Here is a 120,167-nt window from a genome sequence, read left to right on the forward strand (position 1 = left end):
ATCATTAGCTCAAAAACAGAACCGGACGAGACAAGTTGTCGGCTCATAGTTTCTGCTTAGGATAATCACAACAATACTTCCGGTCCGGTCGGTGGGCTTCAAAATAAAAGTCTAAAACACCGGAAAAGACGGAGCGGTGGGCTTCAAAATAAAAGTTTTGGGAAATAAATGTCTCAAAAAAATTCTCTAACCGGTCGCAATAATTTCGGGGGCAATTAATCGCCCAGCTAAATGTGTTATCGTGGCAGGCCTAGATGACATGCTTGTATGGGGAGACACCAAGGAAGAGCACGACCACAGGCTGCAGAAACTGTTAGACAGAGCAAGGGAATACAACTTGAAACAACAGGAACAAGGTACTAGAGTGTTTGAAATGATACTATACTGCGTTTGGGGGAAAACGGTACTTTAAAAAAATATATATTTATTCATTTATGCATGCGAATGCCTTCCTATTGGAGCACAGCGCTGCGGTCAGTGGTGACGTTGCGCTAGTTTACCGGAAGCAACCTTCTGGAATGAAGAACAACAAACTCTAGTTGGGACGGGAGCTGGCATGGCTCGTCCGGCGAGTGTTGGCATCGGTGGCACGACTGCAGTGCTGATGGGGGCTGCTGTGGCACGCAGCGTTGGTTGTCGTGGCCATCGGCAGTCGCGGTGAGGATCTTTGTTGATTGGCGTTGGCTAGCTGGCTTTGGCTAGAGTTGTGGTTCGCTAGCTGTGTGGGCTAACGTTAGCCGAGTTTACTCTGGCAGCGTGTGCTGGCTAGCTGGCGTTGGTCAATAAAGATCCTCACTGCAATTAGTTAGTTATCATAACCATCGGCAGTTGCAGTGGGGATCTTTGTTGATTGGCGTTGGCTGGCTAGCACATTTTGCATAGGGGGAAGTCGGCTGACGTTGGCTTGTGTAGCTGGCGAGCTGTAGTTCTAGTTGGGGCTGGCTAGCTGGCGTTGATCAGTGGGGATCCTCGCTGCGATGGTTGTGGTGGCTGGCGTTGCGTGCTGCGGTGGCTCCTGTCGGTGCTGTGGTCATGCCGTTGATGCCAACGTTCGTTGGACGAGCTATGCTAGCTCTCGTGACTACAGTTCCTTATACGAGCATTAGAAAATGTCCACAATGCTATTCGCAAGAATAGAAAATAAATTGAAAAGCCTAATAATAAGCTATACATAGCCTAAACTGCCGTGCTGAAAGCTAGTAAACACAGCATCTCTATGGCTTAGTCACAAACGTGATTTATACAGAGACATTTGACAATTGCCCATTAATGGTTCATACATACAGTACTGTATAAAGACAACAGAAATCTATTTTATTTTTGTTAAACAGCCTACAATATGACATAACCTAGTTCTAGATTATGATAGGCTATAATCAGTCTCACTCATCAAAATGTTTTCTAGGTAACTTATGGTATCTCAAACTAATTAGGCCCTCTGCTATGACAAATGTATAATAATAATAATACAACCATACTTTTTCTACCCCTTGAATTTTTTTAACTACAGAAGTCTGCTGCATTTGGCTCACAGAGTGACTCCCCCCACTCAGAAGCAACCTAACCTCCGCTTTTTTTGAGCAGCATATAAAGTACACAAATTAGTCCAAAGATGATAAAAGGCTCAACAGGGCAGTCGCAGAGTTCATCTGTATGGACCAAGTTCCAATATATATACAGTTGAGAAAGCTGGGTTCAGAAACCTTGGTCAGCAACTGTTTTGAGTGCAAAAAAAGTTCTCCAGCATTTTGAATGCCATTGCTTTTAATTTTATTTATTTATTCTTGTCATTGTTCATTGTTGTGTTTTAAAATAAAGAACAATAATGACATCTCAGAGTTTTTCCCTGATTTTGAGGAAAAGTATCGAAAGTATCGAAAAGTATCATTCAAAATTAATATTGGTATAGTATCGAAACTAAAATGTTGGTATAGTGACAACCCTAGTCAGGACAAGTGAAATAAGATACATAGGACACATACTCAGCGCCAGTGGGCTGAAACCAGATGAGGAGAAGGTGAGAGCAGTGACACAAATACCCCCACCACAGAACAAACAGGACCTGCTCTGGTTCAAGTTCAAGTTCAAGTTCAAGTTCTTTAATAGTTGTCATACAGAAGTACAGAATACTTTCATACAAAATGCTTCTTACTGTTACGCTCCAGAGACTGTGCTAGACAAGATAGTATCAAATAACATAATATAGCATGTAATTTAGAAGAAGAAAAATGAGGTCACAGTGTTCGGTATAGACATATGTACAATGTTCTGAGTTACCATATAATATACAATACTATGCAGTGTACTAATGTACAGTACTATCTAGTGCAAAGCAGAAATGGGATGAGGTACAATTTTAGGTACAATTTACAGTAAGGTGTACGAGTTGTAGTGCAATCCTTCATCAATAAATATAAAGTGTGGGGAGTGGGTGCTACAGTGTGTTTGTTTAAAGTGGGTGTGTGCTATAAAGTGTGTGGAGTGGGTGCTACAGTGTGTTTGTTTAAAGTGAGTGTGTGCGTGTGGATGTGTGTGCTATGTGCGTTTGGTGGTTGTTGTTGTGTAGTGTTCATTCATTGTTCGTTTAGCAGCCTGATGGCCTGGGGATAGAAGCTTCTTCTGAGTCTTTCTGTGCTCGCCTTGAGACTCCGGTATCGCTTGCCTGACCGCAGCAGTTCAAAGAGGCAGTTGTTCGGGTGACTGGAGTCTTTAATGATTCTCTTAGCCTTGCCCTTGCAACGCTTGTTGTAAATGTTCTGGAGGGTGGGGAGCCCCCCTCCAATTGTGCGTTCGGCTGAACGTGTCACTCTTTGTAGTCTGCTTCGGTCTTGTGCAGTGCTATTCCCAAACCAGGAGGTGATGTTGCCGGTCAAGATGCTCTCTATTGTACATGAGTAGAAGTTCTTAAGGATCTTCTGACTGACTTGGAACTTCCTTAGGCGCCTGAGGAAGTAGAGGCGTTGTCGTGCCTTCTTCACAACACTGTCAATGTGTGTGGTCCATGTCAAGTCCTCGGATATGTAGGCTCCGAGGTACTTAAAGCTGTTGACTCTCTCAACCGGTGCCCCGTCGATGCTGAGGGGGCTGTAGTCCTTGACCCCCGACCTCCTGAAGTCCACAATCATCTCCTTTGTTTTGCTGACGTTCAGGGAGAGGCTGTTTTCCTGGCACCATCCCGCCAGGACCTTGACCTCTTCCAGGTAGGCCCTCTCGTCGTTGGCAGAGATCAGGCCCACCACCACTGTGTCGTCAGCAAATTTGATGATTGTATTGCTACTCCGCTGAGCCACACAGTCGTGTGTGTACAGGGAGTAGAGGAGGGGACTCAGAACACAGCCCTGGGGGGCCCCTATGTTGAGGGTGATGGATGAGGAGGTGCAGTTGCCTGCTCTCACCACCTGGGGTCTGCCAGTCAGGAAGTCCAAGACCCACTGGCAGAGGTCATAGCCCAAGCCCAGGTCCCTGAGCTTGGCTATGAGTATGGAGGGGACTATGGTATTGAATGCCGAGCTGTAGTCGATGAATAGCATTCTCACATAGTTCCCCTGCCTCTTGTCCAGGTGTGATGCTGCTGTGTGCAGCACATGGGCTATGGTATGGTTCAATATCTCGCCAAGTTCATACCAAATCTGTCAGATGTCAGTGCACCGTTAAGGAAGCTGAAAAGAGGAGTTTTGAACAAATCAAACAGCTGGTCACTAATGCTCCAACCCTGAAGTTTTATGACGTCAACAAACCAGTGACTATGTCAGTAGATGCCAGCTCAGAAGGCCTCGGAGCGGTCCTACTACAAGATGAGCAACCTGTAGCTTTTGGGACTAGGTCTTTCACTGACAGTCAGCGCAGGTATGCCCAGATAGAAAAAGAGCTACTTGCTAATCTATGGATGTGAAAAATTCTATCAGTATGTTTATGGAAAAAGCATACACGTTGAGAGCGACCACAAGCCTTTGGAGAGCATCTTTAAAAAGCCTTTACCAAGCTCCTATGAGGCTACAGTCAATGCTGCTTAGGTTGCAAAGGTACAGCCTAAAAGTCACCTACAGGCCAGGCAAGGAACTTCATATTGCAGATGCTTAGTGATGCACGATATAATATCGGCCGATATGGCCGTTTTTTTACACATCGGTATCGGTCCGATATCAAGATAGGGCCGATATTAATTTTTTTTTTTTTACATGTTTTGGCCTTAAATAGTTTCAAAATATCAGTCATTTCTGAAAATAAGTTACAAAAGTAAAAAAAATTATGCGTTTTGGAAAATAGCTCTTTATTGTATCATAAAAAAGTGTTTTCTATACAGAGATATCGACATCGGTAAATATCGGTATCGGCCAGAACAGCAATATTAATATCGGTTATCGGTATCGGCCACAATTTTCACATCGGTGCATCACTACAGATGCTCTAAGTCGAGCGTTCCTGAAAGAGCAGAAAGAAGATCTATTAGAGAAAGACTTGGAAGTGAATATGATCACACTGCAGCTGCCGATATCAGAGGAGAAACTGCACACATTCAGAACAGCAACGGCAGAAGACCCCGAAATGCAGCTACTAAAAGAAAACCACACTCAAGGGATGGCCGAAAGACAGAAGTGCTGTACAAAATGAAATTCAACCTTATTGGACATTTAAAGAAGAAATCTCCCACGCAGATGGTCTGATGTTCAAGGGAGCGAAGCTCATTGTTCTGCAGCAGTTGAGACAAGAAATGATTAACAAAATCCATGAGTCACACTTAGGAATTGTTAAGTGCAAGGAAAGAGCCAGAGACATTTTATATTGGCCATGTATGTCTTCACAAATTGAGGAGATGGTATCTCAGTGTGCCATATGTAATGAGAACAGGAACAACAATCAGAGAGAACCGTTGCTCCTACACCCAGTAGCAGACAGACCGTGGTCAAAAGTAGGGAGTGATCTCTTTCATTATAAGGGATCTGAGTTCCTGCTGTGTGTGGACTATTTCTCAAAGTTCCCGGAAATCACAAAACTGAGAGACACTACCAGTGGCAGTGTCATTGTTGGACTGAAATCAATATTAGCCAGACATGGCATTCCTGGTGTTGTCTTCTCGGATAATGGTCCTCAGTATTCCAGTGCTGAGTTCAAGGACTTTGCAGAAAGCTGGGAATTCATCCACACCACGTCGAGTCCCGGTCACGCCCAGTCAAATGGGCAAGCAGAAAGAACAGTACAGACTATCAAAAATATGCTGAAGAAATCAGAAGGAAGTAATGGCGACCCCTACATATCGCTATTGGAGTATCGCAACCAGGGAACAAAATAAGCACCCGCCAAGCGCCAAATGCGTGTAGATTTAAGGTTTGGCGAGTAAAAATGAGAGGTCTGCCCGCCACCTGGCGTGTAGTTCATATCGATACTCTTATTTTGAAAATCCTGTCCGGGTCTCATTTCCACCCCAAGCGCAGCTCCAGTCATAATATCTATGGGCAGCTAGCAACGTTCGGTTCATATGATACTCTTATTTTGAAAAACCCTGTAGCAACTCCGCGAGTCATATCCGCCCAGTCCGTGCTTCTGAAAGCAGAGCAGCGCTACACAGCAGTGCGCCTACATGACCCGAAATAAGTCTGTGGTGTTTTTTTTGTTCTCACAACGGGTCAAATGCATCTACATGCTTTGCACCGTCGCCATTCCTTTATGCCCACATCGCCCGAAATTAACGTTTATGTACCATTACAATCACTACAACGTTAGCGTAAGCTAACAAGCTAATCCTGATCAGAGGCGCAGAGCCATAGAGAACAGCAGACACAGTGTGGACTGGGGAAAGGGAAATGGGGGGGCACTCTCCCCTTCCCTGTGTGTGTGCGTGCGTTTGGAAAGACGATGAAGTCACTAGTCAGGACTCAGGACAGGAGTATATTATAGTAAACTGAGGATTACTGAGGATGGACAGATAATGTTGATATTCAAATATAAAAAAGTTTCGAGAGGAGTGGAAGTTTGAAGACAGACTACAATATGATGCGGGGGTGGTGAGTTGAAACAGTGTGTGTGTGTGTGTGTCCCGACCCCACTTCTATGTTTCAATAAATGATTTGCATTTAAAACTATTAACGCTGACTCATTCCTTCAGTCCACTCAAAAGTATGCTAATATTCCTTATGTTGTTTATGATATTAATTGAAAATAGCATATGAGAGTATTATATAGTAATAATAACACATGGCGATATACTAAAAAGCTATTTATCATTTTTGGCTGGTAAAAAATCTGCCTGGCTGGTAGTTTTTAAAATCTAACAGCCAAATGGCTGGTAAGTCAAAAAGTTAAGTTTGTTCCCTGAATTCGCAACACACCGCTGGAAGGTGTAAGACTATCACCGGCACAGTTGCTCATGGGACGGCGGCTGAAAGGAAAACTGCCCGCCTCGACATCACTGCTCACTCCAGAAGGAACTACATACGTGCGTAGGCAGTTGAGTGACAAACAAGAGAAACAAAAACTCTACTTCGACAGGCAAACAAAAAGACTGCCTAACCTACAAGCAGGAGAAAACGTCAGGGTTCAAAGAGGTGAAACATGGCAGCCGGCCGTGGTCCTGCACAAACATGACCAACCGCGTTCATATGTGGTTCGCACACCGGATGGGAGACAGTACAGGAGAAACAGAAAATACCTGAGACAAACGGATGAGAGAACTTTTCCATCTACAAATGAACAGGATGCTTACCAGAACATGGACTGTGACACGAGAGAAAATCTGGCAACACACACACGTTCAGCAGAGAACACAGGTGTTGCAGACCAAACAGAGACACATGATGGACAATCTGAAACGCAGCCGTATCAGACTAGGTCTGGTAGACCAGTTAAACTACCTCCTAGATGCAGAGAGTAACTGGAGTGTTTTCATATGCATGTTTTTGGAGTATTTTCATATTCAAGTTTTCGCATTAAGTGCTTTGCATTATGTCATGGTTCAAGTGGGTTTACTTTAAGTTACAGGATCCTCTAAAGTGAAAGTTGTCTGTGACTAACATTGTTATTTCATTTACAGCAGGTGGATGCTCTGAGTAAACATTTAAGTTGGGAAATGTTTGTTAAGTTTGTAATTGGGAAATAGGACGTGTTAGCAAGAGTTCAAGCTAAACAAAGGTAGAATACTAAGTTCTGTTTGAGAAAAAAAATATGTTAAAGAGAAGGATGTGATGTATTAGGTTCGAGTTTGAACCTCTTTGATTGTCGTTGTTATTGTGAGTTGTAACGTGACAGATAAGTAAGCGACATGCATGGATGCAGATATTCAAACGAGTCAATAAATGGATGTTATTGAACCTCGGGTTAAGCCTCGTCAATATATAACAGTCCCCCATTTTCAATTAATCAGGAATTGTTGTGTTCACAACAACCACACTGCTACGCATTCAATTGGTCCATCATCTACAGTAGGCCTATGCCCAAAGAGGAAGTATAACTGTACTGTAACTGGTACTGCGTATACTTCATAATAATATCATAGTGCCCCCCCCCCCGTATTGTTTGTCTATTTTATAAATAGAACCGAAAACGACTTGGGGGAAAAGTTAATTATTCGTGATACTCTGTATCTGTATGGAAATCAACGTTATTTCCGCATTTTCATTAGGTTATAGGAAACACATACAATATTTAATGTTGTCTTTTCCCATTTAAAACCCTAATTTGACACCCACTGTGTTCGCAAGTATCACATAATAACTATCAGTATACTTGCACACATAATGCACGTAAGAGCAGGGATATGATATACTAACACCCTTAAATCCTAGTTAGAAACAAAACCAAAAAAATCCACTTCTTTGTCTCAGTTAATCTACGGCATCATTGTACAGCTATATGTCTAAATATATGACTTACCTCTATGAGAAATGTTCTTGTTTTTGATAACGAAATAGTACAACTCAACGATGATCTCTCTCGTTTCGTGGCTGCCTCGACCACCGCACGCGGTTATATAGTATACACAACACAACCCGCAACAGCAGCCTCCTCTTTCATCCGTTTCAGATTAGGCTGAAATGAAACCAAAAGTGTCACTGTCACTGGTTTGCCTATGTTATATGAGAGGGAGTGGCTTTTAGATAATTGCCAAATGGACTTTCCAAATGAGAATGTACTTTGATTAAAATAATAAATCTCCCAGATGTACGAACAATAATAACGAGATGCATCCAGCTGCAGGCCGGCAGCGTGTAGCTTTTCTCCAACGCGTCCGTGTTTCCGGGTTCCCGTTTTGCGCTCTGATTGGCCAGGTCATGTGATTGATTGATTGATTGATTGAAAACTTTATTAACAAATTGCAGAATGAGTACAATACAGTACAGCTCAATACACACAATTGTTAAGGGGATGCAGACCAGAGAAAGACTTTCGTCTTGTTTACATCAGGGTCCCCCATTTTCAATTCATCAGGACATGACATACATGTGTAGCACCCTGAATATTCGACTATTATACAGAAGTGCTGACTTGCCTTTTATCTCCCCTTTGTGCACAAAGACATGTTAACCAGTTTCCATTGATATTCTCCTGAACAATGACGCAAGATTCTCCTTCTCTCACCGGCTGGAATATGGATTATAAACAGTAAACTGAATCATATTCAATCCACCCAGTTCTTCCTGTGGGGCTAGTTGGCGTTACCAGCAGGGGGGCGGCGGTGGCAGGCGGAGCGCACGAGAGAGGCATAGAGGAGAAGCAAGTCAACTGAAACGGAAGTGGGGATTGATTGATTGATTGAAAAGTTTATTAACAGATTGCAGAATTGCCTCTCAGATTGCCTCTCCCTGAACGTCAGCAAAACAAAAGAGATGATTGTGGACTTCAGGAGGTCGGGGGTCAAGGACTACAGCCCCCTCAGCATCGACGGGGCACCAGTTGAGAGAGTGAACAGTTTCAAGTACCTCGGAGCCCACATATCCGAGGACTTGACATGGACCACACACATTGACAGTGTTGTGAAGAAGGCACGACAACGCCTCTACTTCCTCAGGCGCCTAAGGAAGTTCCAAGTCAGTCAGAAGATCCTTAGGAACTTCTACTCATGTACAATAGAGAGCATCCTGACCGGCAACATCACCTCCTGGTTTGGGAATAGCACTGCACAAGACCGTAGCAGACTACAAAGAGTGACACGTTCAGCCGAACGCACAATTAGAGGGGGGCTTCCCACCCTCCAGAACATTTACAACAAGCGGTGCAAGGGGAAGGCTAAGAGAATTATTAAGGACTCGAGCCACCCGAACAACTGCCTCTTTGAACTGCTGCCGTCAGGCAAGCGATACCGGAGTCTTATGGCGAGCACAGAAAGACTCAGAAGGAGCTTCTATCCCCAGGCCATCAGGCTGCTAAACGAACAATAATCGCTAAACGAACAATAATCACTATGCAACAACCATCAAATGCACACAGCACACACACCCACACGCACACACACACTCACTCAAACAAACAACACACTGCAGCACCCACTCTCCACACTTTAGATCACACAAACACACTTACACTTTATATTTATTGATAAAGGATTTGCACTACAACTCGTACACCTACTGTGAATTGTACCTAAACTGCACCTCGTCCATTTATGCCTTGCACTATATAGTATTGTATATTAGTACACTGCACAGTATTGTATATTGTATGGTAACTACGTCTACGAACATTGTACATATGTCTAAACTGAACACTGTGACCTCTTTTTTTTTCTTCTAATTTTTACTATGTTTTTATTTCATACTTATCTTGTCATGCACAGTCTCTGGAGCGCAACAGTAAGAAGCATTTTGTACAAAAGTATTCTGTACTTCTGTATGACAACTATTAAAGAAACTTGAAAACTTGGGTACAGTACAGTACAGCTCAATACATACAATTGTTAAGAGGATGCAGACCTGAGAAAGACTTTCGTCTTGTTTCCATCAGGGTCCTCCATTTTCAATTCATCATATGACACACACGACATACAGATAGACAGTACTGCTACATCTATACATTTATGACATACCAGATTTTCAAATACAGTACTGTTTGTGATACTAAAAAAATCCAGAAAAAGAGTGTATATACATTTGACATAGAAACTGTGCATTGGGGGAGGTTGGGTAGGTGGGGTGGGGCTGTACATTGGAGGGGGGGGGGGACACTGTACATTGGAATACTGACCTACATTTGACATAGAAACTGTTCATTGGAGGAGGTTGGGTAGGTGGGGTGGGGTTGGGTGGGGCTGTACATTGGAGGTGGGGGGGGGGGGGTTGGGTACATTGGAATACTGACAAAGCCATGCTTGGTCTTTATTGTACAACTGGGTTAGGAAATTCGTAGGGGCCAGTTTTGAATTGCAGTCTCCCGTAGGTGTTCTTTGAGAGTGTTTTTGAAGGTGGGTAGTGATTCACATTCCTTTACAGCTTTGGGTAGGGCGTTCCACATTGTTGTGGCATAATTGCGAACGTGTTTAGTCCCTTGTTTGAGCCGAATCTGGGTTTTACATGATTTGTGGAGCTCCCTCTGGTGTTGTGATCGTGGTATTCACTGACCTTTGGGAAGTATTTTGACATGTACATGGGTACCTTGGTCGTGTAGTGTATCTTGTAGACCAGGCCCATTGCAAGTTGCTGTACTCTGTCGTCTACTCTAAGCCAGGGGCGGGGCTATAGGCGCGGCTGGGGAGGCAGCTGCCTTAGGGCCCGCCCACCGTCTGGCGGGAGGGGGGGCCCGGGCCCCGGGCCCCCCCTCCGGCCCCGGGCCCAGGCCCGGGACTGAATGGAGTTGCCGTTCGCGTGTGGGACTGGATCGAACACAACTGGTGGTAACGGCAACTGGGACTGGTGCGTTTGTTTTGATTCTAGGCTCCTCCCGTTTTGCCAGTACTGTGGTACGAGTACGACTGATAGCGTGTGGTTTAGGAACAGGGCGTTTTGCACAAATCCAGCGCTCCCTTTCCTTGGCTGTGACGTAGCCACGTAAATCTCACAAGCAGCGCGGAGGTGATATTTTTCTCTGATGTCGCGTTCACGTTACGTGGGAAGAATCGGAAGAATCAGCTTCCGACTGGGAAAAACCATTCACGTCAGCCTCCTAGTTGTAATTCCTACTAGGACATATGGGATTTTTTATAGACCCCGATATCTCCCACTTCGCGTCACGAATTGCGGAAGTATGGATGTGGGCGTTTTGATCGAGTCAATGCGTGAAGGCTTCCTAGTTGTAGCAACGAGATGTCCTCTGGTTCTTCCGCTTCTTCCCACGTAACGTGAACGCGACATCAGAGAAACATATCGCAAGCTATGTTCAACATAATAAGTCACCTGAAACATGAATGAATGAATGAATGAATGAAAACTTTATTAACAGATTGCAGAATGGGTACAGTACAGTACAGCTCAATACATACAATTGTTAAGGGGATGCAGACCAGAGAAAGACTTTCGTCTTGTTTACATCAGGGTCCCCCACATCACCACCGCTACCATGGTGTATTAAAATCCGACGACGCCGAGCAGCTAAAGGGGACATTTACCGAGGACCAGCACAAAGTGTGGATATATTATGATTTAACAAGTCTTATCTGTCCAGGACGATGACAACATTATTGCAGGTAAGCTAACTAGTACTACTAACGTTATCACGCTAGCTTGGATGCTAACTAACGTAATGTGAATGAATGAATGAATGAAAACTTTATTTAACAGATTGCAGAATGGGTACAATACAGTACGGCTCGTTAAGGGGATGCAGACCAGAGAAAGACGTTTGTCTTGTTTACATCAGGGTCCCCCATTTTCAATTCATAGTGATCATAGAAAACATATACGTTACCACCTAGCCACAATCTATGGTATTTCTAGGTTACCACATGGGTGGCGCACGTGAACACTTTGTGAATTATGTGAGGTGTATCATGATGATGGTAATTTGGCACTTAACGAACGTTACCTATCTCTTTGCCGTTTTGCATAGTGCACTGCATAGTACCAGAGATGACAAAAGTTATGTGGTAACATAGGTCGCATCACTGCCAGTAGTCGGCATATTACCCAATTCTGACTCTGGTATTAGTCAACTAACGTACTGTTAGCCAGCTACTGTAATAACGAAACTGAAATATCTAATGATGATAGTCAATCATAAAGACAGAAAACACTCTCATCACAGACAAGCTGGATCTGGCCAAATACCTAAACATGTCATGGTGAATGAATGAAAACTTTATTTAACAGATTGCAGAATGGGTACAATACAGTACAGCTCAATACATACAATTGTTAAGGGGATGCAGACCAGAGAAACACTTTCGTCTTGTTTACATCAGGGTCCCCCATTTTCAATTCATTATAACATAATGACATACAGATAGACAGTAGTGCTACATCTATACATGACATACCAGATTTGCAAATACAGTACTGTTTGTGATACGAAAAGAGTCCAGAAAAGAGAGTATATACATTTGACGTATTATTATTGTATTGTGATATGTTTTGTTTCATGTTGGATTTTTTTTTTTTTTTTTTTTTTTTTTTTTTTTTTTAATAATACAATAAATATCGGGGGGGGGGGGGGGGCCGAGCTGTCAATCTCGCCTCGGGGCCCGTGGGGCATTCCAACCGCCACTGCTCTAAGCCATCCTAGGTTGGCAAAGTGTGCAGGGGTGAGGTGGGTTCTAGGAGTCAGGTCAAGCAGTAGTCTGACTAGTTTGTTTTGAGATGTTTGTAATTTGGTTTTTAGTGCCTTTGAGGTGCTTTGGTACCATGAGGTGCAAGCATAGTCGTAGTACCCTTGAATGAGTGCTCCTGCCAGAGTCTTCAGGGTATTCTTGTTTACCAGGGAGGAGATCCGGTACAAGAATCAAGTTCGTTGATTGACTTTTTTTATTACATTGGATGCCATTTTGTCACAGGAAAGATTAGCCTCTAGGATGGAACCCAGGTAGGTAATTTCATCTTTCCTTGTGACAATATTGTCACCCACTGTAACTGAGAAGCCGTCGGTCTTGCTGAGTTTGTTATTTGAACCGACGAGAATGGACTCTGTTTTGCCCATGTGTAATGATAGAGAGCCAGCCTCTTCGACGTTGGACTTGGACCTGGGTGGTCGTCGTGTCGTTGGAAGAGCGCGTAGTGGATCACGCGAGTGAACGTGTTGAACTTGAATATATTACGGGTTATACTAGAAATATAAGCGTAGTAGCGTGTTGCATGTCCCCACTGAATAACCCTAGTGATACAACGAGTTATCCTAGAAGAAAGCGGTATAGCCAAGAGTTGGCTTATGTTAACGTTATCCCCTCCAGCGAGGTGCCGAGCCAGCGTGGCTTGAAGAGGACTGGTTGTTAGAGGCACCCTGCGTTGTTGTATGTTTCGGCTAGCAGGAGGGCTGTCTAGGACCCACAGAGTAGCTTCAGTTAAGGTAGCCCCAGATTATTATTGCGCATCAACCCAGCACCGGCAGCCAGCAGCCTGTCTTTGCCGGCGGTCTACATCTGCTCTGCACCGGCGGTCGTCAGCCTAGCACGGGAGTTCGTCCCGTCCAGCAGAGGTCGCCATCACCCAGCACGCGCCTCCAGCCCGCTACTGCCCCTCTGCCTAACACAGCTTGCTAGCTCCTGGGACGAGAGCGTTCGACGCCATCTTACCACCCGGACTAGTGGTGGTGCGGCAAGGCCGCCATCTTGGTTGAGTACACGGGCGCTTCGGTGCCCAAGATCCTATTGCACAGTACACAGTGTGGCGCGGCCTACGGGCGAAGCTAATGGTTGCTAACTACAGTTCATAGGGGTACCCCATAAACATTACATGCCGGCATTAGTTTAGGACTTTTGTTAGGTAAAGTGGGCCCACCTTTTCATTTCCTTTGAGTGTGATAACGTGTATGGTCATGCCTATTGATTTCCCCTCTAGTTAACCCTGTTTCTTCCTGGGGTACATTAATGCTGCCGTAATATGTAAAGCCTTAGAGAAAGGTATTATTGTATACGTGTTATATATATATTATTATTATAATTATTAGTAGTTAGGAATAATAATATTATAATATAATAATATTAAACGAACTAAGACGGGGATTGTGTGTGTGCGTGTCCATTATTGAGTCTAATATTAACCCTTTTGGTGCGGGTAATATTATTATTATTTAACCCTTTCCCCTTCCAGTCATTAAGGTCTCTAGTGGTCATCGAGGGAGGGTACTGCTTGCGGGAGGAACGAATCTATTTATTCATCTATCAGTCACTAGGTGTGGGAGGGCTACCGGAGGTATTGGGGGAAGTGAGAGCAGGTTGGGGAGTACTGCTGACCATCCCGGAAGGGCGAGGAAGACCAGAGTACCAGACCAGGTTGGTAAATCCCGGGCCCCATCCACTCCCACTGCCGGCCTCCAGTTTGACGCTCCAGGCCCAAAGACGAGGGTGCAGTCAGACGGAGCTCTACTGTGTCCCGCTACCCAGTGACTGTGCACACCCGTTCCCACGAAGCAGGGATAATCCACCCTGCTACACATGACATACAGATATACAGTACTGCTACATCTATACATTTATGACATACCAGATTTGCAAATACAGTACTGTTTGTGATACAAAAAGAGTCCAGAAAAGAGTATATACATTTGACGTAAAAACTGTACATTGGGGGAGGTTGGGTAGGTGGGGTGGGTGGGGTCGGGGTTCTTTCGAAGTTGGTTAAGGTTAGAGTTTGTCTTAGAGCATGGCGATAGAACGCCTGCCCTGATTCCAAACTCTAACCTTAACCAACTGCGAAAGAGTCGCCTAAGCTTAACCAGTGATAAACTAGGCGTTAGGTAGTTTGCAGGCTGTTAGACCCGGAAATAGGCGCAGAACTTGCCGTCCCACGATTGGCGCACATGTATTTTCTTTTTGACGGCACTCAAACGCCAAGCGAGGCTAATCGTGGAAATGTAATGTTATGTTCGAATCCGTAGAATACATATTTATCAAAACAACATATTTATCAAAACAACTACCAGATTCACTCATAACGTTATTTCGCCAACACAGCCCAGCTGTTAGAAACTGTACATTGTAACGTTATATAACATAACGTTATATAATGTTATTTCGCGTTTTATTCATAACGTTATTTCGCGTGACAACACAGCCCAGCTGTCAGACACTGTACATTGAGGGGGTTTGAATCACTGTACATTGAGGGGGTTTGAATCACTGTTTACACTCCCCACTTACTGTACCATGTTCTACATATAGAACCTCATCTCATGCACCGGTTTGAATCAAAGCCCTATCGAACGTACTCAAGCTCTACTGTCTTTAACTATAAATGTTTACACTCCCCACTTACTGTACCATGTTCTACATATAGAACCTCATCTCATGCACCGGTTTGAATCAAAGCCCTATCGAAAGTACTCAAGCTCTACTGTCTTTAACTATAAATGTTTACACTCCCCACTTACTGTAGAACATGGTACATGAGTATATAGTATATAGGGATGTTGCACTTGAGCACCACAGGTTTCACAACGCAATTATTGTTATTATTATTTACAAGACTGGGCATTTATTTAAAAAACATACCCTAACCACATAACAGATATTTAAAAGGTAATTAACAGGCATGTTCTGCAACATATATCCACTCTTGAACAATGAAAAACTCTTTTTTCTTCTATTTACAAATAAGAGCAGCTCTGAAGGCTCACGTGTCCCATGGGATGTTGCACTTGAGCACCACAGGTTTCACAACGCAATTATTGTTATTATTATTTACAAGACTGGGCATTTATTTAAAAAACATACATACCCTAACCACATAACAGATATTTAAAAGGTAATTAACAGGCATGTTCTGCAACATATATCCACTCTTGAACGAACATGGTACAGTAAGTGGGGAGTGTAAATATTTATAGTTAAAGACAGTAGAGCTTGAGTACGTTCGATAGGGCTTTGATTCAAACCGGTGCATGAGATGAGGTTCTACATGTAGAACATGGTACAGTAAGTGGGGAGTGTAAACAGTGATTCAAACCCCCTCAATGTACAGTTTCTGACAGCTGGGCTGTGTTGTCACGCGAAATAACGTTATGAATAAAACGCGAAATAACATTATATAACGTTATGTTATATAACGTTACAATGTACAGTTTCTGACAGCTGGGCTGTGTTGGCGAAATAACGTTATGAGTGAATCTGGTAGTTGTTTTGATAAATATGTTGTTTTGATAAATATGTATTCTACGGATTCGAACATAACATACATTTCCGCGATTAGCCTCGCTTGGCGTGTGAGTGCCGTCAAGCGTGTATTAACCTGGGGGAGCCTCATGCGCATGCGTGGCAACGAGCACCTGGGGGAGCCTCATGAGGGGGTAAACGAGCGTAGAGCGCTGGTATTCACGAAGGAGAGCGCTGGCCAACGCTGGCCAATCAGAGAAACGCGGAAGGACATGTTGGTTGCCCAAAGTATTCACGCGGAGGGGACGCGACGTGATGCAAGGCTTGGTCCTCACTGCAGCCGACCAGTGGGAGGTATAGTCTAGTGAGGGATTTGGGGTGCTTTTTCAATGTATGTGATGTATAGATTGGGGGGAGTGACCACAGCTAAAACGGTGCCGGGTCAGAGAGGTGGAAGTGCATGCGGACAGTGGAAGCAGGAGACGGTGGTTCAGTAGAGCAGGGTGTTTGTTGTGAGGCACACTGCCAGCGAGAGAATGTTTGTTGACATTCCTTTTAAGAACATCTGAGATAAGAGAGTGTCTCCCAGAGCAGGAGATGCAACAGTGAATGAAACTGCATTTTAATGTGTGAAAGGTTAGCAGTTGTCATGACAACACGTCGCATGACAACCAGAAGGCGGGGCCGTCATTGCGACGACGAACATCTATGAGTCGAACGGTGTTTCCGGGTGTAAGGCAGACTAGAATCTGACCAAGAGCGAGTAGGACTGAGATCACACAGACACTCTCTCCTCTCATTGAGAGAGAGGGGGGGGGGGGGGGGGGGGAATGCCACATCACCAGTAGCTTCGGCTACCACGAGGATGGTCTCGGATAACGAACAGGCCTGACCACTATTGGACTGAATAACAACAGGACGATAGACGAACACACCGAAAGATCATTAGAATAGACTCTCCAAGGACGATACAATTTGATAACATCTGATAACATCTGATTATGAGGTTCTGTTTAGAGCAATAAAACAACGCTTTTCCTCATAAGGTATGTCACGGTGTCGAAGTGTCGAATTCTTACGGAGGTGGAGAATTAGTATGGTTTATGGATTGCACTAACGGGGGAGATAAGGATCTTATCTGCCAGTATCGGAGACGTCAGGACCATTAAAATGACACAACGCAGAGGAATTGGATGGAGAGCCAAACAGACGAAGACGTGATACTGGCCAGTTTGATCAGGATCTTACAGTTGGTGCCGTGACCCGGATTATTGCTTGCTTTGAAGTTGCTTGAAAGGAAGAGACTGTGTGCAGTGCCGAGGCGTGAAGGGGTAGCCATGGACGCGAGCCCAGCGAGCGAGCCGAGCAAGGCCGGAGAGATAAACAGCGCCATGGACCCAGCGAGCGAGCCGAGCAAGGCCGGAGAGATAAACAGCGCCATGGACCAGAACAACTGACGGTGAAAAGATAAAGTGAGTCTCAACAACTTCACAAGCCAATAAGAAAACGAACAATAGTGTATCCGTAAACGTAATTAGTTTGACACAGAGAATGCCAGCTGTAATAGTGTGTTTGAATAACAGCAGAGCGGCACCGGTTTTTGTTTTGAAAATCGAGAGTCTTATCTACAGAGCACAGAAGCCACTGTATAGGAGATGGGAAGGGAGGCAAAGGGGAGATGTTCATTCAATTAAAGGGGCAACATCGTATTTAGTTTGATTACTGTTCAAAACGCAGGAAGCGGGAAGCGGGACTGTGGCGTGAAGGGAGCAGTGAACAAACGTTACAGGTGTGGTCGGTAGCGAGAGAATGTTTGAGGCATTAAAGGGACGGTGAAAAAAAAAAGGGAAAAAATTGGCCGCAGAGCCACGAGGAGATTAGAACCGGGAAGTGACACGTCAACCAATCCTCTAGACTGAGTTTGGCTGCTATCTAGGGGGGGCAGTGGGATAATACAGGCAAATGGAGGAGGAGTAGGTCGCCACCTAGTGGCGGAGGGGGGGGTAGTGCTGGGGAGTTTCCATTACCCATAGGGGAATATTCAGAGTTTAATTTAATTAAGGAGTTTAATTGCGGAGGGGGGGGTAGTGCTGGGGAGTTTCCATTACCCATAGGGGAATATTTAGAGTTTAAGTTAATTAAGGAGTTTAATTTTTTCAAAATTACCAACTGCTTGTGTGTATACACGGTGGTGTATGTGAGAACTTTGTAAAGGAACTCAAAGTGTGGTATAGAGCGACGGGACAGCTCCAGGGCGACGGTAGACAGCCCCGTAGGGTATATAGAGCGACGTGACAGCTCCAGGGCGACGGTAGACAGCCCCGTAGGGTATATAGAGCGACGTGACAGCTCCAGGGCGACGGTAGACAGCCCCGTAGGGTATAGAGCGACGGGACAGCTCCAGGGCGACGGTAGACAGCCCCGTAGGGTATATAGAGCGACGTGACAGCTCCAGGGCGACGGTAGACAGCCCCGTAGGGTATAGAGCGACGGGACAGCTCCAGGGCGACGGTAGACAGCCCCGTAGGGTATAGAGCGACGTGACAGCTCCAGGGCGACGGTAGACAGCCCCGTAGGGTATAGAGCGACGGACAGCTCTGTTGTATGTTAGATGATAGTACGAGTATGTATGTGAGTTAGGGGCAGGGAACCAACCTGCTCTGTTGTATGTTAGAGCGATGCTCGGTTGTATGTTATTATCATAATAATAATATTGATATACAGGTTAATTAAATAGTTTATTATTGAATGGGTTAAATAAGAATTGCAGAGAGAGATGAGATGCGGTTTATTAAATAAGTTTAATTATGAAATAAGAGGGAGTTCGATCTCCAGTGGGGCCTTCTCACACCTAATAAATAGGCAGAGTCTTGAGGGGACACGTCACCAGAAAGAACTGACGCGCGCTGGGGGTCACCCGTGGGACAAACGTAGAGCGGCGAGTGGGTATCGTTTAGCTGCTGGTGTCACGCCGGAAGACAACAAAACAGGGAACAGCCCTGTAGGATTAGATATGGGTGTTGAGAAGGTGGGGGACTAATAGAGAACAAATAGCGCCATGGGCTGTAGGACACTCACACCGTCCAACAGTCTGAAAGGGCGTGGCCATGGCAGGGGCTTGCAGAGGAAAAAATATATAGAGAACGAGCTGCAGGCCCAAAGCCACGGTAGACTAATAGACAACACAGGGTTGAGTGTACAGAAAAACTGCCGGCGTGGTGTTTCTGCTTTCAGAGTCTGGAGAGGGCCGACGGCGGTGGAGATGAGCCTCAACCAAGATGACCGACAGGGCGGAGATGACCGACGGGGCGGAGACGGCCAACGGGGCGGAGACGGCCGACGAGGCGGAGTCCAGCGGTCGCAGGCGGTGTTTGCCCAGGGGAGAACGAGGCGGACATCGGAGGGGGTTTCCCTGCGGAGACGCTGTTTAGAGAGCGTTTTGAAACAACAGAGCATGGGCGGTGAATCATGGACAAGCAGGGACTTCCTTTCAGAGTCAATCAGGAGATCGAGAGACGAGACAACAGCGAGAAGTCCGGTGTTCAGAGATTAGGAGTATGAGATATAAATGGAGGATTCATATAGAAGATATATGTATAGAAGGATATATATATATATAGAAGGTTGATAAGAGGGAAAACAGTAAAACAACAGGATATAATTATTGGGAGCAGACAGAGGAGCTCCAATTGTGATGAGTCGTTGGATGTTGTTGGTTTTGGTGGTCGGTTTCGGTTCCCTTTGTGCACGAAGGGGGGCGCCAACAGACATCAAGCAGCAAGATCACCGGGTTGACCGTGGGCCGTCTTCGTTTCTTGTGCACGAGAGATGGGGTTGGTTTGCTTCAACCACAGGCTATTTTTGGCATAATTAATTGAAAAACCAAATAATGATTTATGATTCTGAAGGTTGATTAAGAATCAAAGGGGGGAATGAAGGATTTGGGGTGCTTTTTCAATGTATGTGATGTATAGATTGGGGGGAGTGACCACAGCTAAAACGGTGCCGGGTCAGAGAGGTCGAAGTGCATGCGGACGGTGGAAGCAGGAGACGGTGGTTCAGTAGAGCAGGGTGTTTGTTGTGAGGCACACTGCCAGCGAGAGAATGTTTGTTGACATTCCTTTTAAGAACATCTGAGATAAGAGAGTGTCTCCCAGAGCAGGAGGGAGAGAGGTTCATCTTAATGCAACAGTGAATGAAACTGCATTTTAATGTGTGAAAGGTTAGCAGTTGTCATGACAACACGTCGCATGACAACCAGAAGGCGGGGCCGTAGGACTGAGATCACACAGACACTCTCTCCTCTCATTGAGAGAGAGGGGGGGGGGGGGGGGAATGCCACATCACCAGTAGCTTCGGCTACCACGAGGATAGTCTCGGCTAACGAACAGGCCTGACCACTATTGGACTGAATAACAACAGGACGATAGACGAACACACCGAAAGATCATTAGAATAGACTCTCCAAGGACGATACAATTTGATAACATCTGATTATGAGGTTCTGTTTAGAGCAATAAAACAACGCTTTTCCTCATAAGGTATGTCACGGTGTCGAAGTGTCGAATTCTTACGGAGGTGGAGAATTAGTATGGTTTATGGATTGCACTAACGGGGGAGATAAGGATCTTATCTGCCAGTATCGGAGACGTCAGGACCATTAAAATGACACAACGCAGAGGAATTGGATGGAGAGCCAAACAGACGAAGACGTGATACTGGCCAGTTTGATCAGGATCTTACAGTAGCAAGGTTCAAGATAGGGGAGGGGAGAATTGAAGGGAAAAAGAATTGGCGATACGAAATTGGGATGGGAGAAAAATAGAAAATAAGGAGAAAAAGTGGATAAAAAAAATGAAATACATTGGAAATGAGAGGGATACACATTTCAAGCCAACATCTTAAGCTTCAATTTAACCCTTGGGGATCAGACCTCGTTGTTTGCACCCGCATGCAGGTGAACAAAGGCCTTGCCTCAGCCGAGAGGATGTCTCAGAAATGGCCAAAGTGTCACGCATTTCAGAAATTGGTCAAAATAGAAAAATGGCATTTTTGAACTTGTAAATACGTTAATTGTTATTAGATTGTAAGGCCGTTTTTCCCCGCAATAGTATATGAGAGAACTACAATGTCGAGGGGAGGGGCTGATTTAAGTGTCATACTACTTTAATGGAAATACTACCTCTGGACTACTAACTACTACAGAAAAACTTGAGTAACAAGTTTTGTACATTACACACACATTGCATAGGCCAATTGTCAATGAACAGCTATTTCCATTAGCCAATACCCAGGATATAAAAGTAAAAACTGAAAAAAGTTTCAAGGCATTTAAAAACATTTATTATGTAGAAAACATTTTCTTTTATATATGTCAGCATTAAAGGCCAATTATCACTGAACAGCTATTTCCATTTTCCAATACACAGGATATAAAAGTAAAAACTGAAAAAAGTTTCAAGGCATTTAAAAACATTTATTATGTAGAAAACATTTTCTTTTATATATGTCAGCATTAAAATAGTTTTAAAAACATAGAAATCCAAACTCAAAGGGAGTATTCCAAGACACGTTTTGTTCATTTCAATAAGTAAACACAAAGAAAAATACAAAGCTTGTAATCTGGTCATTTCTGTTAGTGTTTCCAACACTGTCAGTGCCTTTACATCTGGAAATACCCAAGAGCTTAACATACATAAGTCATAATGTCAATCTGTAACAGACGGTAAAGTTGTGAAACAATCACATGCTGAAACCTATATTCACTGGTTGCTACACTGGATGACACTCGATTGCATTCCCCCACCGAGGTCCTTCATGGCGAAAGGGAAACACAGCGGCCATTCTTCTGGCGCGCGGCTGAAAACGCTCCCTCACGTGCGTGTGGCTGAAAACGCTCCCTCACGTGCGCACGGCCTTGGGCTTCAGGAACATCCTGCTGTGCCAGTAATCCGGATTATCGAAAGATCTATCGGCACCGGCGGGTTCCGCGACTCCTACCCCGGCTCGCACTTTGCCACAAGGGCCGAACCCCTGCTGTGTCTCTGGGCCCCCCGCCGCCCCCACCTCCTCTTGCAAATTCTCATACTCCGCCGAGTTCCCGGCTGCCGGGGCGGAGAGCGAGTCCATCTCTTCGTACTCGTACGCCCCTCCCTCCTTGCCTCCCGCCGCTTCCGCCCCCTTCCCGCCTCGGAGAGCCTGCCGCAGGTTCGGCTGTCTGTTCGTGTAGTGATAGTTATCGTCCTCCACGTATTCGTCCTCGTCCTCCGCCTCTCCGCTGACCCTCGCGTCCTTGCGGCCCGTCGTTTCGGGGCGAGGGGGCTCACGCGTCGGGGGACCGTCCATCTCCGTCTCTGAGCCCCTGACGTCCATGTATTCGTAGTCGACTTCGCGGGACGCCTGGTCGTCCGAGTCCGAGTCGTGGTTCGTACCATTGTTCCTGTTCCCGCGGTGGCCTCTGCCGCCTTCACCTGACGTGGCGGCGTCCCCCGAGCACACTGAGTCTCGCGGCCACGCGGAGGACGATCGTCTCTTGGTTGTTTTCGGCCGCTGGACGCCGTCTCTGGTAGCGCTGTTGTGGCGTCTGGGCAGGAGAGACGTCCCGCTTGCCTGCTGGTTCATGTACTCGTATTCTTCAGCGTCCGGGTCTTCTAGTCGTCCCGACGAGTGGAGGCGTGTTTTGGACGTCCTGTCGTGAGACGGAGTGGCTTCAGAGGTAGAGAGTAGGGTGTCTAGAGAGCAAACAAGGGTTTTATAGAATGAGTGAAGGCGATTGTACAGATTTGTCGATTACTGTGAACTCAGAATTTGAAGTAGCCTGCCAAGCAATAACTCTCTTTAACCCTTTCACTACCACACTATCAAAGGTTAATCTTTCACTACCACACTAACCTTCTGTAGTGTGGTAGTGAAATGGTTAACCTTTGGTAGTGTGGTAGTGAAAGGGTTAACCTTCTGTAGTGTGGTAGTGAAAGGGTTACCCTTCTGTAGTGTAGTGAAGGGGTTAACTGTGTGTCGTGTGGTAGTGACGGATGCAGTGAGAGAACAAAGACAGGTCCTGAGAGCGGCTGAGAGGAAGTATAGAAAATCACGCCTCACTGCTGACATCGACACATATCACAACCTCTTGTTAACATTCTCCAAAACCATTACTAATGCCAAAGCTTCTTTCTTTCACCATAGGATCGAGGCCTCTGCCAAGAATCTTCGCAAACTGCATGCTACCATGTCCTCCCTCCTCACTCCCCCCCCACCCCCTCCTCCCTCATCTTTTTCTGCCGAAGACTTTGCGATCTTCTTTGAGGAAAAAGTGGTGAACATCCGCAGCTCCTTCTCCCAACCCCCACCCATTCCAAACGCTGAATCGAGAACCTCATCCTTCACTCTGTCATCTTTCTCTCCCATTACAGAAGCCGAGACCCTGACACTGGTAACGTCGAACCGTCCGACTACATGCCAGCTGGACCGGCTACCCTCCCCACTCCTCCAGACCATAGCACCGGACATCCTCCCATTCCTAACTGCAACCATCAACTCCTCACTCAACTCGGGGGTGGTCCCCACCTCCCTAAAACAAGCCAGAGTCACGCCCCTCATAAAAAAACCAACCCTGAACCCCACCGTCATAGCCAACTATCGTCCTGTCTCTCTTCTCTCCTTTCTTTCTAAAACACTTGAACGTGCTGTATCCAACCAACTTACTGCTTATCTCTTACAGAATGACCTCCTAGACCCCAATCAGTCTGGCTTCCGGACTGGCCACTCCACAGAAACGGCCCTCATTGCGGTCACAGAGGCACTTCACTTAGCAAAAGCGAAAGGCCTCTCCTCTGTCCTGATTCTCCTAGATCTATCTGCAGCCTTCGACACAGTCAACCATCAGATCCTCCTCGCGGCCCTCGCAGGAATGGGAGTGGCTGGATCTGCGCTGACATGGCTGACATCATACCTCAACGACCGCTCCTACCAAGTGTCATGGAGAGGGACTCTGTCGGCCACCCGCCCCCTCCGGACGGGTGTCCCCCAGGGCTCGGTCCTAGGACCCCTTCTCTTCTCCCTCTACACTAAATCACTGGGTAACATTATCACGTCTCATGGCTTCTCATATCATTGTTATGCCGATGATACTCAACTCTTCCTCTCCTTCCCTCCCTCAGATATCCACGTCTCTGAGCGGATCTCGGCCTGTCTGTCCGACATCTCCGCCTGGATGACGACCAACCACCTCAAACTGAACCTAAGCAAAACAGAATTGCTCCACCTGCCGGCCAAATCCTCCCCCCTGACCGAACTCTCCATCACAGTCGAGAATGCAGCTGTGACCGCGTCCCCGACCGCCAAGAACCTTGGTGTTGTCCTCGACGACCAGTTGAACTTCTCTGCTCACATCGCAGCGACAACCAGAACCTGCAGATTCCTCCTGAGCAACGTCAGAAGGATACGCCCCTTCCTGACAAAAGAAGCCACCCAACTCCTCGTCCAATCAACAGTCATCTCCCGCCTCGACTACTGCAACGCACTGCTAGCTGGCCTCCCGGCCACTGCCACCAAGCCTCTTCAACTCATTCAAAACGCAGCGGCCCGCCTGATATCAAACCTACCGAAGTCGGCCCATGTCACCCCACTTCTTAGGGACCTGCACTGGCTCCCCATTGCTGCACGTATCCGCTTCAAGGCCCTCGACCTAGCATACCGTGCAGCAAAGGGAACCGCTCCCGCCTACCTCCGGTCAATGGTCTCTAACTACACACCCTCAAGACCCCTACGCTCTGCATCTTCTGGCCGCCTCAGACCTACTCCTATCCAAGCTCCCGGAGGGTCATCAAAGAGAAGCCGCCTATTCTCAGTCCTTGCCCCACAATGGTGGAATGAACTACCCATCCCAGTTAGGACAGCCGAATCCCGTCCAATCTTTCGCCGTCGACTAAAGACTCACTTCTTCAACCATTATCTGAAATGATTAAAAAAAAAAAAAAAAAAAAAAAAAAAAAAAAATCTAACCCTGACTAACCTTACTGTCATGCACTTGTCCTAATAAACTAACCTACACTGTAACACGCAACACTTGATGAACATTGTTACTCAGCTGATAGAGTTGTACCCTTCTTGCTGTCTTGTCATACAGAACTTGTAAGTCGCTTTGGATAAAAGCGTCAGCTAAATGACTAAATGTAAATGTAAATGTAAATGAAAGGGTTAACTGTCTGTAGTGTGGTAGTGATAGGGTTAACTGTGTGTAGTGTGGTAGTGAAAGTGTTAACTGTCTGTAGTGTGGTAGTGAAAGGGTTAAAGCAAGTGTAGAGTGTCAGTTTTTATGTGTCAGTCAAATTCCTCTCTGACCAATATGACTAAAATATCAGGTTTCTTTTCCCATCAACATCATCTTGTAGGTAAAACTCTGCTTCTGAAACAAAAACCTGTGTGCATCTTTTGGGGAGAGACTTGACTCTCACCCTAACCTAAAATAGAGATGAATATACATTTTTTGGTGAGAATCGATTTTTGAAGTTTTCCGCAACTAAGACATGGAAGGAAATCCATGTCTCTCCCCAAAAGATTTGCGTGCAGTTTGGTTTGGGAAGCAGAGTTTGTGCAACGTTCACACTGCAAGCCTCAGTGCTAATTTCTCATTTATTGCTCAGATCTTTTGTTTGGCTGTTCACATAACTTTTTAAATGTGGCCAATATCAGATTCCAATGTGAATTGGTCACGCTCCTGAACTGACAAATGCGCAAATTAACAATAACGAAGATGAACACTGAATTCACAGTTTAATTTATAAGTTGATGTGCAGTGGAGGCCAACTACAGTAATCCGTGAGGAGGAGGTGAGGAGGAGGTGAAAGAGAGACGTTTCTTCTTTCAATATGCTTTCAAACACAGACATGGTTATGATGCGTGCCCTCAAGTGTTGTTTGTACAGAACTATTACCCCAAATACTTATTTTTTATCCACTTTTTCTCCCATTTTCTATTTTTCTCCCATCCCAATTTCGTATCATCCAATTCAACCCTCCCCTGTCTCGAACGCTGTTTCTTGCCTCCCACAAGCCGGCTGCAATGTGGACTAAGTCATACATAGCACGAGTCCCCTCCGATACTCGAGGTAACAGCAGTCGCATCTTTCCACCTGCGCGGCTCGATCTTTCAGCGTCAGGGGTCTGAGCTTTGGAGGGGCCCCACCCCCGTCGCTTCCTGATTCTACTGTGCAGGCGCACCAACCGACCTGTAGGAGTCGCTGTCCACAACGTCCGATCCCCACCCATCAGTTTTCCCTCCCCCTAATACTGCCAATGTGTATTAGTGCGGACGACCAGCTAAACTGAAAGCAATGTGGAGCGCTGGGCTCGAACAGGCAGATGATCTGTTTGAGCCCAGTCTCCAGTATTCGTGGTGAGCGCCTTGCCCGCCTTACAAGTGTTACATAACGGATGTGCACAAGAACACTTCAAAGTGCTCACCGGCGTGAAACAGGGCTGCCTACTTTCCCCCTTCCTCTTCCTCCTATGCATCGACTGGATCATGAGGCAAACCACAACCAATAAAAAGACTGGCATCCAGTGGAGTCTAACAGAGCACCTCGAAGACCTGGACTTTGCGGATGACATCGCACTACTCTCACACAACCATCAACAGATGCAAGACAAAACCCAGCTGCTAGAAACAACTGCAGCTGGACTTGGGCTCAAAATAAATGGACAAAAAACTCAAGTAATCAGAGTCAATAATAAAAGCACAAACCCCATAACCATCGGGGGCCAGACACTGGAAGAGGTTGACAAATTCACATACTTGGGTAGTGTTATAGCTGTTGATGGCGGGACTGAGGAAGACGTAAGGGCAAGAATAGGAAAAGCAAGAGCAACATTCAACATGTTAAACAAGATATGGAAAACCCGAAACATCAAACTCAACACCAAGCTCAAAATCTTCAACTCCAATGTCAAATCCATTCTGCTATATGGCTCTGAAACCTGGAAAACCACCACTAACATCAACAATAAACTGCAGACCTTCATCAACCATTGTCTGAGACGTATCCTCAGGATCTTCTGGCCAAACACAATCACCAACATCAAGCTGTGGGAATGCACCAAGCAAGAATCAGTGGAGGTCCAGCTGACCAGGAGAAAATGGAGCTGGATTGGGCACGCACTTCGAAGACACAAAACCGCAATAACCAAACAGGCATTAACCTGGAACCCACAAGGCAAGCGAGGCAGAGGAAGACCCAAAAACACCTGGAGAAGAGACACTGAGCAGGACCTCAAGACAAGGGGACTGACGTGGAAACAGCTGGAGAGGATGGCGCAAGACAGACGGGGGTGGAAACTTTTCATCAATGGCCTATGTTCCGAAACGAATAAAAAGGCCTAAGTAAAGTAAGTAAGCCTTGCCCACTGCACCACATAGCCGCCCCCTATCACCCCAAATACTTAAAAGGTAAACACCTCACTGTCCCTCCACTGACCACCTCCATCACACAAAAAAAAGATCAGACCTGTATCCGATTTAGGACCACATATATGAATAATAATTGAAAAGATCACATCTTGAGCAAAAAGAAAATCAGATTTGGGCCACGTTAGCCTGCAGTGTGTGAACGAACGTCGGGCTGTTTAACCCTTTCACCACCACACTACCAAAGGGTTAACACTTTCGCCGCGCCAATACAGAAGGTTAACCCGTTCACTGCCACACGACAAAGGGTTAACCCTTTCACTAACACACTACCAAAGGGTTAACAACTTTCGCTGCGACAATACAGAAGGTTAACCCGTTCACTGCCACACGACAAAGGGTTAACCCTTTCACTAACACACTACAGAATGTTAACCCTTTCACTACCACACACTACAGACGGTTGTGAGGTAGGATGCATGTGGTCCCATCACCTCTCTCCGGGCTGTCCCCGGGGAGCACGTATCCCCTTAACCCTTTCACTAACACACTACAGAATGTTAACCCTGTCACTAACACACTACAGAATGTCAACCCTTTCACTGCCACACTACAGACGGCTGTGAGGTAGGATGCATGTGGTCCCGTCACCTCTCTCCGGGCTGTCCCCGGGGAGCACGTATCCGCCCTCCTCCTCTGTGTCCAGAGACGGGGTCTCTGGCGGGCCTCCGGACACGCTGTCCCTCTGAGACATGTAGGCGCTGTCCTCGCGCTGGCGCTTCCTCCCCAGGCTCCCCGTCCACGAGAGGTCCTCGGACATCTCCAGCTCCACCGCCGTGCCGCGCCCCTCCGAGCTCTCGGACATCGTCCGGGCGGAGTTCAGCCGAGAGCGCGACGGCCACGCGGGCTGTGTGCCAGAGGAGACAACAACGGCATTTTTTTTTAGTCACGAGTCGCCAACTGTAGAAAAAGACAAAAGAGCTGATGTGCACGGAGATGAGGTGTTGGTTGCTTTAAAAACATCTTTGCTCGCTCTGTGAACAATAGTAAATGGTGCGTTTATAGCGATTTTATCCAAATCGCTTTACAACTTTGTCCCTCACATTTTTACCCATTCACTCACACATTCACACACCGATGGCGGAGGCGACCATGCAAGGTGCTGACCTGCTCATCGGGAGCAATTAGGGGTTAAGTGTCTTGCTCAAGGACACTTTGACATGCTGCCCGGGAGGAACAGGGATCGAACCGGGAACCTTCCGAAAACCAGACGACCGCGCTACCTCCTGAGCCACTGTCGCCTTTCTCAAGTCGAAAGATTGAATTTAGCAAAAACTGAGATTGAGCTATAAATCAACGGCATGCATCTTCTAGACTGTTTACTGATAAAGTTGTAAACTATGCGTCACGTGTGGTTTTGCTATGTCTCTCCCCCTCCCCCCATCTGAAAACACACACAATGACCCCTATATCTGACCTGTCCTGTGTTTTCAACACCTGGGGTCATGGGTAGGTATCCAGCCTGGCTTGGTGGTGTCAGCACCACCTTAAGGAGGAAGCACAGGGCAGAGGAGAGGGATGTAGGGAAGGGACAGTTATTATAATGTGAAGAGGTCTTTGCCGTTGAATTAATAAGCCTAGGCCACTGCCTACACTCTTTTACCCAGACTCTGAACTCTGTTGTCTATACTCAATTTATACCTATCTACTGCCTTCACTGTCTACAACTGCCTTACATTGTAATCATAGCTACCTACCTCAAACTATAGTCTACCCATATAACTCATAGCCTTGTACAATAATACTGCATATACCATATCCATATTTACCATATATATATGTATCCACACCTGTCTGAATATACCTGCATATATCCCTGTTTACATACCTGTATATACTGTATCTATAACTGTATATATCCCTTACCTACTCTTACTAGTTATACCACTGGCCAGTATGGCTACTACCATGGTGTATTTATATCTGTATCACTGTACATAATGCTACTGCAACACTGTGTACATACATCAGGTTAGCATTATTACTCAGTAGTACACATTTATATATATTCCAGTTTAATCACATGTACATTGTATATTGCTACTGCACTTTACTGTTATGTTTGCACTCTGGTTAGATGCCAACTTATTTCCGCTGTACCATACTCTATAATGACAATACATTTGAATCTAATCTAAATACCACATAATAAACTATCCATGAAGTTATATTGAGTCAATATAAGAGGGTCGGGATGCAGTTAACACTTTGGGTGCCAAAGACGAGAAAAGTCGTTTCTTGGTCGTTAATCCTTTTTTTCGATATTTTTATTCATTATCCACCCAGGGCGCCTGTTGTACCATATGGAATGAGTCTGAGGTCCCCAAGGTGCAATACCGGCCGCATCCCGCTAGACGGCGGTATCGATTTGATTTCGGGATAATAGCGTATACAGGCAAGAAATGGCAACGTCTATAGTGGAATGGACGTATAGGGCTCTAACTCAGCATTTCATGAATTACCCTAGACCGCTCTAAAACCATACTTATATTCACCACGGTATAACACGGGAACGTATGGATGGAACATTTTCTTCTTTTTCACATACGATGGATATGTGATGTCAAATGGGCCATAGTATTGTATCCATAACTATAATATAGAATATAGTTATAGCTCTACAAACAAGGTGACCGTTCCCTATCTATCTAGTGGTGCAGGGCTCTACGCTAACCTTTTTCCCAAGGAGCACATGTGCTCCTAAATGAAAAAATTTAGGAGCACACAAAGAAATTTAGGAGCACCCAAAAATATTTAGGAGCACAGTGAAAATATTTCAAGTAACAGAGTTTATTTATTTTTTTAAATAAATGTATATTTGTACTGTGCGTGCATGTGTGTAAATTAGCTCTTGCTACAACCCTGCATGTTTACATTTTGTATTTTGTACTTGATGTTCATTAACATGTGCTGTCCCTATCAAATAAACTATCAAATCAAACTACTGCTACAAAAGTAACAGTCACTTAACTTTAACTTTTGCCCCTTTTATGCATACAATGCCTATGTTTTGGCTGTGTTGCTCTTCTAGAAAAATAATCCTTTCAGGGTTGCCTATTGAAATACTGTACACCTCCAGTACAGAAACATTGTTTATGAGTTTGCGTGTCAGGTAGACCATTGATTGACAGTCGAGTCTGCCAATTACGTCACACCGCTTGCACTCCGGCCGTCCGGTGCTGCAGCTGGACCCTATTGCCCACCTCTGCTGTTGATAACGCTAGCCAAGTTAGCTGTACACACATACACAGTGGGCCAGTTACTTTGGTGTAGGGGTGTAACAATGCATCGATCCTAAGGGGAAAATTCAACTGCATCGATTTGAAAATGTTAGAATCGATTATCGCAATTTGAATGTGTACACAGTGTTATGTTGTTATCATGTCCGTTACAGCCAACACAACGACATACGCTACTGCATCAACGTTATGATTAACAAAGCAAGGCATTCGTTTTGTTGCATTAACGTTATATTACTATTGCTATCGCTAAATCTAGGTGTTCTAAAATCTATTGCTATTGGTAAGACTACCGGTATAATAAGTTAGTGTCTCGGAAAATGCTTGCATATCGCAATCAGAGCCCTGATCGCAATGGCAGACTTTCAGGAAGTAAACAAGCCAAATGAGAGCTTCCGATTGGTCATTTGCTTTATTTCCCATGAAACCAGTCACGTCACTCTACTGTGATTGGACCGTTGGCTTGAGTGCAATGTGGGACTTGTAGTTTTTTAACGATTCTCAGTGGAGAAATAAAAAGAACGACTGAGGCTGTAATCTGCACTCGCACGCCGTGCGAGTAATTGATTTTTCAGGTTCGCACACACATATTTTTAGGGGCATATGCGAGCAATATGGTCGCACTGTAGAGCCCTGTGGTGGCCTCGCTACAGATGGCTTTGTCTAATAGCTGGCACTCAAAGTGTTAATAGTATGAACAGCCTTTCAAATACCACATAACAGCCTCATCCGTAAAATCCTGGTGTTAATTTTCCAGTGAGCTGGATCCCTACCCTGTGGCTGTCTGTCCGGGAGAGACGGGCGAGACTCCGGGACTGAGACAGGTAATGGGGAGATGTGATCTTGCTGTCCTCCAGCACCTCCTCCTCCTCACGGTCATCAAGGTCATCCAGGTCATCCAGGTCTCGGCTCCTCTGGTTTGGCTCATCTGGGGGAGAGTCTAGTGGGGTGGAGTCCCCCTGCTGGACAAACATGGAACAACCGTGAACGGCAGAATGGCAGAACGGCAGAATGGCAGAACGGCAGAATGGTAGAACGGCAGAATGGCAGAATGGCAAAACGGCAGAACGGCAGAATGGTAGAGTGGTAGAATGGCAGAGTGGCAGAATGGTAGAACAGCAGAACAGCAGAATGGGAGAATGGTAGAATGGCAGAGTGGCAGAGTGGCAGAATGGTAGAACGGCAGAACGGCAGAGTGGCAGAACGGCAGAATGGCAGAACGGCAGAATGGCAGAATGGCAGAGTACCATGCCTGTATGCCTTTCTGAAATCATGTGAAAGCAGAGGTTTTAAATTAAAGAGTGGCTAATGATACCAGCAAGGCGTTCATTGTCTTACCTTGATCACAAGATAGCGGAGCGGGTCTCTGGCCATCCTGGTAAACTCATTGGCCAGCTCCTTGAAAGTTGGACGGACGTTCTCATCAATCATCCAACCTGTATGATTGAAGGACAAGAGTCACAATTTACCACACGCTCAACGCCTTCAGGAGCTTTTAAATCCAGAACTCAGTGTGAAAGAAAGGTAGTATGGTGTGTCCAATAGACCTTTTATTTCATTTTAAATTTTACAGCAGACATTTTGAAGTATTATATAAACATGGCTGTGTCTGTTCCATTTAGGTGTTCCTAACAATATCAGAGCCCGGGCACAGCCACACCTAGATGGAGTGGACCCTATGTTAATCTGGGTAGTTACAGCTGTGTTTACCCCTCTATCTCTATGACACGTCAAAATGTCTGCTGTGTGAAAGAGATCTAGTGTAATCCTGGTGATGCTGAGCTGGAGTTCAGAGAAGGTACGTGTGAGTGAGAGAGAGAGAGAGAGAGAGAGAGAGAGAGAGAGAGAGAGAGAGAGAGAGAGAGAGAGAGGTAGAGAAAGAGACAAAGAGAGAGACAGAGACAGAGACAAAGAGAGGGAGAGAAAGAGACAAAGAGAGAGACAGAGACAATGACAAAGAGAGGGAGAGAAAGAGAAAGAGAGGGGGAGACAGAGAAGGTAAGAGAGAGAGAGAGAGACAGCGAGAGACAGAGAAAGAGGGAGCGAAGGAGAGAGAGAGAATGCAAAGCCACTCACACTTGACCATGACCATGTAGACGTCTATCGTGCAGATTTGTGGCTGGCACAGACGCTCGCCTTTCTCCAGTATATCGGGAACTTCCTGTGGACGCATCGTTGTGTACGGCTCCGCCCCATATGACATCATCTCCCATACCGTCACACCTGTGTGTAAAAGAAATACGTCAGTGAGTCAGACGCGTGACGAGCATGTGTGCTCTCTCACAGCAGCATGTGTGCTCTCTCACAGGAGCGCAACATAAACCCTTCCTCTGCTTCCCGCTTCAGGCTGTTTGAAAGATTAACCCTTTCAAAGGGTTAACCTTCTGTAGTGTGGTAGTGAAAGGGTTAACGGTCTGTAGTGTGGTAGTGAAAGGGTTAACGGTCTGTAGTGTGGTAGTGAAAGGGTTAACTGTCTGTAGTGTGGTAGTGAAAGGGTTAACCGTCTGTAGTGTGGTAGTGAAATGGTTAACCTTATGTAGTGTTGTAGTGAAAGGGTTAACCATCTGTAGTGTGGTAGTGAAATGGTTAACGGTCTGTAGTGTGGTAGTGAAAGGGTTACTGTCTGTAGTGTGTAGTACTGAAGGTGTTACAAAGGGTCAGATTAAACCGAATATATATATTTATTGCTTGAGATCCCATGTATAATATTTGTATATCGTCTGATATCCCTTGTATATTCTTTGTACATATACACGGAATATCCCTTTACCTAGGTACAGGCCAGACCATAATATTCGTTCTCCTATTGGACAGCGACCCCCTAGGCGCCACGGCCATACCCCCCAATGCCGAGTTCAAAGCCACCGCCAAGGCTTGTCTCAACATGCCCAGTTTTGCGCAGTAATACGAGACAGAACTGAGGTTGGCACTAGATTATTCACCTTACGTATAAATACGTCGCAGGTGGATACAGCAGCACTTAGCCTAAAGTCAGTGTTACCCTCAAACGAGTTAACCCAACAAGTTGAAGCCTTCATCACGAGTCAACGACCAAGTGAAGTGAGCAACCTTGCGTCTAAATAGAGCACTTAGAACCGCGTGCGAATAGTATAGTAAAAGTGTCAGAGCTTAGTGAAATAACGTCAAGTTCGACCTAGTTAAATGTGAAGTACCGTGCACAGGAGAATCTACACCGGTGAATGCAGAGCCTTTTCCGGCTGGATTATTATTGCTTTGGTACCGTGGCTGCTGGAGCAGAGAACCGTCTACCCCGCTGCTGTGTGGGATTTACCCGTGAGAAGCATCACTCGAGCCCGTCTCTAGGAAGAGGCTGGCTGGCCTTTATCCATGCTGTCCTGCATACTTGGATTATAGCTGCTGCTTTTTGTCTGCCGATCAAGGGGAGTATATGTACCGCCTCCCGTAGCTGGAGCTTATTGATTCCTCGTTGATCCAGACTTTTGCATCCGAACATTCCTCCCCCCTGCTGGCTTACAACCGGAGGGAACCCCTTAGTATCTCCAGCTGACCTACGAGTGTGCCTTATATAATTCTTATGCTACAGGTGGTAGTAATTATCCCCTTCGTAATATGCTCATGGATTTACGCTCTTGACCTATTCATGCACATTCTTCGCCTTACAAGCGCAACTCTAATTATTAATAAATGTAAGATAATCTTGGTGCTCTTCTAATAAATATTACAAACAGTACTTTCCTTGTTAAGCCGTGTTATTGTGTGGGTGTTCATCACATATACATGTGTACTGTATGGCCAGTAGTAATGTACATAACGCAGTAGTGGTTTAATGATACCATACTTATTCAATCCAGTCAGGGAATTGTACCCCTCAGTTACAGAAGGGTTAACCGTTTGTAGTGTGGTAGTGAAAGGGTTAACTGTCTGTAGTGTGGTAGTGAAAGGGTTAACATTATGTCGTGTGGTAGTGAAAGTGTTAACTGCCTGTCGTGTGGTAGTGAAAGTGTTAACCGCCTGTCGTGTGGTAGTGAAAGTGTTAACCGCCTGTTGTGTGGTAGTGAAAGTGTTAACCGCCTGTCGTGTGGTAGTGAAAGGGTTAATGCAAAACTCACCGTAGCTCCAGACGTCACTCTGATGTGTGTATCTGCGGAACAAGATGCTTTCCAAGGCCATCCATTTGATTGGTGTCTGAAATAAAAACACATGCATTTTCACTCTTGGTCCCATCGATGAAACCATTTGAAAATAAACTATTTGTAACAATGCCAGATGTGTACGTTCAATTATTATTATTTGTATTTATTTAAAATAGGTACAGTACATATTAATGAAAATGTTCACGTAAATATGCCAGATTATAGCCAGAGGCTGATTCCCATCTGTAGTCCCTTAGCAGAACCGATAAATTATAAATGTACACAAATGTGACAACAGTACTATACAAGTTACTAAACTGCATAATCACAAGAACAAACAACAGTACATGTACAAGTTACTAAACTACACAAACTTCACAACCAGAAAAAAACGACCATAGACAAAACAGACAACGATACGATACAATGTGTGATGTGGCGAGGCAAACCGGGAAATAGGACCATAAGTTTAAAGTGCTTTAGGTACCAAGTGTTAAACTGACTGGTGCTTGTGCCAGAGTGCTAATGTGCTAATTTGATTGCACTTGCATTGTAAAGTGCTGGAACAGATTGCACGTTAATTGTAGATTAGCACGTTGGCCTTTTGCACAAAATGTCAGTATTGCACAAGCTATCGCACTGGATAAGCATACGTAGATTAATTTATGTACGCATTTTGCAGAAAGTTGTATACACAGATTGTAATTGTATATACTATTGTAATTAAAAATGAATGTGAGCAGTCGAAGCAACAAAGAGACTACTGGAACTAAACAACAGGATTGTTGAGCCACCGTTTAGCATCTCTTTAATGACCCATGAACCGTTGCATGATATCCTGATAATCATTTGCCTATTGGGATACGCGCCATATCTTTATTGAAAGAATGACGAACCTTGACCTCGTTGTAAAAGTACTTCTTGTCGTCAGGGTACAGCAGGTCTGAGATGCCGTAGTCTGAGATCTGGACCATGTAGTCATTCTTCAGGAGAACGTTCCTGGCCGCCAGGTTCCTGTGGACCATCCTGTTCTCCTCCAGGTAATACATACCCTGACAGCAGAGCAGAGGCAACACCCGTTTCAAGGTCAGGTTCAAGTTCAAGTTCAAGTTTGTCACATATATAAGGTCCATGTACATTATAGTGAAATGCTTGGTTCTGTATGACCCCCTGAGATTGTGCTACATACATAAACTATGGTGTAATGTTTAAAAAAGTGTTTAACCCATTTAGACCTAAAACGCCTGCTAATAATGCATTATATAGCAACACAAATGTGTTTCCCGGATTCAATGGGTTAAAGTGAATGTTAAAGGTGAATGTTTTTTTTGTATCCCCTTTTTCTCCTCTTTTTCTATTTTTCTCCCATCCCAATTCCAATGTGCCAATTCTTTCCTCCCCTGTCTTGAACGTTGCTCGCATATGCCCCCCACTGGCCGATTGTAGGGAGGATAGAAGCCTTGCATCACGTGTCCCCTCCGGTACACGAGGAGGCAGCCTGTCACATCTTTTCACCTGCCAGCACGGACTCTCATTGGCGAGGTGTAACGTGTGGGAGGCTCACACTACCCCCGCCATTTCCTGTCTCTGCTGTGCAGGCGTCCCCCAACCGACCTGTAGGAGTCGCTGTCCACAACGTCCAGATTACCACCCATCGACTTCCACCCGCTAACTCTGCCAATTGAGTTAGTATGACGGCTGGCCCAAGCCGGAGGCAACGCCGATAGCCGGAGTCGAACCCGGTGTCTCTTGCATTGGTGACGAGCGCAATGTCCGCTGCACCACCCAGCCGCCTTTAAAGGTGAATGTTTAAAGTGGATGTTGTGTGCAATGAATGTAGAACTTGAGTAGTTTTATCTTGAATAACACCAATAACAACAATTTAAACTCATGGTATCAAAATAAAACAATGTTTCCCTCTCCTTGGACCAAAGAGTGCCTTCATACATACTGTGATTCAGCAGCCCTTCCTCTATATGGGCCTTTAACCTGGCGGTACTTTACCTTTGCGATCTGCACACACCAGTTCAGCAGCCTCTGAGGACTGAGGCTCTCCCTGCGCTGCCTGATGTGCTCCAGCAAGGACCCCTGGGCGCTGAGCGGGGTGACCAGTTGTAGGCAGGCACCCGGACAGATGCCTAGGATCCTGACGACGTGAGTGTGGTCCAAGCTTCCCATCGACCGCATGTGCTGCAGGGAGCGTAAGCAATTTTTTTTTACCACAAACATTGTTAACATTATAACATTATTAGCTAAATCATTCAACTGGAAAAAAGAAGGGGTGATTTTAAGTGTTAAAGGGGACATATTTGAAAATTAAATGTAATTAAATATATGCATTTATATAGCACTTTTATCCAAAGCGCTTTACAATTTCGTTCCTCACATTCACCCATTCACTCACACATTCACACACCGGCGGTGGAGGCAACCATGCAAGGTGCCAACCTGCTCATCGAGAGCAATTAGGGTTTAAGTGTCTTGCTCAAGGACACTTCGACACACTGCCCGGGAGGAGCGGGAATCTAACCGGGAACCTTCCGATTACCAGACCACTCTACCTCCTGAGCCACTATCAGCCCCCCATTTTACCACTCAGATTATGCATTCTAGCAGCCTCTATACCCCTCTGTTTCAGTCCTGTTCTCAATGGGCTGTTTATGTGCCTGTAACCTGTACAAATACCATAATTGTCGTACATCTAGCAGTGGCGTGCGAGCCTGTACCGTCGAACAAAATGTTGTCAGAAACGTACACAGGCGGAGGCGGCCGGGTAGCGCAGCGGACTAAGCGTCTGTCTACCACCGCAGAGATAGTGGGATCGAATCCAGCTGCGGTAACTCCGGCATGGTCGGCCGTCCATACTGACACAATTGGCAGTGTCAGCGGGTGGGAAATCCGGTGGGGTGGGTCCTGGTCGTTTGTAAACAGCGACTCCTACAGTTCGGTCGGGGTGCCTGCACAGCAAGGGAAGGATCTGGGGGAGGTAGTGTGACCCTTCCACACATTACACTCCCCCAGTGAGAGTCCGCGCTGCCAGGTGAAAAGAAGCGGTGGGCTGGCTACACATGTGTCGGAGAAAGCATGTGATAGTCTCCGCCCTCCCAGACCGACGGTAGGGGGGCGTGTATCACTTCCGCAACGGATTTAGTCGGATTTCGGTTTCCGGGTTCGCCTGATTGGCCGCGACGGCCACGTGACACGCCGTGGCACGCCCCCGCGGCAGCGCCAGGCTGGCGTAGAGTGCGTGACGACCAGGAAGGGGATTGGGAATTGGCATAACGACTAACATTGGGATGGGAGAAAAAACGGAAAAAGGAGGGGGGAAAAGATAATAAAAAAGAATAAAATAAATAAACGTACACAGGCATTTGATCAATATATTTTCACACGCACGTTATTGACTACAGCGATTGTGGCTGCAATTCTGAATCTTGTCACAGCTGAAGTGCAGAAAAGGCACAATGCACATATTTAACATGTTCTCAGTGTTAAAACAACCCCTCATTCCGGTAAAAACAATGCAACACACAGGAAAAGGTCAGGTTCACAATAAGTCCCCTTTAAGTGAGAATGTAGGTGTGTAGTTGTGTGTAGTGTGTAATGTGTAGTGTGTAGTTGTGGTCTCACATCTGTGATCTCATAGAAGGTCTGGCGACCTGTGCGATCATGAATGGTCTTTATGGCCACAGGGAGTTTGACTGTATCTCCTTCAGGAATCCAATTGCCCTGTGAGGTGGAGAGGGGACCGGAGATGGAGAGCGGAGGGGAGGTGGAGAGGGGACGGGAGGTGGAGAGGGGAGGGGAGGTGGAGAGGGGAGGGAAGGTGGAGAAGGGACGGGAGGTGGAGAGGGGAGGGGAGGTGGAGAGGGGAGGGGAGGTGGAGAGGGGAGGGGAGGTGGAGAGGGGAGGTGGAGAGGGGAGGGGAGGTGAAGAGGGGAGGGGAGGTGGAGAGGGGACGGGACGGGGAGGTGGCGAGGGAAGGGGAGGTGGAGAGGGGACGGGAGGTGGAGAGGAGAGGGGAGGTGGAGAGGGAAGGGGAGGTGGAGAGGGGAGGGGAGGTGGAGAGGGAAGGGGAGGTGGAGAGGGGAGGGGAGGTGGAGAGGGGAGGGGAGGTGGAGAGGGGAGGGGAGGTGGAGAGGGGAGGTGGAGAGGGGAGGGGAGGTGAAGAGGGGAGGGGAGGTGGAGAGGGGACGGGACGGGGAGGTGGCGAGGGAAGGGGAGGTGGAGAGGGGACGGGAGGTGGAGAGGAGAGGGGAGGTGGAGAGGGAAGGGGAGGTGGAGAGGGGAGGGGAGGTGGAGAGGGAAGGGGAGGTGGAGAGGGGAGGGGAGGTGGAGAGGGGAGGTGGAGAGGGGAGGGGAGGTGGAGAGGGGAGGGGAGGGGAGGTGGAGAGGGGACGGGAGGTGGAGAGGGGAGGGGAGGTGGAGAGGGGAGAGGGGAGGGGAGGTGGAGAGGGGACGGGAGGTGGAGAGGGGACGGGAGGTGGAGAGGGGAGGGGAGGTGGAGAGGGGACGGCAGGTGGAGAGGGGAGGGATACAGATGACTTTGACATCAATAACAAACAGGAACCTGGCATTCTAGAGTGGACTTCAGCTGATTTCTGGTCAGTTGTTGCCACAGCCAAATATGTATTGACTGACTGTTGTTGATGATGGAAAAAACTTCCAAATAGAGAAAATGTATGATATTTTGCCAAACTGTATAATAATCGTTCATTTTGTTTTGATACTAGCACGGCAGCAAAGCCCAGCAGGAAATCATCTATGGTCGTATCTGTTGCATAGCATCGCACCAAACCTTCCAGTAAAACACATCTATGTTGGGTCATCTGTTGAATTAGTCATTGGTTATCATGATCATAATCAGAAGGGGTATTGTACAGACAATTTATGATGATGTCATACCTTGTGGACGGAGCCAAAAACTCCGTTACCCAGCAGCTTGACCTTACGCAGCTGCGAGACCTTCAGGATCCGTACGTCAACTTTGGCTCCTTTCTCACTGGGCTCAAAACTCTACGGACACCAAAGACTACGTGTTAATAATATAAACCCACTATCCTACAAACCCGGTAAGTAAGAAGAGAATATAACGAAATACAAATGGTAGCTTCTGACCAACCTGATCTCCATTCTCCATGTATCTCCTCATGGCTCGCTTGCGACGGATGACGAGGCCTCTGCGGTACAGACTGCTTAGAACAAAGACGGAGAACCCGACCACTAGGAAGGCGATCACTCCCAGTACGATGGCCGTGGTTGGGCTGGAGGGAGAGGAAACGGCAGATGACGGACACAGTAGATTAACATCTAGACAATCGTGTGTTGGTGATTTCATACCTGGTTGCACTGTGTTTTAATGACGACACGTGCACGCGTGCACTCCCGCGCATAAATGTTCCCTCGCGTGTGCACAGACTAAAGACAGTGCCTAATTGCCTCTAGGAATGGAATGTAACACATTTCATTCACACGTTTTGTGTGAATGTATCTGAGGACGTATTTGAACACACCTGACGACTTGAGCTATTGTTATGCAAAGTAGCCAGGTGGGCAAGTTGGCACATCAGTCGAGTGCAGCGCATTCCTGTATGCACGCGCGTGCACATCCGTGCATGTTCGTGCGCATGCTTCTGCGCACAGAGCCGGTTGCTCTGCGTGCAACCCCGTCCCATGACCAACGCACCCCACTATAGTAGATTAACATTTTGATAGTCTACGGCTCTACGCAGTGGCAGCCGGCACTACGTACATTCGGAAGGGGGGGGGGGGGGGGGCCTGCTGACCTGCCCTGAGGACAATGCGAGTTCGTTCTACCAGGAACAGTAGGTTTGCGTCGTACCATTTGACTATTTTGTCTATACCTGTTGAATTGCATATTTGAAATTACTGGCTGGTTGTCTAAACCTTCATCTTGTTTGATTCACGTTTTGTATTTACTGACTGGTAAACTAACCCTTGTTTTTCTCTCTCTCTTTTGGGTGCAGAATTATTGAAAGGGGGGTGTTGAGAGATGCTCAAAGGATATATTTATCGTTGTTTTATATAGCAGGACACCAACTTGACTGGAACCAGAGAGGAGCCTACATACAGTGAGCACAATACAAATCCTAAATCCCACTTCAGAAAACAGTGTAATTTTTTTGCAAAGAAAATGTTAACTTTTTGTAATGTTTAATTTATACACACTTGGTAGTGAATGAATGAATGAATGAAAACTTTATTTAACAGATTGCAGAATGGGTACAATACAGTACGGCTCAATACATACAATTGTTAAGGGGATGCAGACCTGAGAAAGACGTTTGTCTTGTTTCCATCAGGGTCCCCCATTTTCAATTCATATAGACATATATGACATACATGACATACAGATAGTCAGTACTGCTACATCTATACATTTATGACATACCAGATTTGCAAATACAGTACTGTTTGTGATACAGAAGGAGTCAAGAAAAGGGAGTATATACATTTGACGTAGAAACTGTACATTGGAGGAGGTTGGGTGGGGGGGGTTGGGTACATTGGGATATTGACAACCATACTGGGTAATTTACATTGGAGGTGGTTGGGGGGGGGGGGGCGGGGGGCACACTGTATAAACAAGTAACACTGTACATTGAGGGGGGGGGGGGGGAGACACTGTACAAACAAACACAATTGTACATTGAACTATTGACAAAACCATACTAGGTAAATGACTGTACATTGGAGGGGGTTGGGTTAGGATATTTACAGGGGCCAGTGTTGAATTGCAGTCTCCCGTAGGTGTCCCTTGAGAGAGGTTTTGAAAGTGGGTAGTGATCCACATTCCTTTACAGCTTTGGGTAGGGCGTTCCACATTGATGTGGCATAATTGCGAAACGTGTTTAGTCCCTTATTTGAGCCGAATCTGGGTTTAACATGATTTGTGGAGCTCCCTCTGGTGTTGTGATCGTGGTATTCACTGACCTTTGGGAAGTATTTTGACATGTACATGGGTACCTTGGTCGTGTAGTGTATCTTGTAGACCAGGCCCATTGCAAGTTGTTGTACTCTGTCGTCTACTCTAAGCCATCCTAGGTTGTCGAAGTGGGCAGGGGTGAGGTGGGTTCTAGGAGTAAGGTCAAGCAGTAGTCTGACCAGTTTGTTTTGAGATGTTTGTAATTTTGTTTTTAGCGCCTTTGAGGTGCTTTGGTACCATGAGGTGCAAGCATAGTCGTAGTACCCCTGAATGAGTGCTCCTGCCAGAGTCTTCAGGGTGTTCTTGTTTACCAGAGAGGAGATCCGGTACAAGAATCGAGTTCGTTGGTTGACTTTTTTTATTACATTGGATGCCATTTTGTCACAGGAGAGATTAGCCTCTAGGATGGAACCCAGGTAGGTAATTTCATCTTTCCTTGTGACAATATTGTCACCCACTGTAACTGAGAAGCCGTCGGTCTTGCTGAGTTTGTTATTTGAACCGAAGAGAATGGACTCTGTTTTGCCCATGTGTAATGATAGTTTGTTATCAGCGAGCCATATGCAGATTCTGCCTAGTTCCGAGCTGAGGGTTTTTTCAACCTGTAACTTGTTCTTGTCAGAGACCAGCAGGGCTGAGTCGTCCGCAAACAGGAACAAGTTGCAGTCACAAGCTGACGACATGTCATTTGCATAAATTAGGAACAGTAGCGGTCCTAGTATGCTTCCTTGTGGAACACCAGTAGTAAAAAGTTAAATGAGAGGGCATGGAGGAGGTCCGCCCTGCATGGAATGGAGCGGGCAGCCTGTCAGGGAACCTCTCTCCTAGCCCTTTTGAATAGCTCTGTCAAGATAACAAATCACTATATGAAGGGAATTTTATAGTACACAGCTCTTTGAAGGTATGGAAACAGATTAAAACATACTTGAAAGCTCCAAATATGTATACAGTCCAATCTGTGATAACCATGCCTTTAAACCAGTGGTCACCAACCTTTTTAAGCCCAAGATCACTTTTTTTTTTTTGGTGAAGGCAAGATCTACCCATTGAAGCGTTGAGAGAAAAAGACAGCCAATATTGTACTTTAAACTAAATGACTTTTATTTGCCTGTATTCTAATTACATGCAATGCTTTGGTCCAACATTAAAACGTCAAAGTAGAACTATTGTGTACTTTCTCAGTCAGTGCTAAGTGCAGTCATCTTATGCAGCATCACTTTTCACATCAAAACAAAAGTAGAACTGTAATGTGGACTTTCTCAGTCAGTGCTAAGTGCAGTCAGTGCTAAGTGCAGCATCACTTTTCACATCAGAACAAAAGTAGAACTGTAATGTGGACTCTCATATTATTAACATTGACAAACATATTTACAATTAGCATTTTATAAAGTAGAACTGTAATGTGTACTTTCTCAGTCAGTGCTAAGTGCAGCATCACTTTTCACATCAAAACAAAAGTAGAACTGTAATGTGTACTTTCTCAGTCAGTGCTAAGTGCAGTCAGTGCTAAGTGCAGTCAGTGCTAAGTGCAGCATCATTTTCACATCAAAACAAAAGTAGAACTGTAATGTGGACTCTCAGGGTAAAAAAAAAAGAAAAGAAAAAAAAACGTTTTTTTTTTTTTTTAATTTTTAATTTTCATGGAAAGATCTACAGGGACAGTCTCAAAGATCGACCAGTCGATCAAGATCGACGGGTTGGTGACCACTGCTTTAAACCATCCACTATGGATCATGGGTTTGCACAGTGGAAGGTGAAGGGTGTGGTGTGCTTGAAGGCGACATTTTATCATTCGAACAACAGAGGGTCCAATATGATTTACCGTTTATTTTCCCCCGCTATCTACAGATACGAAACTTCGTAACGACTCATGTCAGACATGGTCAGACATTCCTCAACATCAAGCACTGTAAACTATAATTAATGTTAGACCAGGTAGTAAAGGGGCGGTGTCAAAATTATATAAGACACTTTTCAATCAGATGATAGTTAACACAGAAAGATATAGGACTGAGTGGGAGTCAGAATTGGGGGTACCCCTTAATGAGGAATTTTGGGAAACGTGACAAATATTCACCAGTGCTCTGTAAATGTTAGACATAATTTGATTCAATTTAAAGTGATACATCTCAAAGTTGAAAGTAAATAAGATGTATCCTTGTGCATCAGCATTGTGTAACAAATGCAAAAATCAAGATGGTACCCTTACACATCAACTCTGGTCTTGTCCCAACCTACACACATTCTGGTCTGCTATATTTGATTTTTACTCAAAAGCTTTTAACAAACAGTGGGAACCCTGCCCCTTAGTGGCCATTTTGGGCTCTTTCGACGATGCTACTCTGTACTCTGGCAGTCAAAAATGGCCGGTATATTTAGGTGCTGTATTGGCTAAAAGGCTCATTTTGAGACTCTGGAAGTCTGATGCAGTACCCTCATTTGAAATGTGGATGAGAGAGCTGGGTGAGACCCTCTACTTAGAGAGGCTTAGATTTAAAAATGCAGGACAGAGAAAGGTGTTTGATAAGGCATGGGGACCGGTGTTGGATTACTTAAAGGGTCTGAGGGAGGATGAAGATGGTATATAAATTCAGTGTTATTCTTGCAACATTAATGGCTGAATGTACAATATATTCTCTGTTTTGTCTTGGCTTTTTGCCTTTTTCTATTGTTTTGATCTTTTGGTCTCTTTCCTATTTAGCAGCAAGAATCTCTTATTTAGTTATCCTGTAAATTTGGTAGAATGTTTGTTGTTATATGCCGCTGTAAAAATTGTCTTTGAAGAAAAAGAAAAAGAAGTTTGCTTGTGTGCATCAATATGGAATGTATCCAAAGTACCCAGCAATAAAAAAAAATGTTTACTGAAAAGTTAAACGAGTAAAAAACTGAATCCAGGAACAAAAATTATAATAATGAAGATTTGACCCATTGCTAGAAGCCTTAATTTGACACAAAACACTGACAGACTTAACTGACCCAACAAACTGAGCCAAATAAAAACATTAATGGTGGACAATCATAGATAGTTGATAAACATAAAATAATCATAATTAAGCATGGACCAGATAGGAGAGGCATTATGGAACATGGACGTCAGATAGGGGGGGGGGGGGGTATTATGGAACATGGACATCAGATAGGGGGGCGTTATGGAACATGGACGTCAGATAGGGGGGGAGGGCGTTATGGAACATGGCATAAGATAGGGGGGGGGGGGGGGGGGCGTTATGGAACATGGATGTCAGATAGGGTGATTGTTATGGAACATGACATCAGATAGGGGGGCATTATGGAACATGGATGTCAGATAGGGTGATCGTTATGGAACATGATTGATTGATTGATTGAAAACTTTATTAACAGATTGCAGAATGGGTACAATACAGTACAGCTCAATACACACAATTGTTAAGGGGATGCAGACCAGAGAAAGACTTTCGTCTTGTTTACATCAGGGTCCACCATTTTCAATTCATCAGGACATATATGACATACATGACATACAGATAGACAGTACTGCTACATCTATACATTTATGACATACCAGATTTGCAAATACAGTACTGTTTGTGATACAAAAGAGTCCAGAAAAGAGAGTATATACATTTGGCGTAAAAACTGTACATTGGAGGAGGTTGGGTAGGTGGGGTGGGGTTGGGTGGGTGGGTGGGGGGGGGGCTGTACATTGGAGGTGGTTGGGGGGGGGGGGGGGGGGTTGGGTAGGAGGGGTGGGTGGGGAACACTGTACAACTGTACAAGCAAAACTGTACATTGGAATATTGACAAAACCATACTTGGTAATTTACTGTACATTGTAGGGGGTTGGGTTAGGCCATGACATCAGATCGTTATGGAAGACGTTATGGAACATGACGTCAGATAGGGGGGGATCGTTATGGAACATGACGTCAGATAGGGTGGCGTTATGGAACGTCAGATAGGGGGAGCAAAACATCTATTATATCACACACAAGCTCATACATTGTTTTTATCATTGTGGCTATGATATGGTCACAGAGTGACGTTATAGTGGATATTTACACTCATGGAATCCCTCTCAACCAATCGGATTTCTCAATCAGAACTAACCGTTGTATCTCGTGTAATCTTTTCAGAAACCTGTGCGGGAGATTCTTACCTAGAGGAGGATCGGGGGGCGCTTTCAGAGCAGTCGTCAATCCCTGGGCCTCTACACCTTAACACACAAATACACAATACCTGGCTTAACACACAAATACATAACACTTTAACACACAAATACACAATACCTTAACACACAAATACATAATACCTTAACTCACAAATACATAATACCTTAACTCACAAATACATAACACCCTAACACACAAATGCATAATAACTTAACTCACAAATACATAAAACCTTAACTCACAAATACATAACACCCTAACACACAATTACATAACACCTTAACACACAAATACACAATACCTTAACACACAAATACACAATACCTTAACACACAAATACATAATACCTTAACACACTTTTGTGCATGCGTGCACACACACGCGCACACGCACACACACACACACACACACAGCTAAGCTCTCTTTCTCTCTCTCTCTCTCTCTCTCTCTCTCTCTCTCTCTCTCTCTCTCTCTCTCTCTCTCTCTCTCTCTCTCTCTCTCTCTCTCTCTCTCTCTCTCTCTCTCTCTCTCTCTTTCTCTCTCTCTCCCTCTTCCCCCCCCCCTATCTCTCTCCCCCCCTCTCTCTCCACCTCCTCTACCACTTACCCCTGGGTGCAGTTGTGGTGGCAGGTTTTACACTGGCGGTGTTTGTTGGGGTATTTAAATATGACACCCTCATCTCCCATCACCCCCTCAGGGCAAGAGGAGACACAGTGCGGTCCATCCCTGAGGCTGGTGCACACCACACACTTATCTGCCCCCTGGAGAGAGACAGACACACACACACACGCGCACACACACACACACACACACACACACACACACACACACACACACACACACACACACACGCATGCACGCACGCACGCGCACACACACACACACACACACACACACACACACACACACACACACACACACACACACACACACACACACACACACACACACACACACACACACACACACACAGAGGAATGTGGACAGAGAGAGAGACAGACAGACAGGTACACATAATTATTTCCTGATTACAAGAGAGAGTTATATTGCAATGTTTCTTAAACAATGACTCTGGACCCAAAATGGGCCATGGACCGCTTTCTTTTGGGTCCCTCCAGTGTAACACGAGAATTAATAATATCTTAATGAGCCCTGGAGCTCAGAGCAAGGCTACATTCACCCATTTGGGTCCAGAGCAGAACGCTTTTACACTAATAATCCATGCTCTGCTGTGATACACAGAGTACCACATGTAATTACATTACATTACAAAGCCACTAGATGGCAGCAATGTACAGAGAGCTCGTACAGAATCTAGAGCTTGTAAGAACTAGATTTAGTTTACTCTGATTCATTGAAGTGTATTTGAGCCCTGATAGCCTGGTTCTGGTGATGAGAACACAACATACCGGGCCAGTGCAGGTCGGCTTTCCCTCCTGTACCTCACACTCAGGATGGCAGGGAAGACACTCCCCTTTTGGATTGGCAAACTCCCGCTTCCCACTGCACGCACACACACACACACACACACACACACACACACACACACACACACACACACACACACACACACACACACACACACACACACACACACACACACACACACACACACACACACACACACACACACACACACACACACACACACACACACACACACATAAAGAGAAATTCCCTTTCAACATCTTATCACTGTAGATTAGAGTAAAAAGAAGTGGGGCAGCCAAGGTACAGCTTGCAAAACAAGTGCAGGTGCAGCACCAACTCCCCTTCCTCACCCAGGACACTCGCTTATTTTGTAGTTCAATGTTCTTGTACTGGGAGGCGACCGTGCTTTCACAGTTACAGCCCCTAGACTATGGAATAGCCTTCTCTCCTCCATCAGACTCGCCCCATCCATAGATTCTCTGCTTAAAACATACTTCTTTTCACTAGCGTTTGATTCTAGTTTGATTCTGGGTTTTGTGCTGCTTGATAGTGTATGGCTGCGTGTATATGTTTATTCTATGCACTGATCCTTGTATGCCTGCTTTACTGTATTTGAATGTGTTATTATTAGTTTTAAGGCCTTGTACAGAACTTTGGTCAACTCTGTTGTTTTTAAACATGCTTTATAAATAAAGTTGACTTAACTTGACTTGACTTGTATTGTGATCCCTTTCAGCAGATTATTAAATATGGATTATATAATTATGGAAATATGCGAGCATGGTTATGTAACACTTTACTTAATAATAATTGTGATAGTAATAATAATGATCAAGTACCTAGTAGGAACTAATGAGGAACTATTCAGTATATTATCAAAATGTTGATTAACTAGCTTTACTTAAGTCTCTGAGTAAAGAATTAAATTCCCCATTTCTGTCACGGTCCCAGCCGGGGTTCCTTCCTGAACAATGTGAACAGTGGCTTTCTGCTGCCCCCTGGCAGGCAACTCCAGATACTGAACCCTCTCAGGCATTTAGGCCTAGGTTTGCTGGCTATGATTAATGCTATTATTAATGCTATGATTAATGTTCTGCCTCTGTTCATGTTGTCTTTGTCTTTCCCCGGTCTGGGTTGTGTATAAGGGTTCATCTCTTTACATATATGTTTCCATTAAGGGTGAATCTCTTTACATATGTGTTTCCATTAAGGGTTTATCTCTTTACATATATGTTTCCAGTATGGTTTATTCTTTTTACATATATGCTTCTAGTGTGGAGATAAATCTCCTTGCATACGTGCTTCTGGTGTAGAGATAAATCTCTTTACATATATGGTTATTTTGTGGAGATAATCTCCTTACATGTACTATCTTCATTTTCATTCCGTCGTCTCTGCCTCCTCTCTCTGTAAGGGTTTGCTGTGAGGGTAGGTGAGGAGAACCCAAATGCTGAACACGATACAGAGAGAGGAGGCAGACGACGGAATGAAAATGAACAGGCTTTTACTGAGCACTGCAGAAGTAAACAATCAGCGTTTACAGAGGACAAACAAAACCGAACTTGAAAACACGAGAAACAAAACCTCAGCCAAGCTGGAAAACGTGGCAAGAATATGGGAACGGACTCGCGGGAAAACATGAGATAAACGATCTTTCACGGATAACAGAGTACACAGCACACAGTGAAACAGAACAAAACAATGCAATGGCGCGACAAGGAAGTGAGTAACAGGCAGGTATAAGTACTACCTGTTATTACTAAGGAGCGCCAGCTGGTTTAAGACCAGGCATGAACAAGACTGGTTGAATATGATAAACATATATAGTTGAATATGATAAACACATATAGTAATTGTAAAGAGAAATCTCACACTAGAAACATATAGCATATGTAAAGAGATTATCTTCAAACTAGAAATATATAGAATCTTTAAAGAGATTATCTCCACAATAAAAAGATAGTACATGTAAGGAGATTATCTCCACAAAATAACCATATATGTAAAGAGATTTATCTCTACACCAGAAGCACGTATGCAAGGAGATTTATCTCCACACTAGAAGCATATATGTAAAAAGAATAAACCATACTGGAAACATATATGTAAAGAGATAAACCCTTAATGGAAACACATATGTAAAGAGATTGACCCTTAACACTTTGAGCGCCACGCCGGGTTTTCCTTTTTACCCGCTGAATGCCACCATCGGCGTCAATGTTAACGTTAATATCGCCTAATCTATGTTTTAAATTATGGCTATGTGTCTAATCTGCCCATCGCATTATCAAAGACTATTTTCCAGTCAGTGCTGTCAAGGCAGATTGGTTTTTTATCGCGTCATTTCCGTTTCAGAGCATTTAGAAAAGCCCCCGTTTTGAAATAAAAAACAGCCCATCTGGGGCATTCTATGAAAATCGTCTTTTACTGGAATATTCCACAACGTTGATATTCGTCGGCCTTTTTATGAATCGTTTTCAAATAAACGCTAGATGATCAATATTATACGTGCATGCAAGCACATTCGGGCCGCGCACGGATAATCGCCGCGTTGATTTCCTCTTGGACTTTTACAGTGAAACCGAAAGAGGACATTTCACAAAACAGCTTATAACTTCATCAAACTTACTCTGATTATCCTAACACTGATAACATAGAGTCCTTACCTGACATCAGATGGTATACAACTGGTATATTCCAATTCCTGATCACCATTCGAAAAAATCGATAAGTGTATAGATCCAACGCGATACAGTAGAACTCCATGATCCGCGGGGCTCAGAGGATCCAGAATGAACTCTGATAACCCCGGCTGCATCAGTGGACTGGAAAATGTGGAGTACCGTATTTTTTCCCCCATTCATTTTCATTGAGTCCATTCCAAAATCCCTTATGTCATCTGGGAGACGACAGGGGGCGCTTTTTTCCACAATGATCGCCGGCGCCGCTCGGCTATACTCGGGTAGGCTCGGGTGATGCAATATGATTTCAGATCGCTAAAAAAAAAAAAAAATTCTGAGAAATCTCGTGAGTGGCTTTCAACCACCTATTAATAAACCAGAGTATTCTCGTGTGTGGCACGGAAAGTGTTAATGGAAACATATATGTAAAGAGATAAACCCTTAATGGAAACACATATGTAAAGAGATTAACCCTTAATGGAAACATATATGTAAAGAGATTAACCCTTATATACAACCCAGACCGGGGAAAGACAAAGACAACATGAACAGAGGCAGAACATTAATCATAGCATTAATAATAGCATTAATCATAGCCAGCAAACCTAGGCCTAAATGCTTGAGAGGGTTCAGTATCTGGAGTTGCCCCCCAGGGGGCAGCAGAAAGCCACTGTTTACATTGTTCAGGAAGGAACCCCGGCTGGGACCGTGACAATTTCTACCTGCTCACCTCCAACTCTAAAAGTGAACGATCAGTTAAATAATATGTCTGCCTACGCCTATTATATAACTTCTCATTATTGTCTAGGTACTTGAACCTCAAATCACTTTCAGTGTGAATGTGATGTATCACCAGAAAGTACTCAACATCTACTGTCTTTAACTATGAGTGAACACAACACATATTTAGATAATAAAGTATTCAACCTCTACTGTCTTTAACTATGAATGAACACAACACTAACGTACCCTCTTTAGATAATAAAGTACTCATCCTCTATTGTCTTTAACTATGATTTAACACAACACTCTTAACTTAACCATCTCTTTAGATAATAATAAGGTTTGAAAACATTGGACCTCATTCTCGAACACACTTACAAAAACTCCAAAAACTCTTAACTCCACTTATGAAGTTTCCGGGACAATTCTGGCACCAAACTCAATCGTGTGGATACAGCTATAGTGGAATAGAACTGACACATCTACATTCTGCTCCCATTCCTTTCACGTAGGCTATATATTTGCCATTTTGTATTAATAGTCCATATACTGTCTTTGTATATTGTTTATTGTCATGTCCTGGTCTGTACTGACCCATTAAGGAATGTACAGGTCTATTGTCATGTCCTGGTGTGTACTGACCCACTGAAGAACATACAGGTCTATTGTCATGTCCTGGTGTGTACTGACCCACTGAAGAACATACAGGTCTATTGTCATGTCCTGGTGTGTACTGACCCACTGAAGAACATACAGGTCTATTGTCATGTCCTGGTGTGTACTGACCCACTGAAGAACATACAGGTCTATTGTCATGTCCTGGTGTGTACTGACCCACTGAAGAATGTACACGCTGGGACACAGGCGCCTCCTCTGCTGTACTTCTTACAGGACAGGCACTGGTTCGGCCCGGGACCCCAACACCCGTCGGAGGAGCACAGGGGGTCACAGACGTGGCCCTCAGCAACTAAACAATAACACAACATTTACAGTCATAACCTAGGCAGCCGATGAGGACGAGTTGTTGACGAGTCGCGTGATCCTGTAGTTCAATGGCCCGTCCCTTTTCACAGCAGACATTTTGACTTGTCTTGGATGGGTAACAAAGGTGTAACCATAGATATAGAATATTCAGTATTCTATATCTATTACATTTTACATTTTACATTTAGTCATTTAGCTAAGTAATTTATCCAAAGTCAACAACTCAAAGGGTCAGTGACATTGTTCATCAAACAGTGTCGAACTTGAGTGCTACAGACTTGAGTGTATTATTAGCATAGTAGGTAGTAAAATAGGCAAGGTAGATTCCTTAGTAAGAAAGTGCATACTAGTGAAAGACAGTACAAGGTTACATACAAGGTTCGTTTTTTTATTTTATTTTATTAAAAAATATTTACTTCAGGTATTTCAGTTAAATCTACATTCTATATGGTTACGCCTTTGTTTCTCCATGTATGACAAGTCAAAATGGCTTCTCTCAGGGTTAGGGGTTTGATTCCCACTGGGGTTACCCCATGCTTAAAAAAAGAAAAAGAAAAAAATATGCCGTGCACTCGTGGTAGTGTAAGGCACTTTGGATAAAACATCCCCTAAATGGTACTGTATAGGCTATTCTCTGTCCTTGTTCCTCCATCGACTAAAAACACACCTCTTCAATCAATATCTGGGATAAAGAAAAGAGGAAAAAACCTTCTTACTGTCTTTTACTATTATGTACTTAGCTACTATGTCTATACTACTATCTACTATGTACTATGATACTATGTCTATACTATCTACTATGCTACTATGCCTATACTACTACCTACTATGCTAACATGTCTATACTACTATCTACTATGCTACTATGCCTACTGTATATTACTACCTACTATGCTAACATGTCTATACTACTATCTACTATGCTACTATGCCTATGTTACTACCTAGTACCTACTATGCTAATATGTCTATACTATTTACTATGTACTATGCTACTATGCCTATATTACTACCTATTATGCTAATATGTCTATACTACTATGCACTCAGAGTTCTCACTTGAACAATACCACTTGCTCTTAGCCGCCACCCGCCAGAGTTGTACCCCTCCTGCTGACCTGTTGTACACAACGACTATAATATACTGTGATATAAATGAGCCCGAATAATGAATGATGACGTCAGGAGCAGGGACTCAATCGGGTCATGATTGAACTCAGGTGTGACTGATTGCGGTCCGGAGGAGACGCTGAGACTATTCAAAAGCCAGTGGGACTCAGGGATCAGGGGGGGGGAGCACCTCGTTACATTGGTACCAGCACCCTGTTAGGATTCCAGGGGGGAGGGGTCGATCGTGGTTAGGTAGGACCACCGGCGACGAAGAAAAGACAGCGAGCGGCCACAGGTTCTGTATAGTGATAGGAGGGGAGGCCTAGCCTCCTGGAGCTATACGAGGGTTCGGGGAAATAGAGGGTGCTGCTGTATCTAGCTCCCATAACGCTGCACCTGACTGCCAGGGTAAAAGCCACAACCTGGTGTACACGGCGTCAACCGAGTCGTTTTCCCGGAGCGTCGGACGGCGTCCAAAGAACAGACCCCCCCGGGAGGGTCGCGCCGCCAGGGCGAAGTTAAGCTCACTGTCACACATTTCACTTAGTATAGGACATTGTATTTTAGTCAGGAATGTATTTAATATGGCCTATTTTATAATTGCATATACTGTGTAAATTGGTATATGCCTTATTGTATGTTGTGTAGTAATGTGTCCTATATATTGTGTACGAGGCCTGAGTTACTAATGTACCTAGTTGGAGGGTGGCGGAGGACGAGCAGAGAGGGAGGGGTGACTGGTAACGGGAGGTGATTCCCTAGTATTCACGTGGACCAGTTGGTCGGCTGTAGAGTGTGTGTGACTATAATGTAAGTGCATCGTGTATGTACCGTACCTCGTTCAGACTAAGGGTTTTTACCTATATAAAAGAGTGCTGTGATATCTAGTGTGCTCTACATGGAGGTGAAGGGTTTTTTCCTATATATAAGAGTGCTGTAATTTATAGTGTGCTCAACCTAATTTACCTAAGGGATGCCTTACCGTACCCGCTGTTATTCTCTGGTTCTGCTAACCCTGTCATATTCTGGAGAGGATAATAGTATCGGCCTCATGGCTCATGTGTTTTAACCAATAAACCTTGTATCTTTTGTAACCTGGTTGTGCTGTTGAATCATTGACGGGCTTTGGCAAAAAGAGCAGCTTCCCCTGCTAATGAGCAGTTTCTCCTGCTCATAGTATAACTCACGTTTTCATTACAATACTATAAACGTAATACGAGGAGTGATGGTTCACATCGGCCCTCGGCCCGAGTCTCACCGCATTGGGCCGGGGGTCGGTTCTCCTTGATGTCGATGCTCTTCGGACGCCTCTGTGGGCGGGAGCTGCCGGTGAACAGGCGCGTCCAGTTGACGGTGCTGTGGTAGCAGAGCATCTTGTTCCCCGTGATGTAGACGCCGCCGTCGTTGATCCTGCGCAGCGAGCGGAGGCCCAGGGAGGTCAGGGACGGGATCTTCATCAGCAGCAGAGAGTAGCCTCTGGGGGGGAGGGGAGGAGTCAAGGCTGTGAGTACAGTGTATAGTGGATGTTGTTGATCAAATTAAGAGAGGTTACGTTCACACTGCAAGAATTTGCGCTCAATTATTATTATTTTTTATTATTCTATTTTTTTTTGGGGGGGGGGGGTTCTGTATTTTTCACCCATCTCAATTTAGTCGTTATGCCAATTCCCTTCCTGGTCGTTGCGCGTTGCGCGTATTGCCCCACTGTCGGCCTGGGGAGGGTGTAGAACTACCACATGCCTTCTCCGATACATGTGGAGTCGCCAGCCGCTCCTTTTCACCTGACAGCGAGGAGTTTCACTGGGAGAACGTAACACGTGTGGAGGTTCACGCTATTTCCCCCAGATCCCTTCCCTGTTGAACCGACCAGTAGGAGTTTACAGTTTACAATGACCAGAGGACACACACCCCACCGGCTTCCCACCCGCTAACACTGCCAATTGTGTTAGTAGGGACGACTGACCAAGCCGGAGGTACCACTGACAGCTGGATTCGATCATAGTGTCTGCGGTGGTAGGCGAGTGCTTAGTTCACTGCACTACCCAGCCGCCCCAGAATTTGCGCTCAATTCTGATTGATTGCTCAGATCCGAATTGTTAGTTTGTTTGGCTGTTCAGATTATTTAATTATTCAAATGTGGCGAATATCACTGATTCCAGTGAGAACTGATCCCGCAAATGAACAATAATGAATGGACGTAAACACGGAGGATGCAGAAGTCACAGTTTAATGTATAAGTTGATGTGAAGTGGAGGTCAGCTAATTCATGAGCAGATGATAATGAGGGTGAGGAGGAGGTGAAAGAGAGACGTTTCTTCTTATGCGATATGCTTTAAAACGCAGACCGGTTATGATACGTCCCCTCAAGTTTTTCCTGTACAGAGGTATCAACCCAGATACTTAAGGTAAACACCTCACTATGCCTCCACTGACTACCTCCACCACAGGTGTCTTCCGTGTTTGAATTCACTGAATCCCGCCAGCATAGAATTGTGGCGTAAAAGTTGCATGAATTCCGATATGAGTCAGACTGAGGTAGCATTGCAAAAAAAAAACTGCACCACATATGAAAGTGGCCCAAATCAGAATTGAAAAGATCAGATTCCATGTGATTTGTGCAACAGATCTGAGTCACATATGAGCAAAGACATCTGATGTGGTTTTGCCTGCAGTGTGAACGTAGCCTTGGTTTTCTTTTTAGGAAATACCTCATTCAGCATGAAAAATAAAACATACCAACAAAGTCTTGGACAAAGATCAAAGAAACCATCAACCAAGAGGGGGGAAACCTGAAGAAACACCTACCATGTTGACATAAATATACATGTGAGAACATCACATGCAGATGTGTGTGTGTAAATTCATGCCACCCACAAGGCCACCACCATCAACTAAGTCATTATATGTAAGGAATAATCAACGAGTAGGTGGGCATTAAATGGTTTTAAGGCATGGCGTGAAGGCGGGGAAACACCTGACGTGCAGAGGAGTGCCTTAAAACCATTTAACATACACCTACAAGTTGATTATTCCACTTATATAAAGGAATATCTTATCTTATCCTATACCATAGCCATGTGCCAAATACAAAGGTATGTGCCATTTATTCATATTTTCAACATTATTTTCAACATTAAAATAAAATATAATTATAATAATTTATTACATGGCGTTTTCACATTCGCCGAAATGCTCGCTTGTGATTGGTCAATAGCGCGCATCAGAGGTCAGTTATCAGACAATAATGACCGCTGTGGGACAATAATGACCGCTGTGCGCAGCTGTTCGCAATCAAGCCCACTGACACACTGTTTCAGTGCAATTAGACACTGCCGGTGTTCTGCTGCCGGGGAAGCTGCCGGCGATGACAGTGGGCGGAGCAACGAGCGGAGCCAGAACCAATGTTGCGAGTCGATGTAAAATGAATTAGGTATATTGTTAGTAAGTTAGCCATGTAATAAGCGGGATAATGTATAGCTATACTCGATCATTGTCGCAAAATAATTGACCTTCACTGACGTTTAAAACACCTCGGCGAGGCGGCTCGGTATTTTAAACTCTGTGTCGGTCAATTATTTTGCAACAATGACCTCGTAGCTATACATTATCCCTTACATAATTGACATAACCACTACACCTCCCTATAGTCCCTCTACACTACCTTAGCAACTGCTTGACAACCACCTGTCACCTGACTGATGCCAGTGACAATGACCCAGAAAGCTAACGTTATGCTAGCAAGCCTTTCTGTCAATAACTTTGCCTGTGGTTAACAAACAGTGAATATGACCTGACAGTATGTTTGACAGAAAGGCTGGCTCATTGTCCCAAAATCAAAAACATTTCTTTCACGTCAAATGTGCGTGGTATTTATATCAGTCAGTCTTAGCCTCAGGTACAATCATTGTTGCAAGTTGAATTGCGAGGACGGGATGTGCCATGATATGAAAGGATTATCCAAATCCAGCCTCTCCACATACCAATCTGCTTTGCTAGCTCTTATCTTGGAAAAAGAATAATCGCCCAATTATGCATGCATAATTACAGAATAACTGGCTGTGTCTAACACAGCAGTGCAAAACCATTCATGGTGTGTGATGTAAGCGCACTGATGCCAGAGTGCATTCGGTTGAATAGCAAGAGACACTATACCAGAGGTAGTCTAGTATACTATTGTATATTAACACTCTTTAGACAGACTGACTAATAGACCGGGCTACTAGGTTACATATATTTGTGCAAGGATCTTTCTCTCCGTGTGCATAACATCTTTGCAATTCAACTCGCAAACATGACTGTACTTGAGGCTACAAGTGGCAGTGATATACAGTAGATACCATACATATTTGATGTGAAAAAAAGTTATTGATTTGGCGACCATAAAATGTCTGACTAGCACAGCTATGGGTTACAGGTTATTCAGATCATCATTATCTGAAATAAATTTGTTTTTAAAGATTGAAATACTCTAACCCTAACTAACCTTACTGTCATGCACTTGTCCTAATATACTAACCTACACTATAGCACTCAACACTTTGATGAACATTGTTACTCAGCTGATAGAGTTGTACCCTTCCTGCTGTCTTGTTGTACAAAACTTGTAAGTCGCTTTGGATAAAAGCGTCAGCTAAATGACTAAATGTAAATGTAAATGTGGCGGATTAATTTAGAACGTCATCTTGAGCCAAACTACGTGTGCATTAAGCAGTTTTAACGCACACCTGCCGGCCAATCAGAAAAGAGTATTCACACAGGCCGTGGTATAAGATATTAGAATGCCTTTTATAGAGTACATTGAGGAATATAGATCAGTTTTCATAATATAGCTGAGTTAGTGTGTGAATGTTACCATGACAAGATATTGTTAGGGAACAATGACAACTAAATAAAACATGTTACTGTACCTTTTAGAGCTTACTCCTCTATATGGGATGGAAATTAAAGATAATGAGAAAGAGAAAGATGTGATGAGGAGAAGGATATGAGAGAGAGAGAGAGAGAGAAGAGAGAGAGAGAGAGAGAGAGAGAGAGAGAGAGAGAGAGAGAGAGAGAGAGAGAGAGAGAGAGAAGAGAGAGAGAGAGAGAGAGAGAGAAGGATGAGAGAGAGGGAAAGGGATGTGATAAGGGGAAAGATATGAGAGAGAGAGTGATAAGGAGAAGGGATGAGAGAGAGAGAGAGAGAGAGAGAGAGAGAGAGAGAGAGAGAGAGAGAGAGAGAGAGAGAGAGAGAGAGAGAGAGAGAGAGAGAGAGAGATGAGAGAGAGAGAGAGAGAGAGAGAGAGAGAGAGAGAGAGAGAGAGAGAGAGAGAGAGAGAGAGGAGAGAGAGAGAGAGAGAGAGAGAGAGAGAGAGAGAGAGAGAGAGAGAGAGAGAGAGAGAGAGAGAGAGAGAGAGAGAGAGAGAGAGAAGGAGAAGGGTATGAGAGAGAGAGAGATGAGTAGACATGACACACGGCAAGACAGTGAGATTCATGCAGGTGGTAGTCTAGTCTACAATGCTGTTAAACAGGAGTGGGCAATATGACAGTCTTAGATCATAACCGGTTAAAAACGTCATCATGACATGACAAGGAAATATGCTTAACCCTTTCACTACCACACTACAGACTTCTGTAGTATGGTAGTGAAAGGTTAACCTTCTGTAGTGTGGTAGTGAAAGGGTTAACCCTTTGTAGTGTGGTAGTGAAAGGGCTAACCATTTGTAGTGTGGTAGTGAAAGGGTTAACCTTCTGTAGTGTGGTAGTGGAAGGGTTAACCTTCTGTAGTGTCATAGTAAAAGGGTTAACCTTCTGTAGTGTGGTAGTGGAAGGGTTAACCTTCTGTAGTGTCGTAGTAAAAGGGTTAACGAAGAGCAAAACCTATATCTGCATAAATAAAGTGGGGAAAAACCTCTTATCTGCACTTTGCGAGGCACTAATACCTGGTCGGTATTGATATAGTCCAAAAACTGTGTATTGTATTGTGTATTCTTAAAAAATTACATTCTGCAAGAAAACAACCCTTTTTTAGTTTTCTCAAAAAAGTGGCCTTTTCAGACAGGAGGTTTTGCTCTTCTGGTGATATTTTGGCCACATCGCTCACCCCTACAGTTAAATACACAAGTAGACATGAGTTCTGTAGTTGCTTACTAATAGAACAAACAGTTAGATAAAACCAAAATAAAATAGAACGCAGAAAATGAGACGCAGAAAAAGGTGTTCACCTGTAAAGTGTTCTGCCTTGAATTGTTTGGAGGTTGGAGAAGACCGACAGATCAGACATGTTCTCAGGCCACGACTGGATACTGAGAATATCTGTCAAGAGAATATCACGTTTCAAACACACAACCACGCTTCAAGCACTGTATTCTGTCACAGTGACATCTAAGCATTTAAACATTTACAAACACACTTATAATTCCAACGTAACGCACATACACACACACACACACACACACACACACACACACACCTGTTATCTCCCGCACGGTTCTAAAGACTTTCAGTTTCTCTGGCTCCAGGGGTGGGATGTTGTTGTACTCATCACTTTGTGTGGAGGGAAAAGTGAGTATCACTTACAAGAAGCATTCATAACGGACAGATCACTTCTATCAGTGAGACATAACTGTGAGAGAAACAAGGCACCTATACAGCTCCTTCAAGGGAACCAGCTGATGTATGTCAGTAGGTCTCATGGTGACCACACTGCATGGTGAAGCAATGGTTATTCATGGTATGTACAGTAGTGATACAATAAAAGGTGTGTACAACCATCCATCTAACTTAATGAAATCTATGATATATTCAGAACAGTATAAGATAAGATAATCCGTTATTGATCCACTTGGGGAAATTCGGTGCGTCATAGGAGCATGGGGGTACAGGTACGGGCATGATAATAGTAAAAGACATAAATATAGGCGATAAAACTATAGTAAAGATAAAAAAATAAGCAGTGTAAACATAACTAACTCTGAATGTAAGAATATGAGAAGTAAACCATGTAATCGAAGGTGAAGATGAGGGTCTGTATGCCCTATCAGTTATATTATATGTTATAAAAGAATAGGGGCGATAAACACTTAGAATCTGAATATATACTATGAGTAAGTAAAGTATACACAGGTGTATCATTGCATGTTTTAGAAAATTTAGAGGAACGCACCGGCATTATGGGAAATGTGCTTACCGTCTTCTTACAGTCTCTAAGCACATTTCCCATAATGTTGGCATGTTCCTTTAACTTAATGAAATCTATTTAGAACAGTATAATAATAAAATAAAAATAAAATAAAAAGGTGGATAAACTCGATTTCAGAGGTAGGTGAACTCAGTTCAGGTGGGTTTTACCCTCCGCTACCTCCTGCTCACCCTTGGATCCCGGTCACCAGGAAGTGAAGGCTTCCCTGGATCTTGGTGCAGTTGATGAAGCTGTCGATGTTCCGGGAGTCAACAGTCTGTCTGTTGGCAGTTCCTGTGCCACGGCATGCTGGGAGAAGGAGAGGAGAGGAGAAATGAGGAGAGGAGAGGGGAGATGAGGAGAAGAGAGGAGAAATGAGGAGAGGAGAAGAGAGGTGAAATGATGAGAGGAGATATTAGGAGAAGAGAGGAGAAATGAGGAGAGGAGAGATGAGGAGAAGAGAGGATAAATTAGGAGAGGAGAGATGATGAGAAGAGAGGAGAAATGAGGAGAGGAGAGATGATGAGAAGAGAGGAGAAATGAGGAGAGGAGAGATGAGGAGAAGAGGAGAAATGAGGAGAGGAGAAATGAGGAGAGATGAGGAGAGGAGAAGATATGAGAAATGAGGAGAGATGAGGAGAGGAGAGATGAGGAGAAGAGAGGAGATATGAGGAGAAGAGAGGAGAAATGAGGAGAGGAGAGATGAGGAGAGGAGAAATGAGGAGATGAGAGGAGAGATTAGGAGAGATGAGGAGAGGGGAAGAGAGGAGAAATTAGGAGAGGGGAGGAGAAATGAGGAGAGGAGAAATGAGGAGAGGAGAGGGGAGATGAGGAGAAGAGAGGAGAAATGAGGAGATGAGAGGAGGAATGAGGAGAGGGGAGATGAGGAGCAGAGAGGAGAAATGAGGAGAGGAGAAGAGAAATGAGGAGAGGAGAGGAGAAATGAGAAGAGGGGAGATGAGGAGAAGAGAGGAGAAATGATGAGAGGGGAGATGAGGAGAAGAGAGGAGAAATGAGGAGATGAGAGGAGAGATTAGGAGAGATGAGGAGAGGAGAAATGAGGAGAGGGGAGAAGAGGAGAAGAGAGGAGAAATGAGGAGAGGAGAGGAGAAATGAGGAGAGGGGAGATGAGGAGAAATTAGGCGAGAGGAGAGGACATGGTTCACATCTGTACCATCCAGGCAGAGACCCACACAGGGTTCACACCTTTACCTTTTGGGCAGAGATCCCCACAGGGTTCACATCTTTACCTTTTGGGCAGAGACCCACACAGGGTTCACATCTCTTCATCCCGTGTTTGTCCACCTCCATCTTGTCCGGAGGGCAGCTGCTCACGCAGGAGCTGCCATCCACCACAAAGTTCCCTGTGAAGAAGAAGAAGAAGAAGAAGAAGAAGAAGAAGAAGAAGAAGAAGAAGAAGAAGAAGAAGAAGAAGAAGAAGAAGAAGAAGAAGAAGAAGAAGAAGAAGAAGAAGAAGAAGAAGAAGAAGAAGAAGAAGAAGAAGAAGAAGAAGAAGAAGAAGAAGAAGAAGAAGAAGAAGAAGAACTGTATGAAAAACTGTTTGGTTAGATGGCTAATAACTGGATGATGTGAATGGTATCAAGTGAGGCCATGGCCATGGGTTACACTGCTTTTCATTTAACAATAGCCTACACTGCAATTAAAGATTTAAACCCTTCAATATATTACAGCAATACAGATTAGTGTTGTCACGGTACCAAAATTTGGTTTTGATACCAATAAGTCAAAGTATCACGATACCGGTTCTAAAGCGATACCACGGCCAATCCATGTTAGGTGAGGGCTGTGCGTGACGCAGAGTTTGAGGGGACTTACTGGGACACTGGGCCACACAGATGGAGCCATACTGGTATTTGGCACTGGGGTTGGGCTCCAGCTTGAAGGTATGCTTGTTGTAGATGAGGGTCTGGGGACACTGAGGCGCGCAGGAGCCTGAGTTGTTGAAATTCCGGCAAGCCTGCATAAGAAACGTAAAGCCATGTATGATATTAAATGCTTAGCTTATAGATGTTTGCCTGTTGGTCTGTTTGTGTGTGAGTGTATGATATTATAATAATAACAACAACAACAACAACAACAACAACAACAACAACAACAACAACAACAAACACAATAATAGTAATTATTATTATTACTATTGCAATAACTGAGCAACGAGAAACTCACAAAGCAGTCTGTATCCAGAGGTCCAGTGCAGCCTCCTGCACACTCCATATGACAACATTCACTCGGGCTTATTCCAAAACAACGGCCATTGCACTGAGGGGCGCACACAGTCTTTGTCACTAAGAGAGAGAGAAGAGAGCCACGGTTCATTGAGACATGGCTGATTGGTTGGTATAGTGGAGAGAGTGTTGTTTGATAGTGGAGAGAGTATTGGTTGATGTAGTGGAGAGAGTATTGGTTGATATAGTGGAGAGAGTATTGGTTGGTATAGTGGAGAGAGTGTTGTTTGATAGTGGAGAGAGTATTGGTTGATGTAGTGGAGAGGGTATTGGTTGATGTAGTGGAGAGAGTATTGGTTGATATAGTGGAGAGAGTATTGGTTGATATAGTGGAGAGAGTATTGGTTGATATAGTGGAGAGAGTATTGGTTGATGTAGTGGAGAGAGTATTGGTTGATGTAGTGGAGAGAGTATTGGTTGATGTAGTGGAGAGAGTATTGGTTGATATAGTGGAGAGAGTATTGGTTGATGTAGTGGAGAGAGTATTGATTGATATAGTGGAGAGAGTATTGATTGAGTTGAGTTATTGTATGAGGAGAGATGTAGGTGTAACTCACAGGTCTGGCATGTGTCATTCCTAGGGCCCCAACACGGACTATCACCGCACAGTTCGTGACAAGGCTCTGAGATATAAGGATAAAGGACGTTGTTAAGGAGGGTATATAAGGATGGAGAAGGTTGTTAAGTTTCAAGTTTCAAGTTTCTTTAATAGTTGTCATACAGAAGTACAGAATACTTTTATACAAAATGCTTCTTACTGTTACGCTCCAGAGACTGTGCTAGACAAGATAAGTATGAAATAAAATAGTATAGCATGTAAAAATAGAGGTAAAAATAGAAGTCACGTACGTAGACACAGTGTTCAGTATATACATATGTACAATGTTCGATGCAGAATAGAAGTAACTGAGTTACCATACAATATACAATATACTATGCAATATACTAATATACAATACTATATAGTGCAAAGCAGAAATGGGATGAGGTACAATTTAGGTACAATTTACAGTAAGGTGTACTGAGGTATGGGTTGTAGTGCAAATCCTTTACCAATAAATATAAAGTGTGTTTAGGTGTTCTAAAGTGTGGAGAGTGGGTGCTGCAGTGTGTTGTTTGTTTAAAGTGAGTGTGTGCGTGTGGATGTGTGTGCTGTGTGCATTTGGTGGTTGTTGCATAGTGTTATTGTTCGTTGAGCAGCCTGATGGCCTGGGGATAGAAGCTTCTTCTGAGTCTTTCTGTGCTTGCCATGAGACTCCGGTATCGCTTGCCTGACCGCAGCAGTTCAAAGAGGCAGTTGTTTGGGTGGCTGGAGTCCTTGATGATTCTCTTAGCCTTACCCCTGCACCGCTTGTTGTAAATGTTCTGGAGAGTGGGAAGCCCCCCTCCAATTGTGCGTTCGGCTGAACGTGCCACTCTCTGTAGTCTGCTTCGGTCTTGTGCGGTGCTATTCCCAAACCAGGAGGTGATATTGCCAGTCAGGATGCTCTCTATTGTACATGAGTAGAAGTTCTTAAGGATCTTCTGACTGACTTGGAACTTCCTTAGGCGCCTGAGGAAGTAGAGGCGTTGTCGTGCCTTCTTCACAACACTGTCAATGTGTGTGGTCCATGTCAAGTCCTCGGATATGTGGGCTCCGAGGTACTTAAAACTGTTCACTCTCATGCGGTTAGGTGGCGTAGCGGAGATTGCGTTCGTCACCAACCCCGGAGCTGTGAGCTGGATTCGCCTGTTCGAATCCAGCTCACAGCTCCGGGGTTGTCACCAGCTTGGCTGGCCGTTCACACTAATACAATTGGCTGTATTAGAGGGTGGGAGAAGCTGGCGGGGTGGGTCCGGGTCGTTGTAAACAGCGACTCCTACAGTTCGGTCGGGGCGCCTGCTAAGCGCGGATAGGACCTGAGTGGGATAGTGTGATCCTTCCACACGCTACGCCTCTCAGGGAGGATCCGCGCTGCCAGGTGAAAAGAAGCGGTTGATTGGCTGGATGTGTGTCGGAGGAAGCACGTGATAGCCTCCACTCTCCCAGATGATCTGACTGTGGGGGGTAAGTGCGCAGCGACCAGGAAGGGGATTGGGAATTGGCATACGACTAACATTGGGATGGGAGAAAATCGGAGGAAAATGGAGGGGGAAAAAGATAAAAAAAAAAAAAAAAACTGTTCACTCTCTCAACCGGTGCCCCGTCGATGCTGAGGGGGCTGTAGTCCCTGACCCCCGACCTCCTAAAGTCCACAATCATCTCCTTTGTTTTGCTGACGTTCAGGGAGAGGCTGTTCTCCTGGCACCATCCCGCCAGGACCTTGACCTCTTCCAGGTAGGCCCTCTCGTCGTTTGCAGAGATCAGGCCCACCACTACTGTGTCGTCAGTAAATTTGATGATTGTGTTGTTGTTCCGCTGAGCCACACAGTCATGTGTGTACAGGGAGTAGAGGAGGGGGCTCAGAACACAGCCCTGGGTGGCCCCTATGTTGAGGGTGATGGATGAAGAGGTGCAGTTGCCTGCTCTCACCACCTGGGGTCTGCCCGTCAGGAAGTCCAAGACCCACTGGCAGAGGTCATAGTTCAAGCCCAGGTCCCTGAGCTTGGCTATGAGTTTGGAGGGGACTATGGTATTGAATGCTGAGCTGTAGTCGATGAATAGCATTCTCACATAGTTCCCCTGCCTCTTGTCCAGGTGTGATGCTGCTGTGTGCAGCACATGGGCTATGGCGTCCTCCGTGGACCTGTTGGGGCGGTATGCAAATTGCAGGGGGTCCAGGTTGATGGGGAGGGAGGAGCAGATGTAGCCCTTTACTAGCTTCTCAAAGCACTTCATGGCTATGGAGGTGAGAGCTACAGGGCGGTAGTCGTTGAGGCAAGCAGGCTTGGATTTTTTAGGTACAGGGATGGGTATATAAGGATGGAGGAGGTTGTTAAGGATAAGGGAGGTTGTTAATGAGGGTATAAGAATGGAGGAGGTTGTTAAGGATAAGGGAGGTTGTTAAGGGGGGTATATAAGGATGGAGAAGGTTGTTAAAGAGGGTATATAAGGATGGAGGAGGTTGTTAAGGATAAAGGAGGTTGTTAATGAGGGTATATAAGGATGGAGAAGGTTGTTAAGGAGGGTATATAAGGATAAAGGAGATTGTTAAGGAGGGTATATAAGGATAAAGGAGGTTGTTAAGGTAGAGAGCGTATGTAGTATATGTGTAGGTGGTGGGGTGACGTGGGGTTGTATATACAGATTACATATAAGTGTCATCACAGCTGATGGCCTCTATGATTGGTTCCACTCACTCTGAGGCCCGTTGTCATTGATGATGACCTCGGTCGTTCCATCCTTCACTATATCCAGCCAGTTGACCTGAGGGGCGAAGCTCAGGTACCTGTTCTGGATGATCTGGACGCCTCCCTCCAGGATCTCTGCAGGGGTAGAGTGCACGCATGCACACACACATGAACACATGCATGCACGAGCACACACATACATATGTACACATGCGCACATCCATACACATGCACGTGCACACACACACACACACACACACACACACACACACACACACACACACACACACACACACACACACACACACACACACACACACACACACACACACACACACACACACACACACATCAAATGTTAATGGTATGTAGATAATTACCCAAACAAGTCAGAACAGGCAGGTGAGTCACAATATCAAACTCTGCTGTTGTAGTATTTCACAATCTACTATGTACTATTTCTGAGTACAGTAGCTATAATGTGCGTGAGCTAATGTTACACTGACAGCTGGTCACATATTGCAAAATATATTCCAGGGAATTCCCATCAGGACACCTGCTCACTCAGACACACTGTGGTGCTGCTCAGGTGTGGTAGCTAGACGAGGCAGCAACACTGTACACAACTGTAATGTCCAACCTGCTACATATAATGTGATACTCCTATACTAACACACACACACACACACACACACACACACACACACACACACACACACACACACACACACACACACACACACACACACACACACACACACACACACACACACACACACACACACACACACACACATTTAGAATCTTTATTTATGTCCACATAAAGACAATGTTTAAAGGACACAAATATTATCAGTGTACTTGTACATTGTGGGTTATTCTGATACAGTCGTGCCCAAATTGACAGTGGCAACCAAAGTTACACACACACATGGATGATGAACCTGACAATCAACACACAGCTCATGGATACAGATAGCAGCGTCTTCTCCAAAGTGCCCGGCTGCCAATAATTGCTGACACTGAGCAATATCTTGCTAATTGTTTGGCTCTTCTCTTCGGAAGACCGGCCATCTGAAGGACTCTAACACCCAACTTATGGACATGACCCAGGCTTCCAAATATGAAGACTAAAAGTTTACAGTTGTAGCCGAGTTGTGATATGGTATGGTCTAACAGTTGATATTTTAACATTTTGGTTGTGAATGCTTCCTCTAGACCAGGGGTGGGCAATTATTTTTCCCGGGGGGCCGAATGAGCAACTGAAAATATGTTGGAGGGCCGGGCCAAAATTCCAAACTCAATTATGCATAATATACATTTTATTTCTATATAAAAAGCAGTAAATGGCATTGTTTTGACCCCTGGTAAGAGTGTATGTTATTATTTGGCAATTAAAGGGTGAGGTTAGCTTTCAAAAATATCATTTATTCAAATAGAATTTATTTCCAAAATGATAAACAAAATGTGAAACATTAATAACAAAGGGCATGTATGAAAAAGTGCTATACAAATAAAGTTATTATTTTGAGTTTCATATACTATTGAAACAAGGATTTTCTTAGCTTTCTAAAGACATCACATCATCTTATAGCCAAAATAAACAAGACATGTCACTGAACTGTGTAGAAAAGTGTCCCAGTAGCCTTTTTTACTTTACATGCATATATTAAACATTTAATGTTTTCAGAACTGTGCAAAAAGAAAAGAAAAAAAAATCAAGTGTCCCATTTCACTTGTTATATTTCCACATTTTAGTGTTTTTCAGCTCTTTTTTTTTCATTCAGTGTGATACATCCAGTCTCTGTTGAGCTTTAACAAGTCCATCAAAGTCAGGTTGCATGTCTGAGGTGGAGATGCGAAGCACAGCTGCCAGATGTTCATCAGTGAGAGAGGATCTGTACCTGGACTTGGTAAATGTCATGACTGAGAATGTCTGTTCACATATAGGTGGATCCAAAGAGAACCAACATCTTCTGAGCATGTCTCCTCATGTTTGGAAAGTTCTCCTCCTTGAGAGCAGAGTAGAACTCTAGCAGTGATGCTGGCTTAAAGTGCTCTTTCAGTAGTGAATCAGACTGCAGGTCAATGAGTTCAAGCTGAACATCAGTGGGTGCACTATCAACACTGCAGGTAAAGGGAGAGGAAACCAGCTGCATTTCATCCTCAACCTTTTTGAAATCTTGAAAACACCTTGAAAATGCATCATGCAGTGCTCCCAACATGGATGAGTACCTGTGCCGGTGATCAGCTGATGGTTTTACTTCTTTCAGGGTTTTCATGTGTTTGAGATTGTTGCTGCTTAGTTGCCTTGAAATTAATTGCAACTTTGTCATGAAGGCTTTCACATGGCTATGCATTTCATGAGCAAAAATGCCCTTGCCCTGCAGTTGTGTGTTCAGTAGGGATGGGTTGGTACCGTTCACATTTGAACCGATACGGTACCGGTACCTGTGAATCGATACCGGTACCCAACGGTACCTTTTTTCCAAACTTCAAATAACCACACTTTCGACCGTTTTCGGCTTGCCCCGACTGCTTTGTTGTTGAATCAAGTCAAATCCTAGGTAAGCGTATATTGTGCGTGTGAACGTTGACATGAAAAGAAAAAAGTTAAAAAAAAAAAAAAAAAAATATAAAAAAAAAAAAAAAAAAAAATTATTATCATGTAATCTTTCGCGGGCCGGTCAAAATCATCCTGCGGGCCGTATCCGGCCCGTGGGCCGTACAATGCCCAGGTCTGCTCTAGACTGTAGTCAAACGTGCACAGAACCTCTCTGTTATTCTCATTAACAACAACAACAACAACAACATCGGGGGTGTTTGCTGAAATATCAGAGAACAGTGAATTGTCCCTACACAGATTGAGCATATATGGCTTCACACTGGTGTGCTTATACAGTTTATATGTTGCAGGTGACCCGAGTGTGGAGCTGACACTGTCTGCAATCAGATCCACGATCCTATCATGCCTACAAATGTAAAGCCCTTTGTATGCATGACAGCCATTGAGTATGTGAGACATGGTTTCTGTTGTCTGTTCGTGACCATGGTGTATGCAGTGTGGGCTATGACTGCCAGGGAACCAGATGGAAAGGTTGAGCATCGATGGTAAAACCTGTAGCCTAGCTTTTAGAGTGAAAATGATGATGCTCTCATCAATAGCTACATTTTTTAAAACTGCGTGCGAGACAGAGTGGTCAGCGGCAGGGAGACAGGCAAGCTTCCCTTGCAGTTTAAGCTCAGTCCAGTGTTGACATTGGCGTTGTTGTTGTGCCGACATGAGATGGCCACGGGCATTGGTAAGTGGCAGTTCATGCCACGTTCCACAGATGTCAATGGTGGCCTTCACGGAGATGGTAGGGTCAGAGATGATCTCCTCAGAAACATTAACAGCGTCTGAGTCCGGCCCCACCCACTCCAGGGCCACGTTGGACCAGCCGCATAGGTCATTCAGGTCTGGCCAGTCAGACCACACCCCGAATCCGGGGGCGCGGCTGTCCAGCTTTCCACTTGCTTTCTTCTTGTAACCCAGGAAGTTTGGATCCGACCCACACGCCAGGGGGACCTTGCGTCTCTGCAGGTCTAAGAACAGAGAGGCTCTGGCCTGCTCTCTGACGTGCTGGTCGTCACTGTTCAGTATGTTATTTTATTATTATTATTATTACACACACACACTCACACTAGAACACACACACACACTCACACTAGAACACACACACACTCACACTATGTATCTACACCTCTGTCTCTCTCTCTCTCTCCTACGGTGTGTCTCTATGTCTCTTTCTCTCTCTCTCCTACAGTATGTCTCTATGTCTGTCTCTCTCTCTCCTACAGTATGTCTCTATGTCTGTCTCTCTCTCCTATAGTGTGTGTCTCTCTCTCTCTCTCTCCTACAGTATGTCTCTATGTCTGTCTCTCTGTCTCTCTCTCCTACAGTATGTATCTATGTTTTCTCTCTCTCTCTCTCTCTCTCTCTCTCTCTCTCTCTCTCTCTCTCTCTCTCTCTCTCTCTCTCTCTCTCCTACAGTATGTCTGTCTGTCTCTCTCTCCTACAGTATGTATCTATGTGTGTCTGTCTCTCTCTCTCCTACAGTGTGCCTCTATGTTTGTCTGTCTCTCTCTCTCCTACAGTATGTCTCTATGTATGTCTGTCTCTCTCTCTGTCTCTCTCCTACAGTATGTCTATATGTCTGTCTGTCTCTCTCTTTCTCTCTCCTACAGTATGTCTCTATGTTTGTCTCTCTCTGTCTCTCTCTCTCTCCTACAGTATGTCTCTCTGTATGTCTGTCTCTCTCTGTCTCTCTCCTACAGTATGTCTATATGTCTGTCTGTCTGTCTGTCTGTCTGTCTCTCTCTCTCTCTCCCTCTCTCTCTCTCTCTCTCTCTCTCTCTCTCCTCTCTCTCTCTCTCTCTCTCTCTCTCTCTCTCTCTCCTACAGTATGTCTCTATGTATGTCTGTCTCTCTCTCTCTCTCTCCTACAGTATGTCTATATGTCTGTCTGTCTCTTTCTTTCTCTCTCCTACAGTATGTCTCTATGTTTGTCTCTCTCTGTCTCTCTCTCTCTCCTACAGTATGTCTCTCTGTATGTCTGTCTCTCTCTGTCTCTCTCCTACAGTATGTCTATATGTCTGTCTGTCTGTCTGTCTGTCTCTCTCTCTCTCCCTCTCTCTCTCTCTCTCTCTCTCTCTCTCTCTCTCTCTCTCTCTCTCTCTCTCTCTCTCTCTCTCCTCTCTCTCTCTCTCTCTCTCTCTCTCTCCTCTCTCTCTCTCTCTCTCTCTCTCCTACAGTATGTCTCTATGTCTGTATGTCTCTCTATGTCTCTCTCTCCTACAGTATGTCTATGTCTGTCTGTCTGTCTGTCTGTCTGTCTGTCTGTCTGTCTGTCTGTCTGTCTGTCTGTCTGTCTGTCTGTCTGTCTGTCTGTCTGTCTGTCTGTCTGTCTGTCTGTCTGTCTGTCTGTCTGTCTGTCTGTCTGTCTGTCTGTCTCTCTCTCTCTCTCTCCTACAGTATGTCTATATGTCTGTCTCTCTCTGTCTCTCTCTCTCTCTTACAGTATGCTATGGCACCAGATAATGGGGATTCTTAATAAAATCCAAATAAAAGAATAACAAATATAATGTTTATAACAAATATAATGTTTATAACCAGACTGTTTGACTCCACTATCTCTGATTCAGGTGTTATTATTTCATCATTACAACACATGTATGTGTGTGTGTGTGTGTGTGTGTGTGTGTGTGTGTGTGTGTGTGTGTGTGTGTGTGTGTGTGTGTGTGTGTGTGTGTGTGTGTGTGTGTGTGTGTGTGTGTGTGTGTGTGTGTGTGTGTGTGTGTGTGTGTGTGTGTGTGTGAGTGCGTGTGTGTGTGTGTGTGTGTGTATGTGTGTATGTATGTTTTAACAATGATTTACAGTACATCTATCTTATGCTGAAATAGACAAGGTTATTCTACATCAGGCTTGGGTGAGAAGAAGTAACTATTGGTGTCCACAGGTGTAATGACATTCTGTTAATTCATTAACCAGTGTCACGCATTGTTTTTACCTGCATTGCTTTTACCCTTTTCTTATTCTCTGCATTGCTTTTATTCTGTCTATTTTATGCTCACTTTATGTCTATTTTACTGCGGTGAAGCACTTTGGGCTGCAATCCGTGTATGAAAGGTGCTCTACATATAAATTGTATTATTATTATTATTATTATCATTATTATCATTATATTATTATTATTATTATTATTATTATTATTATTATTATTATTATTATTATTATTATTATTATTATTATTATTATTATTATTATTTATTATTATTATTATTATTATTATTATTATTATTATTATTATTATCAGTATTATTATTATCATCATCATCATCATCATCATCATCATTATTATAATTATAATTATTACCATCATCATTATTATTATCATTATCATTTTTATTATTATTGTTATTGTTATCATTATTATTATTATTATCATTATTATTATTATCATTATTATTATCATTATCATTATTATTATTATTGTTATTATTATTATGATCATGATCATTATTATTATTATTATCATGATCATTATTATTGTTATTATTATTATTATTGTTATTGTTATCATTATTATCCATTTCTGCACCAAAAACGAATTAACTCGTTATAGCCCGCCAATCGTTGGACGCCAACAACGAGTAAACTCATTATTGGATCCGTTTTTCTTTTATTCGCTATTTCCATTCATAATTCATCCTGCTGTGCTGTAGGACTGGGTGACACTCTGTCTGAGACTGCAGCGGTGCGATACCGCCGCCTAACGCCTTGCGGCCGGTATTGCACTCCATTTGAAACTATGTGGTTTGTTTTCTCGGCCGAGCTGCGGTGTGGGGGCGGGATCTAAACACTACGGCAAAACAAGTGCTTAGGGATGGCTTGGACAACTGACCCCCGCCTGCCCGTTCATGTGCAATGCTGGATAACGTCGGAGACAGAAGCGCTGTGGATATCTGGAATGGCGATCATCAGAGACCAGGGCCCTATTGCCCGTACCTGGTTCAACTAAATCGATCAAAAGTCCCATTATCCAGATTAAATTAACCCGATGTTTGAATCCGCGCTTTCCCTGTTCCTCGAACGCTGATTCAGTCTCGTTAATTCGAACCAGACTTGATACTCAGGATCAGTGCGCGCGGCCGCCTCACCTGAAAAGACAGCAGGTGTCGATCGCAGAAATCCTGATTTTCTAACGGCATTGATTGATTGATTTACCCCTTTAGGTAGCACTTTATAATAACACCCTGTTATAATACATTTATAAGGTATTTGTAGATAATGAACTAATCATGAACAAACCATTTATATACATTCATAAATGATTATTAAATCATTTATAACTATATTTGTATAACATTTACAGATTAGTTCTACATTATTTATAACTCATTATCAACATTGTTTGTACTTGATTTGTTCATCATTAAATAATGTTGTTTAATGTGTAGTAACACATTTGTAGATGCTTTGAAAAATGGATATGAAAAAACGACTAGTATATTTCCATTTATTTTTCATGTTCAACAAATGATTTGTTAAGACATTCATAAAACATCTATAAATCATTTGCAGATGCTATCGTGGGGGCCAATCTGAAGTGAAGCCTATTCATCATTAACAAGTGTCTAATACAGTTAATTATTTGTTTACTTTTTCATCACATGTTACAAATGTTGTAGGCAGCTTTCGGATACACCCTTCTTTGTGACATCAAACAGTGACAGAATTAGGACTAAAGATAAATGCAATTTTATTAACATATAAAATACATGTGCATGACATATAGTGTAACATCGGGGGGCACTAGGACCCAGGAGTACCCTGGCCAGGTAGAGTATCTACAGAGGAAGTCTCACGCGAGCGAGACTTGACGTCACGTGTGTTGCACTGTTGCCGTCTGTTTGAATGGAAGCACAAGTTATCCGTGCTGCGTCTATACTTTCGCTTTTAATAAGGTATGAGCAGGTTAAACACCTTTTTTTGTTGGTAAATCTATTCCATCATTTCCGACCTACAAACAACTCTTATGTTGTGTAGACGTTCGTGTAGATGTGGTGGCCGCTAACGTTACATTTGTTCCTAATGTGTGCTCAGTGTTGTTCCTAATGTGTGCTCAGTGTGCTCAGTGATGATGAATAATTATTACTCTTGTGTGTCGTGTCGAACAAATTCGCTTCACTTCACTTCACTTCACTTCACTTCAGATTGGCCCCCACGATAGCATCTGCAAATGATTTATAAATGTTTTATGAATGTCTTAATCATTTCAAATGTCAAATAATTTGTTGAACATGAAAAATAAATGGAAATATACTAGTCGTTTTTTCATATCCATTTTTCAAAGCATCTACAAATGTGTTACTACACATTAAACAACATTATTTAATGATGAACAAATCAAGTACAAACAATGTTGATAATGAGTTATAAATAATGTAGAACTAATCTGTAAATGTTATACAAATATAGTTATAAATGATTTAATAATCATTTATGAATTTATATAAATGGTTTGTTCATGATTAGTTCATTATCCACTAATGCGTTATAAATACTTTGTAAATGGTATACAAATATAGTTATAAATGATTTAATAATAATTTATGAATGTATATAAATGGTTTGTTCATGATTAGTTCATTATCTACAAATACCTTATAAATGTATTATAACAGGGTGTTATTATAAAGTGCTACCAAACTTTATTAACAGATTGCAGAATGGGTACAATACAGTACGTCTCAATAGCCTCGCCGACAAGTTAAATGCATAATCTATAGGCTAATTTTAAATCCCTCATTACCCCCAATCAATCAGATTATATTTCTTTAAATGTGCTGCTGGCAGTAGGCTTAATGGAATGAATAATCAAATGAGATCTTGCTAGCGAAAATAATTAGTTCAACTCTTTCAGAATAAGGATAAAAACAAGCCCAAATAGTATATGTAATTGATACGAATTATATTATGAGGATATCTGTACTGTATGTGCTTAGGTATTATGTACTATATAAAATACATGGTTCCCAAAGAGAGGCTTGGAGGGAGGCTTCAGATTCAGATTCAGATTCAGATTCAGATTCCTTTATTGAGCCATTTGTGTAAAACACATTGGTAATTGTTGCAGCAATACAGTGTATGCATTCTTTCTTTTTTCACAGTAAACAAACACCAACACAGACAAGAAACGAAAACAGTGCAGTGGGGGATTAATCAATCAATAAAATACATATATATATATATTAAAGTGAAGTGTGCAGAGATCCAGTACGGACTAGTGCAGTGCAGTCAATGTCATTGAGCCAGTGTCACTTGGGGGCAGAGGGGGGGTGGGGGGGGGGGGGTAACCGAGGGTGGGGGGGGGGGGTGGGGGGGGGGGGGGGGCTGAGGCATTGATCAGCCTGGCGGCTGAGGGGGAAGAAGCTCAGTCTGTGTCGAGCTTTCACAGCCTTTGGGATCCTCAGCAGTTACACTATTAATCAGGTTTTAATCTGTTTTCGGACATAATCCATACATGCATTGAATTGATTACCCTTTGGTTTATACCAGTGACACCTCATGTTCATCATCAGATAGTGCTTGAAAAGATAAATGCATTTTCTCAAATTCATTCATCAAAAACATCAAAGGCTCATTCAATTTATCAAGTCACGTCACGTCATCAAATCCATCAAACAGCGCATCTCCTCATATATTTTAAATCCAGTTACAATATCACAATAACGTGTGACACTGTCACAGTGACAGTGATACAATTAAACACTCCACAGATTCAGATTCCTCATAATTCATATCCACAATCCACGCATAGAGCTTCATGTATGCTTGAATGAAACACAATCCGGGCTCTCCGTTAAGCAAATACACAGCGAAGAATATTAAACTAATCAAAGCCAAACGCCCGATAGGTTTCATTCATTAAAAATATCCCCGCGGGATTCACATTTGCAATGATCCGTTTAGTCCGTTATTAAAATAGCTGTGTGTGTCGCGATCGTGAGTGCCGTATCCGTATATCTATGACGTGCATTATTTAGGACAAAGTAAATTTAGTATCAGCATTTTAGGTCTATTATTTTACATTTCAAAAGCCCCCTCTAGGAAAATGAAGCACAAAAACATAATTCAGAATGGTATAATGGGATCTACACTGTGATAATTATTTCAGGAAGCAAGCTGGCATTTCTTTGCGAGGGCGTGGCCATGCAGGTTATCCAGCTAACTGAACTTAACCCTGCTCCGGAGCAGGTTCAAACTTTTCGATCTGTTGCCTTAGCGACTTAGAAAATCTGACGTCGGGGAACGGAAATGTCTGGCTTAAGTCAAGCTATGCTGAAAATGATCCGGCTAACTCAGTTAGCCAGGTACGGGGAATAGGGCCCGGTAAGGACTATATATTACCAATCTTGCGTTGATCCGATATTTTTTCCCCCCGCGATTGAAGTGTGTCTGTCTGGTATGAGTGTGTGTTGTGTCCCATAGGTCACATCACGGCACGGATGGGCGCCCCGCTCCAAGCCCCCTTTCATGGGTGCATGATGAAAGATAATACCGATAATCTAGCGTTGATTTCAGATTGATTGTTGATCCAAGCGAGGAATGGCAACGTGTTTAGTGAATTTCAATAAAACGCTGTTTTCGCGTCTTTTTCTGGGATTACTCAGAATCACTCAAACTATACTCATATTCACCATGGTATAAAACGGAAATGTATATTGATGAAAAAATAATCATTTTTTTGCATGTTGACCGGAAGAAACCCACTGACAATCGACGGCGTTATTAGATCCATAGCTATAATATAAAATATAGGTTTAGTTCTACAAACAAGGTGAGCGTTTACATGGGGTTAATGGGTGGCATGGCCTATGCACTTCCCGGAAGGGGCGTGGCACGCATTGTGTTATTATTATTATTGTTATCATTATTATTGTTATTATCATCATTATCATTATTATCATCATTATTATTATTATTATTATTATTATTATTATTATTATTATTATTATTATTATTATTATTATTATTATCATTATTATTATTATTATTATTATTATTATTATTATTATTATTATTATTATTATTATTATTATTATTATTATTATTATTATTATTATTATTATTATTATTATTATGTGTGTGTATGTGTACCCGTTAGATGTGTGAAGCCCAGCTCCTCCAGGCCGTATGGTCCGTCTTTCTTGTAGTTCACCAGGACCGCGAGGGCGAAGCGCTCCTCGTACAGAGTGGCTCCTCTGATCACACGCAGGTGGTCCAGCGGCAGTCGGCTGAACTTGTTGATAGCGATCAGGATGTAGCCTGTCACCTCTCTGATAGACTGCAGGGATGCAGAGGGGGAAATAGTGACACAGGGAAATGAGGGAACACGAGAAACACGAATTTACAAGAATGTAACTTGAAACCTTAGTTAAGATTTAAGATTATTTTAAACTTGCTGTCATTTCATCCACCAGATCTACGACTGGCATAAGAGCAGTGGCGTCGCGTGGGTAAAATAACAGGGGAAGCCAAAAAAAAATTATAAAAAAAAAAATTATTCAATATTTTTATTAATAATTTTTTTTTTTTTTTTTTTTTTTTTTTTTTTTTAAGTCAAGCAGTCACCATGTACACTACAGTATGGCTCGGCGGCCAGTCAAACGTTATTTTTATTTATTTAACAGATTGCAGAATGGGTACAATACAGTACGGCTCAATACACATTTACGATGAATTGAAAATGGGGGACCCTGATGTAAACAAGACGAAAGTCTTTCTCTGGTCTGCATCCCCTTAACAATTGTATGTATTGAGCTGTACTGTACTGTACCCATTCTGCAATCTGTTAATAAAGTTTTCATTCATTCACACACAATTGTATAAGGGGATGCAGACCAGAGAAAGACGTTTGTCTTGTTTACATCAGGGTCATTAATACTGCTGGAGCATTGGTTAATTTTTGGTCCGATTTTTCCTTGCGCGATTTTGCGCGCCGCGTGGGAGCAAATTCGAGACACATATTCGGTTGCAAAAAGGTGTCCCACGGTCTCCTCTATGGCCGTGAATATTTTCACGCGGATCGGAATCACGGCGCGCCCGTGGGACACTTTTCCGTTTCGGCGAGTTTATTCCACGCTTTCTGTTTTCCTTTTCTAAGCATTTTAGGGGCTACATGTGAATCAGTAAAAGTTGCGGGACGCCCAGATGTTTCCACGATAGAAAGCTCGCGTGGATCCCATAATAGGCTCACTTAATACAGCGTTTTTAAAATCACGCGACATTTTCAGGGTCGCGAGCCGACCTTTTCCCCTCGTTTTCGATGATGGAAGTGATTTAGGAAAAGCTTCGGCACGCCGAGAGGTCCCCGTGGATTTAATCTCGCGAGGATCGGGGCAATATTCGGCCCGTGGGAACAGTTACGGGTTAATACAATGTTCAGAGTGCAGAGGGGAAAATATGGCACCTGCCCCGCCTCCAGGTGGAATATTATGCTGAACGTCTTCCTCCCAGCTCCGTTTTAAACTTTTAGGGTGTGGCCAGTGGCAGTCAGCTCGAATCTGATTGGCTAGGATCGGATTTGGAGTTTGGACTCACTCTATAATGCTGGAAGCCTGGAGAAAGAGACCTACCCACTGCTTCTCTCCTATACTAGCTGCAGTAGTGAGCACAGTCTGACAGTGTGTTAGAGGGAGTGAGAAGGAGAAGAGGGAGACATAAAAAAAAAAAAAAAAAAAAAAAAAAACACAGATGCACAGATGAAAATGAATGTAAACTATATTAAAAAAAAATTATATTTTAATTTTTTTTTTTTTTTTCATATTTCATATTTCATAATTTGATATGAAATTTATAGGGAGGCATGGCTTCCGTTGGCTTCCACAAGGATTCGCCACTGCATAAGAGGTGATCTTCTCTCTCTTTCTCTCTCTCTCTCTCTCTCTCTCTCTCTCTCTCTCTCTCTCTCTCTCTCTCTCTCTCTCTCTCTCTGCCTCTCTCTGCCTCTCTCTCTCTCTCTCTCTGCCTCTCTCTGCCTCTCTCTATCTACCCCTCATTGTCAATGCTAACTTGACTAACAATGGCTTAACCTGTAACCAAAACAGTACAGGTAGGTGACAAACAGCTCGCCTTGATTGTGTTGTTAGTCACTATGACTGTAGGCTATGGGGGTGTGAGCTGGAGAGTAAGGCAGTGTAAGGGAGCCCATTGTGTATACGAGACAGTGACATCACCCACTGGAGTCAGTGATAAGGAGCCTGCCTTAGTTCCACGTGCACTAGAGGGGAAGCCTATGGACTCAGAGGTGGGTTTGTCTCTAGTGGACTGTGGGCTCTTGAAACGTACACACACACAAATGTATATGGCGGCATTGGTGGCGTAGTGGTTAACACTGTCGCCTCACAGCTAGAAGGTTGTGGGTTAGTTTCCCGCTTGGGGACCAGGTTGCCGTGTTGCCAGTTACCCAGGTGGGGTATCTCACAGGCCTTTCTGTGTAGAGTTTGCATGTTCTCCCAATAAGATAAACCCAATGGAAAAACATGCACAACAGATCGCTAACGCTTCGTCCCAGACGAAGACGGACAGGACGGATGGTCCCCGGGCACGGCGCTCGCTGCAGCCCTCGTCTGCTCCCAGCTTCCCTTGGGGGGAAGGACGACGGGATGGGAAGTGCAGAGAACATTTCGTCAGCGACTCAGTGCATGTGTGTGTGTCTGTGTCTGTGTGTGTGTGTTCCTGTGGGTCGCCCATCGCGTGTGTTAATCTGATGACAAATAAAGACTTGTACTTATACTTATATCATTGGCTTGGTTTGGGTACCAACTCTTCTCTGTGTTGTGCAGGCGCTACTTCAAAGGTGCTATAGATAACATTTTTATGTAGCGTAATCTTACATTTTTAATAAAACATCCACAGAGCTTTTAGAAAGGTGTGGAATAAAAGTATTGCTTTCCCCTCCAAAGAAATATTGATTAATGAAGTTATCATAAAAGAAATGTGCAGGTCCATGTTTACATTGCATGCATGTATCCCCTCCCTACCTCCTGTTTCCTCACGTGGAACCAGGGCCGCCGCTAGGGGCGTGCAAGCAGTGCAGTCGCACAGGGCCTCGCGAGAAGGGAGGCCTCGCGAGAAGGGGGGGGGGGGGGGCGTTTTAATTTTATTTAATTTTTTATTATAAAAATATAAATAAATAGAATGTGAACAATCACTTTCCATCACAGACCTAAAATCTAGTTTTGCTTACATGATTATTTATTTCACATTAGACACGTTTGTAGAATAGTGTTCCGGGCTCTGCGGCTCTGCAATATACTATTGGTTTCATTCAATGACCCGTTTACTTTTGTGCAAAGCATCGTGGGAGGACTAACACTAGGGGGAGCTGGTTGGCGTCGGTCTGGTAGTCGGTATAGAGATGTGAAGAAGACCGGTATTATCCACGAGGGGAGGGGATACAGGTACGGGGTCTATTCGGCGCTATCCACGGGAGCGAGTGGATGTCTTGGCCAAGAGCATCCTACTTTTGAAAACCAAATGTGCAGCATCGTAGTTGAAGAAATAACGCTGCGTGCCGTCAATACCAAGTATAGTGATTAGGTTATGCCAAGACGAAGAGGACGTTCGGCAGATGGACTGAAGATGAAAGTTGTTGCGTGTGAGAACGTTCAGTCAGGCTAGCCATGACGGCTAGTAGCTTAGCTAAAGGCAGGGACAGCTAACTAGCGTTAGCTAACCTAGCAAGCTAGCGTTAGCTACGTTATCGAGTGCTAACGTGTGGCAGATAAACTAGGAATAGACTCCCAAGTTCATCCCAACGGGGGGGACAATATCATGGGACTGGTGAACTTTGTCATCTCCACGTCGTCTCCTTCCTCTTGGACCTGATTCTGCGTTAGGGTTAGTTTTTAATGCAATCTATTCTGTTCCCGCGTGGATCTCTGTCTCTCTCTCTCACGCGCGCGCTCTCTTGCACGCGCGCTCTCTCTCTTTCTAGCGCTCTCTCGGTCTCTCTCTGTCTCTCTCTCTCTCTCTCTCTCTCACTCGGTGTGTTGCATCGTGCAGTTTGTGACGTGTGTACTAAGCTTATAGAGTTCGATTCAAATGAGGCAAAACTGCAAATCTGCATGTCGTGCTTGAAAAATTAACCTGGCTTTAAGCTTGTTTATCAGGTTCCAGGGGTGTTTTATGCATTTTCCCTGTTACTGCCAGGTGTACGACTATACAGGTGCATTGCCACTAAGCCTCGGGCAGTGCTATTATTTAAGAATACGTTGACTGTATCATATGCCCAACCTCGGGCAGCGCTATTATTTAAGAATACGTTGACTGTATCATATGCCCAGCCTCTGGCAGTGCTATTATTTAAGAATACGTTGACTGTATGCCCAGCCTCGGGCAGCGCTATTATTTAAGAATACGTTGACTGTATGCAAAGAAAAATGTAAAAAAAATATTATAATTTTTTTTACCTTTAGGGGGGGGGGGGGGGGGGGGGGGGGGGGGGGGCTCGCGTTTAAATCTCACACAGGGCCTCACATTTCTCCCAGACGGCACTGCGTGGAACGCACCCCGATTGGATAAATTACGTGCTGGTGTTCTGGCGCAACATCTAGTGGATTGAATGTTATCTAAACTAGCACCTTTAATTTGAACAATATTCTCAGGCTATTCGACTGCGCAATGTTCATGTTGAGCTTGACTCTGCTGTAGCACACTAGTCGGAAGTCACTCTGGATGAGGATGACTGCTGAGTGCCTAAAACGTTTTGTACAGCATACAACCACTTCTATTGCCCGTGCAGTGGAAGTCTTACCTGTAGGAAGGTGAAGTCTCTTGAGTGCTCCATCATGGTGATCTCCAGGTTGCCCATGACGATCTCACAACCGGTGTACATGTCCTTCATCAGCTTGTACTGCATGTCTGAGCTTCCTGTCATGCTCAGAGCGTTCTGCGTACCGGGACACACCGAGGACACTAGGGAAATGAACATTAAATGAGGTCTTGGATGAGTAAAGTACATTAGTTGAGTTCATTTTGACAAACTTGACTGCCTTTGTAATATCGTAACAGATCATCATTCATTTGTGAATTGTTAATTGTGACTTGGTTGTTGCTGTGTTTTGGGCCCACAGACACAACCATGTTTACCATGAAAAAGTTAAATACTACTTTCACTAGTATGCACTCTGCTACTAAGGAATCTACCTTGCCTATACCTACTATGCTAATATGCACTCATGTCTGTAGTCTGACACTATTTGACGAACAATGTTACTTACAATCTGCCAGCGTTGTACCCTTCCTGCTGTCAGCTAAATGACTAAATGTTAAGGGACCAAAAGTCTTGTTTCTTTCTTTCTTTCTTTATATTGTAGAGTGTACAGATGTATTGGCATCTGTCACAATACAAAGGAAATGATAAAGTATTTATGATGGAACAATGACAACCATAACACATCTTGCTTCATGTCAATTTCTACAAGCCACTTTGTTGGGTCGAGCAACATGAATGAAGGTACTGTAACAGTGTGGAACAAGTTGACGTCTGTGTACAGGGGATGCCATTCTCCCACACAAACATACAGGGCCTTGTTTATCAACTGTAGGAGTCCAGTCATTCAGTCTCACTGGAACTAAGCAACTGCTTTGCTATTCAAATTGCAGTGAGGGAACGAGAGAGAGAGGGGGGAGATAGATGGGGAAGGAGAGAGAGACTGGGAGAGAGAGAGATGGAGGGGGGAGAAGAGAGGATTTAACATGTCTGCTGGCAAATTTGATTTAATTGCCAAAGCATATGTTGCAATGAACATGCTACACATGCACTCCAATCCAACCTCACACACACACACACACACACACAGATACACACAATTACACAAGTCAACTTTATTCATGAAGCATATTTAAAAACAACAGAGTTGACCAAGTGCTGTACAAGGCCTTAAAACGAATACATTAAAATACGGTAATGCAGGCATACAAGGATCAGTACATAGAAGACACATATATACACCATATACACCCATTACGAATAATCAAACGCTAGTGAAAAGAAGTATGTCTTAATAAGCTGAGACTAAGGGAAGGCTGTTCCATAGTCTAGGCCAGGGCATGTTAACTGCGAAAGCATGGTCGCCTCTGAGTTTGAGTCTTGAGCGTGGGATGGACCAGGAGGCCCATACCAGGTCAGACGTCCTGAGAGACCGGAGTAAGGGCTGAGTAAGGGCTTAGGAGATCTGAGATATAGGAGGGAGCCAGTTGGTTCAAGCGAACAGCAGGACATTCTACTGACTTACATTTATTTATTCATCAATTAATACTTATTTTTATTCTCTAGTCCATTACCCTAACTCTAGCCATCACCACAGCATGCCTACTCCTGACCCCAATTTTAACCATAGAATCTTTATTTTCCAATGTGAGGAGAGGCAAAAATGTCCCCAAACATCCTTTTCTGGTAATTGTTATACCTGTCTGGACGTTGAAAGTGTAGTTAAACCTGCCACATGTATGTCACACAAACACATTCCAGCTCCTGGAATCTGGGTCAAAATAACAACAACAACAACAACAACAACAACAACAACAACAACAACAACAACAACAACAACAACAACGCCACCAGAAACATCAGCCAGGTAAACACGTTGGCAGGAGATTCTAAAGATACCCTGGCTGTGTCTGATGACAACACACTGCTGCCCGTGTGTCATACCGCCATAAAGCTAGGATAGCAGGCGGGTTCACAGGCACTGGCTCTTGACCTGAATAGACAGACAGACAGGAACCCGGTCAGCCAACTCTTCCTGCCGAGACACGGAGGATATTAGAGCTCCCGACATACATTTCTCAGAGTTCACAACATTGTGTGCTCATTTGGGGAAAGCCTTTTGATTGAAACAATGTTGATGCATCGCTCAGCCTCAGTTGTGAACTTTTCAACGACCTCACCGAGCCTAGTAGGAAGTCAGTGGGTGGCTTTAGCTGTTAAAAACACTCAACCACTTAAGTTGGCTGTTTGGAAACCTGCCTGAACACCTGTAGGGCACAATGTACTATAAATACCCAGGAGATTCGCACACACAAGTCACAATAAATGCCAAGACATGAAAACCTCAATACCACGTGGCATATAGCTGGGGGGTGGGTGGGGGCAGAGGTTTACGTGAGACAGAATTATGACAGCAATATAGACAACACGCGTGTTGTTGTTACATAATGTTGAACATCTTAAATTAATAGACCGGGTGTGTTTCCTCTGTCAAATATGTACTTTCAGTGTTGGCAGATTGATTAATAAGTAGCGAAAATGAGCGGGGTGAAGGGGTTCGAGTATGCACGCACACACACGCACAAACAATGGCCCTATTTTAAAGAGCGTGAAAACAAGTATCTGTTGTAGTCCATCACGATTTCTTTCTCTCTCTCTTGAACTATTTCCTCTGGCTCTTTCTCCTCATAACCATTCCCGTGCTCTCTCTATCTCTCTCTATCTCTCTCTCTCTCTCTCACGTCTCCGTCATATGCATAAACTAACCCGCTCGCTGAATGGCGTTATTGTCCGCCGTATTACAGTGTGTAACCTAACACACGGGGAAAACATTACACAGCACAAGCGGACGAGGAGGATCGGGTTCAGCTATCGTTTTTTTTATTCAGCAGTTATGTTACCGAGGTTTCTATACTCAGACAGGGGGGGGAGAAGAAAGGAGGGAGGAGATAAACACGTTCAATAAAGCAGCAGATACGATGAGTGAGGTAAACAGAAACTTGGCAGCGGGTGGCAGTGGATTACTGCATACCTCTCTCCTCACAGGTGCGCACGCGCACAGCACAAACAAAGGCAGATACCTGTGAGCAGCACCTGCTTTTCGCGGTATACATGTATATTTCAGTTAGTTAGATAGTCAATTATATTGACTTATTTGTTTACACTGCTTGTGTTGTTTTTACTACCTGTACCCCTCCCCCATGCTGCTATGATGCCTGAATTTCCCCAAGGGGATCAATAAAGGAATATCTTATCTTATCTTATCTTATCTTATCTTATCTTATTAATGTATGTCTGGTCTCGCTTGTCTTCTGTGTACACTGTAGCTTTCTCAAACTCTACTTGAGTAGATAGAGACGTTGGAAGGAGCTTTGGTTGCACAATAACATGTTAACATGCTTTACCAACAGGCATGACAGCATTATTTTCTTTTTGACTTGGCCAGAAGATGCAGAGCATAAGGGTCTTGAGGGTGTGTAGTTAGTTAGAGAACATTGAGGTAGGCCATCGGCGGGAGCCGTAGGCGGGAGCCGTTCCCCTCGCTGCACGTTATGCCAGATCAAGGACCTATATATCCAAAGCAACTATCTGTCATTTGCATCCTGTAAGAAGCCTAGAGAGGCAAATGGCAAGAGTGCCCCCTTGCATCAAATGTTATTAGTGCAGAGACACAGGGAATAGATGCCCCCAAGATCTTCCCAGATAATAACTGAAATTTTAACTAAACATCCCAACAACATTACAGTATATGAAACGGGGGTATGCCAAACGTACTTTAACTCATGGATACCTGAGCAGCAGGTATACATTAATGTATGGCTGGCAGCAGTGAACTAGTTCAGTTCACAGTTCACAAATTTTAAAATGAACTAATTCAGTTCATAGTTCATAATTCAACATTTTGAACTTAAAGGAAAACTCCAACATTTTGGGAAATTAGCTTATTTAACATCTTCCCTGGAGTTAGACAAGAAGATACATACCTTTTTTGTCTCTGTGCATGCATTAGGCTTAGGGAACAGCCGCTCCGTTAGCGTAGCTTAGCTTCATCACTGGAAGTGGGTCAGACTTGTACCCTGACGTTCCCTACAGTGTGAGGATTGGTTCTTTCCCCACCACAGGCTTCTTAAAGTACAGTGATGATTGGTCCGTTCCCGGCCACACGCTCCGTTCCTTTAAGGTACTTTGTTGATTAATTGCATTCCCCGCCACACGCTCCGTTCCTGTAAAGTGCCGTGTTGATTGGTGCTCTCCCCACCACACGCTTCTGGAGCAATGATCAATTTCATCCCGCAGCTGTCACAGCTTGTCATCAGCGCCCTGTGGCTTTATATACCCCATTCCCCCTAATATCGATGTTGGATCGTTTTGAATATACTCCTGCATTTGCCTGTCTCTCCCGTCGCTGTTCCCTGTCTGTTGCTCCCCAGGACTTTCGTGAAGTAATCCCTGTGGAGAACCTGATTCCCCGTACGAAGCTGCGCCTCGTTTATTCTGCCCGCTTTTCGCGCTGCGCTCTGGTGAGTTTTTGGAAACAGTTCTTTTTGGATCACCAGTTTTTTGTGTGTTTTTGAAACACCGAAGAGATCCCGTTTTTGTTATACTGTTCTCACCTATTTTTTGTGTTGGATTTACACCTTGGATTACCGTATTGTTTTTTCTCTGGACTCTGCTAACTGTGTGTGTTACACCGAAGATCAAGTCACTTGGATATTTATTTGGATCGTTCACCTCTCTGTATCTGTTGTGCGCTGGGCTAACTCAGATTTCTCTCTCTCTCCGTTTCCACCTGGAGTGAAAGCTGGGAGGATCTGCAGAGCGGCTTCAGACGTCACAAGCTAATTCCTCACCACCACCTACTGGGAGAATCTGCAGAGCCGCAACAATCTTCAACAGTTTGTTCTGTTGCTCAACTTAATTCAACCTTGTGACTCTGAGAATAAATATGCCCTTGCTTTGGCTAACTCTGAAACAACTCTCTCTGTGCCGTTGCGCTTGAGGTCGGTTACAAACCCTAACATTACGATCCAACCATGACGACCTCAGCCGACTACAGAGAGGGTTAGGGCAGCGTTGGCGGTCCAGATCGAGTTGGTCAACGACCACACCCAACAGTTGGGTGCGGTTGCGGCCGCTTTACAGGACCTCCGGGCCGAGGTCCAGCTTATTCTGGATGCCATTGGCACTCAGGAGTATCAGCAGGCTGTTGCTCTGCACCAGCTTCAGATTCTCCGTACATCATTAAACACTCTGCTTTTGACCCCACCTGTCCCAGGAGTCTCGGCCAGCTCACCACCCGCGGCAGACCTCGCACCTCGGGAGCCCCGTCTCTCCGAACCACGTCTGTTCAATGGTAACTTCGAGGATTGTGCCACATTCATCATGCAATGTGAGTTGGTCTTCCATCATCAACCCAGCCGTTTTTCATCAGAGGGATCCCGAGTAGCCTACATGACTAACCTGCTCACGGGCCAAGCAGCACAGTGGGTTACTGCCTCCTGGGCAATGGGGGCTGATTTCTGTTTTTCCTACCCAGACTTCGTGGCAGAGCTCCGCAGGGTTTTTCACCACCCAGCCTATGGCCAGGACCCAGGAGCTCGGTTGGGCACCTTCCGGCAGGACAGTGGCAGTGTCAGAGACTACGCGCTGGAGTTCAGACTGGCCGCAACGGAGAGCGGTTGGAACGATCAAGCGCTTCGTCTCACCTTCCTGAGGGGGCTCAACAACGCAGTAAGGGACCAGCTCGCGACCCAAGAGGAGCCCGATTCTCTCGAGGGCCTGATCAGCCTCGCTATCCGCATCGACGGACGCCTCCGGGAGAGAAGGCGTGAGCGAGCACGACGGGGACCCCCAGACGTACCCCCCGAGTACCACGACCTCGAGGAGGTCTTCAGTACCCCAGACGTACCCCCCGAGTACCACGACCTCGAGGAGGTTTTCAGTGAGTCCAGGGCTCAGGTCTTTCCGCCTCACCGGCCTTACGACTGTGCCATCGACCTCCGCTCAGGGGCTCCCTTTCCCGGCGGCCGCCTCTACAGTGCTGACCGTCCTGCCCCCTCCGTGACTGGTGGGTTTTTTCCCTCCCTCCCGAGCCGTGACCGAGGAGGAACCCATGCAGCTGGGACGCAACCGCCTTAGCCCGGCCGAACGGGAGTCCAGGCTCAGGTCCGGCCTTTGCCTCTACTGCGGCCGGGATGGACACCGTGTCTCCAATTGCCCTACCCGGCCAAGAAGACCAGGCTCGCCGGGACCCCGGGAGATCCTGGTGAGCCGTTTTTCCTGTTCCCCCACTCGTGCACCACCTAACCGTCTGGCGGACGTCACCCTAGCCTGGGCGGACCAGCGGGCGACGGTGGGTGCACTCATTGACTCTGGTGCTGATGGGAGTTTCATGGACGTTGGGTATGCCACCCGGGCCAACATTCCACTTGAGGACCTCGAGAGGCCCTTGGAGGTCTTCGCGCTGGATCATCGCCGCCTGGCTGACCTGTCCAGTCCTTCTCACCATTGCTGGTAACCACATTGAGAGACTCCAGTTTTTCATCACCAGCTCTCCTCTTGTCCCTGTGGTCCTGGGCAGGCCTTGGCTCGCGCTGCATGAGCCCCACGTCGCCTGGTCCTCCGGCACCATCAGGGGGTGGGGCCCCTCCTGTCGTGCCCAGTGTCTTCAGGTGCCGTCCAGCCCCCTCACCGGGTCCCAGTCCCCGTCTCCGGCCTCCCTCGCCGGTCCTCTGTCCCCGTGCCCGGCCTCCGCTGTCGGGCCCCAGTCCCCGTCTCCGCCCTCCCTCGCCGGTCCTCTGTCCCCGTGCCCGGCCTCCGCTGTCGGGCCCCAGTCCCCGTCTCCGGCCTCCCTCGCCGGTCCTCTGTCCCCGTGCCCGGCCTCTGCTGTCGGGCCCCAGTCCCCGTCTCCGGCCTCCCTCGCCGGTCCTCTGTCTTTGTCCCCCTCTCCAGTGCCCCTGATCGCCGGCTTCCTTCGGTCCCGTCCGGGCAGGCCGGGGCCGAGTGGGTCGCCGGGTGGCTCCCGTGGAGGGGGGGGTACTGTGAGGATTGGTTCTTTCCCCACCACAGGCTTCTTAAAGTACTGTGATGATTGGTCCGTTCCCGGCCACACGCTCCGTTCCTTTAAGGTACTTTGTTGATTAATTGCATTCCCCGCCACACGCTCCGTTCCTGTAAAGTGCCGTGTTGATTGGTGCTCTCCCCACCACACGCTTCTGGAGCAATGATCAATTTCATCCCGCAGCTGTCACAGCTTGTCATCAGCGCCCTGTGGCTTTATATACCCCTTTCCCCCTAATATCGATGTTGGATCGTTTTGAATATACTCCTGCATTTGCCTGTCTCTCCCGTCGCTGTTCCCTGTCTGTTGCTCCCCAGGACTTTCGTGAAGTAATCCCTGTGGAGAACCTGATTCCCTGTACGAAGCTGCGCCTCGTTTATTCTGCCCGCTTTTCGCGCTGCGCTCTGGTGAGTTTTTGGAAACAGTTCTTTTTGGATCACCAGTTTTTTGTGTGTTTTTGAAACACCGAAGAGATCCCGTTTTTGTTATACTGTTCTCACCTATTTTTTGTGTTGGATTTACACCTTGGATTACCGTATTGTTTTTTCTCTGGACTCTGCTAACTGTGTGTGTTACACCGAAGATCAAGTCACTTGGATATTTATTTGGATCGTTCACCTCTCTGTATCTGTTGTGCGCTGGGCTAACTCAGATTTCTCTCTCTCTCCGTTTCCACCTGGAGTGAAAGCTGGGAGGATCTGCAGAGTGGCTTCAGACGTCACAAGCTAATTCCTCACCACCACCTACTGGGAGAATCTGCAGAGCCGCAACAATCTTCACATGCCAGATTCCCCGTTTGTTCTGTTGCTCAACTTAATTCAACCTTGTGACTCTGAGAATAAATACGCCTTTGCTTTGGCTAACTCTGAAACAACTCTCTCTGTGCCGTTGCGCTTGAGGTCGGTTACAAACCCTAACATACAGTGCCCTACAGTCACGAAATACACTCCAAATACAACTCCAAAACTTTCCTGTAAACATGTTGTGACCTGTGTATTTACCACGTGGAGAAATAAAAAAGTATTGAATTCGACAATTACGTTTTCTAAGCAAATATACTCTGAACTATTTTTTGCCGAACTACTCCTCTCGGGGCGCAGTGAGTGATTTCAACGTGATGCCGTGTTTGTTTACATTCTCATTCATTCAAAGGATCCGAACCGATTGAAGTTTATGAATACCATGACTTAGAATCCTCTTACCTTGACGATTAAAAGCCTCCCCAATTTAGAAAACAGTATTCCCATGGCTGGTCTTGATATACTGCTAGCTAACGGAGCTAACCAACAAACACAGAACCGGGCGGACACTAAAGCAGATAACTAGGCTAACTTCCGGTCGGGGGGTTCCAAAATAAAAGAGCGACGTCTATAGCAGCGGAAATACGTTTATTTTGTACATTATCTAACGTTAACACGAACCTAAACTAACGTTACTTACAACTAACCTAAAGTTAGTTTAGGTTCGTGTTAACGTTAGATAATGTACGAAATAAACGTTATGTCGGGATTGTCTGCACATGTTTATATGTTTGCACAATGACTACTTTCACTTTTGGTACTTTAAGTATATTTAGATTATTATACTTAATAAAGACCATTCAAGCAGCACGTTTTCCTCATGTTTTTGAAAATATACTGTAGAGATGAAAGCTGCAGCTGCTACTAGTGTGGACTGAATGGGCGGCAGCAAAGCGTTATGGAAATGCCAGTATTCTGTGGTTCTATTATGGGTTGTGGCAATACATTTGACAAATAATAGCTTGCAGCAACGTATTGAAAAAATAACTATAAACTATAAATTAGTTCATTTTTGAAACCATGAACTTAAGTTAAAAAAATTAATTATGAACTATGAACTGAACTAGTTCATTTTAAAATGTGTGAACTGTGAACTGAACTAGTTCATGTAGAAAGTGAACTTTCCCAACACTGATGGCTGGTCCCGCTTGTCTTCTGTGTACACTAGTGCTTTCTCAAACTCTACTTGAGTAGATTGAGACTCGCGTTGGAAGGAGCTTTGGTTGCACAATAACATGTTAACATGCTTTACCAACAGGCATGACAGCATATTTTCTTTTTGACGCATCAGTAAATTGGAACTGGAGTCACACGCCCGTTGGAATGATAATCGCAGAGGCAGTTATACCAATAGTACAAACTGTTTTTCTTTTGAGAGGAAGGAAAAACAACATGTGTGTCAGAACATAAGCATTGCAAGTGAGCTTTCAAACCTAACCCTACCCTATCTTGGAGAAAAAAAACAAAAAAACATTTATCCTGCATATCTATTACATTTACATTTAGCTGAACGCTTTTATCCAAAGCGACTCACAAGTTCTGTACAACAAGTCAGCAGGAAGGGTGCAACTCTTTCAGCTAAGTGACAATGTTCGTCAAAACAGTGTTGAACTTGGGTGCTAGGGTCTTGAGTGTATAGTAGTAGAGACATGTTAGCATCCGGTATAGGCAAGGAAGATTATTTAGTAGCAAAGTGCATGATAGTAAAAGATGGTACAAAGGTTATTATTTTTTTATTATTGCCCCCAAGATTTTCCCAGATAATAACTGAAATTTTAACTAAACATCCCAACAACATTACGGTATATGAAACGGGGGTATGCCAAACGTACTTTAACTCATGGAACATATCAACTTATTCATCCATTCTACATTCTACATTCATTGCACACAACATGCACATGCACACACTCACTTTAAACACTTCACTTTTTAAACATTACACCATATTCTATCTATGTATTACACATTTGCACTACCTCTTCTACCAAATTTTTGCATTTTTGTACATTTTAGTTTTGTATATTGTATATTTTGTATAGTGTTTGGTATTTTACTCTTTTACTGTATGAAGCACAATCTCAGGAGGGTTATACAGAACCAACCACTATAATGTACATAAGTACAAATAAAACAAAACTCGAAACTTATTTGGTTTTAATGCATGGGAAACTATTATTTTACAAATTGACCCACATTTTCACAAAATGGGAAACGGGTTACCAGTGGGTGAACTTTGGTCTCCGTTTCTTTTCTTGCGCTGAATTCCCTTCCCTGCCTCAACCGGTCTTATACCCTTCAAACCAACAAAGACTATGACCACAGTCTAAGTCTTTTATGACATGGCTGTTATCCTCTTATCACTGCTGATGTGTTTGCACACATCTACCAGCTCCGCTCTGGATTTGCGACAACAAAGAATACTTCACCACCGCTCCACAGCTGCACTGCAACTCTCTAGCTAGTGACAACATAATCAGGGATGATGAAGTGGAATGGGCTCCTAGCCAAACTATACTAACACTTTTCAAACTGTCACGCTCTTTATTGCATAATTTGCATGGATAAAGTGGGCCAAGTGACAATAAACGGATCGGTGTTTGCTGAATACGCGATTACCGTCAAGCTGCGACCTCTAGCCGAAAGAGCCCTGCTCGGGAATTGCACCTTGTTTACGTGTAGGTGAGGGATCGCTACTGCTGGCCACACCTCAGGTCTGGAGAGATTCAGTGTAATAAGTTACTAAACTCCAACCCACACGTCAGACCAAAACAAGAAATGGAAACAAAGTGCAATACCAAGCGGGGGAGTCACTTACAGTAGAGGTCCCTGTTTGACGGCCTTACAGATTCTACCTGTAAGTCATATACTGCGCAGTGATGCCAGTCTCACAAACCCAAGCATCAGCTGCATGACCTGCAGGTGACACAGTTCTCCTCCTCCTCGGAGCACCTTATTTACCCGCTGTCAGGTGATAGAGGCAGCAAGGAGCCAAAGGTCAACAGGGCCTGTACTTATCATACTTCTTAAGAGTACTTCTACTGATCTAGGATCACTCGTCGGGTCACGTGATCATAATACACCTCACCATGATGATTCATGAGCCAAGCTGGTCTCAGATCAGCCCTCCAACTGATAAATAGAGGCCAGGTATTCAATGTGATTCAAATCACAACACCTCTCTCGCGTGCAATGTGTACACACACACACACGTCATCACAATGAGTGAACTGCAGAGATTTATCCATATTGACTTTAGTCAGCACAATTATTCACTGTGTCAAAAAGAAAAAGAGGAAAGGAAAGGAGAGGAAGAAAGAAAGAAAGGAAGGAAGGAAGGAAGGAAGGAAGGAAGGAAGGAAGGAAGGAAGGAAGGAAGGAAGGAAGGAAGGAAGGAAGGAAGGAAGGAAGGAAGGAAGGAAGGAAGGAAGGAAGGAAGGAAGGAAGGAAGGAAGGAAGGAAAGGAATAAAGGAAAGAAAAGAAGGAAAGGAAGGAAAGTAAAGTAATTCAATGGTGTAAAATGTGCAATTTCCATAGTCTTTCTTTTTTCAAAGGTGAGAGTTGATTATCAGCAGAAAAGGTATCTACCACAACAATAGTAGACAGTCAGACAACTGAGTCAAACATAGTAAGCACATAGTCTTGTGAGAGGTGCCGTTGACTCTGAACAAACAAGTTGTGCTTGTATGGAACTGGTTTTGTCTCTGGGGTTGGGGACTGCACTGATTCCAGTAGATAGGAGATTTACATCAGGGCACACTGAGGGGCCCACTTCTTTGTAGCTGGTGTCGGTGGGGTGGGGGTGGGGGGGCTTCAGTGGTGTGTGTGTGCATGTGCACATACATGTGTGTGTGCGCGCAACCGTGTATGTGTGCAGAACACAGTTCCTTTACTTAATTAAGTAAAAGTAGAAATACACAGATAAAATAGTACTCTGGTAAAAGTAAAAGTCCCCCATTCAACAGTCTACTTAAGTAAATGTTGAGATGTATTTGATATTGTACGAACTTAAGTATCAAATGTTAAAGTATGCGTTTGATGGTGTCCTCTTGAAGTTGACAGGCTTCAAATTGTACATAATCAAATGTAATCAATGTCTGCCATATTTTCTATATGCAAAATATTTTTCCTTCAAAGTAACTATAGTTAACAACTGATGGGTTCAGATGACTGTAGTGTAAAAAGTAAAAAGTACAACATTTCTTTTGAAATGTAGTGGAGTAAAAGTACAAAGTTCCCTAAAATGAAAATATTTGATATTCTACTTTAGGGCAGTACAGTACAGTGTGTGTGTGTGTGTGTGTGTGTGTGTGTGTGTGTGTGTGTGTGTGTGTGTGTGTGTGTGTGTGTGTGTGTGTGTGTGTGTGTGTGTGTGTGTGTGTGTGTGTGTGTGTGTGTGTGTGCGTGCGTGCGTGCGTGCGTGTGTGTGTGTGTGTTTGTACTCTATATCATTTATTCTATGTGGAGGTAGAGTAGAGAGGACCTAGTTTAGTAGCCTTACCTTCTTGAGTCTGAGCGCAGGACAGCTGGAGAAACCATGGTAGCGCGACGCAAAGCGCGAGCACCTGCTGCAACATAGTCATTCTCAGTTAATTGGGATTACGACGAGTTAAAAACACATTACGATACGATAATCCGACTCCCTTTTCTCGTCAGCGTCCGTCCCATTTAGTCAGCGTCCCATTTAAGTCAATTAAATTAGTCATTAATCCTGAGCATTCCCTGTGGTGGTGACGTAGTATCTTCCTCGTTTCTTCCAATATCCACTCGTTTCTTTCAATTGAGTTGCGTCAATCCAGTGTGAAGTACCATTTCACAGTCACAAACATCTACGATACAATGCGGCAATTTCTCTGCGTGTAGTTTCACTACCAGTCACTGATTGGTGTGGAGATCGGTCCCTGATCCAATCAAAAGCAGGAGCGTCTTTTTTTCCCTTTTTTTTGCGCTCTGAAGAAATGTATCTTTGAGACACTGTGACTGGTGAGAAACAAACCATACATTTCCGTTTCATCTGGTATTAAAAAAAATACTCAAGCCAAACAAATAAATAACGATCGTAAAATAAAAATCGTAACCTACTAAATATTACATTTGATGTCTACCAAATTATCCTGTTACCATCTGTTTGGTAGTTGGAATAGGACATTCCCACATGTTACATCCAACTGTATGGTGCAGGATCTGTAGCCTGCAAGTCAGGTTGCACACACGAGAAAAGCGTTATATTAAAATATATATGACATTAAATATATATATATATTAGATAGAGCAAATTAACAACAAACTTTGCCAACACATTTTCTTAACATGTTGAAACAGACATTGTAAAAAAAAAAAATAAGAAGAAGCTGTCCCCACAGCTTAAACTGCTATTCATAACATTATCACAATTAGATTTTTTTTTTGCAATAACAGCCCCAGTGAAGTCATGCTTGAGGCAACTAATTTCAACAACAGCATCTGAGCGCTCTGAGCGGTCAGGTTAAAATACGTGACTGTTGTGACAGACAAGCGCCGCTGTTCTCCATGAAGGGCCATATTGTTGTCTATACTGTTGGACCGTCTGCCCTGCTATCAAGCGCTGCCTAATCACTCTTTCTTTGAAGGGTGCCGGACCAGAACTGTTACAATGACAGCATTGTCTACAGGTCAACGAGACTTGGAAGCAGACGTGCTTTTAAATGACGTGCCTACTGATAACACTACAGGTATGTGAGATCCTAGAATTAGGATGATTTTAAACAATTATTTTAAATTAGTATCAATTACATTTCTGTTGCCCAATGAGTTGCCTACTCAATGTATACCTAACTAATGCTTTCACATGTCTACCCATATATACTCTGTATGTATGATGTACAACAGTGCTGTATATACCACATATTTACATTTATATTTGTATATTTACCACATATAAATATGTATATACATATTTGTCTGAATATACCTGCATATAACCCCTCTATACGTACTTGTACACCTGTATATAACCCATAGCTCTGTATGATAGCATGTACAATACTGCTGTATACAGGGGTGTAGCTCCAGATTCTGGGCCCCATGAACGAATGTATTTGTAGGCCCCCAGTGAATGCGAGTGCGCGTAAGCGCGCGAGTGGAATTTTTTTTGGCCATTTTTTTATTGATGAAAACGCATAATATGGTTTTTACCTATACATTCGGATCAGCAGTTCAGCACCTGCACTGTTGGTGGGTGAGCCTAGTAAAGGATGTCGCATTGCGTTCATCTTCAATGAATGGACCAATGCAATAGTCTACCAAAGCCCCCCCTCTCTCTATATCTATATATATCTCACACACACACACACACACACACACACACACACACACACACACACACACACACACACACACACACACACACACACACACACACACACACACACACACACACACACACACACACACACACTTGAGAAACAAACATAGTATCAATGAGAGCATCAATAATACACCTGAGTGATGTCTAGTAATAAAAAAAAAAAAAAAAAAAAAAAAAAAAATGTGGGCCCCCCCCCAGTGCTGGGCCCTTGGAATCATCCTAAGCTACCCCCCCCCCCCCCCAGCTACGCCCCTGGCTGTATATACCATATATATATATTTATTCTCACCGCATATATACACACCTGTCTGTACTTACCTGCACATAGTCCTTTACTATATCTATATCTGTACATATCCTACTCTTCCTTACGCTGCTGGCCACATACTGTCTTTATACCTGTATCATACCTGACACTAGGCCTGACTGTGCACCTGATGAATTGGCCAGATATTGTATCTTCAAATGTTTAAGGTTTCACATATAGCTTTGATAATCAATGAAGAGAGGGGAGGGGGGGGGGACTACAGGCACACATAGAGGGGAAGAGGTGCATTTCTTGCACCTATTTTCTAGTCTGGTAAGAAAACATGCTTCTTTTGTCTCTTGTTAGTTTTGTCACTTGAGCTTTATACAAACACGGCCTGTCAGTACGAGTGGGCGAGCCAGCTTAACCTCTCTCTCTGGAAACTGGCTCTGCCTGCAACTCCGGTCTCACTTTATTTCCCCCCTCTTCCTCTCAGCGGCGTAAAAAGTCTCTCTTCGGTATAATTACACAGATTGGTTCAGAGACCTGAAAGGAGACGTCTCACTATAGTTCCAGGGTAAAGTTCTCGTCTTACAGAAGACTCCCCTTCAAAAGAACATCTCAAAGCTGAGAGAGGAGGCCAAAAACAAGCAGGTCATATTTTACCACTTGAGGACCAAGGTTTCACGAGGAAGTTGTGCTAAAAAAAAAAGCATATCTTCACTGCTGGGAAAGAACCTGTCCTGCTGTCAACACAGTGCCTGCTGCACCAAGTCAAAGGGAATGTAGACACATGCATTCAGGAAATAACTGACTGACCTGGGTTCAGATTAAAATTTTTAAAAATAACAATAGTACAATGAAAAAGTTGGTTAGTTGGTTATTAATATTATTACATTTACATTTACATTTAGTCATTTAGCTGACACTTTTATCCAAAGCGACTTACAACTTGTGTACAATAAATCAATAGGAGAGGTACAACTATGGCAGCTAAGGGTCAGTGGTATATATTGTTCATCTAGCAGTGCCAAACTTGAGTGCTACCCTCTGAGTGCATAGTAGTATAGACATATTAGCATAGTAGATAGTAATATAGGTATAGTAGCATAGTACATAGTTGATAGTAGGACATATTGGCATAGTAGGTAGTAATATAGACATAGTAGATAGTTGCATAAACATATTAGCATAGTAGGTTGTAATATAGGCATAGTACATAGTATAGTAGTATAGACATATTAGCATAGTAGGTCGTTTTGTAGGAATAGTAGTATAGTACATAGTAGATAGTAGTATAGACATAGACTTTTTTTTTTAATTATTATTATTTCAGATATAAGATAAGGACTGAAGGTGTGTTTTTAGTCGACGGCGAATACTATTAATATTCAAAGTTCATAACGAGGGTAAAGGCTGACCTCTTGTGGCGAAAACGTATTACTGCAGGTATGGCAGCCCCTGACATCTGTCTGACAAAATGTAGCGTCACGAAAGTCACGATGTCAACTTGTAAATGTCCCCCGGCAATAATAATAATAATAATAATAATAATAATAATAATAATAATAATAATAATAATAATAATAATAATAATAATAATAATAATAATAATAATAATAATAATAATAATAATAATAATAATAATAATAATAATAATAATAATAATAATAATAATAATAATAATAATAATACAAACCGGACGGGACATGTCATACAGAAAAAAGTGTTTATTTTCAATAAAGCAGAATTTTCCTTTACGTCACAGGTATGTTCTGTCCGTGCGCATCCAGCACTGAAAAACATGGTTTTCTTCACCACTTGAACTTACTTGTGTAACCAATCATGACGGTACAGAATGAATCATCACCCCCCCCCCCCCCCCCCATTGATTATCATAATTTCACAGACAGTCTCTACATCACATTTGTTCACCCCAAAACACAGAGGAACTTACTACCAAATATGAATAAAGTATACTCGCAAAAACAGAGGGACCAAATGATACGTACTAGAAACAATAAAACCTATTGCCTATTCATATTGAACCGTAGAGCAAAGGCCACCCTTTGAGGGCGTATTGAAATACATATGTAAATGATCCTCGATTAAATAATATCAGATTATCACTTATTGGTTGACCTGATTTCTTTTACATGACTAAAGATAAGGCCACGAAACCCAAAATGATTAAACATACAGTAGATACTGATTATGAATACCTGTAGTGACAGGTTTATGAAGCAAGCATGTGTTTCACTGTAGGAGGTGGTGGACTAGTAGTTATAGCACCCATATATGGCACAAAGACATATTTCTATTGACAGAAATCTCTTAATTCGGCTGGTGTCAGTGGTGACAATGACTAATCGATACTAGTTTCCAAGTAAGTTTCTGAGATGCTGATGAATCTGTACAAACACATAGTGATGAGACTGGTTTACCCTGCTTGCTCTTAACACAAGTGACACACGGCTGATCATAAAGAAATATGTGTGAATACAATTTTAAATAAATATTATTACAGCCATTTGTAAATTTGTTAACAATATTCACATTCAATACACAGCTATCAGTTGGACCATGAGATCATCTCTAGATATTCCTGCTCAAACTATGTGATTAAAAGAGACACAGGCGAGTGCAACATGATGCAAGAATGATACCTCACAGACACACATGAAGGCAGACTGGCAACGGTACTGTGTGCGTCTGTGTCTGTGTCTGTGTCTGTGTGTGTGTGTGTGTGTGTGTGTGTGTGTGTGTGTGTGTGTGTGTGTGTGTGTGTGTGTGTGCGTGCGTGCGTGCGTGCATGCATGTGTGTGTTTGTCTGGGGAGGCTGCACACACACATTCACAACCAGACGCATGTTCGCCTATGTACCGTACTGACATCACAGACTGTTATGACGCTAAATACATTCACTCCTTTTTAGCTAGTGGATAATTCTGTCTTGTTAGCAATTTCATTAAAAGTCAAGGGAGTAAAGAACACATTTTTTAAATTGAGTCTCTCTCTCGTGGTCTGAGCAGAGACACATGACCAAAATTACACAAAATAGTAGTAGTAGTAGACTAGTAGTAGTAGTAGTAGTAGTAGTAGTAGTAGTAGTAGTAGTAGTAGTAGTAGTAGTAGTAGTAGTAGTAGTAGTAATATAGTGGTAGCCTAGTAGTAGTAGTAGTAGTAGTAGTAGTAGTAGTAGTAGTAGTAGTAGTAGTAGTAGTAGTAGTAGTAGTAATATAGTGGTAGCCTAGTAGTAGTAGTAGTAGTAGTAGTAGTAGTAGTAGTAGTAGTAGTAGTAGTAGTAGTAGTAGTAGTAGTAGTAGTAGTAGTAGTAGTAGTAGTAGTAGTAGTAATATAGTGGTAGCCTAGTAGTAGTAGTAGTAAACTAGTAATCGTAGTAGTAGTAGTAGTAGTAGTAGTAGTAGTAGTAGTAGTAGTAGTAGTAGTAGTAGTAGTAGTAATAATCATAGTAGTAGTAGTAGTAGTAGTAGTAGTAGTAGTAGTAGTAGTAGTAGTAGTAGTAGTAGTAGTAGTAATAATCATAGTAGTAGTAATCGTAGTATTAGTAATTGTAGTAGTAGTAATCATAGTAGTAGTAGTAGTAGTAGTAGTAGTAATTGTAGTAGTAGTAATCGTAGTAATATAAATGCAGTCCATAGTAGTAGTAGTAGTAGGAGTAGTAGTAGTAGTAGTATGTCATGTGATGTCTATTGTGGGGTTATTTAGCTCATTGACATAGACAGGAGGATTTCTAATGGTATATTTTGGTTATAGAACTGATACCATGAAACTCATTTGATTGTAAAAGTTCTGACAAATATCAACCGAGCCCCACAAATTCATGCTCCTGTTCACTACCAATTGAGCACCTTCAGACTGTAAAATGGTATGACATTAAATGGACTGGACACATTTCCACTCGGTTTTCTGGTTTCCATTAATTTGTGTTCACATGTATTGACTAAACCTGCCCTGGGCCTGTGTGCACCTACTGTACGCACATGCACACACACACACACACACACACACACACACACACACACACACACACCACACACAATACAATGCGTCATATACAGTAAGTACCATAGTGCATCACTGTTGCTCACAAAAGTGAAGAAAGCAAAATATTAAAACTAGTAAGTTTAAAATGAGGTGAATAAGCCATCCTTGATTATTCTTAACCATGGTTCTGTTCTTCCACAGGGAACGGAGAAAAGGACAGAGGACGTGCAAGGGACACACAACATTTCTTCTAATGGATCAGTGGTTACAGACAAACCGAAAACTATACAGGCGACAAAAAGCCGCATTTGACTCGAAATCAATGTAGTCACGTTTGACTTATCACGATATGGCAAATATCATATCGACAGCCGAAGAGCAAAACCTCTGATCTATTCTTTGAGAAAACTGCTTGTTGAAAACGTTTTGTTTTCTTGCAGAATGCAATTTTTTTAAGGAATACCCAATACAATACACTGTTTTTGGACTATATTACTATATTATGTGTTAACAATACCGACCCGCTCAGGTATTAGTGCCTCGCAAAGTGCAAATAGGAGGTTTTTCCCCCACTTTTATGTATGCAGATAGGAGGTTTTGCTCTTCGGCCATCGATAAGTTGTTTTCAACAATCACTAAAAATCATTCAGGACCTCAACAAACAAATAAAGGAGGGGTAAAGTAACCCCCAACAATCTTATCCTGCACATATCACAAAGATCATTGCCCTGCCCCCCCCCCCCCCCCCCCCCCCCCCCCCCTCCCAAATAAAATAATACAAAACTTGATGGGGTGCCCTGCTGGGCTGTCCATACTCTCCCCTCACTTCTTGTTCTTCAGCTGATTGGCCAACCAATCAAGCCCCTCATAGAGGCCGTCACCACTGGTGGCGCATGTAGCCTGAATGTACCAGTTGCGGTGACGCAACGAGTGTAGGCCTAGCTTGTCTGTGAGCTCAGCGGCGTTCATGGCGTTGGGCAGGTCCTGTCACAGAGGGCACAGAGTTCAATAATGAGATAACCATCGTTGCAGCTATGACATTTATGGAGTCGAGGCCGATTAAGGATTAACTCAGGATTAACTCAATTATCTATTATCTTTTCCCCCCCCTCACCATTGGTATTTACTATTTAGTTTTACTCGCTACTCGTGCTCTCAGTGCATTGGGAGTACTTCAGGATTCATCGCCCCTGGTCAAAGCACAAAACGCCATCTCCCGTTAGCTTGTTAACCAAAGATATCCTGCTAGCCGGTGGGTTATGAAAACCACTCCACGCATTTGAACATGCGCCACAGTTTAAGGAGATAACGGCTGCCTGGACATGAATATAAAAGCATTTATATTGTGATTTTGATACGTAAATCCTTCTCAGTCCACCACCTTTTGACCTCGTTTTCTAGCCTCCTGCACTCAAGAAGAATGTGTATCCCAAGGGGGGGGGGGGGGGGGGGGGGCAGCATCTATACTCTGATTTACAAAGATATCCCCCAGACGTGGGGCAAAAGGTCATTCATCTTCACTTTGATTGCTTCATTTAGGGTAGTGCAAGTTTTGCTACCATGCCTAGTCTCTTCTTCAGTTCACACATGTTTAGCTTTGGGGCAATGGTTCCGATTTGTTTAGACAAATGAAATTTACTTTGAGAAATTATAATAAAATATAAATGATAGAAATTATAGTTATACTAATTGCTTCTATTCATGTATAGGCAGCTATAACTATATTTGCCTGTGGTGAATGGTAGGCATGTTATGCTAAAAATGCATGTGTGAAGGGTGGCTTCATGGCAGCCCTGGCAACCTATTTTTAGCTAATAAGCTAACTGCATGCTAACTGGGAGGGTCAATGATCCTGGAGTACTCCCAATGCCCTGACAGCAACAAGCAGTGAATAATACACAGAACCCAGGGTAGAAAAAGAAGAAGAAAATGTTTAAGGCTTGTGGGTGTTTGAAGTAGTTTTTTAGTTTTAGTTTTTTGTCAAATCTTTCTCCCATCACCCAATTTAGTCTTGTGCCAATTCCCTTTCTGGTCGTTGTGCGCATTGCCCCACTGTTGGCCTGGGGAGGGTGTAGAACTACCACATGCCTCCTCCGATACATGTGGAGTTGCCAGCCGCTTCTTTACAACGTAACACGTGCAGAGGTTCACGCTATCTCCCCCAGATCCCCTCCCTGCTGAACAGGCGCCCCGACCGACCAGTAGGAGTCGCTGTTTTGCAATGACCAGGACTCATATCCCACTGACAATTGTGTTCATAGGGACGACTGACCAAGCCGGAGGTACCGCTGACAGCTGGATTAGATCCCAGAGTCTCTGCGGTGGTAGGCGAGTGCTTAGACCTCTACGCTACCCAGTCGCACCTGAAGCAGTGAGCCGCAGATGTGCTGATCAGATTTCAAATCTGAACTTTGGATTCCTTGCCTGCTTGTTAGCGAACACCAGGAGCACAGCGTCTCTTAGCTCGTCCTCTGCCAGCATCCTCATCAGCTCCTCTCTGGCCTCGTTCACACGCTCCCGGTCATTACTGTCCACCACGAAAATCAAACCTGGAGGGCGAGAGAGTGGAGTTACTTATCGAATGACAAGGAGGGCAGTTTGTTTTAACCTCTTATACGGGCCCTCTTGAGGACGATTTTTCCCGTTTCAGCCGACAAAATCCATTCAGCGGTTCTCGAGTCACATGCCTATATGTGAGGCGTGCGCTGAAGTACACGGCAGACGTTTAAATTTTTTCGAACACCACCCGCGACTCCCGAGGCTCTAACTCCGTCAATCATTTGGCGATCTCAAAAATTATTGGACAGGGTTGTAACCAATGAGTCTGGCTTTCCAAAGATACCCCGTGCACGTGGGAATGAGTAAATCAGGGATCTAGGTGAAAAGTCACGAGCGCAAACAGGAAGAGAAATGTCCAAGTCATGCATTGGAGTCAATGAGGAAATCGTTTTCTGCATTTCTTTTTTCTCACTTTTTACCAAAATCGCTCCTAATCACTCATTTCTGAACGGATTTGTATGAAATTTGGACATGTACTACACAAGATTTCAGGCTATGGACCCAGGGTGTTTTTCCAGCCTATCCAATTTTTGGGGGAAATACTACTTTCTGGACCACTATTACAGAAAATGTGAGTAACAGGTTTTTCTACAACTAAAGTTCAGACCTATGTTACTCTATTTCATTAGCACTAAAAGTAAATTTTCTTATTGTATCAGAAACTTGAGAATGTCATCTTTCAAAAGAGACCAGGCTCATGCATGTGCTATAAGTATAAAGTATAGTATTTTGGTTTGCAAGTTCAAGTTAAAAAATCGCCACTTTTGGGGGTGCCAGTTAAGAGGTAAAAGGTTATGTCACAAATTGTGGACACCTGGCCTTGTTTCCTACTTCTCAACCGACGTGTTTGATCGGGGGTCCTCTTTCAGCACAGCTGCTTGCGTCCTTCCAGTGGACTTGACTCACCCTGTGTGTTCTGGAAGTAGTGTCTCCAGAGGGGACGGATCTTGTCCTGCCCGCCCACATCCCACACGGTGAAGCTGATGTTCTTGTACTCCACCGTCTCCACGTTGAACCCTGAAGAAGGGGATCGCGTAAGCAACACGTTTTACAGATGTCAAATAAATGTGGTAGGCGGTTACAGCAGATACAGTGGTGTGGAGGAGGGTATAGCAGTCGCACACTCGTTTAGCCTCAAGAATGATTTATTAAACATACTGAGGCTTCGACGTGACCGTGTTCCTCTGGGTATTGACACACCACCATAGATACACCTGTGGTTACTGTTGTAAGGCTACAAAAGCCTGGTGGCTAAAACAAATGACAAGGCATGTGGCTTAAATGCATCAAGAAGCAACTCGAAGGTCACTTTGTGTGTGTGCAACAACGCAACAAGCAACTAAAATGTATTTTTTCTGTGTGCACATACCAATGGTTGGGATTGTGGTGACAATCTCCCCCAGTTTGAGTTTGTAAAGGATGGTGGTCTTTCCCGCGGCATCAAGCCCCACCATCAGAATCCTCATCTCCTTCTTTCCTATGAGACTCTTTAGTAAGTTCCCGAAAATGTTCCCCATGATTCAGATAGGGTGCTTCTGCCTGGCCACGTGCGGTTTACGATGTGAGGGAGCACGCCCTTTCCAAAAGCCTTGGTTGTCCAACAAAAGTGCAGGGATGGAATTAGGAAGAAGGGCTGAAACAAAGACAGAAAAGGTAAACAGTTGGTAATGACAATGGAGCAATGTCAACTAATCCTTAAAAGATCACCTCCGTTTTTTAGATCCTCTTGGAGTTTTTTTGACCAAGATTGTTATTTGTGCAGAACTTGACACCAGAGCGCCTTCTTCACATCCTTCCCCTGAAGAGCGAGAGCTTTCTTCTCTTAAATCTGAGTTGCATGTGTGATGTCACTAATAGGTTGAACCTGTAGCCGAACCAGGGCGACAGTGGCTCATGAGGTAGAGTGGACATCTGGTAATTGGAAGGTTCCTGGTTCGATTCCTGCTCCTCGCGGGCAGCATGCACTGTGTGTCCTTTAGCAAGACACTTAACCCCTAACTGCTCCCGATGAGCAGGTTGGCACCTTGCGTGGTTGCCTCCACCATTGATGTGTGAATGGGTGAATGTGAGGCATAAATTGTAAAGCACTTTGGATAAAAGCGCTATATAAATGCAGTCCATTTGGTACTGCAGGTTTTTTTTTTTTTGCATCGGACTGTATAAATCCTTGTATATCATCCTGTACATTTTACTGTACATTTTGGACTGTATATTTTAGAATGTATATATATATTTTAGAATGTATATCTTTTACTCATGTGTATTCTTATTTTTGACATACCTAAATGTTTATTATGAGCAATCTGTGGTGCTGAATTTCCCTCGGGATTAATAAAGTAATTCTATTATTCTTTCATTCCGCATTATGCATCAAACTTTTAATGATCTAGCTATTTATTAATCAATAGGATGTTGCAATACAGGTGGAATTGTCGTTAGATGAGTGTAAGAATATAATGTAAATAGACCTATCTGCCATACCATTTCCAAACCTGCAAACCTGAACCTCACCCTTCTCATCCCCCATGCACATCTCACTCCTAAAAAGCTGTACCGCCCACCAAACGATAACATTACACAATCTTACTCCTACACGCGAAAACACTCCAAGACAGGTGCAGGCTGTTCACCCACGGCCACACGCCATAGCCATGGAGACGGGGGCGGGGGAGATTTATAGTGCCATCATGCCTCCAGGCTTTAGCACAATCTGTTCAAACCCCCCTCTTTCTCTCCCTCGCATGTTAGCCCCCAAGAGCACATACTACACAATGTCCGACTGATTCAGGACTACTCTAGCCTCATCGGAAGATATACGCTTAGAAATGTAAATGTTAGTTAGATCGGAAACGTCTGACAATACGGCCCGACCGTGTTTATTTTCTAATGGCCAAGGCCATGCCATGAAGGGGGGGGGGTCAAATATATATATTTCTTTTTATAAAACTCGTCCGACAGCCGACAGCGACAGGACACCACCGACCGCCGCACAAATAAGCAGCGCGCTACACGCATACATTCACGGTTGGATTCATGCGCCCTGCCCAGCTGGGTGAAGCACTGTCCGTGGTCCTGAAGGAAGGTGGTTTCTTTCCACACTGTCTGGCACTGTCCATGGTCCTGAAGGTGGTTTACTTTCCACACTGGCACTGTCCGTCACACGCACCGTTTAGTCAGTTGGTTTGAAATTATCTTCAAATGGTGATTTAAGGCCCTCGAAATGGCAATAAGTGACAAAAGCACTCGCTACACAAGCTAACGTTATTATAATATTAGATGGGGAGTGGGGACGCCTCGAGTAGCACATTTGTTGTAAGTAACACTGACCGCATAGTTTTACAGCTATAGGGGTTTCCAATAAAAATCCATATCAAATCCAATTCAGGAATGTCTTTCGTCACGGAACCGATGAGAAAACATCGCCAGCATTCCAGGTCATGGTCCACCCCATTCATCCGCTCATGTTCAGTTGGCATCCCATAGGACTAATATAGGACTAATAATCTATTGTCGGTGTACGTATACCTGTGCTCATAGCAGGCCTCCACATACCGTCATTTTATAAATGATCAGAAAACAGATAGGCATTTGTAAAACAGTGTAACCTATTCACGGGGTGATGGTGTTAGCATCCTTACCTTGTCTGAAAGAATTCACATACGAATAATATGTCACGATATTCCCATAGAGACCAAGAGGCATGTGAGATCTCGCGATGGTAGAAACGAGAACCAAAACTGTAACGAACCAATCAGGTCATAGATGTGGCCAGAGACGATCTATATCTATAACGAGACGCATCACTGCAGTAGTTTGAATGGGGGAAAGTCATCACTCAAATTTGCGGTAACAACGAAACTACTTGCTACAAAACAAAGATAGATGTGCGCCCAGAGCTCTATTAAGCTAGTAACGTGTTGAATACAACTTCAAGGCTGGTGCGTGGATTAAACAGGTTAAGAGCAGGCAAACAGAACAGACCAATCCCCACACTGCCACCACTATAAAATAAGATAAGATATTCCTTTACTAATCCCCTTGGGGGAATTCGGGCGTCATAGCAGCATGGGGGAGGGGAGGTACAGCAGGTACAGGTATGGGCATGGTAATAGTAGAAGACATAAATATAGCCAATAAAAGTATAGTAAAGATTTAAAAAATAATAAGCTGCCCACTGTTGTGGAGCCTAATGGCCAGCAATTTGTCAGTGCTGAGTCAATTGCGACAGTGGCTCAGGAGATAAAGCAGTCGTCTGGTAATCCGGAGGTTCCCGGTTCGATTCCCGCTCCTCTCGGGCAGCGTGTCGAAGTGTCCTTGAGCAAGACACTTAACCCCTAACTGCTCCCGATGAGCAGATTGGCACCTTGCATGGTCGCCTCAGCCGTGAGCCGTCGGTATGTGAATGGGTCAAATGTGAGGAACAAATTGTAAAGCACTTTGGATAAAAGCTGCTATATAAATGCATCATTTACCATTTTCAATAAGAGCAATAAAAGAACATGTAATACAAGTAGCCAGTGCAGTCCTGCCAGCAGCAATATTGACAGGATTAATATCAAGGTTTGGGATGTTTTGTTACATTGAGCTACTCCCCTGAATGGTAGAAATACTATAATTTACAAACTTTGGGATTAGCACAATTATGGCCCATCTATATCACACTGGCAGACAAAGGACCATAATGTTATAAAAGGAAATCCCAGGTCTCCCAGGTTGGAGAAACTGCTACAGGCCAGTGGCATGCATGCACAGTGGGTACCCGGGGTGGGGGGGGGGACTGCATGCACAGTGGGTACCCGGGGTGGGGGGGGGGACTGCATGCACAGTGGGTACCCGGGGTGGGGGTGGGGGGGTAGGACTGCCCCTTATGTCCCAGATTCCCTTTTTCACATTGATCACAGATTGATCACAATCAAATTTTGCACATGACATTGTTGCGGTCTATTTCTTGGCTGAAGGGTGCTGTAAAAAGATAAATTATGTAATTTTCAATTTGTAATTTAACCAAAGAGTCTAGCCAGAGGGATATATGCCTGGGCCTCCTGTCCTGCACGTCAGTATGGAATTCCTAGTGTTTTTAATGAGCCCTTTTTAGTTTTGTTTTACCCATAATGCTCCTGGAAAAGCCTGCAGGCCAATCAAGGCTGGATTAGTACCCCCAGGGGCCCCTGGGGCACTAAGGCTCAGAGGGCCACGCCACGCCTCACACACCACGCCCACCCCACGCAACCCACCACAACTATTCAACTCTACCTTAATTATTCATTATTTTGCGCTTCAAGTCAAGCTGGCAGGTCAAATCCACCAGTTTTTAATCACAGACACCTATTGGTCAAAGGCTGAACAGTGAACACCCAGTCCAGCTGAGCAGGTATGTGTCTACAGTTCAATAGACCAAGTACTGCCATTTCACTCACAAGGAAACAGATTAAATCACCCCAGAGCAGTGTAAGACTCTATACTATGGCAGCCTATAGGTACCATCCAAGCAGACAGCACACCAGTTATTACTGATAGGCGTACATACTAATGTGACTGACTAGGATAGGTTTACAACAATGCCTGTAACGTTTGGGGTTTTGCTCTCCTCAGGGAGTAAAGCCCTAGCGTTATACCTGGTGGTAATGGACCTGTCTATCTGCCCTGATTGCATTCATTGGCACATGGTGTGTCTAGTTAGAGTGGCTTTATATGCTCTTCCTGGTTACTATTGAGACTCTCAGTCAATCACTGAACCTTGCCACAAGTAGTACCTTGCATTCTTGCTAAAGCCTTATCGCTCCTTGCCACGGAGGATAAGTTCATTCGCCGTTCATATATTGATTGTCGTGTCGTTGCTTATCGTTTTGGTATAACGTTACCGTGTGCTGATGTAGCACCGTCGGTTGACGTGTTTCTTTTGTTATGTGTTTTGGAGACAACGTTTCTCCCCTTTGCTTTCCCCGTTTTGTGATACAGCTCAGTTTATGTGTTATGCTGTTCTTGGAGACTTAAATTCTCCCCTTTATTTTCCCCCCTTTTTTTTTTAGACAAAGTATTCTCCTTCTTTTTTTTGTATTTTATTATTTTTTAAACAAACACATAAACAAACATGACAACATAAAATTAGATATACAAGCATTAATTAACAGTGCACATCCAATGAAATCACCATTTAGATAAATGTCTTATACAAGATATACCCCTAATACCTGCTATCTAATACCCTACACACATATGCTCTCGCTCGCTCCCCCCCCCCCCCCGGACCCCCCATTGGATAATCCATCCATTATCGTTCGCTCTCCTCTTTTCTTTGTACGCCGCTGTCGGTGTGTACGTCCTGCACAATTACAATAAAGAAGTATCCTTTGTTTGGGCATCAACACCTGCCTCTCGTCTATCCGTTCTGCACTGCACCTGGGTCCAACACACCAACCCAAATCGTAACAAATGCTATCCTATTTCATTGACAGTGTCATAAGACAATCTTTTTAGAAACGGATTTAATTTCATTCATTGCTCATGCCATATATTTCTGTGGAGCCCAACGTAAAACAAATAAATAATAATAATAATAAGGTTGCCCATATGGTATATCCGGGCTTGAGGCCAGTGCTATAGGCCCTAATCCTTGCTAGTGATAAATAATAATAATAATAATTTAGGACCTGCTCAGAGGTCATTAATCGGCATGCATGCAATGCATGTATGCGATTCGTCTCTGCGATTAACCCATCCCATCGTCCTTCCCCCCCAAGGGCAGCCGGGAGCAGACAGGCGTCAACGTGAGCCGCACCAGGGAACCAATCCAAGTGCTCATGTCCGTCTTCGTCAAGGACGCCACAGCGTTAGCGATGTTGTTGTTGTGCATGTTTTTCCATTGGGTTTATCTTATCGGGGGAGGAAACCCTTGCAAGCACGGGGAGAACATGCAAACTCCACACAGAAAGGCCTGGGAGATACCCCACCTGGGTAACTGGCATCATGGAAACCTGGTCCCCAAGCGGGAATCGAACCCTGGACCTTCTTGCTGTGAGGCGACAGTGTTTAACCACTACACCACCGTGCTGCTAGGGGTGGGACAGTAGAATACTGGTCTCAGATGTAGAGATGGGACAGTAGAATACTAGTCTCAGATGTAGAGATGGGACAGTAGAATACTGGTCTCAGATGTAGAGATGGGACAGTAGAATACTGGTCTCAGATGTAGAGATGGGACAGTAGAATACTGGTCTCAGATGTAGAGATGGGACAGTAGAATACTGGTCTCAGATGTAGAGATGGGACAGTAGAATACTAGTCTCGGATATAGGGGTGGGACATTAGAATTGAATTGAATTGAAAACCTTTATTTATCCTCAAGGGGAGATTCAGATGTCCATCACAGCATACAGTAACAGCTATTTAAAAACAGTTAATAGAAACAGTTAATACATAACACACTTATTTAGTATGTGTTAAAAACAAAGATGGACAAATACATAGGGCTAAAAAGAAGAGCTAAAATAGGGCTAAAATAAAAAGTGGTGAATGGAAGAAAAGAAAAAGAAACAAGTCCAATCGTGATGTTAATTAATTAATTAGTTACAGTCCACAACCCAGCTCCTCCAGTCCACGGCAGTTAGCCCGTCCTGGCCCTGCCTGGTTGTGGAGCCTGATTGCCACCGGCACAAAGGACTGCCCGGAGCGCTTTGTGGTATGTCGGGGGGGGGGGGGGGGGGGGATAAGTCTGGACAGCATTGCGGTCAGCTCAACATGGAGGGGGTGGCAGGGGTTCTCAAGGATAGCATACAGCTTCCTTCAACCACCTCCAGACTGTCCAGGTCCGCTCCTACCACAGAGCTTACTTTCTTGACCAGTTTATTTATTTTGTCTGTGTTGGTGTTGCCCCCCCCAGCATACCACAGCGAAGAAGAGGGCACTGGCCACCACAGACTGGTAGAACATCTGCAGCAGTTTGCTGCAGACATTGAAAGAAATACTGGTCTCAGGTGTAGATATGGGACAGTAGAACACTGGTCTCAGGTGTAGAGATGGGACCGTAGAATACTGGTCTCAGGTGTAGAGATGGGACAGTAGAATACTAGTCTCGGGTGTAGAGATGGGACAGTAGAATACTAGTCTCAGGTATAGGGGTGGGACAGTGGAATACTAGTCTCAGGTATAGGGGTGGGACAGTAGAATACTAGTCTCAGGTGTAGAGGTGGGACAGTAGGACACTGGTCTCAGGTGTAGGGGTGGGACAGTAGAATACTAGTCTCAGGTGTAGAGATGGGACAGTAGAATACTAGTCTCAGGTGTGGAGATGGGACAGTAGAATACTGGTCTCAGGTGTAGAGATGGGACAGTAGAATACTAGTCTCAGGTGTAGAGATGGGACAGTAGGACACTGGTCTCAGGTGTAGAGATGGGACAGTATAATACTAGTCTCAGGTGTAGAGATGGGACAGTAGGACACTGGTCTCAGGTGTAGAGATGGGACAGTATAATACTAGTCTCAGGTGTAGAGATGGGACAGTAGAATACTGGTCTCAGGTGTAGAGATGGGACAGTAGAATACTGGTCTCAGGTGTAGAGATGGGACAGTAGAATACTGGTCTCAGGTGTAGAGATGGGACAGTAGAATACTAGTCTCAGGTGTAGAGATGGGACAGTAGAATACTAGTCTCAGGTGTAGAGATGGGACAGTAGAATATTAGCCTCAGGTGTAGAGATGGGACAGTAGAATACTGGTCTCAGGCTATAAAGCCTGGAGCAATGGGGACCAATGGACCAAATGCTTGACTTCATGTAAAGGACCAAATGTTTGTCTTCATGTAAAGTTTTGTACATACATTTTATCCACTTTTTCTCCCCATTTTCAATTTTTCTCCCATCCCAATTTCGTGTATCCAATTCTTCCCTCCCCTGTCTTGAACGTTGCTAGACTATGCCTCCCACAGGTTGGTTGTAGTGAGGACAGAAGCCTTGCATCACGTGTCCCCTCCGGTACACGAGGAGGCAGCCTGTCGCATCTTTTCGCTGCAGCAGCTCGAACTCTGTGACGAGGAGTAACGCGTGGGAGGCTCACGCTGCCCCCGTCACTTCCTGCTTCCGTCGCACCGGTGTCACCAAACCGACCTGTATGAGTCGCTGTCCACAACGTCAAATCCCCACCCACCGACTTTCCCACCCTCTAACACTTGCCAATTGTGTTAGTATGAACGACCGGCCAGCCGGTAGCAACGCCGAGAGCTGGGCTCGAACCCAGCGTCTCCTGCGTTAGAGGCGAGCGCCTTGCCCACTGCACCAATCAGCCGCCCAGTTTTGTAAGGTTTTTAATTAGTATATTCATTTTGAGTAGTGGAAAAGGGGTATGATTAAATAAGTGTATACTTCTTCCTACTCCTTTTCGAAGATGTAAATTGAGTTATGTTCTTTTTTCTTTTTTTTTTCAATTCATTGCTAGAGATCAATGATTTGTTTTTGTTTTAAATAAAATAAAATAATAATGAATGGAGAATGAGTAAAATAGACCTATATTCTGCTTCACAATGGGGTAACTATGTTGCAAAAAGCTTATTTACCATCTACAGATGGTACAGATGGTTTTATATTTACATGTTCGAAATAAAGATTTCAATTTTTTTTTTTTTTAAAGGACCAAATGTTTGTCTTCATGTAAGGGTGTGCATTTAATTCTGCAGTGTGCATTACCGTGGCTCGAGTCTGTCCAGCACAAGGGCGCCATCTACTGAACAAGTGGAAAAGCCATGTTAATACTGACCAAATGAAATAACCACATGGTTAATATAGAGACTATAGAATAAAATGAAGGGGGTGTCTTTCATATAGGCCTGACTGCTGATACAGTAGATGCTACTTTCCAACCCTCATTAGCACAATGGCAGTTGTGATGCCTGTTGACCTGTATTTGATGCTGTGGCACATACACATGTCAAATCCTCTCTTTAACATGTATAAAGACCACATGGATGTGGGGTATATTCACCTACATTCTTGAAGACCATCTGTACCATCTGTAGATGGTAAATAAGCTTTTTGCAACATAGTTACCCCATTGTGAAGCAGAATATAGGTCTATTTTACTCATTCTCCATTCATTATTATTTTTGTGGAGGGGCTACCCCATAGATAAACCGTGCCCTAGAGAATTCTTGGCACTCTAGGTAAATGTGAACAAAAAAGGCTGGGGAGAAAAGGTCATTGTTGCTTCTCAGCTTGATCTGGCACTCAAAATATGATAGAAATCAAACCTTTAATTGAGTTAAAATTGTTCAAAGAATTTCCTTTAACCATTTCACTACCACGCTACAAATGGTTAACCCTTTCACTACCACACTACAAAGGGTTAACCCCTTTACTACCACACTACAAAAGGTAAACTTTTCACTATACAGAAGCTTAACCCTTTCACTACCACACTACAGAAGGTTAACCTTTCACTATCACACTACAGAAGGTTATATTTCGTATTGGCATCGCATCCCGCTCTTAAGCCATACCGAGATATACCTCATATCATGTACCTATTGTACTCCATCAACGAATAAAACCAAAATACACCCATCACCTGCCAGGCCCCGCCCCTACTGCCGTACTATATTAGTACTGGGCATGGCCACCACTCACCCTTCCTCTATTTTCGTTTCCATCATAGCGGATGCAAGACGCCCTATGCAACTAGTTGTTTGAAAAGTTTAGATAATATTGAGTGCTTACGGAGATTTGCTTACCCCTGGAATCTTCGGGGTATGTTCCAACGACACGTCGGGTCTATTCTGATGTTCCCTCGTCTTGTGGCAGCAGATCGAGGAACAGCGTGCGAGGTTTGGCTATTGAGCCGGCTTGCACACAGGTAGGCCCTGTGTCATCAGGCATTGATGCTAGTGTTAGTAATGCTGGTTTGTTTTGTTACACAACCGAGTTGTGTGTCGGCGCCAGGGGCGGGATGGTTTGGTGAACATTCCCCTGAAGTGGACTGTTCCAAGCGATTCTGGAGCGTGCTGCTACACACTAATGCTAACGCTAAATGCTAATGCTAACACTAATGCTGAAATGCTGGGCACTGTTCTAATGTTCCCCGCCGTGGGATGTTGCCGCTTTTCCCTCCTATTAACCGGTTCATTGATGAAGGTCAGTCGGTAGCTAATGTGGGGGGTTTTGCTGAGTCCTATTTTACCCTTTTACGGGTAAATGGGTTGACAACAGGGTGCAGGGCGGGTGTGCCGTGGCTAGGTAGCCTAGCCAGGTAGCATCAATCCTGTGCCTCGGCGGGGTTGGACGGTGTCCCACCCGGAAGCCGATGCTTGAGAGCGAGTCGGCCCGGCGGGTGGCAGTAGAGCTATACTGCTGCAGGATGGAATTTAGCGGCGGCCAATGTTGTGGCTCAGCTGACTGTTTTCTGTCCACATTAGCGTTGAACGCTATGCTATAGTGGGCTACTGTTTATATTCTGTCTCTCTGCTACGGGAATGTCTGTCTATACTACAGTTTTCCCTCCTCTCAACCATTCATGCTGACGGTCAATCGGTGTCTACTGGGGGAGTAGTGCGGGGGGGGCTTTGTTTACCTTCATGGGTAAATGGGCTGAGGTCTAGGGCTGGTGTGCTGTTGTGAATATTATGAATGAATGCGGGACTGGTTCTCTCTGGTCCGCCTCCCCTTAACGTCGTGTGCCTGGGCTTGCCCATTCTACAGTATGTTCGTGGTGTTAGTTCATTTATTCATTAACCCCTTCATGGTGCACACCACAGTGGAGGTTGCTGGTTGCAACTACCACTGGTGCTCCGTGTTAGCATCAGTCCTTTGCTTTTGACATGTTGAAACAGTGCCCCGCCCGGCCGACGCCATGAGGTGGGTTGGCCCGGCGAGTGGCTGGTGGGCTGCTAAAGCCTGTACCGCCACGGTATGGAATTGGCAGCGATTAGTAACTGTGTTCGAATTGCTGTTTTTTCTATCAAAAAAAATTGTGTCTGGTGGCGGGGCCTTGAGGGCCAGCCGACGTCGACACATCGCGCGAGGTTGTTGGCGTTATTAGCTTTGACCTAGCCGCAAGCTATAACCTCTCAGGGCTCCCCTCTCTGCAGAGGATTTTGTTCTTCCGCTGGCGCGCGGGCGGTATTGTCCTAGGCCCCACACCGCCTCACACCACGCAGCCAGAAGAAGAGAGAGCACGGCCTCGTCAGCGGCGATGACGAGACCCTCAACAGGCGGCCATGTTTTCCCCTGCCAGAGGTATCCTGGGCGTTGAATCGACAGGTGTCCACAAGGCCGACAGCCTTGGCGGCCGAGGGATTGGCCATGTTGGATGGGCTCGGCTTGGAATATACAAGCCGTCGCCGTCCTGCCGCGAGCAGCCCGCTCTCCGATCACTCCCTCCCCCAACACCAGCGGAAAAAGGGGGCTCTGATTGTTTCCTTTGGCTGCGGGCCGCGTGCCTTCATTGAAGCGCGGGCGGCCCCACTTTTCGCTTCTCATGGGGACAGGGGCTGACACCCAGTTGATGGCTGAGCCTGGGTCTGTCCATGAGAATGTTGTGCTGTCAAGCGGCTCCCACACCATAAGCTGTGTTGGTTGAGCCTGGTGTTACGTCTGTCAACTATAAGTGTTGTCAGCAGGGGGGCTCGAAACCTTTTGAGGCACACAGTGCGGGCTTCCCCGGCCTCGCCTTCGCCAGGCCAGGTATCATGTTGGTGCCTCCCACTCCTGAAAGATTGGTAGTGGTCTCGCAGGCGCGCGTGATTTGGGTGGTAGTAATATCACTGCAGGGCTACGGTGTGTAGGAACCCATGGGGGCCTCACACCTTGCATGTCCGGCTGCAGAACGACTCCTCAGCATGTTCTGGAGGGGTGTTCAGTGGGGGAGCTTTTGTCACCTAGAACTGATGTCAGCTTCCCCTGTATCAAACCGGCCCTTTCTGTCAGGGTCCCCCCCTTGGGTGCGATTGCCTCGTGGGTAGTGTCAGGGTCAGATGCCCCGACTCGGAACGATCTACTCGCACGGGTCCAGGGTTGGCTACGCACAGCGGGTGGGACCGGGCCGCCTATCTACAGTTCCTGGCGGACCTGCGCCACATGGCGGCGGGTGCGTTGGGAGTGTCATCACATATGGCTGCAGCAGTACCATATGTCAAGGTGGATGGAGAGAACGCTGAGGCGGGGACTTGTATTTAAAAACACAACCCCACCCGTTTTCGGGTTTGGTACAGACCCTATTGTCAGGGTCACCAGCAGTGACAGCTCTGGTCGACGAGATCTGATCTCTGTGGACGAAGCAAGCCATCGTCGTGGCGTTTTCCTCCCGGTGTTCTCTGGTGAGAAATCGGGAAGGGGGGGGGGTGTCAGACCCATGTTGGACCATGGGAAGGTTCAGTATTTTTTGGATCGTCTCCTACCTGTTGAACACTGTCAGGTGGGGGTCAGGTTCTCCTCCATAGACCTGTAGGATGCGTGTTCGCATCCCCGATCTTCCGTCCTAGGGCTTACCTACGCTTCCTTACAGGGTTAGCGTATGAGTACCAGGGGCTGCCGTTCGGCTTTTCTCTGGCTCCCCGCATCTTCACCAAGTGCGTGGAGGCCGCACTGGGGCCTCTGCGTCGTCAGGGGTTACGAAGTGTATTCTGCCCTGCCGACGTTCTGGTCCTTGGCGGTCAAGGTGGATCGTCAGGTCTCATGCCAGGCAGGGTTCCTACCAGCCTGGGGTTGCTGTAGACTGGAAGTAGAGTACTCCTCTTCCCAGTCAACGGGTGGAGTGCTATGGGCATCCCTCTCAGAGCGTGTTGCGACACGCTCGGGTGGTTCCGTCCTAGGACGGTTACGGCGCTGTCCGTGATACGCCTGCTCGGTATAAGGGCATCTGCTCATTCCGTGGTCCCTCTTGGCCTCCTCTTCACCCCAGGAGGAGGTTACGGGGGTGGTTATTTTCCAGTATGGAAATAGACCCGGTGAGAGGCAAGTCAGGACAGACAATACGACGTCAGTGTCGTATATCGACAGACAGGGAGGAGTACGCTCCCCCCGTCTGCACCGGGCGGCGGGCGGCTGGCTATGGGCGTTCTCCATCTGCGCGGCCTGAGGGCTCTCCACATCCCCGGCAAGGTGAATGTGGGTACAGGTGTAATGTCGCGGGGCGGTCCTCACCCTGACGGGTGGGGATTACGTCCGGACATAGTCAGGCAGGTCTGGGACCGATGCCGTGCCGCCTGGGATTCTTTCCCCCATACATCTGTTAGGTCAGTTGTTGGGGCGGGTACGTTGAGGAGCGCAGGTCCTTGATCCTGATTGCGCCGGACCGGGGCGCAGCTGTGTGGTTCCCGGTCCTGGTCCAGCTCTTGGTATCCCGTCATGGCCTGTTTCTTGGTCATCGTGGGCCCTCTCTCAAGCGCACGGGTCTCTGTGTTAGTTCCCTGTGCTGGGCCAGCTGCTGGTAGTTTGGCTGGTGAGAGGGTGAGTCTGGAGAGGATGGATCCTTCTGTGGTTGGTACCATCCGGAACGCGCATGCTCCTTCCACTATCGCGGGTTACGCGGGTAAGTGGCGTATTTTCCAAGAGTGGTGTAAGGCCACCCTCTTGTGAAGCGTTTCCTGCTTGGCGTTGACGCCTTAAGCCGATGAAACGCTCTTTGGCTCCGAGCTGGGATCTTCAATTGGTCCTCGTCGGTTGTCCTTGGCCCCGTTTGAGCTTCTTGAGCAAGCGCTCCAGGGATATTATGGTTCAGGCGTTTCATCCGCCTCCTCACGCTAGTGAGTTGGAGGCGGGCCTTCACCTGTCATGTCCGGTCCGGGCTTGGGGGTTACCTCAGCCGTACTCAGGGCCTCAGGGCTACCGATCAGCTCTTTGTCTGTTACGGTGGTTCTCGTGCTGGTAAGGCACTATCGAAACAGCGCCTGTCCCATTGGTTGTGCGAGGGCATTGCCCTTTGCTACACGTTGGCCGGGCTGGGGGGGCGTCAGGGCGCACTCCACTCGTGGGGTGGCAGCCTCTGCCGCTCTGCTGGGTGGGGCCTCGGTGGAGGACATCTGTGCTGCAGCTTCATGGTCCTCCCCGGGTCCCTTCGTAAGGTTTTACCTCATGGACATGACCGGGGGTTCTGTCTCCCAGGCGGTTCTGAGGTCTGTGGCCTCTCCTGCTTCCCGTCCTTGGTGGGGTAGCAGGGGTGTGTGGGTATGGGCCACAGTGTGTTGTGTCACACGTGGTTCTGCCTGTGCTGTGTGTTCAAGGGGTTCTAGTTCCCTCTTGTTCGCACTCGGGTGGAGTTGACTGCGCCCCCTCTTCATTAGGAAGGATGGGGTGACGGGACTCCCCTCCCCCTTGATGTGGGCTTACGGGTCCTCAGGGGGTGCATCTGTCGGGCCTCGCGTCCGCTCTACCCCATATCTCAGTATGGATTAAGAGCGGGACGCGATGCCAATACGAAATAGGTTATGTATATAACTTAGTTATATGAGTACTTTTCTTTGGAAAAGATTTTTTTATGGTGTTCTTGTTCTGTTCTTGACTTGTTATGTTTTCTTCTTGACTTGTTTAAAGAAGACCTGTACGGCCCATGGGGACATTAACGTGTGTTGTCGGGCCTTATAAATAAATTTGATTTGATTTGATTTAGATGAGGTATATCTCGGTATGGCTTAAGAGCGGGACGCTTAGCCAGTACTCATATAACTAGGTTATATACATAACCTGTCGTTAACCCTTTCACTACCACACTACAGAAGGTTAACTTTTGACAATCACACTACAGAAGGTTAACCCTTTCACTACCACACTACAAAGGGTTAACACTTTCACACTACAGACGGTTAACCTTTCATTATCACTGTGACGTAGGTGGGTTGGTCATTACCATTATTATTGTATTTGTAACACCAAATGGGGGACCCTGATGTAAACAAGACGAAAGTCTTTCTCTGGTCTGCATCCCCTTAGCTGTACCCATTCTGCAATCTGTTAATAAAGTTTTCAATCAATCAATCAACCATGTGAACATCAGGTTAGTATAGGTAAGTACCCCCTTTTTGTTTCCCCCTTCTCAGGTGCCGCTCTCGCCGCTCCCTGTAGAGTCACGCCTTAAGGGCGGGTGGATAAAACCTGGGATGCTACACACACACATTGCCTTTTGCCATTGCCACTGACAGTGTGTGGACTTGATTATTGTGTTGGCCGTTGCCACTATTGTGTGGTTTTAGATACTGTGTTGGTCTCATTGCCCAACTGTCTTGGGAGTGGACTGTGTGAACCACCTGGTTATTTGTAATAGCCTTATTGTGTTTTGTAGTATTGCTGGGTGGTTCCCAGATTGCCAATCTTTGGGTTTTTGCTTGTGTTTGATTGATCTCTGCCAACGACGAGAGGGCCTACCTGGAAGAGGTAGAGAATCTGTCACAGTGGTGTCAGGAGAACTGCCTCTCCCTGAACGTCAGCAAAACAAAAGAGATGATTGTGGACATCAGGAGGTCGGGGGTCAAGGACTACAGCCCCCTCAGCATCGACGGGGCACCGGTTGAGAGAGTGAACAGTTTCAAGTACCTCGGAGCCCACATATCCGAGGACTTGACATGGACCACACACATTGACAGTGTTGTGAAGAAGGCACGACAACGCCTCTACTTCCTCAGGCGCCTAAGGAAGTTCCAAGTCAGTCAGAAGATCCTTAGGAACTTCTACTCATGTACAATCGAGAGCATCCTGACTGGCAACATCACCTCCTGGTTTGGGAATAGCACTGCACAAGACCATAGCAGACTACAAAGAGTGACACGTTCAGCCGAACGCACAATTGGAGGGGGGCTTCCCACCCTCCAGAACATTTACAACAAGCGGTGCAGGGGGAAGGCTAAGAGAATCATCAAGGACTCCAGCCACCCGAACAACTGCCTCTTTGAACTGCTGCGGTCAGGCAAGCGATACCGGAGTCTTAAGGCGAGCACAGAAAGACTCAGAAGGAGCTTCTATCCCCAGGCCATCAGGCTGCTCAACGAACAATAAAAACTATGCAGCAACCATCAAATGTACACAGCACACACACCCACACTCACTTTAAACGGGCAACTCACTGCAGCACCCACTTTAGAACACCTAAACACACTTTACACTTTATATTTATTGGTAAAGGATTTGCACTACAACTCGCACACCTTACTGTAAATTGTACCTAAATTGTACCTCATCCCATTTCTGCTCTGCACTATTATAGTATTGTATATTAGTACATTGCATAGTATATTGTATATTGTATGGTAACTCAGTTACTTCTATTCTGCATCGAACATTGTACATATGTCTATACTGAACACTGTGATCTCTATTTTCACTTCTATTTTACATGCTATACTATTTTTATTTTTATTTCATACTATCTTGTCTAACACAGTCTCTGGAGTGAAACAGTAAGAAGCATTTTGTATAAAAGTATTCTGTACTTCTGTATGACAACTATTAAAGAAACTTGAAACTTGATTGATTAAACACTTTATTAACAGATTGCAGAATGGGTACAGTATGGCTCAATACACACAATTGTTAAGGGGATGCAGACCAGAGAAAGACTTTCATCTTGTTTACATCAGGGTCCCCCATTTTCAATTCATCATAACATTTATGACATACACGACATACAAATATACAGTACTGTTTAAGAGACAGAGTTTCTAAAAGAGAGTATATACATTCGAGGGGGAAGAAACTGTACATTGGAGGGGGTTGGGTGGGGGGGGGGGGGTTGGACATTTACAGTTTCGAATTGCAGCTTCCTGTAGGTGCTCTTTGAGAGCGGTTTTGAAGGTGGGTAGGGTTTCACATTATTTTACGGCTGTGAGTAGGGCGTTCCACATTGATGTGGCATAATTGCTAAACGTGTTTAGTCACTTGTTTGAGCCGAATCTGGGTTGAACATGATTTGTGGAACTCCCTCTGGTGTTGTGGTTGTGGTATTCACTGACCTTTGGGAAGTATTTCGACATGCAGGCTACATGGGTACCTTAGTGGTGTAGTGTATCTTGTAGACCAGGCCCTGTCCTGTGACACGTCGATAACTTGTGTTTGTTTAGTGTTTGTTTGTTTTATTATATATCCCTGTTTTGTTTCCCTTCCCTTGTGGCAATATTGTTGTGGGTTTCATTCACCTTTTTATTTAATAAATACTATTTACTTTTGGAAAACACTTTCTT

The 120,167-nt window shown here is 44.6% G+C and overlaps 2 protein-coding genes across 5 annotated transcripts; both read right to left on the bottom strand.

Annotated features, from left to right (window-relative positions):
- Positions 1–21,441: 21,441 nt before the first annotated feature.
- Positions 21,442–93,662, bottom strand: erbb3a (erb-b2 receptor tyrosine kinase 3a). Of its 3 annotated transcripts, none has more exons than XM_084316181.1 (29): positions 93,360–93,662; positions 81,040–81,200; positions 76,380–76,566; positions 65,687–65,812; positions 62,965–63,030; positions 62,349–62,467; positions 61,998–62,139; positions 61,412–61,525; positions 60,353–60,470; positions 59,454–59,527; positions 59,206–59,296; positions 57,910–57,927; positions 54,261–54,478; positions 51,743–51,875; positions 47,483–47,576; positions 46,680–46,834; positions 46,061–46,117; positions 40,099–40,240; positions 39,882–39,992; positions 38,607–38,705; positions 36,981–37,166; positions 35,873–36,028; positions 34,953–35,028; positions 32,938–33,084; positions 32,200–32,297; positions 31,635–31,820; positions 29,040–29,108; positions 28,214–28,469; positions 21,442–22,893 (listed from the first exon to the last, which is right to left on the bottom strand). In XM_084316181.1, exons 1-29 carry the CDS (start codon positions 93,439–93,441, stop codon positions 22,064–22,066), a joined length of 4,311 nt encoding a protein of 1,436 aa, XP_084172307.1. In that variant the 5' UTR covers positions 93,442–93,662; the 3' UTR covers positions 21,442–22,063. The 3 variants fall into 3 exon arrangements, with proteins under 3 accessions (XP_084172307.1, XP_084172306.1, XP_084172308.1); XM_084316180.1 differs by having other exon boundaries at positions 21,464–22,893; positions 31,635–31,823; XM_084316182.1 differs by lacking the exon at positions 29,040–29,108 and having other exon boundaries at positions 21,464–22,893; positions 31,635–31,823.
- A 6,619-nt stretch (positions 93,663–100,281) lies between these two features.
- arf3b (ADP-ribosylation factor 3b) lies at positions 100,282–103,535 on the bottom strand (the record flags this gene model as incomplete). Of its 2 annotated transcripts, XM_084316402.1 has the most annotated exons (4): positions 100,282–100,443; positions 101,884–102,008; positions 102,925–103,035; positions 103,388–103,535. In XM_084316402.1, 4 exons carry the CDS (start codon positions 103,533–103,535, stop codon positions 100,282–100,284), a joined length of 546 nt encoding a protein of 181 aa, XP_084172528.1. The 2 variants fall into 2 exon arrangements, with proteins under 2 accessions (XP_084172528.1, XP_084172529.1); XM_084316403.1 differs by lacking the exon at positions 102,925–103,035.
- Between the last annotated feature and the right edge of the window lie 16,632 nt (positions 103,536–120,167).

This window comes from Notolepis coatsorum (genome assembly GCF_963971535.1).
Source record: "Notolepis coatsorum genome assembly, chromosome: 6".
NCBI classification, from domain to species: Eukaryota; Metazoa; Chordata; class Actinopteri; order Aulopiformes; family Paralepididae; genus Notolepis; species Notolepis coatsorum.

Excerpts from the sequence above, each read along its gene's own strand:
- erbb3a (XM_084316180.1), bottom strand. The coding sequence starts at position 93,441 with ATGACTATGTTGCAGCAGGTGCTCGCGCTTTGCGTCGCGCTACCATGG. Across the intron at positions 59,297-59,453 it reads AACCGTGCGGGAGATAACAG|ATATTCTCAGTATCCAGTCG; the intron begins GTGTGTGTGTGT and ends TTCTCTTGACAG. Across the intron at positions 32,298-32,937 it reads CTACATGGTCATGGTCAAGT|GTTGGATGATTGATGAGAAC; the intron begins GTGAGTGGCTTT and ends TCAATCATACAG.